This window comes from Lepus europaeus, chromosome 5 (assembly GCF_033115175.1).
Source record: "Lepus europaeus isolate LE1 chromosome 5, mLepTim1.pri, whole genome shotgun sequence".
Lineage (NCBI taxonomy): Eukaryota > Metazoa > Chordata > Mammalia > Lagomorpha > Leporidae > Lepus > Lepus europaeus.
In genome coordinates, this window is record NC_084831.1 from 19,833,447 (window position 1) to 19,960,625 (window position 127,179).

Below are 127,179 nucleotides of genomic sequence, written 5' to 3' on the forward strand. Positions count from 1 at the left end.
ATAAATAAAAAATAAATTTAAAAAAAAGAAAGCTGCTTTCGAGCAAGGACCAAAAGTACCTACATAGAATATTTTGTTTTTCTTCTGATTTTCTTCCCCATCCTTCACTTTCAAAATTTCCCTTACAACCAGTTTGTATGTGTGGAATGTTCCTGGGTTGGTTTTAAAGAACAGAATAAGACAAAACAAAAGCAGCCTCTATGGATGTAATATGGGTGTCACAGATAACAGACTTCTGCTGTTGCTGGGCACAGCTTTGGGTGACTTTACCTTTTCTTGTGAACACTGCGGGTTCTCGGCCCTCCACATCTAAAACAGCGGAGTGTAATGAGCACCAACTGTAAAACTGTTACATTTCTCTTTCCATGGACTCCTAGGCGGCTATCAAGCTTCTCTGTAAATAGGTTTTTTCATAAACTCTTTGTATCAGTGAATACAAATCTGCCGTGAGACTTAGGAGAAATGAAAACAAATACCTGCTCTGCCTGGTGGTTTTCTGGAACTCCAGCCCTGAATTTTCTTTTTTTTTAATGTTAGTAGCGGTTCACTCATTCTCCAAAAAAAATAGCCAGCTGGAGAATGAGGAAGGTATGCCTATTGGGGTATGAGAGACTTGGTACACCTTTTTCCTCCGTGAGATTGACCCAGGGTTTTCTGTTTTGTTTGAAACTGACCACACACCAGACCGGTCCGCATCCTTATTTATTTTATTTTTTCTTCTGGTTTCGGGAGAGGTGATGAAGAGGGTCATTCTTATTTCATATGGGCACAAAATCAGCTAGCTGACTTCTGCCTACGACTCTTGTTTCCCAGCTGCTCTTCTCGGTGGGGGCAGGGGGAGTCTTATTCGGAAATGAACATTTCTCAAAATGCGTTCCTCATCCTCCCTCCGAAGCTGTTTAAGGCTTCGCGACGGAGTGGGGCAGGGAGGCGGCGCGGCGGCGGGAGCGCCCACTAAGCTTGCTGGCCCGGCTCGCTCTCGGGACTGCGGGTCCTCGCAGGCTCCGCTGGCCCGCGCCGAGCCGCGGCGCGCCGCTCCGCCCGCCGGCCTGCCGATCCAGTTCGCGTTTTGCAGCGACCGTCTGGGAGCCGGGAACATAATGAATTGCCTTGACTCTCGCTTCAATCCACTTTCCTCGCTTAATATGCAGCCCAAAGTTTTGCGGCTCGCTGTCAGATGGCAGTGCTAGACTTTCGCACGGATCCCGAAGCCTCCGCCGGGGCTGCTGCTCCACGCGGAGCTGCAAACTTTTAAGAAACAGACGGCTGCAGGCGGAAATCCACGCCAGGCTTTGAACTCTGCTTCTGGCTTCCGTCAACCGACACGCTTGCCCTTTTGCTCAAACTCGCGGCTCCAGTGCGCACTCGGGAGAGCTCCCGGCCGCGCGGGAGGCTGCGGGGGCGCTGGCCCTCCGCGCCCCACCTGGGCCCCGAACCGGACCCTCCCGGGGGCGGGGGGTCGCTGCGCCGCACCCCGCGGCGGCCCCCACCCCACCCCCACCGGGAGCCGGGGCAGGAAGGCGCCCCGAGGAGCCGGGCCCCGGTCTTTTGTTTGTTTGCCGAGTTTCGTGTTTCAGACCTGGAGGGGGAAGCGAACTGCGAGAGAGGAAGGGCTGGCCTTCCCCGCGGACGTTTCCTTCTCCCCCCCAGCAAACCCTCCAGGCCTCGGCTCCACGTTTTCCAGTCGACTGTGTGGGCTTTCGTAGGTCGGTCCCTCGCTCCCGGGCCCAATCCCGGCACTCCGAGCCGCCGGAGAGCCCGGGAGCGCCGCCTCTGCCATTTCCAGCCGCTCCGTCCCGGCGGCCCTGCCCCCCGCCCCGCTCCGGGGCCGCCGCCGCCGCCCGGGTGCACGCGCGCAGGAGCCGCGCCGGATCCGCGGGGCCGCAGGTCCAGTCCGCGTTTGCCGAGCGCCGGCCGGCCGGGGCCGGCGAGAAGAGCTCTCCTGTGAGGGAGAGCGAGCGGGCGGGCGAGACTTTAGTCCGGTTTCCATGTCAACGATTCGGTCCGTGTTTGCCATCGGGCTGCCGGCGGCTGAGGCGCTCGCCGCGAGGGCTGGCGCTGTCCTGGTCCTCGCGCCCGAGTCTGCGCCGGGATTCCCGGGCTGCCTGCGTGTGGGGTGAAGAGGCCGGGGCCGTGGGGGAGAAAACTCCGGCGAGGGGAGGACCCGCAGCCCCGGGCCGGGGTCTCGCCGCTCGGGCCGGCCACGTGCCCGGCTCCTCCCCTCCCCCTCGGGGAGGCCGACGGGCCGGTGCCCGCGCTCCCTGGGTCAGTGCTGTGGGTCCCCAAAGGCAGGGCTGCAGGAGGACGCTGAGGGAGTTGGGGGTCTTAAGTGGGGCCGGAGAAGTCCCACGTTCCCTCCCCCGGCCCGGTGCACTTTCCCTGACTGCTGGGTTAAAATGGTGACTGTTTTCAAAACAGCATGCCCACGTGCGAGGGCGAGAGACACTTCGGTGCTTTCCGTATTTCACGGTCATTGAAGAAAGGGGGTGAGGGGCACAAGTCCATTCTGACTTCCAGATTCCCACTGGGCTCCAGGTTTCCCATTACACCCCGGCTCTGAGGAAAATGGCAGGGTAATTGCATGTAAAAAATGCCTCATTTGTGTGCGGCACTCGGGACTGTTGGCCAGCTCGGAGGCAGTTGATTAAATAGCCAAGCTCCATTTATGAGGCGGCCTGTAATTTGGTTTCCAGGACCTAATGCATCCGGAGCCTTGTTGCTCCTGAGGAGTGGGTGAAAGGGCACTGGCCCATGCCAGCCACCTGGATCCTGGTAGGATGGCTTGGTTCTGAGCTGGGGGCGGGGGGCGGGGGGCTTTTCAGGGTTCCGCTACTCTTGGGTTCTTCGGGAGGTTTTGGGTTTTTAGTGCGGGAGGCGCTTATGTTTTGGGGGGCAGGGATGATGAGGTCAGCCTGCTGGAATTCTTCAGGGTGACCAGTGACCTCCAGCGGCCTGCAGAATCTGGAAGTTCTAAGATAATAGTTCTGTGGTCAGGAAGCCTCCAATTATAAAATCTGAGGGAGAGAAAGGCCATGGGGTCTGGGGATGCCGGCCTGCACCTTTCCTGAAGCAACCTTGGGCCTGGTGAGAAGTTGGGGTCCCCTGTGGCTTGCAAGCGTGCTGTCAGAGCAGTCCAAGCTAGCCTGAGAGGGAGGGAAAGGCTGCTGCTAGGATTTGGTGGCCCTCGGGGACAGGGTGACCCCGGACTGTTCCTTGTGCACCGTGTTCTCTTCCGAGGAACCTGGCCTTATCCCCAGCTCCTGCTCCACCTGGGTCTCTAGAAGGCAGTGGCACACTTACACTGGGGGACCGAAATCTGGGCGGCGTGGCTTGCTAAGCGACCTGTTTGTTAGGTGTGCCTTTTCTCTCTGCTCTGCCCCGCTCTGCCCCGGCAGGGCCCCGGCAGCGGCTTGTTGGAGCTGGAGCCCCCATCCCGCCACCCCCTGGAGCCTCTTCTGTGGGCTGTTCCGTCTTCTTAGGCACTCTTTGAAGACTGTTGGTCATGGTGGGCTGAGTTCCCTCAGGAAGTGAGCCGGGGCTTGGGTTCTCCGGCTGGAAAAATGTCCTGTGTCCACCACTCTGGGCGGGTGGCGTGATGACAGAGCTGGGAGTTTGGATCCATTCTGATATTTTGACCCCATTGCTGCATTTGCTCACAATTTGCTTTTTTTTTTTTTTTTTTTTAAAGACTTAGTAGACAGGAGGCAGCTTTGGAGACTCCACTTCTTTTTAAAGTTACCCCCCTTCCCCGCCCTCCGACGTTAAATGACCTGGACAGTGTCCTCCCCTCTCGGGTCTTTCAATTCTGTAAAATGGGGATAATCCCGACCTCGTGCCCCCGGGGACTTGTCAAGACCAGCTAATGAGGGCAGGGGAGTGGGAAAACGCAGAGTCTGAACAATGATCGCTCGGGCCTTGCAAAGGGGTTAGAAAGCAGGGCTCTCTCGGCTGAGTCTTTGGGGCCGGATTGTAAAAAGGCTTTGAAGGCGAAAAGTGCTGTGGAGGTGCTAAGGAACAGCCCAGAGACCAGGCCCGCTGCCAGGGGGGTCAGGCCTGGGCCGAGGCGGCCGCGGGCTCGGGCTCCGGCCAATTCTGCAGGCGCGGGTAAAGTTCACGCTGCCCGCTCCCCACGGTGCGGCCGGGGATCGGCACGCCGGGAGGGAGGCGGCGCAGGCTCCGAGGGGCGCGAGCTCCGGGCCGGGTTTTCCCCGAAGCCTTCGGCGGCGGAGCTGCCGAGCGAAAGCGGCCGAGGGCCTGCCGCCGCCGCGGCTCGCTCTCTTCCCCTCCTCCTTTGTGAGGGGAAGGGAGCGAGTCCATTCCGCGGCGGCGCCCGCTCCGCGCTCCACTCCGGGTTTGCCAGGCGGCCGCGACGGCGCTGGGTAAAATGGCAGTGCTGAGCCTCGTGTCGGAGTGAGGGGGACTCGGAGGAGAGTGGGGCGCTCTAGCCGCTCAGTCCTGCCGCCCGCCCGCGCGCCCGCCCGCCCGCTGCCGCGCAGCAGCCTCGGCCGGAGCCGCGGCCGGGGAGGGGAGGCAGGGCGCCCGGCCCGGCCCGCGCGCTCCGACGCTGCCTCCCGGCGCCCCGGCTGCTGCCGCGCGCCCTCCAGCCCGCCCGGCCCGGGTCCCCCTCCCCCCGCTCCCTCCCTCCCTCCCCGCCCCCTCCCCCTCGCCTCCCTCCCTCCCTCCCTCCTCCTTTCTCCGGCAGCAGAAAGCGGAGAGTCACAGCGGGGCCAGGCCCTGGGGAGCGGAGCCTCCACCGCCCCCCTCATTCCCAGGCAAGGGCTTGGGGGGAATGAGCCGCGAGAGCCGGGTCCCGAGCCTGCAGAGCCGGGAGCAGCTGAGCCGCCGGCGCCTCGGCCGCCGCCGCCGCCGCCTCCTCCTCCTCCGCCGCCGCCAGCCCGGAGCCTGAGCCGGCGGGGCGGGGGGGAGAGGAGCGAGCGAGCGGGCGCAGCGCAGCAGCGGAGCCCCGCGAGGCCCGCCCGGGCGGGTGGGGAGGGCAGCCCGGGGGACTCGGCCCCGGGGCGGGGTGGGAGGGGGGGAGACGACGAAGACAGGGCCGGGTCTCTCCGCGGACGAGACAGCGGGGATCATGGCCGCGCAGGTCGCCCCCGCCGCCGCCAGCAGCCTGGGCAACCCGCCGCCGCCGCCGCCGCCGCCCTCGGAGCTGAAGAAAGCCGAGCAGCAGCAGCAGCAGCAGCCGCCGCCGCCGCGGGAGGAGGCGGGGGGCGAGGCGGCAGCGGCAGCAGCAGCAGCCGAGCGCGGGGAAATGAAGGCAGCCGCCGGGCAGGAAAGCGAGGGCCCCGCCGTGGGGCCGCCGCAGCCGCTGGGAAAGGAGCTGCAGGACGGGGCCGAGAGCAATGGGGGTGGCGGCGGCGGCGGCGGCGGCGGGCCCGGCGCGGAGCCGGACCTGAAGAACTCGAACGGGAACGCGGGCCCTAGGCCCGCCCTGAACAATAACCTCACGGAGCCGCCCGGCGGCGGCGGCGGCGGCGGCAGCAGCGACGGGGTGGGGGCGCCTCCTCACTCGGCCGCGGCCGCCCTGCCGCCCCCAGCCTACGGCTTCGGGCAGCCCTACGGCCGGAGCCCGTCTGCCGTCGCCGCCGCGGCGGCCGCCGTCTTCCACCAACAACATGGCGGACAACAAAGCCCTGGCCTGGCAGCGCTGCAGAGCGGCGGCGGCGGCGGGGGCCTGGAGCCCTACGCGGGGCCCCAGCAGAACTCGCACGACCACGGCTTCCCCAACCACCAGTACAACTCCTACTACCCCAACCGCAGCGCCTACCCCCCGCCCCCCCAGGCCTACGCGCTGAGCTCCCCGAGAGGTGGCACTCCGGGCTCCGGCGCGGCGGCAGCCGCCGGCTCCAAGCCGCCTCCCTCCTCCAGCGCCTCCGCCTCCTCGTCGTCTTCGTCCTTCGCTCAGCAGCGCTTCGGGGCCATGGGGGGAGGCGGCCCCTCCGCGGCCGGCGGGGGAACCCCCCAGCCTACCGCCACCCCCACCCTCAACCAACTGCTCACGTCGCCCAGCTCGGCCCGGGGCTACCAGGGCTACCCCGGGGGCGACTACGGCGGCGGGCCCCAGGACGGGGGCGCCGGCAAGGGCCCGGCGGACATCGCCTCGCAGTGCTGGGGGGCTGCGGCGGCGGCGGCGGCGGCGGCGGCGGCCGCCTCGGGAGGGGCCCAACAAAGGAGCCACCACGCGCCCATGAGCCCCGGGAGCAGCGGCGGCGGGGGGCAGCCGCTCGCCCGGACCCCTCAGGTACACAGCTGAGCGGGGAGGGGGGCTTGGGGGGGCGGGGGGCGGCTGCGGGGAGCAGGCCCCAGCCCTGGGCTCCCCTCGGCCCCGGGCCCCCGCTGCTGGGGAGCTGCCATTGTCTGGCTCTTCTCTCTTAAAATGGCTGCCTGTCTGCCTCCTTCTCCTTCCCTCCTTCAGCCTTTGTGTGGGGCTTCTCCAGAGGTGTCTGCTGCCCGTCTTCCCCTCCCCTGGCCCCTGCGAACTCCGGGGGTCTCCAGGGGGGTGCGGGGCAGAGTGTGCGGGGCAGGGCCCGGCCTGGGCTGAGGGGGTGCCGGGGGCTCCGATTAGGGGTGTAAGCGGTGGTAGGAGCCCCGGAAGGCGAGCCAACGGCTCCCTGCTCGCCTGCCGCTCCTCTCTGTCCCCCCTGCCTGTCTCTAGGCCGTCCCCCATCTGTGCGCTCAAGGAGGGGCCCCTCGGGCCCGGGGGACCTCGCGGGAGGCTAGGGGCCTTCTTGGGGGCAGCTAGAGGCCGGCTGCGGTTCACCCAGGGCAGCCCGGCCATCGCCTGTCTTGGTCTCCGCCGGCCCAGTGGCCTGGGCTTCTCCCTGGAAGTGCTGGTAAACAGCTGAGTGATTGGAGTAGTAAGTGCAGATTGCTTTGGTTTGGGATTTGAATTATGGAGGTAAAATCCTTCTGTCAAAGCCAGGAGACAGTTGGTCTTAGGTTGACATCCTATCTGTGATCTGATTGGCTCCCCATCTCCTGCTCTTGGCCATTTATAATTGCCTCTGATGTAATGGTACAACAATCCTGATGAGCTCATAAACTTTTACACTCTGCTTTTCTGCCAGTGATAACCCAAACCATCGCTGCCACTATCAGCCTTTTTTATTCCAGAGCTGAAATTGGCTGTGACCTTGAGGAGGGAGGTTTAAGCCGCAATACTGTATCAGCAGGAGCAGAGCCCCAGACAGGCTGCCCTTGTTACATTGTGCCTGAAACAAAAGAGGAGGCCATGGCATTTTGCTTGTACCTTGGATTTATTTTGCTTGTTATATTTTATGCTGCCTGAAATAGATTCTGTGTTGTCCGAACAGTAGCCGAGTTTCTTCTCTACAATGGGTTTGCTGTTTGTTTTGGTTTTGTGACTTTCCTGATGGGATAAATGACTTCTTTGATGACTGTGAAGATGCATTTATCTTGAGTAATTCTGACACTGTTTGCAGAATTGAAATTATTTTACTTTTTTTTTTTTTTTAATTGAGTGGCAAATGTGGGACCTTTGTGGGGAGGGGGCATTTTTGGTTATCACTATATTCCTTTTTTAAATGGGGAGCTTTCTTTGAGAATTTCATGTTAGATTCAAGTGTTCTGTTTTAAGCAAGGCTGGCCTCATTCTTTGTTTACATGTTGAATCTTGTTAACAGTTTTCTTTTGTTAATTAGACTTTGGGAGAGCAACTTAAAGAGAAACTGATGTCTTTCATGATGTTGAGGGACTTTCTCCTGAAGGCTTGCTTTGGCGAAATTATTGTCTCTTCCTGGAATAACAAAAAGGCTAGTTTTTTGTTTTTGCCATCACTCATTTTGCAGCTTTGAGATAGAGACTGGCCAGTTTTTTTTTCCTTTGCATTTCAATGTATGTTCCACCCCCCCCCCTTCCAAGATACAGACATATATGACCTAAAGATTTGCCTAGACATTTCCAACCTGTAGGTACTGTTCTGTACACTCTATTTTGTTTTTATTTTGCTTTTCTTCCTTGTTCAGCAGTGTCTTGGCCAGGAGTATTGGGTAGTCGATGGAGTTGCGTAGTCGATGGAGTTGCCTATCTTTTTTCAAGGAGGGGAAAGCCCTCTTGTGCACCCACTCCCACGTGTACCTTTGTGCTAAGAAATCATTTTGCTTAGTTGGCCTCATCAACTTTGTTCCTTCCTCATCCTAGAACTGCTTTTTACACTTGCACTGTGCTGGGAGTTTTGAAAATAGCTGTGTTAGATGGTGGGTTAAGAGCTCGGTGCCTTGGCTCTGCATCTACCCTAATGTTCTACATCTGGCCAAGAAAAAGGGAACTGTTGTGTTCCTGGTGTTCGGAGGATAAGTTTTGTCTTAGAAGACAGAGCATCCTCACGTCTCTGGGTCGGTCTGTAATCTATACCTCTTTTCCTTCTTTAGTTGTTGGCTGAAAAATTTACCTTTCTGGAGAACTCTTAGAGGAAACTATTTGGGATAAGTCAGGACTCATTTTAATTCTGTAGCTTTGGGGGTACTTAGGGAAACTTTTTTAAAAAATAAAACCAACTTTTGCCCTGTAGTGATTTTTCAGTCATTAAGTCATCAAGCACTTTGTGTGTGCTGGGTGCTGTGCGCTGTTCTGTGGGTACAGTCTCTGTGTTGAAGCCTGGCTGCGGCCTGGGATGCATTGCTTGAGTCTCTCTTAGTGCCCGGGTCGGAGCACTCCACACAACATAGATTCCTACTCAGCTGCCTGCCGCACTGAGACTCAGGGAATGGCTGCTGGGAGTCGCTGCAGGTTCTAGTTTTGTGGGCTGCTTCAGGTGTGTGGCTGTGATCTAAGTAAGGGTCATGGGACGGGGACTACGCTGTTCTGAAGCTCCTTTTGCTACTTGCAGATAACCCTCTTGTCAGACCACGACGGCCTGCTCTCTCTCATTCTTCAGAGAGAGTCTTGCTCTGCTCTCTTCTTTTCCTATCCCAGTCTTAGATTAAGAATGTAAGAATGTTGTACAGACACAGGAGCAGCATAGTGAAGATGGTGTGTTCTCTTTCGACTGTCTTTATGAAGGAAAGATTAAGAAGTGTATTTTTTAATAGGAGCTGGGAGGATCCAGCAGACAAACTTCTTTATCCTTTTGCTAAGTAGTATTTGCGTCACAAAGTGTTGAGTACTGGTACTGAGGGAATAGTGTTTGGTCACCTGTGCGTTTGAAGTTGATATAAAGCTTTTGTGCTTGAGATGCTGTCATCAGTAATACCTTGAGAGTTTATCAGGGTAAGGAATGAAATAGAATAATTAATAAGGGTCAGGTTGAATTTGATCATAGAACTTTCTGACTCTTAGTTTCTGCTATTGACATTTCCAACTACTGGGAAGCAGATACAGGAATCCTGGATTTATTATGGTAATGCCTATTGGCAGAAAGTCTGAGTTGGCTGACATACAGGGCTCTTGGAGCCCTCTCAAGTAGGAGGGACCAAGAAAACCTCAGTAAGATGGCACTGTGGTTTGTGGGGGCTTTGTATTTCTCTACTGTTTGTGAGAGAACGAGGGGTAGTGAGGCTTGGAATGGTGGTGTGAGAAGAAAGTAGCCAGGACCAAGGTTGGCCCCATAGGACCTTTTTTGGGTTCCTTCTGTTGTGTGTGACACAGAAACCGTGGCAGATAGCACTTGGTGTAACAGGATGTCTTGGATTCTATTAAACATTCATATGTTGGATTGACTCCTGTGTGGTGTGATGTCTGCAATAGGCCTTTCAAAAAAGAGGTGAGTGATCTTTAGAAAGATGTGGGAATAGCTAACAAAGTAATGGACAGGGCCCTTAGCTGTTCCACCCTCCACCACCACCCCCCCCACCCCCCACCCCCCCGCAAAGGTTGTATTGATGGGCTTCAAATCTTGAGATTCTAGAAGCAACTGAAGCATGGAAATGTGGCTAAAATATGTTACTGAAAATGTTGCACTGAATAATTCCTTGCTGCCGGTGAGCTGTGATACCTGGGACTCTGAAATGGAGTTTGGATTTCTGTGGCTTTTGTTTCTGGGTTTTTCCTTATTGAGGTACTGATGGAATAGTTTTTAGTTTCCTGTCCATTTGAACTTGATGTAAAGCTTTTGTACTTGAGATGCTGTCACCAGTACTACCTTGAGAGTAGTACCAGTTTATCAGGGTAAGAAATGAAATAGAATAATTAGTAAGGATCAGGTTGAATTTGACAGTCACAAATATTATCATTCCTGATGCACACTGAGCTGTGTGTTGCATGCTGGTGAAGTGTGGAGAGCACAGGACTCTTCGGAGGAGGAGAATAAGGAGAAGGGAGGAAGCTTGGGCTCCTTGTGCAGTTCCAGATTAAACTGTGTGACATGGGCAAGTCATTTGCCTGCTTTGGTTTTCATTTTCTCCTCAGTAAAATGAAGTTGGTGGACCGCATGGCCTTCTCTCGCTCACTGATCCTGCACATCTGTCAGTACTTCCATACCCAGCTTGCTGCAAGGGCAATGTCTTCCTGTACCTCTGTAGGGGTCTTGACCCGTCTTTCTTCCCCTGGGCCTGAAGTACTCAAGGTTGTTTTCTCCTGAGGATTCACAGGAACAGGCTCTGAACACGTGGGTGCCATGGTGGTCTGTGGACCTTCACAGCCCTAACAGGTTGTTGCTTCAAAAATGTTAATTTGTTTGCCATTAGTTATTCCACCTGGCTGATGGTTTTAAAACACTAGTAGTTGAAAAACTAGACTTAACTGAATCAAGAACCGAAAAATAGTTGCTTCAAGATCTCTGGGAGGCGTTGTGTTTGTGGGTGGGGTAGAGAGTGGATTGATAGTCATGAGTTCCATGTTAACACTCTACCTTTTAGGTGGTAGGGAGGTGGGGGAGAGGTACTGTAAGCTCTGCACTCTTGATGTTTGGGCAGCTCTAGGTCTGGTTTGGGCAGTTGGTTGTAATTTAAGTGCCTGGACTTGCCCTGTAAGTTTTGCTGAGAGAGGAGCAAAAGTTTCTGAGACTGGAAGAGGAAAAGCTAAGTGTTTCAGAGTCAATTTCATAGGTGTATTTGTCTTTTCTCATACTTGTGGTTTTAAAAACGACAGGGTGTCGTTTGCACGTGGTCCTGGAAATGCTGTTCTTTCTTGAGCACATGTGAATTTCTAGCATGATTTCTAGCATTTCTCCTCTCGTAAGTTTAGAAGTGTAATGTAGGCGGTTAGATTGGGGTAGAGGAAGATGTCCTTTATAAAGGAGGGGAAGGGGTTTGAGAATTCTCTGCTCGACACAGAGCTTCTTCCTCTCTGAAGGAACCAAATGTTTCAGAGCTTTGTGTAAATACTTGCTGAGCTGTCAATATGTACCCAGGAGGTTTCTGTAGTACGATGTAAATGGCTCTATAGAATGTTTGACAGGCAAATTAATAAACACTTTTCAAGCAAGGATAATGCTAGTCTCCTCATGTGGTGGAATAAAACAGCATTGGAAAAAAAGACTTGGGGATGGGAAGAAGGTAGTACGGATGGCAGGCCAGGTGTGTGGAGCGAAGGAGGGAAGATCTACCAGGAGGCTGAAGTTGGGAAAGATGCTGCCCGCTGTATGCCTGCCTCTGTACTAAGTTAGGGGCACGTGGGACCCTGGTAAAGATCAACTGCGGTTTTGTAGTGAAAACATAAGTTTGAGAAGAAGGTCCTAGGTTTGAATAGTAAGGTAAGTGAGCTCCAAAAGCTTGGTTTTTAAGACGTTTGGTTCTTAAAACCTTGTTTATTCAGAAAGGTTTTGCAGTTTGGCGAGATGGGGGTGGGGGTTGGGTGTCATGTTTGGGATACCAGAAAGAAGAAGAGAGGTGCTGCAGCTGCAGTGTTGTCCTCCGCCCCTGTTGTGCAGTGGCTCTCAGGATTGTAATTCCTTCATCCAAGGCTGGGTTTGTTTTACAGTTTTACTGAACTTCTCTGTCACTCATACGTCAAAACTGATGCTGTCTCGTGTTTCTTCCTGGGTCAGCAGAAATCCAAATGCTGCAGATTGCCTCAGTCCTGTTGTGTGGGTAGATTCCATCTTCCTTTTTGAAATGGCTGCTTTAAGATTAAACACATTGCTGGGTTCATTCAGTGAAACCTACTCTGGAGGAAGAAGAGGAAGCTGCCTGCATGCAGTGTGCTGCTCTGCTAGCTGTGCAAGACGGCCAGGTTCACCTGCTCGCGCTCTTTTTAACCAGAATTCACGACTCTGACACCAGTTTTCTTCATGAGAAGTGTGTGTGTGTATGTATGTATGTGTTTAATTTTTTAAATCATTTGAAAGGAAAAGAAAGAGATACAGATAGATAGCTCCCATCTACTGGTTCACTCCCCAAAATTTGCGATGGCTTGGACTGAGCTGGGGACTAGGCTAAACTAGTTATGAGCCAGGAACTCAGTCCCAGTCTCCCATGTGAGTGGCAGGGACCCAACCACCTGAGCCATCACCACTGCCTCTCATGGTCTGGATTGTCAGGAGCCAGAGCCCAGCATCAAACCCAGGTGCTCTGAAGCAACATTTAATGTCTGTACCAGAAAGTGCTTTTTTTAGGTTGGGGTCCTGAAAGTGCCTTTTTTATTATTATTATTTTTGACAGGTAGAGTTATATATATATAGAGAGAAAGGTCTTCCTTCAGTTGGTTCACTCCCCAAATGGCCATATGGCCGGCGCTGTGCCGATTCAAAGCCAGGAGCCAGGTGCTTCTTCCTGGTCTCCCATGCGGGTGCAGGAGCCCAAGCACTTGGGCCATCCTCCACTGCCCTCCTGGGCCACAGAAGAGAGCTGGACTGGAAGAGGAGCAGCTGGGACTAGAACCCGGCGCCCATATGGGATGCTGGTGCCACAGGCGGAGGATTAACCAAGTGAGCCAAGGTGCTGGCCATTTTTTTTTTTAAATTTTTTAAGACAGAGTTACAGAGAGAAATAGAGACAGAGAGAGAGGTCTTCCATCCGCTGGTTCACTCCTCAGATAGCCGCAACGGCTGGAGCTGCGCTGATCCGAAGCCAGGAGCTTCTTCCGGGTCTCCCACGTGGGTGCAGGGGCCCAAGGACTTGGGCCATCTTCTACTGCTTTCCCAGGCCACAGCAGAGAGCTGGATTGGAAGAGGAGCAGCTGCAACTAGAACCCGCACCCATATGGGATGCCGGCACTTCAGGCCAGGGCTTTAACCCGCTGTGCCACAGCATGGGCCCCATTTCTTTTTGACTGATATCTGCTTATACAGTAACATAATGTGAATGTAACTGTGCCCATAGTTCTTTGGTTCAAGTAACTTAACCAATGGCTACCAGCTTGTTTTAAAACAAAATACAAAAAACTTGGGTCAGCACTGATGTTAGTTGTCCAGTATTGCCCAGGCCTCTCCCAGTATAGTGATGGTAAGGTATTAGAACCTGAGACTTGTGCCAGCGCTGTGGCATAGTACGTTAAGCCTCTGCCTGTGGTGTCGACATCCCACATGGGCGCCAGTTTAAGTACCAGCTGTTCCACTTACAATCCAGCTCCCTGATAATGGCCTGGGAAAGCAGTGGAAGATGGCTCAGGTCCTTGGGCCCCTGCACCCGTGTGGGAGACCCTGGCTTCAGATCTGCCCAGCTCTGGCCATTGTGGCCATCTGGGGATTGAATCAGCAGTTGGAATACCTTAAAAAAAAAAAAAAAAAACTGAGACTTGTTGCTGTAAGCATCTGGAAATGCCAGTGAAGGTGGGAAATATTCCCTGTGTAATCATACTAACTGTGTACTAGGGAGACTTTTTTTTTTTTTTTTTTTTTAAGATTGATTTATTTGAAAGAGAGGGAGTGTTCCATCTGTTGGTTCACTCCCCAAATGACCACAACAGTCAGGATGGAGCCCGGAGTTTCATTCCATGTCTCCCATGTGAGTACAGGGACCCAAAGACCTATGCCATCTTCCACTGCTTTCCTGGGATAGCAGGAGCTAATCAGAAGTGAAGCAGCTGGGACTCAAACTGGCACCCATATGGGATGCCAGTGCTGTGGGCTGTGGCTTAGTCTGTTGTATCACAATGCTGGTCTCAGGAAGATTTTTTTTTAAAGGTTTTATTTTATTTATTTAGAAGGCAGAGTTACAGAGAGGCAGAGAGAGAGAGAGAGAGAGCTTCCATCCACTGGTTCATTCTCCAAATGGCCTCAGCAGTTGGAGCTGGGCGGGTACAAAGCCAGAAGCCAGGAGCTTCTTCTGGGTCTCCCACGTGGGTGCAGGGGCCAAGTACTTGGACTATCTTCCACTGTTTCCCAGACCACAACAGAGAGATCAGAAGTAGAGCAGCTGGGACTCCAACTGGTGACCCATATGGGGTGCCAGCACTGCATGTGGCGGCTTTACCTGCTACGCCACAGCGCCAGACCCCGTAGGAAAATTTTTAAAAGATAGAGTTGGGATGGGTATTTGACCTGGTGGTTGGGATGTCCTGTGTTGTACTGAATGGATTTGATGCCTGATTCCAGCTCCCTGCTGGTGTAGACCCTGGGAATTTGTGGTGATGGCATAAGTGATTGGTTCCCTGCCATGTGCCTGAGAAACCTGGGTTGAGTTCCTGGCTCCTGGCTACAGCCGCAGGCAGAAGCCATTATGGGCATTTGGGGAGTGAGCCAGCAGATGGTGGAGGTCTGGTCTGTCTCTCTCACATTAACAAAAAGGGGGGGTGGGGGTGGGGGTCCGGGAGTAGAGGCAGTATCTGCTGCAGAGGAAGTTAGTCTTGGGGAAAGCATGCTTATGTGCACACATCCAGAAAATTTGGCAAAGCAAGGTTTTATAAATGGATATAGAGCAAACTAAATATATGGGCTGAAGGAATTTGAGAATAAGGAGCAATCAGAATTGGGGCAGGGTTAACCTGGGACAGCTTTTCAGAGGCAGTGATTTTTTTTTTTTTTTTTTTTTGGACAGGCAGAGTGGACAGAGAGAGAGACAGAGAGAAAGGTCTTCCTTTGCCGTTGGTTCACCCTCCAATGGCCGCTGCAGCTGGCGCACCGTACTGATCCAAAGCCAGGAGCCAGGTGCTTCTCCTGGTCTCCCATGCGGGTGCAGGGCCCAAGCACTTGGGCCATCCTCCACTGCCTTCCCGGGCCACAGCAGAGAGCCGGCCTGGAAGAGGGGCAACCGGGACAGAATCCGGCGCCCCAACCAGGACTAGAACCTGGGGTGCCGGCGCCGCTAGGCGGAGGATTAGCCTATTGAGCCGCTGCAGTGGCCGACAGTGATTTGTGAATCTAAATGTTCGGGAAGAGGAAAGTGAAAATGTTAGTTTACTTTTTATCCGTAATGCTACTCTAAGTTCCACGGTTTTTATGGACTCCAGATTGAACTTCGATGCCTGGACCTGTAGTTTTCTCAGTGTTCCAGTGACTTTGAGAATTTGAACTTCCTGGAAAAGAGTTGTTCTTGGATCTTAGTGGGTTTTGTGGTTATATAGTGCTTTTGGTATAACTTACTGAGATTTTTGGCCAGTTCAGGAACTCTTGTAAGAATTTTGGATTTGCTAGGTCATGTCACCTTTGGCATTGTGCTCTGGACAGCTCTGCTGTGCTACTGACTCTGTGGTTGGTGATCCTGGGCTTTTCCCTCTCTTCCCAGAGTTAGTTGACCTTTCTTAAATAAAACAAGTTGGGATTCTTAAGCAGCTCTTATTTCTGAAGAACCAGGAGCTGGGTTCAAGCTGAATTGCTTGCGCTGAACCTTAATGCTGTTTTTGATTAGGTTGGATGTGGCCAAGAAGCTCAAACACGTGTTTATTCATTATGGAGCCTCTGCAATGTACTGATTTTGGTTTCTCTTTATCGGCTGCTGGTCCATGTTTGGTTGGACCTGGCACTTGTCAAGAACTGTCAAGCTTAGCTGTTTGGTGTGTTCAGTGCCAGCCTACTACAATGCTTCTCCCTGGGTAGAAGGATGAGTTACATTGTACTAACAGAAGTTATGGAGTCTTGTATACAGGTTCTAGTTTTGACATCTCTCTCAACTCCTTCCTTGACATTTGGCAAGAACAGATTTTTGGTATCTTTAAATTGGTCATGGTAATTCATCTGCCATGGGCAGCAGGTCTTGAGGGGTTTGAGAAGAACTGCATAATAAATTCTAAGTTTAGAGGAATCTAAGTTAAGGTGAACATTTACTTAACTGCCTGAGTATTCTCTGAAATTTCCCCTTCCCCCCATTTAAATAGATGAAATAAGGGTTTTGGTTTTGTTTTGTTTTGTTTGTTTTTGAGACACAGAAAGGCAGAGAGTCCCAGCAAGCAAGTTCTCATTCATTGGTTCATCCCCCAAATGCCTGCAACAGCTGGGACTGGGCTGGTGCCAGGAGCTGGATCACAATCCAGGTCTCCATGAGGAAGCAGGAACCCAATCACTTGAGCCGTCACTACTGCCTCCCAGAGTCTGCATTGGTGGGAGCTGGAGTCTGGGACTTAACCATTAAGCTAAACATCCACTCTGAAATTAGTTTCTTGGTAAATGTAAATGAACAACTGAGTGAATTTCTGTTTGTTTTTCTTAGTTGTGCATGGCTGCAAGATTGTTTTGGGACATGTTATTTCCCAATGGAATCTGTTTTTGTTTTTGTTTTTAAAGATTTATTTGAAAGGCAGAGTTAGAGGGAGAGACAGAGAGTTATCTTCCATCCACTGGTTCATACCCCAAATGGCTGCAATGGTTGGAACTGGGCTGGTCCAAAGCCAGGAGCCAGGAGCTGCTTACATGGGTGCAGGGGCCCAAGTACTTGGGCCATCTTCTGCTGCTTTCCCAGACCATTAGCAGGGAGCGGGATCAGAAGAGGAGTAGCCGAGTCTCAAACTAGCGCCCGTATGGGAAGCCGGTGCCGCAGAGGGCAGCTTTACCGGCTATGCCATGGCACCAGCCCCTGGAATCTGCATTTTTCTAAGGGTGCACTGGAATGGGAAGGAGTCTAATGCCAAGAATGCATTCCAACATACTGCAGAGTAGGAAATTTGATCCCTAAAATGTTGACTTTCTGTTGGTTATGGTAGATATTAGAAATCACCCAGTAATCCAGGACAGATTTTTGCCGCCCTCTGGGAAGTTGAGTAGATATTAAATGCTAAGGGGCTTTGGATACAGACTGCGTTCTGTAGGCCCAAAGCACTGCTTGAATTGCCACCCATACTAAGAGGAAATGTGCCATGTGCCTTTTTTTTCTCCCTGTCGTTTGCATTTGGGCTTCCTTATGGCTTTGTTGCTTCTATGTTCCCAAGTCTGCAATGTTAGATATTAGACTTCCTCCTCCCTTGGCACTGGCACATTCGTGATTTTCTGTGGCTCATCAGCAGCAGCCAAGATTTCTGTATGCTTTTTGCTCCTAAACTTGTTAGCTTTTAGCATGCTTGTTTATAGGCATCTCTGGAAACCTCCCCTTTTCCCCCAAGATCAGCACCAGTATAACAGCAGCAGGAGAGTTTGGTGGTCATTGTGATATCAGTCATTTAAAAAATGCATTTGCTGAGTGGTGTTTTTATGTTACCTCTTGTTTTCCTTGAGGTCACGACATGCTTGCCGGGCATGAGTGCATGTGGGCCCAGCCTGGTATACTTTGAAAAGAATGAGCATTCGGGTGTGTGGTAGAGGATTAAAGGCCACGTTGTGCTGGGTGCATCCTTGGAGGAAGCAGGTCTGTGGGCTCTTTGGCCCAGTGATTTCTTCTCTCTCTGGGGTAGACATTACAGATTTCTCTTGTCCTCAGAGAACAAGTCACTTTGGCAGAAATACTGGGAATTAGTTGTTGTTTATTACTATGCTTTCTCTGGCAAATACAAATGGCTTCTCTCCTTGCCCATTCTGGTCCTAAGGTGGTAGAATTGCTGTGTTGGACCTGTATTAGTTAAGGAGTGTGAAACTTTCTGTAATTCAGGTTTGGATAGTCCATCCTTCGTCTCCAGATTTAATTATATTTTAAATATTTTATATTTGAGAGGCAGTGAGAGAGAACATGCAAGTGATTTCTCTCACCTGGTGTTTCATTCTCCAAATGCCCCAAACAGCTGGGGCTGGGCCAGGCCAAAGCCAGAGGCCAGGTCTTCCCACGTGGATGGCAGAGAACAATTGCTTGAACTATCACCTGCTGCCTCCCAGGATATGCATTAACTGGAAGCTAGAATTGGAAGCAGAGCCAGGACTTGAGGCCGGCGCCGCGGCTCACTAGGCTAATCCTCCGCCTTGCGGCGCCAGCACACCAGGTTCTAGTCCCAATTGGGGCACCGATCCTGTCCCGGTTGCCCCTCTTCCAGGCCAGCTCTCTGCTGTGGCCAGGGAGTGCAGTGGAGGATGGCCCAAGTCCTTGGGCCCTGCACCCCATGGGAGACCAGGAGAAGCACCTGGCTCCTGCCATCGGATCAGCGCGGTGCGCCGGCCGCAGCGCGCCTACCGCGGCGGCCATTGGAGGGTGAACCAACGGCAAAAAGGAAGACCTTTCTCTCTGTCTCCCTCTCTCACTGTCTAACTCTGCCTGTCAAAAAAAAAAAAAAAAAAAGAATTGGAAGCAGAGCCAGGACTTGAACCCATGCCCTCTGATATGGGCTGTGGAGGTCTTAACCACTCATACAAACTCCTGCTCCCAGTCTTGTAACTTTTTACCTGCTTAGGAAGTTGGGCTGCCAAAGAGAACTATATTATAAGGAGTTTCGGGAACAATTCTGTTCATGCTTTATTCACAAGATTGTCCTGGGCCCGGGATCCTTACCAAGATTCTGACTTTAGCCTGATGTCATGCTGTAGGTGAATATTAATGATATCTGCCATGCATTTGAGCAGTTGCTTTGTGTTAAGCCCTGTGTTTGGTCCTCTCTATGAATCTCTTCATTTAATATTCAGAATTCTGAGAGGTGAGTTGTATTATTGCTCTTTCCATTTCACAGATGAACAAATAGAGTAAGAATAAGAAATATGCTCTAAAGAACATAACTAGTGAAAGGTAAAGTTGGGGTTTGAATCAAGGCTTGTCTGATTCTTCTCCAGAGCTGTGACACTGAAGTACTAATTTTACTTCTCCAAAATAAATCACCCAAGCACCAAGACTGATTGGTATATTATTTTTACAATAGCCTGGAATTCTTAAATGTGGTATAAGACTGAAAAGCCTTTCGTTACAGTGTCACATGTCTAGATCTTGGGCCAGTCTGTTCTTTCCATTTAAGGTTTTACTGTTCTGGGTTTCTGATGGGTGACCATGGCAGTTCGCGTACAGTTGCCTTGTGATTCCAGTGGTAGGAACTGGCAGTATTTGAGTCTCAGACCTCCTTCTCAGAAAGGTTTGTAAGGGGGAAAGAGGAGGATTGAGGCTCTAAAATTGAAGCTGGATTCAGAAGCGGAGCTGGGACTCGAACTCAGGAACCCTGATATAGATGTGGGCATCCCAAGCAGGGTCTTAATCGCTGCACCAAGATAGGATTCTTCACTTTGACCTGACTGAGAGTGACTTATAATATGAAAACATTAACAGTGATTTTACTTTCTGGAAACTTGGAGCACTTGGAGAGGCAGGGATTACTGCCTTAATTTGCCACTTGGGGAAATAAACATAAAGTTAAGTGCTACACAGAAAGTCATAGAAGAGACGGCTCAAAGATCTGAGTTTAAAGTTCCCTTTGGTTGTGTGACTTGAGGCAAGTCACTTCGGAGTGTGTATCCTCAAGTATATAATGAAAATATTGGGGCTGGCGCCGTGGCTCACTTGGTTAATCTTCCGCGTATGGCGCCAGCATCCCATATGGGCGCCGGGTTCTAGTCCCAGCTGCTCCTCTTCCAGTCCAGCTCTCTGCTGTGGCCCAGGAGGGCAGTGGAGGCTGGCTCAAGTGCTTGGGCTCCTGTACCCGCATGGGAGACCAGGAAGAAGCACCTGGCTCCTGGCTTCGGATCGGCGTAGTGCTGGGCCGTGGTGGCCATTTGGGGAGTGAACCAACGGAAGGAAGACCTTTCTGTCTGTCTTTCTCACTGTCTGTAACTCTACCTGTCAAATAAAAAAAGAAAGAAAGAAAAATATCCTCTTCACAGGCTATAATAAATACTAAATAAGATGTGTGAAAGTATTGTTTTTCAAAGAAAAATTTAACATGATTCCTGATTGGTAGAGGCCACTGCTTGAATGTATAGAAATGAATGGTTAAAGACAGTGTTGGCCTTTATCCCCATTATTCTTTGTGTATCTGAGTTACTATGTGCTTTTGATTTTTTTATTAAGCATTTATTGTTTGAGTTTGAGAGACAGGTAAGTCTAGTAGTTCCTAGGGAGGTCCCCAGCCACCAGCATCTGCATTACCTGGACATTGTTAAGAAATGCAGATTCTCAGCCAGGGCTGCGGCTCACTAGGCTAATCCTCCACCTTGCGGTGCCAGCACACCAGGTTCTAGTCCCGGTCGGGGCACTGGATTCTGTCCCAGTTGCCCCTCTTCCAGGCCAGCTCTCTTCTGTGGCCCGGGAGTGCAGTGGAGGATGGCCCATGTGCTTGGGCCCTGCACCCCATGGGAGACCAGGAGAAGCACCTGGCTCCTGCCATCGGATCAGCACGGTGCGCCGGCCGCAGCGCGCCTACCGCGGCGGCCATTGGAGAGTGAACCAACGGCAAAGGAAGACCTTTCTCTCTGTCTCTCTCTCTCACTGTCCACTCTGCCTGTCAAAAAATAAAAAAATAATAAATAAATAAATAAATAAATAAAAGAAATGCATATCCTCATCCCAGACCTGCTGAATCCAAAACCCTGACCCTGTGTTTTAACAAGCCTTCTAGATCTTTCTGGTGAATGTTCAAGTTTGAGAACTGCTGGATTTACGTACTTAATTCTCAATAGAGCTATAGGATACATCTGAATTCCCTGGGGGGTTTCTTCCAAATCACTGCAGACTGACATGTCAGATACATGTGGGTTCTAAAAAAAGTTTGTGGAAAGTGGAATTAAAAGATAAGTTTAGGGGTGGGCGTTTGGCACAACAGTTAAGACCCTACTTGGGTTGCCCACATCCCACCCATATCAGTGTCTGGGATCCAGTCCTGGCTCTGCTTCTGAATCCAGCTTCCTAATGTGCACTCTGGGAAGCAAGAGGTGATGACTCAAATAGCTGGGCTCCTGCCACCTACTTAGGCAGACTTGGATTGAGTTCCTGGCTCAGGGCTTCAGCCTGGCCTAACCCCAGCTGTTGTGGGCATTTGGGGAATGAACCAATGGATGGAAGATCTTTCCTTCCACTTGCCTCTTCCCTTTCCCTTTCCAATAAAATAAAAATATAAGTTTTATCTTGGTGCAAAAATTTTTTTGAAATCCATAAATAGTTTTTTTCATATTGTACATTATCTGTTAGCTTTTTTGAAGACCCCTGGGGTGTCTCCTAAGATGAAAATGTTATTGGGTGGAGGAAAGGTTAAAAGTGTCTGGGATTGGGATTGCATTGGGCTGCTGTAACTAAGACTAGGGGTGTATTGCCTACAGATCTGGAGAGTGCAAAGTTCTTGGTGAGGGCCCCCTGCCTGACCACAGTCTTCTCACTGAGTGCTTACATGCGGACTCCCCAGAGAGAGCCCTCTTCATAGGGCCCTAATACCATCATGGGAGCCCCACTCTCATAACCTAATCTAAACCCAAGTACCTCCCAAAGACCCCACGCCCTAATATCACTTTGGGGGTTAGGGCTTCAATATGTGGATTTTGGGGGTACACATTCAGCCCATAACAGGGAAGAAGAAAGTGCTTTAGAGATGGGTCCTCTCTTGCTCAGTGATGATAAACTCCAGTGACAAAACACATATTGTAGACTTGAGGGTTCCCTGCCCTCCATTTTTCTTTCTTGGAGTTTTAGTGAGATGATAGGAGAGTAACCTGGGGCTGTTGTCGTGGGAGTGTGGTGAAGGTCCGGCAGATTATTTTAGGATGGTGACTGGTGGTCTCCAAGTACGACTAATTGAGTAGACTTTGCCCAAGAAAGTGATTCCCGAAAATGCTACTTCAGTAAGGCCAGTGTGGGAGCACTAGTTAAATGCCATGATGTCCCTTCTGCCTGTGACGACCAAGTGACCTGTGAGTGAGGTCTGCGGTGCCCTGGAGCTCTTTCCTCCCTTATCCTCCACTCCCCAGGGGCCACTCTATTTTGCTGTGAATTCTTTCCCTTGTGTCCTTTGTGAAGTTTTCCCAGTAACCCCTCTAAGTGGAATCCTGAGGAATCACTCGATCTCTGAAGTGGCTGAGGCCTCTCTGAGTAGCGGATATTTGAGCCACGACCTGTCCCCAGTTGTATGACTTACTTGAGTAAGCATTGTGCTTGGCACGGAAAGGGAAGCTACAGGAGTGGTCAGGTAACAAATGGAGAAACAGTGTTCAAGTTCACTTGGTCTTCCTGAAAATCTGATGTGGTTTCTGTATCCTTACCATTCAAAACAAGTTTCCTGCCACCAGGCTTTTTTCCCTTGCCTGTGGAATGTTGTTAGGGTCACTGACCCAGCTGCAGTGAAGGCGTTGGTTTCCAGGGGCCACTATGCTAAAAGTCTGGTCTGTGGCTTGATATTTGAAAGTACAGATGAATGCTGTAGTAGAGTTTGGGGTGTGTGTGTGTGTGTTTATATTTTTGTTTGAAAGGCAGAGAGACTGAGATCTTCTATCCACTGGTTTACTCCCCAAATACCCACAATAGCCAGGACCGGGCCAAACCAAAGCCACGAGCCTGGAACTCCGTCCAGGTCTCCCACATGTATGACAGGGACCCAACTTACTTGAGCCATCATCTGCTTCCCATGGTGTGTGTTAGTGGGAAGCTGGAATCTGATGCAGAGCTGGTCCTCAACTTAGGCACTCCAAAATGGTATGTGGGTGTCACTCCTGGGTATCCAGAGTGGTGTCCAATTTTGTATTAACATGGAAACTCCCAGTAGCTTCATCATGTCACAGCTGGAAAAATATATTTGAAAGGACATGAGAGATGTAATTTTTTTTAAAATAAAAGGTTTTATTTTATTGATTTGAAAGGCAGAGTTACAGAGAGAGGAGAGAGAGATCTTCCATCTGCTGGTTCACTCCTCAAATGGCTGCAATGGCTATGACTGGGCCAGGCTGAAGCCAGAAGCCAGGGACTTTATCTGAGTCTCCCACATAGGTGCAGGGGCCCAAGGAGTTGGGCCATCTTCCTCTTCTTTCCCAGGCACGTCAGCAGGAAGCAGAGCAGGTGCCCACATGGGATGCCGGCATTGCAGGCGGGAGCTTAATCCGTTATGCCCCAACGCCAGCCCCGGGAGATGTAATTTATAGCAGTTTCCGATCAACATAATTGTAATGAAGATTCCTAGTACCTGCTTGCTTCTGTTGGAAAGTCCTTGTCAACTAGAGGCAGGCAGCACCTTTATCTAATTAACTGATGAACAGAAGTGCCGAAACGGTCTCTACCTCTTCTCCTTGCCCACTTTATTGCCTTTGGTTTGGAAGCAGATTCTTAGCTCTCCATAATCTTGTTTTTGGGGTTCTGTTGGCGCAGAACAGATTTGTAACATTCTTATTTTTCTTTCCAATTTGTGATTTGAATCCTTTGCTTTCCCAATGCAACTTTGAATTGGCTTATTTAAAAACCCCAACATAAAACCTCAAGTGACCAATATGTGGTCTCATTATGGTATTTTAGGTTAAAATAAAATGAAATTGAGAAAGCTGGCCTCACCCACCCAGAAACATTTACCAAAGGGAAATTCTGTGTGCCTTGAATAAGATAATCTTGGAAAAGTGTGTCAGAACCAAAGTGGACAGGGGAGGAGGTCTACATGTTGGTGAGATTTCCATAGGTTAGTGTGCCAAGCATCAATTTGATTATTCTGGTCAGAGATAGCAAATAAAGAAGGGACAGTAAGCTTTGGGAAAGACAGCTGGTAACTTTGGTCTAGTTCTCCGTATTTCTGTTGTTAATCATGAAGCCAGAGTCTCCTTTGCACATTTGTCTGAACGCTGGTGTAGAGGATGCTGGTACCAGTATACTTTGGGAGCTTTGAAAAGAGCTGGAGAACTTCTGGGACTCTGATTTCCCATTCAGGGGATTGCTGACCTTAGAACCCGAGGATCTGGAGGCAACTATAATCTCTCTTTTTAAATTTATTTTTATTTATTTCTTTGAAAAGCAGAGCAACACATCTTCCACCTGCTGATGTACTCTTCAAATGCTTGTAACAGCTGGGCTGGGCCAGGCCAAAACCAGGAGCTTCCTTCCTACATGGGTAGCAGGAACCCAAGCACTGGAACCATTTTTTGCTGCTTCTCAGGATGCCCATTAGCAGGAAGCTGGATAGGAAACAGAGGCAGGACTCGAACCTGGGCACTCCAGTGTGGGATGTAGGCATCCCAAGTCGCAGCTTAACTTGCTCTGCCACAGTGGCCACCCCTCTATAATCTGTAAGGTTGGCCATACCTTAGGCCATTCCTTTACTTCTGTAATTGTGCCTGCTAATAGTTCTGAGTGTACTTGGGCAGTACTAGAGGAAGATTAGTATTTCGGGGAAGTGGTCTCAGACAGTCATGGGATTTAAGGAAATAAACATAGTACAATTGCTACTACTGCTTGGTATCTTTATCAGAATACAATGCAATGCCTGATTGGATTGAAGCATGGTGACAAAGGAATCCCTGACAGCATGTGAATTAAGTTTCTACAGCTCAGTGATATATCAGAGACCTTTTTTATAGAAGGAAAAACTTTGGCAGGGTATAGAGACTATCTACTTAGAGACATACAATCTTTTTTTTTTTTTTTTTTTTTTAAGATTTATTTTTCACTTGAGAGAGTTACATAAAGAGAGGAGAGGCAGAGAGAGAGAGAGAGAGAGAGGGGTCTTTCATCCGCTGGTTCACTCCCCAATTGGCCGCAACGGCTGGAGCTGCGCCTATCTGAAGCCAGGAGCCTGGAGCTGCTTCTGTGTTTCCCACACAGGTGCAGGGACCAAGGACTTGGGCCATCTTCTGCTATCCCAGGCCATAGCAGAGAGCTGGACTGGAAGTGGAGCAGCCGGGACTAGAACTGGCGCCCACATGGGATGCCAGCACTTCAGGCCAGGGCTTTAACCCACTGCACCATAGCGCCGGCCCCAAGACACAATCTTTTTGTACAATCTGTGCAAGACCATCCAAAGTTTAGAGTTGTTTTTTAAGATTTATTTATCAATCTAAAGGTGGAGAAACAGAAAGAGATCTTCTGTCTGTTGGTTCACTCTTTCAAATGGTCGTTGGGGTTGGGGTTGACCCAGGCTGAAGCCAGGAACCAAGAACTCCAGATCTCCCATGTGGGTGGAGGGGTTAAAGCACTTGGCCGTCTTTTGCTGCTTTCTCAGGCGTGTAAACAGGGAGCTGGATCACAAGCGGAGCAGTCAGGACTAGAACTGATTCTCTCATATGGGCTGCCAGCTTTGTAGGCTATAGCTTAACCCACTGTGCCACAATACCAGCCTATTTATTTTTTTAAAGATTTATTTATTTGAAAGAATTACAGAGAAGGAGGGAGAGAGATCGGTCAATCAATCTTCCAGTCTTCTGCTTGTTCGCTCCCCAAATGGCCACAACAGCCAAGAGTGGGCTGGGCTGAAGCCAGGAGCTTCATCTGGGTTTTCCGTGTGGGTACAGGGCCCAAGTACTTGGCCCATCTTCCGCTGCTTTCCCAGGCGCATTAGCAGGGAGCTGGATTGGAAGTAGAGCAGCGCACATATGGGATGCTGGGGCCGCAAGTGATGGCTTATTTACTCACTGCACCACAACTCTGTTCCCTCCCACCCCTGCTTTTTTTGAGCATCTGTGTGCATATCAGTTTAATGTGGAAGAGAGAAGAATATTTTGGGTCCTAGATCAGAGGAACTAGGTGTGATTCAGAGCAGTGTTGTATTTACTGGAAAGCTGGCCTGTGAGTACCTGGGTGGAGCTTTGTGTACAAGGTCATAGGATCCTTGCCTTTGTCTGTTACCGAAAAATAACAGTAAGTGGCCAGAGAATATCAAAAGAATTGTCCCTCTCAGTGGGGCTTAGAGTCCATGCACACCAAAGTTCTTTTCCTAATAGTAGTCCTAGAAGGTGTTTTATAGCAGGGTGTATCTTTTTCCTGTGTCAGAAGAAGAGCAGCCAGGACACGAAATGGTGCCCATATGGGATGCTGGTGCCACAAGCGGAGGCTTAGCCTGTTGTGCAGAAATAGAGAGGGGAGAAAGAGAGAGAGGAATTTACATCCATTGGTTCACTCCCCAAATAGCCACAATGGCCAGAGCTGAGCCAAAGCCAGGAGCCAGGGTCCAGGTCTCCCGTGTGGGTGTAGGGGCCCAAGTTCTTGGGTCATCTTCCACTGCTTTCCCAGGTGTGTTAGTAGGGAGTTGGATCAGAAGTGGAGCAGCTGGGACTTGAACCTATACGACACAGTGTCAGCACTGGTTGTTAATTTTTAAGCATGAACTGGGATGCAGTATACAAGTCTGTCTTTACCGTCAAGATTTCCCAGACTTTGTTGATATTCCTGTTTCCTAAGAATTTTCAGGATAAGAACTTACTAAGAACCCAATCTTGTTGCTGGAAGTTGTCTAATTTAAAGCATAAAATATATATTTGGGAACTTGCCAATGTAAGAAGTCTTATGACAAAATCTTGTTTATTTATAATTTTAAAAATTTATTTGAAAGTCATTGAGAAAGGGAGAGACAGACAGCTTAGACTGGCTGGTTCATTGCCCAAATACCTGCAACAACTGGGGCTGGGTCAAGCCAAAACCCAAAACTAGAGGCTCAGTCTGGGTCTCCCCTGTGGGTGGCATGGACAGAGTACTTGAGCAATTACCTGTTGCCTCCTAGGTGCTCATTCGAGGAAGCTAGGTTCTGCAGTGAGCTGATACTGAAACCCACTATGAAATGTGGTCATCATAAGGGGTATCTTAACCAAATACCCACCCGTCAAGTGAAATTTTTTGGAATAACCTGTGAGTGCTGCCATGTGCTAGTTGCTTATGGTAATACAATAGGTATTTATTTAGCTTCTATAGCGCTGGCATCCCATATGGACAGTGGTTTGAGTCCAGGCTGTTTCACTTCCAATCCAGCTCCCTGCTAATGCACCTGGAAAATCAATGGAAAATGGCCAAGTGTGTAGACCCCTGTACCCACATGGGAGACCTGAAAGAAGCTCCTGGCTTCAGATCAGCCCAGCTCTAGCCGTTGTGGCCATTTGGGGAGTGAACCAGTGGCTGGAAGATCTCCCTGTCTCTCTAACTCTGCTATTCAAATAGATAAGTAAACCTTTAAAAAGGAAAATTCATAAGTCTTCCTCCAGTGAATTACTTTGTAGTGAAGAAGAAATATGTAAGTAAATAATCACAAGTATCTGTATAAGTACAGTTATAATAAATGCACAGAGGAAAGTGCCGTCAGTAAATTGTCTTCCAACTTTTTTTTTAAAAGATTTATTTATGTATTTGAAAGGCAGAGTTACGGGGGGAGGGGAGTCTTCCAACTGCTGGTTCACTCCCCCAAATGGCCGCAACGGCCGGAGCTGGGCCTATCCGAAGCCAGGAGCCTGGAGCTTCTTCTGGGTCTCCCATGCGGGTGCAGGAACCCAAGCATCTGAGCCATCTTCCACTGCTTTCCCGGCCACTAGCAGAGAGCTGAATCAGAAGTGGAGCAGCCGGGACTTGAACTGACGCTGGCACTGCAGGCGGTGGCTTTACTTGCTGTCCCACAGCACTGGCCCCACCAACTGTTTTTTAAAATAGATTTTTGTTTATTCTCACCTTGGCTTTGTACTTACACAGATAGGTTTTTGGGATGGGCACTGGTCAGTTCTGAATCCTTTTCCCTTTGCTGCTCAGGATCAAGTTTTGCAGGAAATTGCCCATCTGAAGTGTAATACTTAGGAGTGGCATTGTTTCTCAGCAGGGCTTTTTTGTGTGGGGCTGCCTTGCAGGGACGTTTGGCATCATGCTCCCCAGATTAAAAGGGTGCTTTCCTACATCTGTTTCCAAACACTTGTCAGTGGTTGGTATTGCCCTGGTGGAAAGCTGTTGGCCTTACTGTTCGGATTCTTGGATGGAGCTAGTGAGCAAATTCCTCAGGGAGAACAGACAAAGTAGGTGGTGCTTGAGACTTGGACTGGCCAACGCTTTTGTCTGACTTAAGTGTTCATGTGTTTAAAGTAGGTATTTCAACCCCATTCTGTTTCTTTCCTCTTGTTGAGAGTGAAGAGAGGGAAGTCATGTACTTTACGGACGGGCTATAACAAGCTTTTCACATAATGTATCTAGTATCAAATCTTTGTTAAACATGTTTAACTCCTGTTTATATAGATGTTCTGGTGCCAAGGGATGAAGTGACCTCAAAGTGGCATCAAACTTTTTTTTAAAGACTTATTTATTTGAAAGGCAGAATGACCAAGAGAGAACTTCCATCTACCGGTTCATTCGCCACATCCCCATATAAGCTGGGACTTGGCCAGGACAAAATCAGGAGCCAGGAACTCCAACTGGATCTCCCATGTGGGCAGCAGGAACCCAGGTACTTGAGCCATCATCAGCTGCCTTCCCAGGCATGTTAGCAGGAAGCTGGATTGGAAGCAGAGCATCTGGGACTCAAACCAGGCACTCTGATGTGAGATGTGGAAGACCCAAAGGGCAGCTTAACCTGCCGTACCACAATGCTGCCTCTTTTTCTTTCTTTCTTTAAAATATTTATTTATTTATTTATTTATTTGAAAGTTAGAGTTAGAGAAGGAGAGAGAGGTCTTCATCTGCTGGTTCACTCCCCAGTTGGCTGCAATGCCTGGAGCTATGCCGATCTAGAGCCAGGCGCTTCTTCCAATTCTCCCGCATGGGTGCAGGGGCCCAAGCACTTGGACCATCTTCTGCTGCTTTCCCAGACCACAGCAGAGAGCTGGATCAGAAGAGGAGCAGCCGGGACTTGAACCGGTGTCCATATGGGATGCCGGCACTGCAGGCCGCAGCTTCACCTGCTATGCCACAGCGCCGACTCCCTCTTTTTCTTTTACAACAAGTATAACTTTATTTGATTGCCAGTTTAACCTGTAATTGACCACTTCGGGCTCCTGATCTTGAGTATATGGGGTGAAACCTTAATTTTCTGTTTCTAAGCTTTAGTGTCGAAAATTTGAGACTTGTGTGGGATGACAGTGGCATTCTGGGTGCTAGAAGTCACGGCAATGAATTAAACACACAAACATCTACATATGTTTTGGGGCTCATTCTAGTCTAGGATACAGACTTAAATGAGATAAATAAGTAAGCCATATGGTATGTTAGTGATAAGTATACTGGATTGGAATTTTAGATGATTTCATCAGGCCACATTGAAATGATATTTGACATCAAAAATTGAGCTTTCCTAATCCAGAAGAAGGAGTAGGTAGAGGGATGGATGAGTATGAAGACTGAGGCTGGAGCAGTCCTGCTGCTTTTAGGAACAGTGGATCTCTTTGCCCCTTACTAACTCATTTCATTCGACCCTAAGGGTGTACTACCGTGGCATCCCCGCCTGCTGTGCTTTCTTTTCTGCAGTTTCAGTTGACTCTGGTCAGCTGTCTGAAATATTAAGTGGAAAATTCTGTATTTTGAGAGAGACCTCATCCACGTAACCTTTATTACAGTATATTGTTGTAATTGTTCTATTTTATGTTAGTTATTAGTCTCTCACTGTGCCTAATTTACAAATCAAACTTTATTGTAGGTATGAATGTATAGGAAAAAAACCTAGTTTTACATCTAGGGTTCGATACTTCGATGCTAGGGTTGTGGTTTCAGGCAGCTGCTGAGGGTCTTGGGACACACCTTCTGTTGGTGAGAACACTGAGGGACGGTGACATTGAAGGCACTCCAGTTGCAGAGCCCTTACACTGCTGCCTAGGCCTGAACGTGTAGACCCGAAGCACTTCCTCTCAGCCTAAGTGCAGATAGGAAGTGGAGGGCCCGTCCAGTTTTATTTTTTTTTTTCTACAGGCCCCTTTTCCTACTTTAGGAGTTTGTTTTGCACACAAACCTTCCTGGAACTTGCATTCTAGTCTAGGATACAGACAGGAAGTAAGAGAAATAAAGTTGAAGGTAGCATGTGAGTGATACAATGTATAGGAATTTGGGAAAGCTTGTCTTTTTTTTTTTTTTTTTTTTTTTTTTTTTTTTTTTTACAGGCAGAGTGGACAGTGAGAGAGAGAGACAGAGAGAAAGGTCTTCCTTTGCCGTTGGTTCACCCTCCAATGGCCGCCGCGGTAGCGCGCTGCGGCCGGCGCACCGCGCTGTTCCGATGGCAGGAGCCAGGTGCTTCTCCTGGTCTCCCATGGGGTGCAGGACCCAAGGACTTGGGCCATCCTCCACTGCACTCCCTAGCCACAGCAGAGAGCTGGCCTGGAAGAGGGGCAACCGGGACAGGATCGGTGCCCCGACCGGGACTAGAACCCGGTGTGCCGGCGCCGCAAGGCGGAGGATTAGCCTAGTGAGCCGCGGCGCCGGCCAGAAAGCTTGTCTTTGAGAATACTGTTCATTTGGGAATCTGGAAATCCGAAGTACATTCCTGATGTTTGTGTATTGGCCAGGCATTGCCTTCTTCAGACCTTTGTTTGGCTAAGAAAACTGTGCATTGGAGTTTTTGAGTCACTATGTGCTGGACACAGGAGAAGCTTTGGAGGGAGGCCATGTAGCCTAACAGCTGCCAACTGAACATGAGAATCTCCTGAGATTAAAAATACAGGTTCCTAGGGGCTGGCACTGTGGCGTGGTGGATAAAGCCACTGCCTGCAGTGCTGGCATCCCATATAGGCGCCGGTTCTAGTCCTGGCTGCTCCACTTCTGATCCAGCTCTCTGCTATGGCCTGGGAAAGCAGGAGAAGATGGCTCAAGTCCTTGGGCCCCTGCACCCACATGGGAGACCCAGAGGAAGCTCCTGGCTTCGGATCGGCATGGCTCCGGCCGTTGCGGCCAGTTGGGGAGTGAAACAGCAGGTGGAAGACCTCTCTGTCTCTCTGCCTTTCCTTCTCTCTCTGTGTATCTCTTTCAAGCAAATAAATCTTTAAAATAAATAAAGGTTCCTGGGTCCATCCTAGAGCTGTTGGTTCAGTATCTGGAGGGCAGGGTAGGATTGTGTAGTGAAGGAGATACAGTTTGGTTAATTGCCTTGCCCACTCCTCCCAGGAGTTGGTCTGAGACCTGGGATTAGAAAAACCCTAGTTTTCAACATCCTAGTGTTGGGGCTGGTGGTGTTGTGTAGCAGGCTAGGTTGCCACCTGTGATGCCAGCAACCCATATGGACACCCATGTGAATCCTTTCTGTCTACTTCTTCTTTTTTTTTTTTTTTTTTTTTTTTTTAATATTTGAGAGGCAGAGAGAGAGAGGTCTTCATCCACTGGCTCATTCCCCAGATGGCCGCAATGGCTGGAGCTGCGCTGATTCCGAAGTCGGGAGCCTGGAGTTTCTTCCAGGTCTCCCACATGGGTGTAGGGGCCCAAGGACCTGGGCCATCCTCTACTACTTTCCCAGGCCACAGCAGAGAGCAACAAAGTTGCTTTATTTTCTTAGAGGCTTTTATAAATCATTGGAAATAGGGAGAAATTGGTTAAGGTTTGGTCTTATAAAAAAGTGATCATCATTTCGGGAAGAGCACTTCCTCCATAAAAGGTGGCCAATGAGAGTGCTCTGGATGCAGAGAAGGAATTTACCCTCCTGGGGAGGGGGCCGATAGGAGGACTTCATTAGTTTTGTTCTCTAGCTGCTATATTTGAAGGACTCTTTCTGGAGCTAAGCAAGAAATAAAGAAATAGCAGCCACCTGGTTGTGGTTTCTCTGGCATGCCTCTTTTAGGTGGACAGCTGTGAGGTGGTTATTACAGTTGGCTCTCATAATCTGTTTGAGTTTGGCTAGATGATTAAATGACTCTCTTCCCCTTTTGGTCTCTTTTTTCTAACTTTAGTGAGTTTTCAGTGATCCATTCTGAAAGCACAGTAGCTTAACTTGCCCTGATCTAGGGAGTGAGGCTTTATCACTTTTGGGATGGAGAGTGTAGGACAGAAGGTCCTGAGTCTGATGTCCGGTTGCAGCCCCTTCTGGGGGTTTCATCAGCCTGGGATTCAGTGTTGAAATGGGCTCTTAATTTTCCCATTTCTTCTAGATCTTCTAGAGTGATTTCTATAAACAGAATGAGGAAAATAGAATTTTTCATTGACTTTGGATTAATTATATTCAACTTGGAAACTTATAGGCGTTTTAAAGAATTTTTTCAAACAAAACGGGAGTGGTAGTTTCAAGCTAGTTTGTTACTAATGCGTCTCTGGCAGATGAACAGCTTGGTTTGTAACTGGACTGAACAAGAACGAGAAAGAAAGAATTGTGTTTCATCTCTTGTGAAGTCGAAAATTGGGATGTGGTTCCTAGGTTATGAATACTTAGATTCCTAGATTGCGTGGACTTGATGCCCTGGGTCAGATGTTGGTATAGCTGATGAGATTTTTGTTTTGTTTTGTTTGCCTTTCATTGATTCAGCTTCAGAAAATTTGTAGTGATGTCTTTGGTAAAGCTAAACAGAAAGTTGAGAATCTTACTGTCTTAGGTCAAGTAAACTGTCATGTTTCCCCACTATTGAAAAGGAAAACCAAGCAAAGGCAATGTCCTTATTTTAGGAGGTAGGGCCTGGGGGAAGAACTAAAATGAAGAGGTTTCTAGGCAGTTTCTTTTGAGTGGGTATAAGGAACTTGGACCACTCTTCAAAGCCATGAAGTACTGAGGAGCAAAACGGGACAGAGTAAGGAGGAGGCTATAGATGTCTGTGGCTGGGAAGAGGGAGGACGATGGAGATGATTTTTGCTGGGAACTCATGTGTGCCAGGGTGCACAGGGTGGCTCTCTGTGGAAGTCTACGGTGTCCCGAGGTCTGAGTTGTGAGATCTAAGTGCCACGTGGAACTGGCAGGACGTTCAGAGCTCCTTGGTTGGGAGAGGCCTTAACTTTTATACTTGTCCCTGCGTGGAGTGTCCCTTAATAGGGGAGGGTCCCATACAGAAACTGGATCAACAGCTGCCACCCGTCCCTGGAATCACAGGAAGCAGAGGCCCGGTGCCTTTGTATAGGAGCTGCAGCCAGACAATAGTTTGTGCTGGCGGGGCCATGTGGTGAGTCATGTGACCTGGGGCTGTTTTCTGCCGGGGTCCTTACCCATCTGTTCTCTCGGCTCTTTCTGGGTTATCAGGCGCCAGTCCAAGTCCTCCCAGGCAGCCGGCTTCGTGGCCAGAGATTACGAGCACTAACCTTCCTGGCAGGGGCGGTGTGGCTTCGAGTTTATGCAGATTAGCCATGTGTTTCTCACTTGAAGGCGTTCCACAGGAAAAGGCTTTTCCTGTGTTTGGCTCTCAGTGGGCGGCTCCCAGCTTACTGTACTGGGACTCGGCAAGCTGCAGGCATGCATGAGAGGGATCACAGCACACTGGCCCCCCTCTCCCATTCCACCTCCAATGCTACGTCACCACAACACAACCACTCGCGCTCTCATACTGTTGGTGTCATTCATTCCGTGCCAAGATTGCTTTAAAAAATTCCCTTGGCCCCAGTTCAAACAGGAGTACAGCTGGGATGTGTTAGATTTTAGGCAGTCTGCCCTCAATTTGAGATGAGTTATAAATAGCAGTGCCGACTTCCTTAACTACCGCTCTCTGAGGTAAAATGCAGGTTAATTACTGTGGGAATCAATTAAGGGTTTCTTTCGGTTAAAGAGCCAGAGATGCATTTTTTATTGTTATTATTAAAAGTCGTACAACAAGGCTGGCCAGGAATAAACTGAAAGCACAAGGACTAAGAAATAATATTTAAATGTCCACAATCTAAGGTGATGGTTCTGGGTTTATAGACACCCACCTAGTTGGTGTTCAGGGTGACAGAACAAGTGGTGGCCGAGAACCCTTTCTGGTGGGCACCTTTGTGGCAGTCCCTGGCCTACCTATTTCTTATTTTTGCTAGTCCTTGGCTCTGTAGGGTAGTGAATCTGGCTCTTTGGGGTTGCTGCTTGGGTGCTTTCTTTCTGTGTCTTTGGGACTGAAGTCATGTGTACTTTTGCTAAAAGAAAATTAAAAAGTTCCTCTGTCTTGGTGCCACTACCACGTGGTGTGGGTGCATTTTGGTGAAACATTATTTCATTCCTCTTGGGGGTTTGGGTCCTTGGCCCTGTCTGCTTTCTTAACTAGTCACCATCAAATGCAGACTTTGCATCAATGTTTTATTTAATCTGAGTTTTCTTAAAGCTGGTTGGTTTTGGTTACGGGACACTTAGCCCAGGTCCTTAAAGTCTAGGCTATTATATCTCAGTAACCTGAGTGTCGTGGCCTTCCTCGGTGCAGAATAAAGTTGTGAGGGATTCTGGAAGCTGACTGTGGGGCGGCTTGTCGTTCTGTTTGCTTGGAGCAGAGGAGCTCTGTGCTGCGGGCTAGTCTGCAAGCTCTCTGTCCTGATATATTCAGAAGGATAGCCTGCTAGGCATCCTTGCCTTTGATGCCCCTAAACTGCATCTTTTGATGCATTTCACTTGGTAGGCAGTTTATAACACGGCCAGTGATCTGGAAGGAGATAAGTGGTAGATGGAGATGAGGAGTTTTCATATGGCTCTTTTCCTCTTTTTTATTTTTATTTTTTATGAATGCAGGAGAGTATATAGCAGGGGGCCTGACTTCCCTGATCAAGGGGCAGCATTTTCCTCTCAATTATGTGTCTCTGTGGCAGAGCCTTTGCTTTTGAAGTGTAATCACAGTAATCTACTCCTGTGGTTTCCCATTGAAAGGATTTCCTCTGTCTTTCCCAGAGTGGAACCTCTGGCTCTTTACAGCCAGGGTTTGGTGTTTCCCATCCCTTGCCTGGTGCTTGCAGGCTGCTAATACTAGCGTTTCTATCTCGCATGTAGTAGGGATTTTTCTGGTCTGAAATTGCTACTTTCCAATAAAACTGATTAGTGAAAATGTAAGGGCTCTTCCCTGTTACAAGCCATTGGACCGATGGCATTTCATCTGTAACTGCAGATCACATGTCTCTCACAATGGTTTTAAATGTCAAAAGTGTGAGTTCTCTGCCCACCTCCCCTTCTGATATGAACAGATGTTTATAACTTTGACATGCCATCAAAATAATCGGGTTGTTTGAATATATTTTAGTTTTCTAGATAATCTGCATTTTCAGTTGCAGAATTATAAGCCTTTGGTGTGAGGAGGGAGTAAGAAATCTTATGACCAGAAAAAGGAAGTGTCTTAATTTTATTTTTAGGAAAAGGATTTCTTTGACTCTCATTTATTTTTGGTCTGAACAGATTTCCTAAAGTTGAGATGAGAGATTCCTTGAGTCCTTTATAGCCCCCATGTAAGAAACTATATTTGGACGTCAGGCCCACCTGATGTGAGAGGGAAAAGGTGACTTACCGTCAGCATTTTGTTTTGAAGCAGTGTGTTGGGAAATGCTATGCAGTTTTGAACTTCTCCCTGGGATAGGATGGCACAGGAGGATATTCTCAACGTGGGCTTTTTCTTTGTTCTCATCCTCCTGTTTTCCCTCAGAGTCATAGCCTGTCTTAGAGTTGGATTTAGGGTATGCCCTGACCTTTATGGCTGCATGGTTACATCTCTGTCTCCATTGTAATTTTTTTTAAGATTGATTTATTGTAAAGGGTTACAGAGATGCAAGGCAGAGAGAAAGAGAGGTCTTCCATCCACTGGTTCACTCTCCAATGGCCACAATGACCAGGGCTGGGCCAGACTGAAGTAGATCACTCAGGACTGGAATCAGCACCCAAATGGGATGCGAGGGCTGCAGGCCTTGTCTTTACCTGTTAGGCCACAGCGCTGGCCCCCGTTGTTTCCTTTGTGTTCTACTTTTTGCAGTAGAGCAGCTGTGCACATTGAACAGTTAACTGAGTCCTTGCTCTGCACTTCGGTAACTGTGGGAACTTAAATCTCCTCGCCGCCCTCTCCACTCCCCCTCCCCACGTTGTTGGTTTTTTTTTTTTTTTTAAGATTTGACAGGTAGTGTTAGAGAGAGAGAGGTCTTCCATCCACTGGTTCACTCCCTAAATGGCCGCAACGGCTGGAGCGGGGCCAATCCGAAGCCAGGAGTTTCTTCGGGTCTTCCACATGGGTGCAGAGGCTTGAGCAGTTGGGCCATCTTCGACTGTTTTCCCCGGCCACCAGCAGGGAGCTGGATAGGGAGTGGAGCAGTCAGGACTCAAATTGGTGCGCATGTGGGATGCCTGCACCATGTTTGGAGGCTTAACCTACTATGCCACAGCTCTTGGAACTTAAATCTTTAGAGGTGCAATCTATTAATTAGAATAGTTAGCTACAACTGTTAAACATTATAATGTGGACAGATTAAACCTTCTGTTTCCTTCAGCTTCAGACCTTGTCCTCATTATTTTTTGACACTGAGGACAGAGACTGCGATTTTGGTAACAATATTATTGACTGGATTTACACTAGTACATTTAGATATACATGAGATTGGGGCTGGTGCTGCTTCTATAGGCAATGTATTGTGAACATAGAATTTGTAAGTCCTAGGGCCAGCACCAGCCCTCATATGCAACACTGGTATCCCATATGGGCACCAGTCCAAGTCCTAGCTGCTCCACCTCAATCCAGCTTCCTGCTAATACACCTGGGAAAGCAGTGGAAGGTGGCCCAAGTGCTTTGGCCCCTACACCCATGTGGGAGACCCGATGAAGCTCCTGGCTCCTGGCTTCGGATTGGCACAGCTCCAGCCTTTGCAGCCATCTGGGGAACCAGCGGATGGAAGTCTGTCTCTCTCTCTCTCTCTCTCTCTCTCTCTCTCTGTAACTCTGCCTTTCAAATAAATAAATAAATCTTTAAAAAAATTTCTTTCGGGGGTGGTATTCTGGTATAGCTGGTAAAGCTGTGCCTGCAATGCTGGCATCCCATTTGGGCACCTGTTTGAGATCAAGCTGTTCGCTTCTAGTCCATCTCCCTGCTAGGGTGCCTGGGAAAGCAGCAGAAGATGGCCCAAGTACTTGGGCCCCTGCACCCACATGGGAGATCCAGAAGCTCCTGGCTTCACATTGGCCCAGCTCTGGCCAGATTGGGCCCTGCTGAGACCAGGAGTTGGGAACTCCATCATCTGGGTCTCCCACTTGGGTGACAGGGACCCAAGTACTTGGGTCATCATTTGCTGCTTTCCTAGGCACTTTAGTAGGAGCTAACTGGATGGGAAGTAGAGCAACCAGGACTCAAACTGGCACTCCAGTATGGAGTGCCAGTGTTGCGAGCAGCTGTTTTACCTTCTGCCCAACAATAGCACAATAGCAGCTCCTTTTTATCAGTTTTTGTGGGTTTTTTTTTTTTAAGATTGATGTATTTATTTGAAAGAGTTTCAGAAAGAGATCTTTCAACTGCTGGTTTACTCCCCAGATGGCCACAACAGTGGGAGCTGGACCTCTCAGAAGCCAGGAGCCGGAGCTTCTTCTGGGTCTCCCATGTGGGTGCAGGGGCCAAGCATTTGGGCCATCTTTTGCTGCTTCCCCAGGCACAAATTAGCAGGGAGCTGGATTGGAAGTAGAACAACCAGTGCCCATATGGGATGCGGGCACCACAGGTAGCGGCTTTACTTGGTATACCACAACACTTTTCCTTATCATTGTTGATAGTAGCTACCACTTATTGAGCATTTAAATACCAAATACTGTTTGATGTGTTTTATGTGCATTTTAGATACTGAACTGATACATTCAGGGCTAGCGCTGGTTAAGCTGCCGTCTGCAGCATCCCATATGGGTGTCAATTTGTCTCTCAGTTGCTCCATTTCCAGTCTAGCTCCCTGCTAATACTCCTAGGAAGGCAGCGGAAGATGGCCCATGTGGGAAACCTGGGTGGAATTCAAGGCTCAGTGCTGGCTGTTGTGGCCATTTGGGAAATGAACCAGATCTCTGTCTCTGCCTCTTTCTCTGTAACTCTGCCCTTCAAATAAATCAGTCTTTTTTTTTTTTTTATTTTTTTTTAAGTGTTCCAGGTTAGATAGTTAGAATGTGAACCACTATAATGCACTCTTTTTACACGCTAATGCTACGCAGGATTAGCAGAAAGGAAGCAGGAAGTGATTTGGGGGCGTTGCTGTAGAACTACACCGTTCAATATGATAGCCATTAGCTACATGTGCTTATGTGAATTTTAATTAAAAGTAAATAAAAATAATTCAGTGCATCGATCGTATTTCAAGTACATAACAAGTCACATTATGGAAAAATTTTATTGGTTATTGCTTCACTAGATTACTGGTTCTGTTACTAGTATACATCAGAATCATTCAGGGATCTTAGGGGTAGGAGCCCAAGCTCTTCTAGAGAGAAGCCCAGGCATTCACAGAAAATTCCAATCTGTAGCCCTAGTTAATAGCTACTGTTCTAGAAGCTCCATGGTAACCATGGTAATGGCTGTCCCTCGTACTGTGTGGAGACATAGACTGATAGATACCCAGAACAGGCTGGTCTCTCTGTTCAGCAAATATAATCTCTTCATGTAAGGGACACATGGACAGCAGCTGCATTCTGGGGTGAGATGAAGACCTCTTTATGATATTCAGCATGATATGGCCATGTAAGCCCCCTGCTCTTTACAGGAGAGAATGGTGATGGTTTGGCTCCATTGCCAGGTGTGTTGGAGAAGACCACATGCTGTTTATTACTCGTCCAGTTGTTGCTAAATTTCAACTTCTTAAGTAGTCCCAAAAGAATCCACATAGCTCCAGAATTAAGATTGGGAACATTATTAGAGCTTTTGGTGTAGATGCAGGCCTTGGACAAAAATTGTTTAATTAGGGTTGTTGGAAAGATCCCTTTAATAATGTTGACATAGTAGTGATTTGGGACACGGTTTTTACTACGATTCTCTGTGGCTTAGAATCTTGGAAGGGAATACTCCCATCACTATTATGTTTTAGCTGAGCTCTCAGCTGTGGTTTAGGAGAGAAATCTGCTCCTGCTTTTTTCTCTTGATATTTAGAATAGCTTCTGCGTCTTACTGTCTTACCCATTTTTCTTCATGACAGTGTTCCTTCCTCTTAAAAACACTCAGTTTTTTTTTTGTTTTTTTTTTGTTTTTTTTTTGTTTTTGGGTAAAAACATACAAAGAACCAATTGTTTGGATGCCCCCCTCATTTTACAGATTTCGCTGTTGTTGCTTAAAGTCTTACATACCTTAAATTATAGCATAACTTGTTAATTATAGAACAGGACTAGAAGGAACCCTAAGCGGTGATGTGAACCAGTGGTTCTCAAAGTGTGTTCCCTGGACTTTTACCGTCAGCATCACCTGCTACAAGTGCATCCTTGGTTGCACATTAAACCTGCTGAATCATGCTCAGTGCGGGTCCAAGCAGTCTGGTTTTAACAAGACCTCCAGTGATGCATGTTCAAATTTGAGAGCCATTGAACTCCTTCATTTGAGAGTTAATGATGTTGAAGCTCAAACCGTTTAAGATTCAGTTTTTTTTTTTTTTAAAGTTTGTTTAATTGAAAGAGAGAGCTATCTTCCATCTGCTGGTTCACTCCCCAGAAAGCCATAACAGCCAGGGCTGGGCCAGGCCAAAGCCAGGAGCTTCTTCTGGATCTGCCATATGGGTGGCAGGGGCCCAAACACTTGGGTCATCTGCTGCTTTCCCAGGCCATAGCAGAGAGCTGGATCGGAAGTAGAACAGCCAGGCCTTGAACCAGTGCCAAGATGGGATGCTGGATCTGCAGATGGTGGCTTAACCAGCTGCACCACAGCACTGGCCTCCTTAAGTTCAGTTTTAGAGCTGGCACTATGGCACAGTGAGTAAACCTGCTGCCTGCAGTGCCAGCATCTCATATGGGCACCGGTTTGAGTCCCAGCTGCTCCACTTCCATTCTAGCTCTCTGCTGTGGCCTGGGAAAGCAGTAGAAGATGGCCCAGTCCTTGGGCCCTTGCATCCACATTGAAGACCCGAAAGAAGCTCCTGGCTCCTGGCTTCAGATCTGCTCAGCTCTGACCGTTGGGGCCATTTGGAGAGTAAACCAGCAGATGGAAGATCTCTCTGTCTTTGCCTCTGCCTCTGCCTCTCTATAACTCTGCCTTTCAAATAAATAAATTTTAAAAAATTAAATTTCACATTTTGTGTTAGACTATGGGCTTATGTTCCACCTTGGGGGAATCTAAGAGATGCTTAGAGAAACTACCCCCTCCCCTCCCCTTCACAGGTAGGTATCTATGAGAGAATGTTTACTGGGGTTCCGTCCTAGACAGCTCCAATAAGACAAAGGCAAGGCAAAAAAAATGAACGAGCTGATTGAATCTATTGCTCTATAAAGAACTGGAAAGAAAGCTATGTTTGTAGACAAATACCTGTGATTTGAACTTTGAACTTTCATTGCTGGTGCTGTGTTGAGCCTCTGTATCTTGTTCTTTAAAGAGACAGAAGTTCTTTGGTTGAGATGCACGAGACTCTAAACTCTGTCACTGTTCCCTCAGCAACTGTTAAGTTAGCCTTGTTGCTCATTTGGAAGAAAGCACAAATTTAACTGCGTATGCCATAGTCCAAGGGAAAAAGTCACCACTATTGGGAAGATAGAAACATCCAGATGGTTGTGTTTTGGAGCATCAGTTTGGATGGTGTTGAACAAGGGCATAACATTGCATTGTAGCCCTGTCCTCTCCTAAGTGAAAGGCCTTTGTTCTGATTTTCTACACTTAGAGAGTGCATGTATTAATTGCTCTACACTTAGCCTGTCCCTTGGGTTTCCAGTAGTACCACACTTACAGAGTAGTTGTAGCTTGCAAAATGCTTTCACAAACAGGTGGTGCTTTAGTGTTATGAATGACAAAATCAAGATTCTGACGAAAGTTAAATGACTTACTCAAGGCTTATTGGGCCTCATTACTTTTTTATAGTAACTGGTTTCCTATGTGGCGTAGACTTGGAAGGCACGTATACTTGGGTTGTGTGTTCCTATTGGCCAGAGGCTATCAAAGCTTTAGGTTAATGAAATGCTCTTTTTATTTTGTAGCCATCCAGTCCAATGGATCAGATGGGCAAGATGAGACCTCAGCCATATGGCGGAACTAACCCATACTCGCAACAACAGGGACCTCCGTCAGGACCGCAGCAAGGACATGGGTACCCAGGGCAACCATATGGGTCCCAGACTCCACAGCGGTACCCGATGACCATGCAGGGTCGGGCGCAGACTGCCATGGGCGGCCTCTCTTATGCACAGCAGGTAGATGGTTACTCTGATCACCTCAATGCTTGTTGGTGTTTAGGATCTATCTTTGAGCTACAGACTCAGAACACATTTGGCTTCCAAGCCTCTTAATGTAAACACAGGCCAACTGGCTCAGTTTGTTACACTGTGCTACTAAGATTGTGGGTATCATCCTCTGTGTGCTTCAAGGAAAACTGCTCCCTGACCACAGTTCTCTTGACCTGGCTGGGCTGCTTGTCCCCACTCTGATTTCTGAAGGAGGTGGGATGAAAGAGGAGCAGTGGCTGAGCACCCAGCCACTGCTACTACAAAGAAAACCACTTAGACCCTGTGCCTGGGGGACAAGGAGGCCCTTCGTGTTTCTCTAAGCTTTCAACATATCACTAGTCTGAGTGTTTAGGAGGGCCTGGGAGTAAAAGAAAAAAGGAAAGCCAAACAATAAAGATGCTAACAATGCTGTTAGAAGTGTTAAAATTTCCCCTCATCTCCTTTTGTCTAGCCATGTATACAGTTATCTTTTTATTGTCTTTTTTTTTTTGTATTGACAGAATTTTCTACCATTTGTATTTGAGTGTTACACTAAAAGCAATGAGGGACAAAATATAAAACCTGAACTTATTTCTAAGACTTAAAAGCAAACTATGTCCTTAAATATAGAAGACAGGATACTGTTCTGTTCCTTTTCTTTCGTTGAGGATTGAGGAGAGATGGATAGATTCCCTCCCCTCAACCAGATATATCCCCAGTGCCTAACATAGTGCAAGGTACAGGTAAGCAAGTAGGCCCTCAGATTTTTTTTGAAGGAAGACTAAATGAGAAAACTAAAGTAGCTAGCTTAGTGATTTGCATGCTGCCTGGCTGAGTGAATTCTAGGTTTTCGGTTGCCTCAACTAGGCTGCTGTTGATTCCTGGCTGTGGTTAGGATACAGAATCCTGATGCTTACAAAAACAGTACAGGCCATGATTAAGAAAAAAAAAAAACTGGACTTGTGGGTAAAAACAGTTGCTCTTGAATTCATGTAAGTTGCCCAAATATCAAATAGTGTAAGTTTTCAGTGAATGACTATAGTCCACATGTAAACAATCCAACTAATAATAACCCAGCTTGGCCATCCTTCTTTGACTTGGTTTAGATGGAAAAGGTACAAGACCCCTGGGCCTTCTGAGTGAGGCTTAGCTTGCCTGCTTTCTCTACCCATCCTTATAACATAGCTTTTGACCAATTACCTCTCCTTTTTTCATCTAGAAGAGTCGCTAAAAGTATCTTTTCTTTTCCTACAGATTCCTCCTTATGGGCAGCAAGGCCCCAGCGGGTATGGTCAGCAGGGCCAGACTCCATATTACAACCAGCAAAGTCCTCACCCCCAGCAGCAGCAGCCACCCTACTCCCAGCAACCACCATCTCAGACCCCTCATGCCCAGCCTTCATATCAGCAGCAGCCACAGTCTCAGCCACCACAGCTCCAGTCCTCTCAGCCTCCATACTCCCAGCAACCATCTCAGCCTCCACATCAGCAGTCCCCAACTCCGTATCCCTCCCAGCAGTCCACGGCACAGCAGCATCCCCAGAGCCAGCCCCCCTACTCACAGCCGCAGGCACAGTCTCCCTACCAGCAGCAGCAACCTCAGCAGCCAGCATCCTCGACGCTCTCCCAGCAGGCTGCGTACCCTCAGTCCCAGTCTCAGCAGTCCCAGCAAACTGCCTATGCCCAGCAGCGCTTCCCTCCACCACAGGTAAGGTGCCCCTGCCTCTTACCCTTTCCCGTATGTGACCAGAGACAGCTTGGGAGTTGATGTCATGAGAACTGTGCTATATAAGTTTGTTCTCTAATATGCACTTAAAAACCAATTAAACTCTGGGAGGGTAAACAAGGAGCTGGATTGGCTGAACTAATAAGGGTATGTATAACCTTGCATAAAGACCTGTAGCTGTCCTTACTGATGATGGTATGGGGCAATGGTAAGTTGCGAAGACTGGCACGAATTTGAAGGTAAAGGTACTGATTTTTCTTGTCATTTATTTTAAGATTTATTTATTTATTTGAAGGGTAGAGTGACAGAGGGAGAGGAGGGATGAGGAGAGAGAGATTGTTCATCTGCTGTTCACTACCCAAATACCCACAATAGCCAGGTGCTAAAGCCAGGCACCTGGAACTCCATCCTTGACTCCCACCTGGGTGGCAGGAGCCTAAGTTCTTAGGTCATCTTCCAGTGCCTTTCTGAGATGCACTAACAGGAAACTGGATCGGAAGTGGAGGAGCTGAGGCTGAACTGGTGCTCTGATGTGGGGTGCCCATGCCTCAAGAAGCGGCTTAACATTGTGAAGTGGCATCACAACATTGGCCCTGATTTTTCCTTTTTTTAAAAACAAGCATCTCAAAACCTAATCATCTAAGTGAGTTTGGTCTTTTTCTTTTTCTTTTCTTTTTTTTAAGGATCTGTTTATTTATTTGGAAGTCAGAGTTACACAGAAAGAGAAAGAGAGGCAGAGAGAGATCTCTGATCCATTGGTTCACTTCCCAGTTGGCTGCAAGGCTGGAGCTATACCAGTCTGAAGCCAGGAGCTTCTTCTGGGTCTCCCACATGGGTGCAGGGGCCCAAGGACTTGGGCCATCTTCTACTGCTTTCCCAGGCCATACCAGAGAGCTGAATTAGAAGTGGAGCAGCCAGGACTCGAACTGGTGACAATATGGGATGCTGGCACCTCAGGCAGTGGCTTTACTTGCTACATCATAGAGCTTGCCTCTGGTCTTTTTTCAAAATAGTTATTATACCTAGGGGGGCGGTATTGTGGCACAGTGGGTTTAGCTGCTGCCTGCGATGCCAATGTCCCATATGGGTACTGTTTTGAGTCCTAGCTGCTCCACTTCTGATCCAGCTCCTTGCTAATGCACCTGAGAAAGCAGGAGAGAATGGCCCAAGTGCTTGGGGTCCTGCACCCATGTGGAAAACCCAGATGAAGCTCTTGGCTTCACTCTGGCCCAGCCCTACCTGTTGTGGCCATTTGGGGAGCGAACCAGTAGATGGAAGATCTCTGTGTGTCTTTCCCTCTTCTCTCTGTAGCTTTGCCTTTCAAATAAAAAGTTTTAAAAAATAGTCAGCTTGGGAAGCTGTACTGTACATTGATTATAACCACCATCCCATTCTGTATATTCAAAATATTTGGGATCTCTTCATTTGAAATTACCAGCAGAGTTGGTATCACATTCTTTAGAAAATCCTCAGTGTGGCAAATCTTACTTTTTGAGAGTAGGTTTAATTTTAGGAAATAGCAAAGACTCATTTGAATAAGGTATAGGTAATGATGCCTAAAATAGTAATTTGGGCTTTATTCTTTATAGAACCAAAAGATAAGAAATGATGGAGTGATGACAAGCCCAGTAAAGTTTTTATGTACTGGTAGCATCGTTGGAATAAATGTTTCATGCCAAGGCAATGTCTTTGAAGGAAGCAGTACTTATTTTAATGCAAAGGTTCTAGCATGAGTTTTTTAAAAATCAGTTGGTATCATTTCTTGATAGGTGTGACATGTCATTAGCCAGACAAACATTTAGCCCCAAGAGACAGCACTCTCGTGGTATTAAGTGGACAGGGTTCCATCAGAAAAAGCCCACTGGTGTCATACTTAAGAACCACAGCTTGGATTTTCCTTCTTTTAATTAATGTTTAAAATTGAGCTTTCTCTCTCGCCCAGCTTCCCTTGTGTAAGAGTCCTATGCCTTCTTTTCTATGAAATAAGCTGGCTTGGTTTATTAATACTGGCCCATTTTGGCTTTTATCTGTCTTGTTTCAGGAGCTATCTCAAGATTCATTTGGGTCTCAGGCATCCTCAGCCCCCTCAATGACCTCCAGTAAGGGAGGGCAAGAAGATATGAACCTGAGCCTTCAGTCAAGACCCTCCAGCTTGCCTGTGAGTATTTCTGCCACCCTCTAGAAGGTGGTAGAGACAAGAGGAAACCAAAGAAAACCGGTTTCTGGTTGGATTCAGAGGTGGGGAACCTTTTTTTCTGCCAAAGGCCATGTGAATATTTGTAATATTATTCATGGGCCATACAGAATTATCAACTTAAAAATTAACTTGCTGTGTAGATATATATTGAATTTCTAGTTTTGCCTGTGGTTGCCTTGGCAGGGCCAAACCAAATCACTTTGTGGACCTTGTGCAGCTCAGATGTTCCCCAACACTGAATGAATGAACAAGAAGCTATTCCTTGAATTCAGGGTCAAAATTCTGAATAGGGATTCAAAGACTGACCTTCTAGAATGTCTGTTTTGTGCACCTGGCTAGGGAATAGGTTTGTGATCTGTTTAGGTGTAGGGGTGTGTGTGTGTGTGTGTGTGTGTGTGTGGTTTTGTTTAATCTTGGGCTCTGAGGCATAGAGACAAATAGGGAGCAGTGAAGATGGAGATGTTAGAAGTACTTATGCTCTCCAAAGTTGAGAAAAGTGTTTCTTGGCTGGCCTTATTCTTGAGGGCTCAGTTGTTAGGTTTTTGGCTTAGTGTTTAGCTAGGAAGTGGGATCTGGAATACATTTAGCATGCATTGTCATAGTGAGTATGGATGGAGTGAAAGTGGTTTTTCTGGTAGTGGTTTTCTGTGAATGGACACTTTTATCTAAGAGTACTTGGTTCCCAGGTGCTTTTTTATAACTTCAGGTACTTATTTATGGAATGATCTGACCATATTCTGAGAAAGACCATACAGTCTGGCAAATAAGAGCTTGGGCTTTACAGCCAGAGTTTCTGGTTCTAAATCTTTCTTTTTAAATTTTTAAAATTTTTATTTCTTTGTTTTATGTGAACCAGAGAGAGAGACAGGGAAAGAGACCGGGATTTCCTATCTGCTGGTTTACTCCTCAGATGTCTACAACAGCCAGGGCTGGGCCAAGGGTGAAGGCCAGACTTAATCCAGATACCCCACATAAGTGGTAGGAACGCAGCTACCTGAGCCATCACTGCTGCCCCCAAGGATACACATTAGCGGAAACTGAAGTTGGGAGCAGAGACTGAACTTGAACAAGGGAGTGCAGGTGTCCCAGGCGCCGTCTCTGCTGCTGACCTGCGAGGAGGACGCCTGCCCCAGGTCTGCGTCTGGATTCTGCAGGAACTCTGCAGCAGTGAGTCACCTCGCCTCTCTGTGCCTTAGTTTTTGCATCTGTAAAATGACCCTGAAATACTTAATTTACCAGGTGGTGACTAGCATTACTTAGGTTAATAGAGGCTGGTGTGCTCTAGGCACTTCGTAGTGTCAGCCATCATAGTCATCTCAGAGGCCGGAGGGACTGCTTCAGATCTGAAAGGTGTTAATATCAGCTGTTTAATAGTGGCTGATTGTGGGAACATTGAACCGTAGTTTTAGCTCTGCCACTGCACGGGGGCAATCACTCAGGTTCTAAAGGCTACTCTGCTGGGCACAGACATAAAATAGGCTACTCTGAAATCCAGGTAGCAAACCCTCCATTACAAATCCTGCTTCAGTTAGGAAATTGAAACTCAGCCAGACTTGCCCAGGTAAGTCTTCTGAAACTTTTGAATTTACAACCTGTCTCTTCAGTTATTCTGAATTGGGAGAAAATGGTTTCTGGATCTTTAAAGAATAGGCCTTCGCTGAGATACAGTCTTAGTGGGGCGGCTCCTGCAGGGTCCCTCGTACTGGTATTCAGGCTCTAAGACGAAGCACTGCTGTCAGATGGGGCTTCTGAGACTGCTGACTTGCATTTTTAAAGATTTATTTATTTTTAATTGAAAGGCAGTATTAAAGAGAAGGAGTGACAGAGAGCTCTTCCATCTTCTGGTTCACTCCCAAGTGGCTGCAACTGCCAGGGCTGGGCCAGGCAAATCCAGGAACGTGGAACTCCATCTGGGTCTCCCATGTGGGTGGCAAGGGCCCAAGCACTTCAGGTCATATTCTGCTTTCCCAGGCACATTAGCAGAAAGCCGGATTGAAAGTAGAGCAGCCAGGACTTGAACCAGCATTCATGTGGGATGCCAGCATCAGAGGCAGCGGCTTAACCCGCTGTGCCACAACTACGGCACTGATTGCCAACTTTGTCAACTAAGAATTGAGGGAGGAGGTATCTAAATAAAGCTGTCACTCCTGGCTCTCTTCTCATTCACGCCCGTTGCAATCCTTTTCTGCATCATGAACTTCACTGGAATATGCTTTTTAACCTGATTCAGTCAGAAATCTGTAGTCACTTTGCATCGTCTGTGTCTCCAGTTAAATCTATTGTGACAAGAACCCACATCAGTGGGATTCAGTGCTGTAAGTTGCTACCCTTTGATAGAAATGTATTTGGTGTTGTTTTCAGTCTCGAGAGGCTCATGTGCAAATATGTTGCACATATTCTGAGGACTGGGGGTCCAGCTGATGTCACTTACGGAAGTGAAGGTGTTGGCAGCCTTTAGAGGGGAGCTGTTCCAGGGAAGCCCAAAAACAAGGAACAATCCCAAGTACAGGCTTCTGCTATAGATTCATCCAAGTGGGTCATTTGCTCTGTGGTCCAAGCTCCATGTGGGAGGTGAGCTGGTTGAGTTATTGTGTTTTAAATTACTTTTTATCCCTCAGGTACTTGGATCAAGAAACAAAAAGTGGTTATTTGAAATTTTGGTTTGTTGCTGGATTTACCTAGCCAGGCTAGGAAACGGCCACATCTGGAGAAATGAGAAGCCAGATTCCTGTAAGGACCATCTCCTTTAAAAATAATAGGAGCCAGTATTGTGGCGTAGTGGGTAAAAGCCACCACCTGCGGTGCTGGCATCCCATGTGGGTGTTGGTTCGATTTCCGGCTGCTCCATTTCTGATCCAGCCTTCTGCCATGGCCTGGGATAGCAGTAGAGGAAGGCCCAAGCCCATGGGCCCTTGCACCCTTGTTGGAGACCCAGAAGAAGCTCCTGGCTTTAGATTATTGGCCCAGCTCCGGCCGTTACAGCCTATTGGGGAGTGAACCAGCGAATAGAAGACATCTCTCTCTCTCTCTCTCTGCCTCTGCTTCTCTGTAAATCTGATTTTCAAGTAAAATAAATAAATCTTTAAAAAATTAAAACAAATAATAATTTATTGGAAAGGTAGCATAATAAAGATACCTTCCATCCACTGGATCACTCTCCAAATTGCTGCGACAGACAGGTCTAGGTCAGGCCAAAGCCAGGATCCAAGAACTCCATCAGGGTCACCTATCTGGGTGGCAGGAACTCAAGTACTTGCCGCATCATCTACTGTCTCCCAGGTTTACTAACAGGAAGCTGGCTCAGAAGTACAGAGTAGGGGACCTGCATTGTGACGTAGCAGGTTAACCCCTCTGCCGGTGACGCTGGCATCCCATTCAGCCCCAATTCAAGTCTGAACTGCTCCACTTCTTATCCAGATCTCTGCAAATGCACCTGGGAGAGCAGCAAAAGGTGGCCCAAGTCCTTGGGTTCCTGCATCTATGTGGCAGACCCAGATGAAGCTCCTGGCTTTAGCCTAGCCCAGTCCTGGCCATTCAGCCATTTGGGGAGTGAACCAGCAGGTAGAAAGTTCTGTCTGTCTGTCTCTCCCCGTCTCTAACTTTGACTTTCAAATAAAATAAATAAATCTTTAAAAAAACAACGGAGTAGCTGGGACTTGAATCAGGTGCTTTGATTTTTGATGCGGGTGTTCCAAGCTGGAGTTAACCTGCTGTGCCACAATTACCACCCCATCGTCTTTTTTTAACCAGTTGTGTTAAAGGATACCTGTGTTCACCAGTGCATTCTCCCAGTGAACAAGTGTTTATAGTGCACCTGTCTGTGGCTGTCTGTGCCTGTTTAGCACCTGAGCAGATGGTAACCTGGCTGGAGAGCAGCCATTCACTCCCTTCACTCACTTGCCTTTTTTGCTTGGCCCTAAGGACATTATGATTGTGACCACTGATTAGTACAAAATTAAATTCTGAGGAGGGCTTGCTAATCTAATGCCAAACCATTTAGTTGCTATCATCATGATCATGTTTCCTCTAAATTTAAAACTTTTTTTCATTAATCTGGAGAATAAAGTCCAGTGTCTTTAAGCATCAGCATCTGACTGCCCAGTCATCAGAAATGATTACTGTTTCTTCTCTTAACCCTCTCCTCACCTGATTCAGTAGGTTCTAGAGTGGGGCCTGAGAGCACATATTTCTTGATTTTAAAAATATTTTTAAATTTTACTTATTTGAAAGGCAGAGTTAGAGAGAGAGGGAGGGAGAGAGAGAGGTCTTCTATCTGCTGGTTCACTCCCCAGATGGCTGCAATGGCCAAGGTGAGCCAATCTAAAGCCAAAAGCCAGGAGCTTCTTCTGGGTTGTCCACGTGTTTGCAGATGCTCCTCCACTTAGCCATCCTCTGCTGCTTTCCCAGGTGCATTAGCAGGGAGCTGGATCAGAAGTGGAGCAGCCGGGACTTGAACTGGTGCCAATGCCAGCGCTACAGGCAGCAGCTTAAACCCTCTATGCTTTAATGCCAGCCCCAAGAATGTACGTTTCTAATGAATTCCAAGGGTGGCACTTTGAGAGCCTCTGCTTCATCGCTTTGTCCGTTTTGCGCAGTTTCCCCAGGGCCTCATTTCCTTTTTCTACTTGGAGACCTTTCTCTGTACTCTTCCTTTGTCTCTACTGTGTCCTGTAACAGCTCCTGTTCATCTTGGAGGCTGTTTCCTCAGAAAACTTCCTAACCAAGCCTCAGGCTCAGCTTCTATGACGACTTCACTGGCTGTGTGATTTTTATTTTTATTTTTATTTTTTTTTATTTTTTTTTTTTGACAGGCAGAGTGGACAGTGAGAGAGAGAGAGACAGAGAGAAAGGTCTTCCTTTGCCGTTGGTTCACCCTCTAATGGCCGCCGCGGTAGCGAGCTGCGGCCGGCGCACCGCGCTGATCCGATGGCAGGAGCCAGGTGCTTATCCTGGTCTCCCATGGGGTGCAGAGCCCAAACACTTGGGCCATCCTCCACTGCAATCCCTGGCCACAGCAGAGAGCTGGCCTGGAAGAGGGGCAACCGGGACAGGATCGGTGCCCCGACCGGGACTAGAACCCTGTGTGCCGGCGCCGCAAGGCGGAGGATTAGCCTGTTGAGCTACGGCGCTGGCCGTGATTTTTATTTTTAAAAAAGATTTATTTATGGCCGGTGCCGTGGCTCAATAGGCTAATCCTCCGCCTTACGGCGCCGGCACACCAGGTTCTAGTCCCTGTCGGGGCACCAGATTCTGTCCCAGTTGCCCCTCTTCCAGGCCAGCTCTCTGCTATAGCCCGGGAGTGCAGTGGAGGATGGCCCAAGTACTTAGTCCCTGCACCCGCATGGGAGACCAGGAGAAGCACCTGGCTCCTGGCTTTGGATCAGAGCGATGCGCCGGCCACAGCGACCATTGGAGGGCGAACCAACGGCAAAAAGGAAGACCTTTCTCTCTGTCTCTCTCTCACACTGTCCACTCTGCCTGTCAAAAAAAAGAAAGAAAAGAAAAAAGATTTATTTATTTGAAAGGCAAAATGATAGAAAGGGAGAGACACAGAGAGATCTTCCATTGAAACCCAATTATTTGAGCGATCCCTTCTGCCTCCCAGGCCGGAGTAAACCAGTGGATAGAAGATGTGTCTTCTCTCTCCCTCTCTCCCTGTCACTCTGTCTTTTAAATAAGTAAATCTTTTATAAAAAGCTTAAAATATTTTTGACTGTAAGATTTAAAGAACAGTTCAATGTCTGAGTTCCTATACACTTTAGAAACAACCGTGGTGACACAGCTAAAAGCCTCATACAGTGATCACCGTTGCCCTGCTTGACTCAGAGAAGCGCTGTCCTGTATTTGAGGTTTCTTCACTCCCTGCTGACAGAGCATGTTGGTAGTATTTCTACTCATTTAATTGGTAATCTCCTAGAGGGTAAGCACTGTGTTATTGCCCTCTGTGCTGCCAGCATTATCATATGATGCTCAAGATCACTAGTTCTCTACCAAGGCTGCATGTTAAAATTTCCTGGGAGCACAGATTATCTTTAAAAATCAATGGCTGAGGGGCCGGCGCTGTGGCACAGCAGGTTAACGCCCTGGCCTAAAGTGCCGGCATCCCATATGGGATCCCAGTTCCAATCCCGGCTGCTCCTCTTCACATCCAGCTCCCTGCTATGGCCTGGGATAGCAGTGGAGGATGGCCCAAGTGCTTGGGCCTTTGCACCCACATGGGAGACCTGGAGGAAGCTCCTGGCTCCTGGCTTTGGATCGGCGCAGCTCCGGCCATTGTGACCATCTGGGGAGTGAACCAGCAGATGGAAGACCTCTCTGTGTCTCTGCCTCTCTCTGTAACTCTTTCAAATAAATAAAATAAATCTTTTAAAAAAAAAGATTTTAAAAAAAATGGCTGGGGCCCGCACTGTGGCGTAGCGGGTTAAGCTGCCGCCTGTGGTGCCAGCATCCCATATGGGCACCAGTTTGAGATCTGGCTGCTCCACTTCCTGATCTAGCTCTCTGCTATGGCCTGGGGAAGCAGTAGAAGATTGCCCAAGTCCTTGGGCCCCTCAACCCACATGGGAGACCGGAAGAAACTCCTGGATCCTGGTTTCGGATCATTGCAACTCCAGCCATTGCGGTGTGGAAAACCTCTCTCTCTCTTTCAAATAAATAAATCTAAAAACAAAATCAATGGCTAGCTGGGGCCGTCGCTGTGGCATAGCAGGTAAAGCTGCCACCTCCAGTGCCAGCATCCTGTTTGGGTGCTGGTTCAAGTCCTGGATGCTCCGCTTCAGATCCAGCTCTCTGCTATGGCCTGGGAAAGCAGTAGAAGATAACCCAGGTCCTTGGGCCCCTGCACCTGTGTAGGAGACCCAGAAGAAGCTCCTGGCATCAGATCGTTGCAGTTCCAGCCATTGTAGCCATCTGGGGAGTGAACCAGCAGGTAGAAAATCTCTCTTTCTCGCTCTCTTGCTCTGCCTCTGCCTCTAACTCTGACTTTCAAATAAACAAATAAAATCTTTAAAAAAAAAAAAAAAGCAATGGCCAGGGTGCACAGAGTGCTGACTTGTTCCTTCGGCATTTGAAATGAAGCTTTCCTGGATGACTGACTTAGAACCCAGATAGAGAGCTTCTGCTCTAGGCTGTGCCAGGGTCCTTTGCCTTAGTAAACTCTCAGCACCCATACTTTTTGCCAGTGTTTATGTTAAGTGTGATTAAAGCTACTTAATTAATGCAGATTCAGTGAGGGCTGCCTTGCCGTGTCTTGCCAATTGCCATCATAGTGCCTGGCATAGATAGGCTGCCACTCATTGGGTACATGAACCTGCTCACACAAGAAGTGTGTGCCTGACAGGACTGGTCGACCCTATTACCAGGCAGCGGTTTTCACTGCTAGGGCAAGGCAGGTATCACTTCTGGGAACCCAAATCGCATTTTAGAGGTTGAATTGCTTTATTTGTGCTTACTGACACAGGCACAAGCCTTAGGAAGAAGTGAGGGCATCTACTGCTTCACCTTACAGCACTGGTGAGCAGTGAGCAAATTTTTAGGTGTTCCATTAAGTTTTTTAGCTTTCTTCATTTGGGAGCAAATAAGGAAAATTGGCATATGACTTTGATTATAGGCATTTTTCAGAATGATGATGTTATATCTTTAACAACTTCTTATTTAAGTGATTCATCCGGGTGAATGTGATTTCCTTGAAATAATGAATGCCTCCCCATTTTTTCTTGGGCACATTTGTAAATGTATATTTTGGTCTTGAAAGTGTATCTGGAATAGAATGATGGAAAATGGATTTGGAATTGAAAGCCCTGATCAGAAGAGGTTAGCTAGTGTTTCTCAGACTATAACATGCATTAAAAATTACCTAGAGAGTGGGGCCTGCGCCTGCAGTGTCAGCATCCCATATGGGTGTTGGTTCAAGTCCCTGCTGCTCCACTTTTTTTTTTTGACAGGCAGAGTTAGAGAGAGGCCGGCGCCATGGCTCACTAGGCTAATCCTCTGCCTGCGGCGCCAGTACCCCAAGTTCTAATCCCAGTCAGGGCCCCAGATTCTGTCCCGGTTGCTCCTCTTCCAGTCCAGCTCTCTGCTGTGGCCTGGGAGTGCAGTGGAGGATGGCCCAAGTGCTTGGGCCCTGTACCCGCATGGGAGACAGGAGGAAGCACCTGGCTCCTGGCTTCGGATCGGCGCAGCGCCAGCTGTAGTGGCCATTTGGGAACTGAACCAACAGAAGGAAGACCTTTCTCTGTCTCTCACTGTCTGTATCTCTACCTGTCAAATAAATAAAAAATTAAAAAGAAATTCTGATTTCAGTAGATGTAGTAAGGTCAAACCCAAGAATTTGCATTCCTAGTAAACTCTCATGTGGTACTGGTGCACTGCCAGTTCCGAAGATCCTACTTGGGGCACCAGTCTGTGGCAAAGCAGGTTAAGCTGCTGCCCACAATGTCAGCATCCCATATTAGAGTGCCTGTTGGAGTTCTGGCTATTCCACTTGCAATTCAGCTCCCTACTAATGCGCCTGGGAAATCGGCAAATGATGACCTGAGTACTTGGGCCCCTGCCACCCACATGGGAGACCTAGATGGAGTTCCAGCTCCTGACCGTAGCCTCTCTGAGCCATGGTTGTTGGAGCCATTTGGAAAGTGAATCAGCGGATGGAAGATCTTTCTCTCTTTCTCCATGTCACTCTGCCTTTCAAGTTAAAAAAATAAGTCTTTAAACAACAGCAGCAAGGCCATCGGTGGAATAGCAATGAGCTCAGCAGCCCCTTGAACAGGGAAGGAAACCGTTTTCTGGATAGGAAGCCACATGGTGCCTTGAATAGTAGTGGGGACTCGTGCCGTCGTTTGACTCTTGGTGCTATTGAGGGCAAGCTGTAGGGACTGAGATGGAAAGAAAAACTTGCAAGTGGTACCTTGCAGTTGTGTCCTCAGTGTAGTTTGTTCCTGGATTTGGGCAGTCCTTGCTCTGCCAGTAGCACCCTGGAGACTCTTCTGTATTGCTCATCACTGGATGCCGTCATTAGTGATGATACTACGCTGCCTCAAAAATTGCATCTGGTCTCCCTTATTTTTCTCCAGAACCTTTCTCTCAGGTCACTGTTATCTCTGACTTGGTGTCTTCCCACAGACACCTGACTGTTCTTTTTTCCTCCCAGTTCTGTCTTTAGCATAATCACCAGAGTGATAAAAAACAACCAACCAACCAACCAACCAACCTGGGGCCAGGTTAGGCTGCAGCTTGAGACTCCCATATCCTGTACCAGAGTGCTGGTTCAAGTCCCGACTCTTCTGCTTCTGGTCCACCATTCCTGCTAATGCAGCTGGGCGGGCAGCAGGTGATGGCCCAAATACTTAGGTTCCCGACACCACCACATGGGAAACTTGGATGGAGCCCCTAGTTCCTGGCTTTCACCTGGTCCAGTCCTGGCTGTGGCAGGCATTTGAGGAGTGAATCAGTGGATAGAAGATTGATCTCTACTCTGCCACTCTGCCTTTCAAGTAAATAAATCTCTAAAATACAAAATAAAATAAATCTGGCCAAGTAACAGCATGGCTTTAAAATCTCTGGCTACCTGTGGTTTATAGATTTAAGTTCAAGAGTGACACAGAGGTTCCTTTGTAATTTAGAGGATGAATGAGTGTGTGTATTTTAATATTGGTAAATTTCCTGTCCCTGGGGTAAAATCTGGTATGCATTTTTGGTTTTTAAGATTTATTTATTTGGAGGCCGGCGCTATGACATAGTGGGTAAAGCTGCCGCCTCCAGTGCCAGCATCCTGTATGGGCACCGGTTCAAGTCCTGGCTGCTCTGCTATGGCCTGGGAAAGCAGTAGAAGATGACCCAGGTCCTTGGGCCCCTGCACCCACATAGGAGACCCAGAGGAAGCTCCTAGCTCCTGGCATCAGATCGGCACATCTCCGGCCATTGCAGCCAATTGAGGAATGAACCAGCAGGTGGAAGACTTCTGGCCCGCCTCCTCTCTCTGTGTAGCTCTGACTTTCAAATAAATAAATCTTAAATATATATATATATAATATAATATATAAAAATTAAATATATATATATATAAAAGAACAACAGAGAAAGGGAAGGAGAGGGAGAGAGAGAGATCTTCTATCTGCTGGTTCATTCCCCAGATGCCCATAATAGCCCACCTGGGCCAAGCCTAAGCCAGGAGCCAGGAACTCCATCCAGGTCTCCCACATGGATCCAGGAACTCGGGTACTTTTGCCATCATTCTCTGCTTCCCAGGAGCATTATTAGCAGAGAGCTAGATCCAAAGCAGAGCAGCCAGGAGAAACTGGCAGTCAGATATGGGATCTGGGTCTCCCAAGCAGTGGTTTAACCTGATGTACCACAACACCAACCCTCTGCATGCTTAATTTATAAATTTTATTTGAGAGGCAGAGAGACAGTTCCCATTAGCTGGTTCACTCCTCAAATGCCTGCATCAGCCAGGGCTAGGCCATGCCAAAGCCAGGAGCCAGGAACTCAATCAAGGTTTCCCACATGGGTGACAGGAACCAAATGTCTTGAACCATGGCCTGCTACCTCCCGGGGTTTGTCATGCTTTTTGCTGTGGTGTTATATAGAAGCCAAATAGGCATTAGGTAAGAGTTGGACTTACGGCTTCTAAGAGATTGTTTGAACTCTTAGATCCATGATTCTAAATATGGCATTGCTATCCTCAAGGCTCCTTCTCTAGTTCATTAGTGCAATAGATACATGTGTAACAGAAGAATATGTTATGCCTGAATGCTAAAATGACCACTGCCAGTTTTTGGTGAAGTCAACGATCCATTTATGTCTAAGCCGTTAATGTGGAAAGACATGAAAGAAGTTTAGTGTGAGCTTGTTGTGAGGTTGGAAAGGAGAAGTCCCACCTGAGTAGAGGCCAAGCAGGGGTGAGAACGGGGCACAGTATAGATGGTATTTGGGAGCTGGGTATGCGTCTCAGGATGGGGAATAACTGGACAGAAAGATCACCACTGTTGAGGACATAGTGGGCTAAGTAAGCCATTTGGGTCTGATGTAACAGTCTTTTGGGTTGTATTTTACAAAATGATCCATTGGTGTGGGGTATCATTTGAAAAAGCAAGAGTCTGAAAGCAGGGGGAAAAGTTAAACTAATTCTGGCAGGAGATGTAGAGTTTTATCCCTTCTGTCTCACTTGGTAGCTAGCCGCTTAGTCCCACATGTAAGACTTGTAGGAATGAATTCATCGAACTATGAATGAGTGGGTTCTGTGAGGAGAAGATTTAAAGATCTTGATTGATTGAGAAGAGGAGAAGAGAGGGGGGGATCTCACGGACAGAAGTAGAAAGGTGAACAGGAGAAACTCATTTTTGAGAAGTTCCCTTTTTCTTTTGTGGAATATGATACAGTGAGATGTCTAAAAACAAATGCCTAGTTACTTACTATTGAAGATTTGTGTCTGGATAGAGTCTGGGAGTGGTTGTGTGGTACTTCGTATTTAAATGATGGAGTAAAGCAGACCCCCTGGGATGTGGAGTATGCAGAAAGGAGCTGGATGGAGCCCTGAACAATGCCTTCAGTCCAGGTAGAAGCAGCCAACAGAGTTGGAGAGTTCAGAGGAGGACCAAGGTTGCATATTTCTGGAAACCAAGAGATGAGGGAAAACAATTCACATCAAATTTTAGTTTCAAGGAAAACTAGGCTGTTAGATTTGTCAAAAGGCATTCGATTAATTCTTTTTAGGTAGGGAAAGGACCTGATTTCTGAGGGCTTAAGGAAAATAAACGAACAAGGGAAAGGGAAAAGAGCACTCTTGGAAGGGGCTGAGTCCGCCCAGACTCCGCAGCTTCATCGAGGACTCTCCTGCCTATGAGGCAGGTAGATGCTGGCAGCGCACCAGGAGAGCATAGACAGGCACATCGTCCTGGAGGTCTGAGAGGAACCAAGGTGCCTGCTGCTTGGCTTCCGTGGGACATAATGCTTCCCACGGAAAACGTCTTAGAGGCTGCTGTTTCCTTTTTAGGTAGGGACAAATGTTACTGGTACTGAGGGTGAGATGGAGAACAGGATTAGAATTTTTAAAAAATATTTTTTAAAAATATTTATTTATTTATTTATTTATTGACAGGCAGAGTGGACAGTGAGAGAGAGACAGAGAGAAAGGTCTTCCTTTTGCCATTGGTTCACTCTCCAATGGCCGCCGCGGCCAGTGTGCTGCAGCTAGTGCACCACGCTGATCCGAAGGCAGGAGCCAGTTGCTTCCTCCTGGTCTCCCATGCGGGTGCAGGGCCCAAGCACTTGGGCCATCCTCCACTGCACTCCCTGGCCACAGCAGAGAGCTGGCCTGGAAGAGGGGCAACTGGGACAGAATCCAGCGCCCTGACCGGGACTAGAACCCGGTGTGCCGGTACCGCAAGGCGGAGGATTAGTCATTGAGCCGCGGTGCCGGCCTTTAAAGATTTATTTATTTGAAAGGCAGAGTTACACAGAGAGAGAGCTTCTATCCACTGGTTCACTCCCCAAATGACTGCAATGACTGGGGCTGGCCAGGCCAAAGTCAGGAGCCTGGAGCTTCTTCTGGTTCTCCCAAATAGGTGCAGGGGTCCAGGGACTTGGGCCATCTTCTGCCTTCCCAAGTGCATTAGCAGGGAGCTGGATCAGAAGTAGAGCAGCTCGGACTCCAACCAGCACCCAGAGAGGTGCAGGTACTGCAGACAGCAATTTTTAATCTGTTGCGCCACAGTGCCAACCCCATGGATTAGGATTTTTAATGCCTTAAATTATCCATATTATTTTATCTCTTGGGTTTTGAAGCCAATCTTTAGATTTCACTCAAAGGCAGGCATCTGGCACAGTGATTAAGATGCCTTTTGGTGTGCCCACAACCCCTATCAGAGTGCCTGAGTTCGAGTTCCCACTTAGCTTTGATTCCAGTTTCCTGTTAATGCACACCTTGGGAGACAGCAGATGATGACTCCAGTAGTTGGGTTCCTGCCACTTGTTTGGGAGACCTGGACTCAGTTCCAGGTTCCTGACTTTGGCCTGGTCCAGCATAAGCTGTGGTCATTTGAGGAACCAGTGGATGAAAAATCTATTTCTGCCTTTCAAAAAAAATTTTTTTTTAAGATTTCACTTAATAATATAGTAGCTATTTACTTCTGTGATATTCTCAGATGTAACAAGTTTGGATTACAGTGAAAGAGGAAATGGGAAGAGGGAGTTATGCTGTTCCTAAAGAATCCTAGTATGTTAGGAAGCAAGGCAATCTTACTGGCCAGCAAACAAGCCACAGTTAACACCAGTCCTCCTGGGAGGTCAGGAGTTGAAAAGTACTGAGCTTGCACTCCTGTTTTACATATTAAAAAGTCAGCTGCACGCCTCCTTCCCTTACCCCTGCAGTGATGTGGCCCAGTGGTTTAAGCCACCGCCTTTGACAGCATCATCCCATATTAGCACTGGTTTCAGCTGTAACACTTCCTATCCTGCTGCATGCTAATGTTCCCCAGGAAAGCAGTAGAAGATAGCCCAAGTACTTGGGTCCCTCCACCCACGTAGAGACCCGGAATGTTCCTGGCTTGTGGCTTATGTCTGGGCCAGTCCAGGTTGCTGTGGCCATTTGAGGAGTGACCCAGCAGATGGAGAATCTCTGTTCTGTGCCTTTCTTCTTAGATTACAGTGTCCTGGTGACTCTAGCTAACTTTAATCAGATCCTGTTCCTCAAAATGTGGTTCACTGTCCAGCAGCACCAACACCTAAGAGCTTGCTGGAAATGAAGATTCTATTTATTTATTTTTGACAGGCAGAGTGGACAGTGAGAGAGAGAGAGAGAGAAAGGTCTGCCTTTGCCGTTGGTTCAACCCTCAATGGCCGTACTTCTCCTGGTCTCCCATGGGGTGCAGGGCCCAAGCACCTGGGCCATTCTCCACTGCACTCCTGGGCCACAGCAGAGAGCTGGCCTGGAAGGGGGGCAACCAGGACAGAATCCAGCACCCCAACCGGGATTGGAACCCGGTGTGCCAGCGCCACAGGTGGAGGATTAGCCTATTGAGCCACGGCGCTGGCCGAAAATGAAGATTCTTAGGCCCAGTTGTCCATCTATTTGCATGTGATTCTGTTAACAAAATCCCTGGGTGATTCATAGGTGTAATAGTGTCAGAGCATACAGTTAGATGTTCAGAGCTAATAGTAAAATTTTTCAAAGGAAATATAAAGCTTGGACTATTAGAATGGAATAATTCTCTGAGTAGCCACCACCTGGAAAACTTCACCTTAGCTTAAAAAACCAGCAGAAGAGCAGGCATTTCACCCACCAGGTAAGATGCCATATGGGATACCTGCAAACATAGCAGAGTGCCTGGGTTCAGATCTCACCTGTATTTCCAATTCCAGCTTCCTGGTGATGCATACCATGTGAGACAGCAAATGATGGCTTGGAATACTTGGTGCTCTGACACCACCTAGGAAACCCAGATTAAATTCCAGGCTCCTGGCGTTGACCTGGCTCAGCACTGGCTGTGGAACCATTTGGGGAGTGAACCGGTGGATAGAAGATCTCTGTGTCTCTGCCATTCAAATAAATGAGAATTAATTTTAAAAATTGGACTTAAAAAAAACAAACTGGGGCTAGCGTTGTAGCATAAGTAGGTAAAACTGCCGGCTGTGATTCTGGCATCCAATATAGGCGCCAGCTGTTCTGCTTTTGATCCAGTTCCCTGCTAATGGCCTGAGAAAAGCAGCAGAAGATGGCCCAAGTTCTTGGGTACCTGCCACCCACATGGGAAGCCCTCATGGGGCTCTTGGTTCCTGGCTTCTGCCTGGCTCAGCCCCAGTTTGGGGAGTGAACCAGCAGATGGAAATTATTTCTCTCTCTCTAACTTTCAAATTAATTAATTTATATTTTAAAAGGGGCTGAAATATGCCTCATTTTTCCATGCTGGCATATCATTTTACCTTAGCTGAGCACTTGAGCCTGTTTCTGTCACTGCCCAGGACAAGTAGTTATTTGGTAAACCTTTGTTGAGTATGAATAGCTCCTAGTTTCTTGCTACCTAGCTGAGCTTGGAGACCAGCTTTTGGTTGTCTAGGTTGATTGGGAGGAGTAACAGGATGCCTCTGAGTGCTTTACAAAGCCAGAATGTTTGAAGGATTTTAATCTTAAACTATTTCTTTTCTCTTTTGTCCATTTTATGATAGGAGAGAGGGCCAATAGTTATTGCCTAGGTTTTTGATGTTTTATTTTCAAAGCGCTAACAGAAACGCCACTAGCAATTTCGGTAGCCTGAGAAGTCAGGCCATCCTGAGGTTGGTGACCTGTTTTCTTTATATCTGTGACTATATATCTGTGCTCGCTTCCCTTGAACTGGTGCCCAGGTGCTCTCACATTCTCGAAAAGGAAATCCCCACCCCCTCTGTCATATCTGCCCCGATTGCTCAGAGCAGTGTGTGCCCCAGGCATGTAGCTGTCCCTTCTCTAGAACACTGGTTCTCTGGCAGGGCTGGCCAGTGCGCTTCTCCATCTGAATCACACTGCTCCAGCTCTGACACTGCCTAGTGCCTGCTGGAGGCTGCTGCTTGCAGCAGATGACTGTATGCTTGTTCCTGGGCCCATTTCCTGTTTCTATTCTAGTCGTCGGGAGCTCAGCTCTGCTTCCTGCCTGTGTGTCTCACACAGATTCCTCTTGCTGGAACCTTCTGTTTTCTTCTGAACAGCTTCAGACTGCAAAGCCGATGAGCAGTACTTCTAGTGTGGTGGCTCCTGGAGTCAGTTGGTCCTACTGAGTGCTAGCTGGAAGTGCTGCATTCCCACAAGCACACTGTGAGAACTGGACCGTGTGTTTCAGGTTCTTCCCAGACTGCTTCAAGAAGCTGTGGACCAGAAATGGATTTAAGAAGCCAAGTGGAGCTAAACTTAATCTTCCTCACTCATTAGCCACACAGGATCTGGTATACCCTGGTCCTTCTGCACCTGGAGTTTATAAACATATTTCCTGCTGCTGAGGGAGATACTTGGTGCCCTGTGGAGCCAAGCCTCCCTGAAGTATAAATGGCACTTATTTGGGTTGCTCAGGTAATGCCATTCTCAGCAGAATAGCAGCCTACAGAGAACATCAGGATGGAAAAGAAAGCATGTGCTGACTCAACCTTCCATCCTGTGTGAGCAATTCAACCCCCTCTGCCCCCAGAGCTTTGAGAGGGAGATTATAAAAAGGAAGAAATGAAGACGATTGTTCTGGACAAATGTGTTTAAAGGTTTAAGGACCCCTCTTGCCCATCTGCCCCCAGAAAAGCATTAGCGTAGAAAAGAATATGCTTTGTGGATAAATCTGTTCTTCACACTACTCTTCTGGGATTATCTGATGTTTCTCTCCTGAACCCAGGCTAGGTATGTTTAATAAAGAGGGTTTAATATATGGAATTTGCACTTAAAACATTATTGGAAGGATTGAGGGAGCATATTTTAGCCTTGGCATCCAGGAGTAGGACCCAGCTTTGATTTACACGGAAACTCCTATCTCTGAGACACTACTGGATTACATACTCTCAAGTTATCCCTTAATCTGACCCAAAGATCAGTAAAATGGAATCAAGAAGCAGTTGTTGCTGTCAGAAACAGCACCAAGTTAAATGGGAGATGGACTAAAGTGTTATTGTGGGAACAAATGATGGAGATAAATATGGTATGTGCCATATTTTGATATCTTGAGAGTTATGGAAACTGAATTGCATCCAAAACTCATATGGAATGAAATCTTTAGCTTTTTAACCTCTACAATTAGAAAAAAGTAGAATGAAGACAATATGAGCCAGTCCAACAGAATATTCACCACACTATCACCACCTGTTTCCTGTCTCTTCTCCTACCTCTCACTTTACGTAAAAGAACCTAAGGCCCATAAAGGGTAAGGGACTTGACTGGGTTCCCTGACTTCCAATCCAGTGCTTTTACTATTCCCAGCTTCCACAAGGGAACAGCAAGAAGATCCCTTCAGAGAGGAAGAACACCATGATCAGAAGAATACTTTGCCTTCCATAGTCTGGTCTCTTTGGAGAAAAAAAAGGAGGAGGTATTAAGGGATATGTGGTTCAGATTACTAAGCAAAATTAGTGATGCTATAGCTTCTGGATTTAGATCTGTTCCCACAAGAGGATGTAAGAAGCATTTACAATGAGAAGAAGACTCAAAAATGAGGGTCTCCTGACATTTTTTAGTCAACATATTTAATAATAACTCCTTGCTTTAGTGGCAGTGGCTTACCTCCACTCATCCCCTTTCCTGTTGGTGCCTTTATAACCTTCTGTTGAGCAGATTAGATTACTCCAGCAAGGTGCATTCTCTGGCTTCCGTTATTGTCTTGTTTAAAAACAAAAAATTAAACACACACACACAAAATCAGATAATGAGCCTCTAGATACAAGGGGCCTTCAGAAAACTTGGGGAAGATGTATATTAGGAAAAACAATGCATGGATTTCAAGAATTTTTTTGCACCAAAATAAGCTTACTTTTTAATTCCATGTTCTACAAACTTAAAGTGCCTATGCGTGTGGTTTCTTGTCTGTTTCTTGTCCATCCTTGGGGAACTTGCGTCTCTGGAACAGGAAGCAAGCCAGGTCCACCTAAAAATGCTGCCTTTGCAGAAACCAGTAGGGCCCTGTAAATCAAGGTGAGAATCTGTTCTTTCAAACTTGTTGGAGGAGGAGAAGACCCGTTAGGTGTGGAGTTATGTTAACATACCTGATAAATCAAGTATGTGTTAGCTCTGTTGTCTTTTTCTCGTGTTTCTAAGATATTTGGTGTTTTACCTGAAAGTGTCAATGAAGTTGGTATGTGTTGTAGTTCTGTTTCTTTGGGAACTAGTACTTGATCTTCTCTTGATCCATCTAATGTGAAGTAAACCTGTTCCATCTTCTCCACCTGGTATCGGCATAGAATTGGCTAGTATTGTGACATAATCTCTTACTGAGAGGTGGAACTTAACTCTGAGGTGCTAACTTCCTTTCATTTGGCCTTTCTCAAGGAAGCTGACAAGCCTTGCCTTGTTGAAGGTGGGAGCTAGGGGTTGAAAGAATGAGCTTGGGAGTCAGTGAACCTATCCCTAAGGCCAGTCAGCCTCAGTGTGGGAGGAAGAGTGTTTACTGAGATGGGTAAAGGTAATTTCCTTACATTTTGGTGGAAGTAGGGGAGAAAACAACATTCAGAGGCAGTGTTACCAAAAATATCCCTTTCCCTTCATATTCTTCCTCCAAAGCTTATGTATGGTTTCCCTGTGTTCAGAGTTGTTCTTGTGGTTTTAAAGACTTTTGGGATTGGTGGCTGTCTTTTCTGGCTTATGAGTCTATCCATTCTCCACTCATATCTATTCCACCTAAATATTTGAATTTTGCTAGACCAGTAAGTAGGCCACAGTAGGGAAGACCATTGTCAGATACCAACTTAGAACTAGTAAGCTACAAAATCAAGGAGCTGTCAGGCCCCTAGTTCTAAGCTGTGTTCAACACAGTGCCAGTGTTGCTTTCTTTACTTGTCTTTGCTTCCTTTCTCATTGCTGTAATCTTCAGGGGCAACCAGGCTTGCTGTAGATATGAGAAACAGATGACGTAGAAGCCTAAGGCAATGCTGCCTTCCTATTACCCTTATACCCAGAATTCTGCGTGCTCTCCTGTGTCCTGTCCTCTCACAATCCGCTTTGCTCCCCTCCTTGTTCAGGCTCTAGGATTATAGCTGATTCTGTTCACCATGAAACACACTCTGTGTGTTTGGCCTTTCTAACGGGGAATACTTGACTTTGAGCAAGTGGATGGTTCCTAAATTCTTTACCTCCTCTAACTTTATGGAGCTCTTGTTTCCTGCTGGGATTAGAACAGCCCCATTCCATAAATATGCACTGCTCTTGGCTGCTCTAACTCAGGCCCAGCTCTGACCCAGTTTCATTTTTTTTTTTCCAGATTTGAGTCTATTAACTAGTGACCCTCAAAAATCTGTATATTTTTGGCCAAGAGGTGGTTACTGACTGGGTAAGACATTCTCTGGCCCAAGTGAGAACCTTTGGATGGGGGCAGGGTATATGTACAGAGGGGCTGGTCATTTATGCAGGCCTCATGAGGACTGGGACAAACCTGAGAGCAGGGTTTCAAGCTATTAGTGCCCGTAAGAGTTGGAAGATCTTATTTGTTTTTTTTGTGTTTTTTTTTTTTTTAAAGATTTATTTATTTATTTGAAAGTCAGAGTTACACAGAGAGAGAGAAACAGAGAGAAAGAGGTCTTCCATCCGCTGGTTCACATCCCACAATGGCTGGAACTGCGCCAATCCAAAGCCAGGAGCCAGGGTCTCCCACGCAGGTGCAGGGGCCTAAGGATTTGGGCCATCTTCTACTGCTTTGCCAGGCCATAGCAAGAACTGGATCAGAAGTGGAGCAGCCAGGTCTCAAACCGGTGTCCATATGGGATGCCGGCGCTTCAAGCCAAGGTATTAACCCACTGTGCCACAGTGTCGGCCCTTCTATTTGTTTTAGGAGTTGGAAGCCTGGAATTTTTTTGTAAAGTTTTTTGATTCATGTAAGAAGGAGAAAGACAAAGCTTCTGTCCTCTGGGTCACTGCCCAAATGCCCACACAGCTGGGACTGGGAACCTGATCCAGGTCTCCCATGTGAGTGGTAGGAACTCAATTATTTGCTGCCCCTACTGCCTCTTAGAACGTGGGACAGGACTCTAGCAGGAAACTTGAGTCAGGAACCAGAGCCAGGCATCAAGGCCAGGCACTCCGGTGTGGATGTGGGTGTCCTAACTGGCATTTCAACTGCCAGGCCAGGTATTCACCCAATTTTTTAAATGTAAAATATCCTGGGACTGGCACTGTCGTGTAGGAAGTTAAAACCACAGCCTGTGCTCGCTTCGGCAACACATATACTAAAATTGGAACAATATAATAGATGATTAGCATGGCCCCTGCACAACGATGATATGCAAATTCGTGAAGTGTTCCATATTTTTAACAATATTTGGTGGCAAATATCCAATAAATAGTTTGCAAAAACAAAACAAAAGAAACACTGCCTGCTGCACCAACATCCCATAAGGGTGCTGGTTCGAGTCCCAGCTGTTCCACTCCTGATCCAGCTCCCTGTTAATGTGCCTAGGAAAACAACAGAGGATGGTCCAAGTCTTTGAGTCCCTTGAGCCCATGTGGGAGACCCAGAAGAAGCTCCTAGGTCCTGGCTTCAGCCTGGCCCAGCTCCAGACTTTGAGGCCATTTGGGGAGTGAACCAGCAAGTGGAAGATCGATATTCTCTCTCTCTCTCTCTCTTTCTCTCTCTCTCTCAAATTCTGCCTTTCAAGTAAATAACTCAATCTTTAAAAAAAATACAAATAAATAAGTGTAAAATATCCTGATTTTTGGATGAGTCTGTGTTGATATTAGGCCCTGAATTAAAAGACTTTATGGCCTGTGAGTCTCCCCACAGCTTCTTGTGGACTGCCCCATGCAGCATTGGCTCCTCCTTGTATTTGCTCCCTTCAAGCTTCACCTGGAATTTCTCTGGAGGTGGGAACAGTTGTGGGGAGAACGGTCACATCTGTCCTTTGCCACTCATGGTGTTTAGTGTTTGTTTTATTGGCTTGGGGTGGGGTGGATAGGAGTGAAGGGGAGATGCTGAGCAGAAGCACTCGATGTGATTAAACCTCCAGCCGAGCAGATCTGTGGGAGCAGAATATCGACCCCTGGAAAATCAATGGCTGCGGCAGTGGCCAAGCTGCCGTTTGCAGGGGCTCCCGCCACAGGCATGCAAGCAGCCCAGCAGCCTTTCTTCTTCCTTCTTTTACCTCAGCAACGCCCTTAGCCTCCACCCAAAGGGTCAGACCTACCTCGAGAGATTTTGCTGAGGTGGGTTAGAACAGCAAGTTCTTGTATTTTGCAATTAGATTGAAATTTCTCCAGTGACACAGAGCCCCGCCTCTTGTCAGCCTCCTTTTCAGACATTCCTTTGCTGCACTGCTGCAGTTCTAGCAACAGTTCTTACTCAGGTTGCCAAGGCCCAATCAGGGTTATGCCCTCAGTTTTAGAGTTCATTCACTTAAATGTCAGCATCTCTCATTGGGGGGGTATAGAGTTCAAATGCTGGGGTAAAGGTGGGGTTTGGAGATTAAAGGAAAGAGGGAGTTACCAACAGAGTTTGGGTTTCGAGAGAGTACTTTGAAGTAGATTATCGAGTATCAAGCACCTTTTTGCCTTTTTTTGTCCTGGCATTTTTCTGCTCCAGTCCTGCAAGCTAGTGGAGAAAAGGGGGAGCTAACAGCACACTGCCATCAGCCTTGGAACACCGAGTCTAGAGCAGCTTCTGGGGACTCTGGCTCTGCCTCCAGTGAGGACAGGGGGCCGGAGGGTCACGAAAATTGTCCTGTATCTTTGGTTTAAAGTCTGGTTCAGCAGAATGGCTGGCAGATCTCTCCTGTGAGTGTGGAGGCTTCTGATTCCTCTATTGCTTCCAGAAAGCTGTTGTCATCTTTGAAGTTCCCAAGGCTAAAAGATTATTTTAGTCTATAGTTGGGCCTAAGGTGCATCTTTTTTTTTTTTTTTTTTTTTTTTAAGATTGATTTGTTTACTTGAAAGAGTTACCCAGAGAGGAGAGGCAGAAAGAGATGTCTTCCATCCACTGGTTCACTCCCCAATTGGCCACAACGGCAGGAGCTGCACCGATCTGAAGCCAGGAGCCAGGGACTTCTTCCAGGTCTCCCACGTGGGCGCGGGGGCCCAAGGACTTGGGCCGTCTTCTGCTTTCCCAGGCCGTAGCAGAGAGCTGGAATGGAAGTGGAGCAGCCGGGACCCGAAACGGTGCCCATATGGGATGTTGGCACTGTAGGCGTCAGCTTTACCCGCTATGCCACAGCGCCGGCCCGCTTTGGTGCATCTTGAAGCAATTGGTCCTCCCACCTAGTTTACTCTGGTGGCTGGGAAATTGGCCAGCCTGATGTGTGTTAACTCTGTGGCTCATTCTTGAAGCTTATCCGTGGCCAGGAGGTTGAAACTTGCCTGACTTCTGCTTCCAGAAAGGAACTTTCCCGTCATTTAGCTTCAGAAAGCAGCACCCTGAACAAGAGACCCAGTTGTTCTGCTGTTTGGAAGTATGACTGCCAGGCTGGGTGAGGAACAAAGTGGGAACGTTTGAAATTTCCTGAGATGAGGCCATCTAGAGGCCAGGGATATCTCTACGTCTCTGTCTGAGCCACACCCTTGTGCTTGATAACATAACCAGATTCCCCCCTTTACAGAAATTCTCTTGCTGCTTGTTGCCCTACAATTTGAAGACATCTTCCCAATACCCTCCCTCACGTCATGTGCGCCGTAGAAAACCCAAGAGTGAGAAAAAGTACATGCCCATAAGCACAAAGTAGATTTAAGATAAAAGCGCTGATTTGAAATCGACCATGAAGGTTACAGGAAGCATGGAGAGGGAAAAGGGGGAATGTGCCACACTGTAGATTTATAGAGTTGGATTATCTGGTTTCAGTCTTTCCTTCTGTAAAGGAGCTAAGTGAGGCCTAGGGAGGTTAGCCCCTTCAGAGTTGAATAAGTCACTTAACTTCTGAGCCTCTCTCTTCTTTGGTAAAATGGAAGTTATATCAGAAGATGAAATCAAATGTGAGTCCGTCAATTCTTTTAAACATGATAGTTACATTCATGTCAATTCTGTTTTCTTTCAAAAGAGAGACAGAAAGGGACTTGCTTTATTAACTTGTTTTCAGCATCTTTGGAATTTGAAGATTTGGTCTCCTAGAGCTTTCTTTATGAATCCTGACACATATATGGGGGGGTTTCCTCTTGGAGGTTGGGCCCCTGAAAGCGTTCTGGAGACAAAAAGAGTCTGACCCCTCTCTGCTGTGCGTTCCCCACCAGGCAGCCAGAAGGTACCAAGAAGAATGAACCATTATCCCCAGAACAATAGCCTATTGTAGAAAAAGAGAAGAGTGAGTTTGGTGGGGGGTCTCATCCTATTTGGTGGTTTCTAGGATACAAACCAAGTTTTTTGGAACTGGGTTGGGCAAGAAGGAAATAGTTTTCTGAGCCTTTCCTGAAGCACTTTCTCTGTACCAAGCAGTTGAGTGTCACCCACGCAGGAGATTATGCTTAGTCCTGAACTAAAAGGATGGTGCAGCCTCTGCATCTTTACATGCCTTCCTTACCACCTGCTTAACCCTTGCCCTGGAAGTACCACCAGGAGTAAGAGGCAGCCTGCTCCATGTTTTGCGTTCTTGGCATTTCAGCCAACAGCAGCTAGCCTGCTCTCCAGGCATAGGTGGCAGAGCCCACTCTTGGAAAAACAATGCAGCAGGTGGGTAACTCCAGAGTCCCTACTAGTATGGGGTGGGTCAGATTGCATTTTCTGACATCTATAACTGACTAGAGAGATTTTAAAAGAGAAGGTACAACTGAAACTTTACTGAGAATGTATCAGATGACTCCAGCTGAGTTGGAAGGTTGCCACCATCTGCACACAAACTCTGTATCTCACTCTCATACTCACTACAAACAAGTGTGTAGGGTTTATCTGGTTCTCTTGATAGGTAGTTTACCTGCAAATAAACACATGCAAAATAATCTGTGCAACTCAGCAAAAGCTCTTCACAACTAAATGGGTACAAAAACTCCATCTTGGGGCTCAAGGCTTCAGCCAGATTGCTGGAGAGACCCTGAGTGTGAGCATTGCCATGATCCTGTTCTTTAGACTTGTCTGACAACATTATTTAATCTGCTCGGCAAAGTAAACTGATGCCGTCCCCATGTGGCTCTGCTGGGAGGTCTTTTAGCCCCCTCCTCTATCTCTGGTCTGGCATCTTCCTGCTTGAAAATATACTTCATCAGGCAGCCAGTTTATGTTGAACTTGTGATGATTCTTGTGAGAGCATCAGTGTGTGTGTGTGTGTGTGCGTGCGCGCGTGCTCCACCCCACCCCAACCTCCTCGGCCAGTGAGGTATGGACTATAATTTCAGGCATGGTTTTGTTGTTGTGTGAAGAGAAGGTGTTAGCTGCTGAGTTCTGTTTGTCAGCAGAGCCTGACAAACCCATGCTGGCACTCGCCGGAGCTGGGCAACCAGTCACAGCTGGAATAGTTATCGTCATGGAGTCCCTGTGGGCTTCCTCTATCAGGTCACATCCCAAAAATAACTTTGGGCAATATTTCAAGTGAAGAAATGAAGGCTTTCGGGGCTGTAGCCAGCCTGGGGTGTGAGATTCTGTGTGAAATAGTTGGACTTGCTCCAGTGCTTTTGATCTGCATGGTAGATGAGCAATAAAATGCATGAAACACGTGAGAAAATTCTCCTGGCCCTGCTGCTTCCTTGGAACTGGCAGGGCACAGAGCAGGCTGATCCTCTTCTCCCATCTCAGCAGGATTAAACTCGGAAGAGAGCAAACCTAGGAAAAGAGGTCTTTTCACAGAGTGGGCATTATTTTACTTCTGTGGGCGTCCTTGCAGAAGACCCTTGTTAGGTGGGCCGTGCTGGGGGGCTGAGAACGCGAGTGTCCTCTCGTGCTGGGCACAGCCCCCATCATGTAGAGTAGGAGCCTGGATGGACTGAACTTTGTCTTTATGAAAGTGTGTTATAGAAAACAACTTGTTAGGTACATTGAAGTCTGACTCAACAACCAGATATTCAGCTTTTTTGTGGAACAAAAGACCTGAAAAACTTGCTTTTTGTAGGGTAGAAAGCAGAGGTGTGTCCTGTATAATGAAAGGACATGAAGTGCAGAGTAACATCTGTTTGTGTAGATGTGGGGGGAGACTTCTTTTGGTGACTTGTACCCTTACCACCCCCTCCCATTCTCTAATAAAAATAATTATGTGATTAGCCACTAGGACTGATGGGTATGTCTTACATCTTATACTGGTTATGTGTTATTATGTCTCATTCCGGCGTATTGCTGCTGGTCATTTGACCCAAACCAAATAGTGTTAGTGGGTTTCGAGTAGAAACCCCAAGGAAATCACAAACTCTGATTTGTCCAGTCCTCACATGTTACCAGCTTGCCCAGGGTCACAACTGATCAGTTCCAAAAGATGGGCCTTGGTCTCCCAGCTCACGGGTCTGTCCTTTTTCTTCAGTTCACGTGCTATCCCAGGAAGTGAAGAGAATAAGTGAACAGTGTAGGCTTTGGAGTGTAGCAGACTTAAGTTCAGAATTTGTTTCCTCCAGTTATTTGCTGGGCGACGACTTAGGCATGTAATCCAATCTCTCTGGCATCAGCTTTCTCATCTTCAAGTGGTGGTGAAGGTGGTGCCTACAGCCAAGAATGTAGAAAATTAAGTAACTTCATAAAGTGCCTGCCATGTAGTAGATGTTTCAATGATAGCTGCTGTTAATAGTAGACTATTTGCCTCTTCCTGTACTAACAAAGTTTTTTAAAAGAATTTCAAACCAACTACCCTCATGATGACCATTTGCCTTCTGATGAGAACAAAAGTTTAACAGATTTGGCCTCAAACCAGCCAAATTAGAGAGATAAGAAAATTAATGCTGCTTCCTTCCCTGGTATTCTTTGCTACATGGGGGTGTTGACAGTGGCTTATTTAGAACGTTTTCTCCAAGGAGTGCTCAGGGCATCTTACCAAAACCATCAGATCTGTTCAGAGCACCTCTGTGAAGGAAGTACTTTGCCAGACACAGATGCCTATAGGGGCCACAGGAGGTTTTCTTTTCTTTCTTCTCCCCCCAGAATTTATTTTATTTATTTGAAAGGCAAAGTTACAGAGGAGAGAGAGAAAAATCTTCCATCCTCTGGTTCACTCCCCAAATGGCCACTATAGTATGGGCTGGGTCAGGCTGAAACTAGGAGACAGGAGCTTTTTCCACATCTCCCAGGTGGATGCAGGGGCCCAAGTACTTGGCACATCTTCTCCTGCTTTCCCAGGTGCATTAGTAGGAAGCTAGATCAGGAAGTGGAGCAGCCAGGACTTGAACCAGCGCTCATACTGGATGCCACTGTTGCAGATGGTGGCTTTACCTGTTACTACACAATGCCAGCCCCATGAGGTTTTCTTTAGCTCCTGGGATCCTTAATCTGGTCTCAGGCCCTCACCTTGTGGGTATACAGCAAGCCTGTTTGTTATTTTAACAGAAGTGTGACTAAAGGAAGGAACCTCTCAGTCCCTGCCCTAACCTGATAGCAGTTAGAGGGGTTTTGTGTTTTTTGTTCAGTTGTTTTTTGTTTTGGCTGTTTTTTTTCCCTCTCTGTTTCTCGGAAAATGTCTGAGAATACACATCAAATTGAATACAGGTTCCCATATTGAGGACAGTAGAAAGACAGACAAGGGGACCTTGGCTGTACATGTATTATCTGAAATGTTTTTACCCATAAGAGTGCTTGTAAAAGACACACATATACACACACATATGTTCAAATCAAAACACTTAATTTTTCAAAGCCATATGAACAGAGCCAAGTTCTTGTTTTATGGCTGGATCCTTGATTCCTATTCTGTTCTGAAATACTGATTGCTTTCTCCTGTGAGCTAGTAGCTCTTGTTACCAGAAGCTGGCAGTTTGATAAGGAGTGGAAAACTGGGAAAAGTATGTGAGAGAACCTCCTGGTCGCTGAGACAACACTGGGCTGTGAGTTCTGCAGACTGTGGGCCCCACCAGGATTTCAGGAGACATTTTCTTCTAGCGCTCACAGGTGTCTCCTGTAGTCATCTTGCTGCCCTTTTGAGTCTGTTTGCCTTGGCTCAGAAGCCAGGTGTCCCTAGTACAATGTATTAGCCTTTTCTTGTTGACCCCCAGGCGTGTTTCTGGGTCTAGGTCTAGATACTTTACTCCTTTGAGAAGGAGGAGGTCCTGTGGTGTTACCTAGAGGTTGGCCTCTTAAATGTTCATCTATACTAGAACGAATTCTCTGCATTTTTAAAAAGAAGTTTTTATTTCAAAAGACAAAATTACAGAGAGAGAGAGATCTTCCCATTCTCTGGTTCATTCCCCTGCAATGGCTGCAACAGCCAGAGCTGGGTTGATCACATGACAAGCTTCTTCCAGGCCTCCCACGTGGGTGAAAGGGGCCAAGACTTGGGCCATTTTCCTCTGCTTTACCAGGCCATTAACAAGGAGCTGGATACGAAATGGAGTAGCCGGGACCTGGTGCCCATCTGGGATGCCAGTGCTAACAGGCAGCGGCTTTACCCATTATACCACAGTACTGGCCCATCTTGTTGCTTTGTTAAAGTATGCTATGATAGACCAGTTCCACTGCTTATCAACATGAAAACTAGCATTTTCTGACTTCTCAGCTAGCATTAAAAAGCTGGATGCAGAAACTAATGCACACCTTTCCACCTACCTTTCCTTCAGAGCAAGCTTTAGTCCCATAGAATTCCGCAGAAATGCTTCCATCCTAACCAAGTAGCCAAATGGTTTGTGGAAGATCCAGCCAGCCTGGATACTTGAGGGAGAGCCCAAGAGAGGCCCTTTAACATCTAACCTTATTGTCAGAGTCACACTGAACTGATCTTTCGAAGGTTAGTTCATTTATATGAGTAGTAATAGACTCAAATCAGACCAAGTTCAATCCCCACCCCTTTTAAGATTTAAGTTTTTGAAAGAGTGATAGAGGCATGGGGTGAGGGGAGACAGACACACACACAGAATCTTCCATCCACTGCTTCACACTCAAGATGACCACAGTGCCTGGGGTTGGAGTAGGCCAAAGCCAGGAACCTGGAACTCCACCTGGGTCTTCTCTGTGGATGTCAGGGGTCCAAGCACTTAGGCCATCTTCTACTGCTTTCCCAGGCACATTAATAGGAAGGGAGCCGAATCTGAAATGGAACAGCTGGGACTCAAACCAGCCCTCTGATATGTGATACCAGCATTGCAGTTGGTGGCTTAACCTGCTATGCCACAAGGCTAGCCCCGAATCTCTTTCTTCAGATTTGTCTCTTTAAGAGAACTCTTCTTAACCATTTAAGTAACAGGGATTTTCATGGTTTCTTCAGCACATAGTTCCCAGCCTGAAGTGGGGTTGCTGGCAAGTGAACATACATGGTGTGGTAGGGCAAGGGGGAGGCAGGGAGCATTTCCTGGGGTTGGTATTTTTCATGTTGCTAATCTTGGAGTTCATAGAACTTGAGTGAGCTCTTTACTGATTTATTTAAGCAGCACCCCCACACACACACACACACACACATAGATACCAAATCTCACTGACAAACGGAGCTAGGGGAAAAGCTGAATTTGTTCAGTTGGCAAACATTTGTTCATCTCTACTGAAAACCAGATGTTGGGAATATAGTCCTAAACCTTGGCAGTTAAGAAATCGCCTTTCTCATACAATGCTTCCCTTTCTCACCCCTTTTGTTTCAAAGTATGACAACTTGGAGTGATTGAATCCTTGGAAATGGAGGTTATAATAATCTGAAGGAGAAGGGATTGTAAATTTTGCCCAGACTTCTTCTCATAGCACTTAGCAGTGTTTTGTAAAGTTTCCCCACTGGGAGAGAACTAAAGTCTCATTGAAATAGCTGCTTTCTTATGACCTTAGAACTCAGGGCTGGAAAAGAAGGTGTAGGTACTGGATCTACTTGAGGAAATTAAACAAGGAGCAACAAGCAACGACTTGTGAGCCAGATACCTGCTTTTATAAAGAAAAGTTTTGTTGGAATGTATCCTCACCCATTTGCTGCTATATTGTTTGTGACTGCTTTTGTGCTACAGTGGCAGAATTGAGTAGTTTTGAGAAAGATTATATGGCCCGCAAAGTCAAATATTTTCCATCTGATCGTTAACAGTTTGCCATAAGTGAGCCATAGTACTGTAACCAAGTCATGCGTGTAGCATGTTTGCTTTTGGTTATATATGGAAAATGCTAAGCATGTAGTACAAGTGTTGAAAGAGTCTGCCTGACACTACTAATCTGTGTTCTTGTGTGTGTGTTTCAGGATCTGTCTGGCTCAATAGATGATCTCCCCATGGGGACAGAAGGAGCTCTGAGTCCTGGAGTGAGCACATCAGGGATTTCCAGCAGCCAAGGAGAGCAGAGTAATCCAGCTCAGTCTCCTTTCTCTCCTCACACCTCCCCTCACCTGCCTGGCATCCGAGGCCCCTCCCCCTCCCCTGTTGGCTCTCCCGCCAGTGTTGCTCAGTCTCGCTCAGGACCACTCTCGCCTGCTGCAGTGCCAGGTACCCTCAAGTGCTGCTTTTTGGGGAGAGGGAAAGGTGACTGGCCCTAGTGATACTAAGGAGCCCCAACTTTCAACTGATAGAGCCTGGCTCATGTCTGCAGAATTTCCCCTTAGCCTTTGAAAAAGGGAAATAAGATGAGAACCCCATTGGCTGGTTCTGTGTATGTGACACTGGGAGATGCTTGGCCTCTCCGTGAGCCATTCCCAGCTCTGAATTGACCTCCAGCTAAAATTCTGAGGCTTAGCCATGATTTGCTTACTATTTTCTCTGGAACAGGCAACCAGATGCCGCCTCGGCCACCCAGTGGCCAATCTGACAGCATCATGCATCCTTCCATGAACCAATCAAGCATTGCCCAAGATCGAGGTGAGAGCCTGGGCTTTGGAGGAGGGGCAGAGGGCTAAATCAAAGAACTGAATCACTAGCCAGTTGTGAAGTCGGAGTGGACTTGGGGCTGGCGTTGAGGCATAGCGAGTTAAGCTGCTGCTTGAGACGCTAGCATCCCATATGAGGGCCCCAGTTTGAGTCCCACTTCTGATCCAGCTCCCTGCTAATGTGCCTGAGAAAGCAGTGGAAGATGGCCTAACTGCTTGGGCCTTGGCCACCCATGCGGGAGATCCTGATGGAGTTCCTGGCTCCTGGCTTTGGCCTGGACCAGCCCTGGTCGTTGTGGCCATTTGGGGTATGAACCAGCAGATAGAAGACCTCTCTCTGTCTCTCCGTCTTTCTATAACTTTGCCTTTCAAATAACTAAGAATAAATAGAGTGGACTCAACCATTTTGGTGACTTCCGAATCACATGCCCAACAGTCAGTCTTCATTTCTTAGTACTTGTCTGCGTTTTGGTCACACTCCCTGTCCCTCCATATTGTGCCTCATTTGGTCAGCAATCCTGAAGTGTCAGCTTTGAGTCTTCACTCACTGTCACTTTTTTTTTCCTCTTAAGTGTTTATCCATTTTGACTTATTTTAAAGGCTGAGTAAGTGAGACGGAGAGAGAGATTATCTATCCTTTGACTCACCCCCTTAATGCTTATAACAGCCAGGTCTGGGCCATGTGGAAGTCAGGACCCAGGAACCTCGTATGGGTCTCCCAGCTGGCTAGCAGAAACTCAGGTGCTTGAGCCGTCATCTTCTGCCTCTCAGGCATTTCTGTATGGGATGCAGGTGTCCTAAGCAGCAGCTTAACCTGCTGTACCACAGTACCTGCCCTAGTCAGTCACAATTTTGTCTTTCATCATAACTCTTTGTCTTTTCAAACTTCCATTTCGTGGAAACAGTTGATATGTCCTAATCAGTGGCTTGGGGCACTTTGGAGGTGCCTGAAAGGCTGTATGACCATTTAGCACATGAGAGAGTTCATAAAAGTAGCTGCAAAGAGAACATAAACAGTGAAGTCCCAAGAGAGCATTTGTTTCTATTTTACTGAGCTAATAAGTGTATGTTTGGGGCCAGTGTTGTGGCATAGCAAGTTAAGCCCACTGCCGGCAACCCAGATGGGAGTGCAAGTAGGAGTCCTGGCTGCTCGGCTTTTTATCCAGCTTCCTACTAATGAACCTGGGAAGGCAGCAGATGACGGCCCAAGTGCATGGGCCGCTAACACCACGTGGAAGATCCAGATGAAGTTCCTGGCTCCTGGCTTCAGCGTGGCTTAGATCTGGCTGTGTAGCCATTGAGAGAAGTGAACCAGTGGATGGAAGATCTCTCTTTCTCTGTTTTTCCCTCTGACTCTGTCAGTCTGCCTTTCAAATACGTACCTCATATATACATACATACGTAAACCTTTAAAAATACTAACTGTATGGCTACTACCCACAAATAGGTTATATGCAGAGGAATCCCCAGATGCCCCAGTACAGTTCCCCCCAGCCCGGCTCGGCCTTATCTCCGCGTCAGCCTTCTGGAGGACAGATGCACACAGGCATGGGCTCCTACCAGCAGAACTCCATGGGGAGCTATGGCCCCCAGGGGGGTCAGTATGGCCCACAAGGTGAGTATACTACCCAACTGGGAGTAGGCGGAGGAAAAAATAGTTCCTTACTGATACGCTATAGAAGTGAGATGTCCTTTGCCTTAAATCTACCCATCTCAGACCCTGATGTAGGGTTGCACTGGGTTCCATCTTGCCTCTCCTTATCTTTGTCACCATGGAAAAGTATGAGTTTCCTAAGTTTTATTTATAAAATGGGGATTAGTGTTTAGCCCAGGACTGAGCACAGACTCTTTAGATGTTAGTTGTGAATGTTTTGTTTTGTTTTAATGAATAAGTCCTAGTAGAATAGATTGTTGCTTAAAATCAGCTCTTGGCTTGAGGTTGTCATTGTGGTGTAGTAGGTAAAGCCACTGCATCCCAAATGGGCCCCAGTTTGAGTCCCAGCTGCTCATTCCAATCCAGCTCCCCGCTAATGCACCTGGGAAAGCAGTGAAAGATGGCCCAAGTGCTTGGGCTATTGCTCCCACATTGGAGACCTGGAAGAAGCTCCTGGCTTCAGTTTGGCCCAGCCCTACTTGTTGTGGCCATCTGGGGAGTGAACCAGTGGATGGAAGACCTCTGTGTCTGTCTCTCTCTCTCTCACTCTGTGTAACTCGGTCTTTCAAATAAATAAATCTTTTAAAAAAACATACATAGATATATACATCAGCCCTAAGTAGATCTAAAGCTGAATATCTTGCACAGAGCATGGGATAGAAAGCAAGATGAGTGTACTGAAAAGAAAGGATTCCTCTGGGGATTGAGGGGCCCAGATGATAGCAAAGTCAGCCTTGCTCACCTCTTTTAAGATGGGGAAACATTCTACTGCTTTATTTAGTTTTTGCATGGGGGTAAAGGCTACCATGAAGTTTACCTCTTTCCTGACCAAAATAGTAAATGATTCTCATTGTTCAGAGTTTTAGAGCTGTGAGTTGCCAGTGAATCACTAACTCAGTCTCTGTTTCCTCTCCACCCTCCCCCCCTGCAGGAGGCTACCCCAGGCAGCCAAACTATAATGCCTTGCCCAATGCCAACTACCCTAGTGCAGGCATGGCTGGAAGCATAAACCCAATGAGTGCTGGAGGTCAGATGCATGGGCAGCCTGGCATCCCACCTTATGGCACACTCCCTCCAGGGAGAATGAGTCATGCCTCCATGGGCAACCGGCCTTATGGCCCTAACATGGCCAATATGCCACCTCAGGTTGGGTCAGGGATGTGTCCCCCACCAGGGGGTATGAACCGGAAAACTCAAGAAACTGCTGTCGCCATGCATGTTGCTGCCAACTCTATCCAAAACAGGTAAGACCTGAAAAGTAAAGGGGGTGTCAGTGCAAGGAAATCCACCATAGACCCATTTAGTGATTGAGATGCTTCTGGAACTAAATCAGAACATTGTATGTATGCACACATAACAGATAGAAACATATTTCATCAAGAGCTCTTTAGAGACTAGGTTTTATTAGATTATAGTGTTTTAAAAAAACAGAATTATTGATTCTTAAGCATCTTACATTGATCTCAAGTTTCACATACCAAATATGTATATAAAGGACTTTATATTATATGTAAAGAACTGTAAACAGATTATGTTGATTAGCAAAGTAAGTCTTTAGGGGAATTGGATTCACTTCTATTTTTTTGGTTTCTAAAAGGGTGGTTAGTTATACACATGATTTGAATCTGGTGTGAAAAATGAAAGAATGGTAGTATTGTAGTTGTTGATGGTCCTGTGCATTGACTGTTGTATTGAAGTGCAGGAGGCTCCTATGATTAGGTCCAGCGACTTGAAGGGTTATTTCTTCATCAGTCCCAAACTTCTATGAATATGGTTTCACTGTTATTCAAGATACAACTCCTTATACCACCCTATTGTTAGTGCCCACGACTCTTTATAGAGTTCAACCCTTCTTAAAATGAGAATATCTAACTGTTACATAGTTCTGTTTGGGGGAAGACCCATATGCTTTTTCCTTTTAAGCCTAACTAGATGGTCATACAGCCTTAATTAGCTCAAATCCAAATCTGAAAGCTTCATGTTCGTAACCTATCTCTCACTTTCCATCTTCTTCCTTAGGCCACCAGGCTACCCCAATATGAATCAGGGGGGCATGATGGGAACTGGACCTCCCTATGGACAAGGGATTAATAGTATGGCTGGCATGATCAACCCTCAGGGACCCCCATACCCCATGGGTGGAACCATGGCCAACAATTCAGCAGGTATGTTCTTGCCCTTGCTCACCCTAGAGAATGTTTTAAGAGTGATCGTCACATGCTAGCTAATTTATTGGACATGCAAATTATGTCCTCTTTTATAGGGATGGCAGCCAGCCCAGAGATGATGGGCCTTGGGGATGTCAAGTTAACTCCTGCGACCAAAATGAACAACAAGGCAGATGGGACACCCAAGACAGAGTCCAAATCCAAGGTATCGAGTTTGTCTTGACTCCTTTCAACTTTGGGTCCTATTCTTTTTCAGTGATAGGAAGGGAAAAGAAAAGAGATTGATGAGTGTAGCCTGTTACGACATCTCTAAGTAATCTGAAAACCCCGATGTTGCCTCTTCTTATCATGAAGGGGCCCAGAATAATAGCTCATTGAATTAGGTTTGAGTTAGCTCAAAGAATCATGAAGTAAATAGCGTTGATTCTCATACCTCCATAACACTGTAAGACACTGCAGTGTAGAAGTCTCTGAATTGTTTGGCTGGTGCCCTCTGTGAAACCAACTGCCTTCTGTACTTATTTGAACATTGATAGATGGTATGCACCATGGACAATTAGTTCCTGTTCTCTTCCTGGACCTTACTCATAGCAGCAGGAATGGTTAGTGGCCTGTGTTCTATAAATGGGGAGATGATGCTGAGGTCCTAGCCCTCCCCATAGGCTGGTCATAGTGTGTTCTCTGTCAGACTGTATGGCAGCCTTGGTGCGTGCTCGGTGCTCAGATCACCTCAAACATTTCTTTCTTTGTGCATACCATCACTTTCCCTATCTACGTTAGTAGGGAAAGTAAAAGATACCTGCTGCCTCCTGTGGCTCTTCCCCTCTGGCTTCCAACCCTTTTTGGCCATCTTCCTGTCTTGAACAAAATAATGCCCAAAGCCTTTCAACCAAGTAGGAAACCTTTTTATTATTATTATTACAGAGAGAAGGGTAGAAAGAGATCAAGAGATCTTTCCATCTGCTGGCCCACTCCCCAAATGGCTATAGCAGCTGGGGCTGACCCAGGCAAAGTCAAGAGCCAAGAACTTCATCTGGGTCTCCTGTGTGGATGACAGGGGCCCATGTGCTTGGGACATCTTCCGTTGACTTCCCAGGCTCATTAGCAGGGAGCTGGATTGAAAATGAGGCAGCTGGTGCTTGAACTGGTGCTCATTTGGGATGCTGACATTGTAAGCAGCTGTTTGACCCCCTGTCCTTTCTTGAGAAGTACAAGAGTTTCTCTTCATTTAGTTCATCCTGTTGTCTCAAGATTGTTCAGTTTCAGAAGCTCTCTAAACAGTGCCTGAGTGTGTCCAGGCTTCTGGTAGTGGTAATGGGAGTAGTACTGGCATTGATGTGTGTTGGACAAGAATTTGAAACTCAGCTTTACCACTTAAAATCTGTCAGATATTAGTCATTGCTGCCTTGTGCCTACTTCCCTATCTTTAAAATGGGGATAAATTGGGACGGTGTTGAGTCGCTGCTTGCAATATGGCATTCCATATCGGAGTACTGGTTCAACTCCTGGGTGCTCCACTTCCAATCTAGCTCCCTGCTAATGCTCTTGCAAAGGCAGTGGATGGTAATTCAAGTGCTTGGGCCTTTGCCTACCACGTGGTAAACCAGGATAGAGTTCCTGGCCCTGGCTGTTGCAGCTATTTGGGAATTGAACCAGTGGATAGAAGATCCCTCCCCCAAACCCCTACCCCCTACCCCAACTCTCTGCCTTTCAAAGTAAATACATCTCCTTTTTAAGTGGGATAAATTATGCCACCTAATAAATAAACGAGTCTAGCACAGCTCCCAGTATGTAGCACACAGTCTGTGTTAGCTTCCTTCCTTTACAGAAAGATGGAGCTCCCACTTGCAGGGTCAAGTGATCACCCTAAAGTAAGAAGCTTTACCTCTGCCCTAATCAGGAGACTTCTGAATCCCTTAGCGTGGGCTTTGAATCCAAACAGTCCATGACTTTTGACCTGTCCCTTCCAGAAATCCAGTTCTTCTACTACAACCAATGAGAAAATCACCAAATTATATGAGCTGGGTGGTGAGCCTGAGAGGAAGATGTGGGTAGACCGTTATCTGGCTTTCACGGAGGAGAAGGCCATGGGCATGACAAATCTGCCTGCTGTGGGTAGGAAACCTCTGGACCTCTATCGCCTCTATGTGTCTGTGAAGGAGATTGGTGGATTGACTCAGGTGAGTGCCTGACATTTGGCCTTCCTTGTAGTTTTAAGCGCCCCCCCTCCAGGTACTCGTTAGCCTCCCATGACACTGTGCATCCCACAGGGACATCCCTCTCCTGCTGTCCGAGTCACAGGAAACACAGGGTTTCCAGAAGATGTGGCAAAGACGGACACTTCTTGGTGGTATGAGCTGTTAGCATTCAGTTTTTCATGCATCTAGGATCCCACTGGGATACATAGACAGGGAAAGCTGTGGTTCCACAGAAGGCAGATTGATGTAGCAAATGCAGGGAGGGTTTAGAGAGATGTGGCCTGGTTTTAAGTCCTGTCTTAGCCATTTCACAACATGTGTGGCCTTAATAAAGGTGTATAACCCACTCTGAGCCTTACTTTTCTTACTTGTAAAGTAGGGACAGTGTGCACCCTGCTAGGCTGTTAGAAATAATAAATACACAGGTTTCAGCAAGACTTGTGCCACATGACTGCATCTGCAAGAAAGCGCAGGAGCATCTAGAGAAGTCGCTGACCCCTCATTCCAGGAAGCTTCCCAGTGCAGACAGGATTTCAGGAGCTACTTAATAGAGATAGTTTGTGAACTAGCAGGGAATTGTGTGTTTCGTTACCCAGTATGGGAGACGTGTGTGAATGGTATCCTCTGAACTGGTTGCCACCCAGAGGCTGTCCCTACCCTGATATGTTACGGTTTCGTTTTAGATTCAGCCCAGGAAGCGAACAGGTGAGTCCGCCCTGACGGCATGCGGTGCCTCAGTAGACTACTCGCTAGCTACCATACCAGAAGCTGCTCTTAGATCAGTTTGTGGCTGAGCTTAGGGGGAGGTGTGGCAGGGAGAGACTTACTCCAAACCTCCTAAATCAGAGGAGGAAAACAGCTGTCACCAGCAGAAAAGAAAGTGATTGGAATGAAGCCAACCAGCAGTCAGTTATGAATTCCTTCTCCCTTCAGGCTTTATTCCCCTCCCCCACAAAGGAAAACAAAACCAAACAAGACACGTGCACACCGCCACTTAACTGGCGTGGGAAGCAAAGCCGCTGAAGGCTTCTGATGCGACCTGAGCTTCTTTCTGTACTTCTCCCTGACATTAAGCTCTTGTAGGCAGGCTTCTCCTCCTGCCTGTGTGGCGTGGGGGCATCCTGTTGGCTTTGGCTTTTGATCCAGTGGGTCTCTGGATTCACTGAACCTAAGATGTGAAGTACCAAGGAAATCCCCAAAGCCTAGGCCCTATCTTCTAGTTTACAAAAGGATGTACGTACTCAGATATAATTGAACTTTAAAAGACGATGAGAAGTCAGAGGAGAAAGAGTAGTATTTTAAAGTTAGTGAAAGTTCCAAGAAGACAGAAGATGAGTCCTGAGTTTTTCTGAAGGATTAGTAGGGTTTAGGTGGAGGGAAGGGGTTCATTCCAGGAGACTGGACCAGATGCATGGAGATGGAGAGACTGGGATATACCAAGGCCATCTTTACACCCTCTTCTAGGAAGTATTCCTAGCTACCTGCCCTCTGTCTAGGTTGTTCCCCTCCATACTTGTTCCCTTAAACTTTTGTCTCTGTATCATGGGTTCCAGATTAAGGAGTCTCACAAGCTGTTGAGCTTCCTTGGTGGCTCTAGACTGGAAAGCCATTGCTCCCCTGCCTTTGAGGAACAGGCTGTATATGGTAGGGGAATAAGTACAGCAATCCTCGAAGGAACAGACATGCCCAGTTGAAGCAGAAAGACTGATGTCGGAGCATCTGGGGGGTGTATCCAGAAGCTGAGGAAAGGAGGCAGAACTGTAGGCTGCTGGGTGTGGAATTACAAAAAGAAGTCGTAAGCCCCTGAATGTCTGGACAGTCAGGTCAGCGACCGAGAAAAGGGGTGAAGGAAAGGGGTCTGTAGTTACATGTCCCTGAGGTGCAGGGGAGCAGTTAGCACAGAATGTCAAATCTGCAGAGCCCCATACTGAGAATCAGATGTGAACATCCCCAGTTTAACGGAGTAAGTCAAGCAAGGTGGTCACTGATACTACCACGAATCTCCATTTTATAAAATGTTAGGATTTGGGTCTGACGGTGCTCTGCATGCTATTTTCAGCGGTGCCCTTTATAAAGCAAAGACTGACTATGCTTCTGTTCTAATAGTCATGTGCAGTTTGCTCTGTTTTGAATATTCATTGTGTGATAGTTGCGGTGGAATATACTGAGGGTAGAGTGAAGCCAGCCATAGACTGAGCACAACACTTGTTATGGGTGACCCACCAAAAAGGATGAACTTTTGCAGTTACCTCAGAACTCTGATTGTAAGGCTGGTGCTGTGGTGTAAAACTAAAGCTGCCACCTGCAATGCTAGCATCCCATGTGGGCGCTGGCTGGTTCGTGTCTCAGCTGTTCCACTTCTGATCCAGCTTCCTGCTAATGGCCTGGAAAAACAAGAGATGGTTGGGGTGCTTGGGCCCATGCTACCCACATGGGAGTCTGGGAAGAAGCTCCTGGCTCCTTGTTTTGACCTGGCCCAGCCCTAGCCATTGTGGCCATCTGGGGAATGAACGAGTGGATGGAAGATCTCCCTCTCCCTCTGTGACTCTGACTTTCAAATAAACAAATCTTTGAAGAAGAAAAGAAAAAAAAAAAAAAAAGACCTCTGATTCCTCTGGGGTTTGAAGCTTTGGAACAGGAAAGACTAGGTAAAGACTAAGTAGATGATACACCCTAAGTCTTCTGGTTGCTTGTACAGGTCAACAAGAACAAAAAATGGCGGGAACTTGCAACCAACCTCAATGTGGGCACATCAAGCAGCGCTGCCAGTTCCTTGAAAAAGCAGTATATCCAGTGTCTCTATGCCTTTGAATGCAAGATTGAACGGGGAGAAGACCCTCCCCCAGACATCTTCGCAGCTGCTGATTCGAAGAAGTCCCAGCCTAAGATCCAGCCTCCCTCTCCTGGTAAGGATAAGTGGAACAGCCCTACCAAGGATAAGGGCCTAGTACCCTGGCTAATTACTCCCGGTGTTGTCTCCAGGGTAGAAGAGGAGATGCCAGGGCTTAACAGGTTGGCAGACTAAAGAGCGGGCAGTAGTGATTCCTTTGGGACGTATGCTGCGGAAGCCTTTAAGTTTTAATTTTCGCTGTACACCTGGCATTTTGCCAAGTGTTTGTAAACTAGTGAGTGGGAGAGACACCCACAGAGTGAAGAAAAACTGACAGATAGTGAGGCAGGGCCATCTGGGGGAGCTGTGGCCCACTGATGTCAGTGCCTTAGAATGCAGCTCAGACTGGAGCCCTGGATTCCCCAGGGAGCCAAGAAGGTGATGAATGGGAAGGAAGGGCGGGGAGGGGATGTGAATGGAATGCTGATGGGAGTGCCTCTGCCCACCCTTCTTTCTGAGAGGAGGCTGGGGCCCAGGCATGCATGAGGAGGGAAAAGGGCCAAGACCCTGGAAGGTGGGTGTGAACACATGTGCCCTGGTGCTGACCTGGGGGTGTGACAAGTGCCGAGATGACTCATCAGCTGAGGGAGGTCTCAGCATTGGGACATCTGCTGCCTGGTATGGTAACTAATGGAGACTAATTACTGGTAGTTCTGTACTCATCAGCTTAGAGGAACGTTTGAACCTGAGGGATGACCTGTGCTGGAGGCTTGAGAATAGAAGCCCCTAGACTCCTAAAGTGTATCATAGGTTTGGGGCAAGGTGAACCCTGCCATCCCAGGATTTTGCAGGCTCTGACTAGAAGATTGTGTACCAGTGTTACAGCGTTTAATAGGTTTATAGACAAGATCCTTGGAAAAGTCAGGAAAGCAGCCTTGACTCAAGGAATCAATGGAGTGGTGATGTCATGGATACATCACTCTTCTCCAAATGTAAAACAAACGCAAGGAGCAACAAAACCCTCCAGTTCCCTTCTCTATGACCTGGCCTTGCAGATGCCCTGCTGGGAAGGGTGAGTGAGGCTTTAAAGCCTTGGGAAAATCTTTCCCAGAGCACTCTTGGGGCATTACTGTACTTCTGTGAGAACTAAGCTCTTCCTGGTAAGAAAACGCCTCACCTGTGTCTCTGTCCACAGCGGGATCAGGGTCTATGCAGGGGCCACAGACGCCCCAGTCCACCAGCAGTTCTATGGCAGAAGGAGGAGACCTGAAGCCACCAACTCCGGCGTCCACACCACACAGCCAGATCCCCCCCTTGCCAGGCATGAGGTAAGGCCAGGAGCAGGGCAGATGGTTTGGGGGACCCTGGGGCAGGGGCATTGGAACTCCTATGCAGCCTGCAGATAATTCCCTGCCCTGCCTGCCCAGCCAGGTGACTCCTATTAGATTGTTTAGGGTGTCATTGGTTTTTCTCATTCTGGAGCAGGAGCAATTCAGTTGGAATCCAGGATGCCTTTCCTGATGGAAGTGACCCCACATTCCAGAAGCGGAATTCCATGACTCCAAATCCTGGGTACCAGCCCAGTATGAATACCTCTGACATGATGGGGCGCATGTCCTACGAGCCAAATAAGGATCCTTATGGCAGCATGAGGAAAGGTGACCAGCTGCTGTTGCCTGTGTGCCTGTGGTGGGGGCTCCTCTGGAGGCTGGCTCCAGGTTCTCATTGAGCCATGCTCTGAGACAGTGTTTCCTGACCTAACCACCCTTCTTCATCCCTATCTCCCTCCTTGTTACCCCTTAAAAATTAGTACATGGTTTTTGCTGATTGGGTCTCTGTAGAGTTGTTTTTGAACCTGTCAGGAAAGAATTAGAGCCAGAAGATGGCTTGGGCCTTTGGAACCAGCCCAGTGTGGATTGGATTGGTCACCCTGCTGTCCAATCAGTTTGCTCATTGCCTTCCTTTCTCCATTCAGCTCCAGGGAATGATCCCTTCATGTCCTCAGGGCAGGGCCCCAACGGTGGGATGGGTGACCCCTACAGCCGGACTGCCGGCCCTGGGCTGGGAAGTGTGGCAATGGGACCACGACAGCACTATCCCTATGGAGGTCCTTATGACAGAGTGAGGTAAGCATGGCCACTGCTCTCGTCCCGCCCTGGCACCCACTGCTCCAGCCATGATGCCTGGAACTCAAACCATGCTCTCATTTTGTTCAGGACGGAGCCTGGACTCGGGCCTGAGGGAAGCATGGGCACGGGGGCCCCCCAGCCAAATCTTATGCCTTCCACCCCAGACTCGGGGATGTATTCTCCCAGCCGCTACCCTCCGCAGCAGCAGCAGCAGCAGCAACGGTGAGTGCAGCCTGGTGTGAGGGGGGCTGTGGCCCTGGCTCGGCCCTCGCCCACCCTCATCCTCAGTCTCTCTCTCCTGCAGACATGATTCCTATGGCAATCAGTTCTCCACCCAAGGCACCCCTTCCGGCAGCCCCTTCCCCAGCCAGCAGACCACAATGTATCAGCAGCAGCAGCAGGTGAGGAGGGAGCTGGGAATGGGTTTCCCTTGACAGCCACCATGTGGAAGTCTAAGAGCTGGTTTGGATAGCTGGGTGTCCTCTCACCCAACTAGCCAGTTCTGCCTAAAGAGCCAGGTCCTCAGTCTGGTCCCTCTTTGGAGCCCAGTCCAGTACCCCCAGTCCTCCAAAAGGGCTAGAAAGGGACTTGATTTTGATTTTTTTTTTTTTTTTTTTTTTGACAGGCAGAGTGGATAGTGAGAGAAAGACAGAGAGAAAGGTCTTCCTTTTTGCTGTTGGTTCACCCTCCAATGGCCGCTGCGGCCAGCGCATCTCGCTGATCCGAAGCCAGGAGCCAGGTGCTTCTCCTGGTCTCCCATGCGGGTGCAGGGCCCAAGCACTTGGGCCATCCTCCACTGCCTTCCCGGGCCACAGCAGAGAGCTGGCCTGGAAGAGGGGCAACCGGGACAGAATCCGGCGCCCCGACCAGGACTAGAACCCAGTGTGCCGGCGCCACAAGGCAGAGGATTAGCCTGTTAAGCCACAGCACCGGCCTATGAAGTTTTGCACATTTTTTAACTTGGAGAACTAGCAAGGAAGAAAGAATGGTGGTTTCTTTGAGAAACAACTTAAGAAGATGCTTTGTAAAAGTGACTCCTTGTTCTCTCTTGGAGTCTTGAGTCCTCTCTTCTGAAGCGACAGATATAAACCGAGCGTCCAGGTGTAGCATCCTAGCATCTGTGGGTTTTGTGTCTCTGAGGGCAGCGTATTAACTTTCCCTCTGCTTATCTCTGTTTTAGAATTATAAGCGGCCAATGGATGGCACATACGGCCCTCCTGCCAAGCGGCACGAAGGGGAAATGTACAGTGTGCCGTACAGCACTGGGCAGGGGCAGCCTCAGCAGCAGCAGTTGCCCCCAGCCCAGGCCCAGTCTGCCAGCCAGCAGCAAGCTGCCCAGCCTTCCCCTCAGCAAGATGTGTACAACCAGTACGGCAATGCCTATCCTGCCACTGCCACCGCTGCTACTGAGCGCCGACCAACAGGCGGTCCCCAGAACCAATTTCCATTCCAATTTGGCCGAGACCGTGTCTCTGCACCCCCTGGCTCCAGTGCCCAGCAGAACATGCCACCACAAATGATGGGCGGTCCCATACAGGCATCAGCTGAGGTTGCTCAGCAAGGCACCATGTGGCAGGGGCGTAATGACATGACCTATAATTATGCCAACAGGCAGAGCACGGGCTCTGCCCCCCAGGGCCCCACGTATCATGGTGTGAACCGAACAGATGAAATGCTGCACACGGATCAGAGGGCCAACCACGAGGGCCCATGGCCTTCCCATGGCACACGCCAGCCCCCATATGGTCCCTCTGCCCCCGTGCCTCCCATGACAAGGCCCCCACCGTCTAACTACCAGCCCCCGCCAAGCATGCAGAATCACATTCCTCAGGTATCCAGTCCCGCCCCCCTGCCTCGGCCAATGGAGAACCGCACCTCTCCCAGCAAGTCTCCGTTCCTGCACTCTGGGATGAAAATGCAGAAGGCAGGTCCACCAGTACCTGCCTCGCACATAGCACCTGCCCCTGTGCAGCCCCCCCTGATTCGGCGGGACATCACGTTCCCACCTGGCTCTGTTGAAGCCACACAGCCTGTGTTGAAGCAGCGAAGGCGGCTCACAATGAAAGACATTGGTAAGGAGAACTCCCTGCCTGGGTTGCTTAATCTGCCCCTTCCCACCTTGTCCGTTGTTTCTGCAAGCCTCATATTCTGGATGAGGTTGTGTCTGGTCCAGTGTTGACTAAAAACCACAGAACTTTGGGTAAGGAAGAACTAAGCTGATGCCAGGTTCAAGGCCTTGCCATGCAGCGATGCCCCCAGGGAGCTTAGACGCTGTGAGAGGCAGGTGTGTGTCATCTCTGGGTGAACTACCTTCCACCTTGTATTGTCTTCAGAGTAGCCTGACTGATGGGGCAGCCCTGGGGTTGCCTCCAGCCAACCTGGGCTTGGTGGATGGACGACACAGAGGTTTATTTCAGGAACCCCGGAGGCATGGCGGGTAATGATGTCCCTCAAGTCTGGGCTCCTGGCAGAGAGCACGTGGGCATTAGACACCATTAACATCCTTCTGTATGACGACAACAGCATCATGACCTTCAATCTCAGTCAGGTGAGTACAGATTGGGAGGGCCCAAGGTCCTCTTCATGCAGGTAATACTGAATGATACAGGGGATGAAGCAGATGTCAGCCCATGTGGCCTGCCTCTCTCAGCCATCTTCCTTGCTGGTACGCTGCTGTTTCCCTTGCCACTGGACACTGGCTCAGGACATTGAGAGCAGTTACGATCTGTATTCTATGTAAGAGACAATTACTGGTATTGGTTAAAGAAAAAGTTGATGTTGGTGAGGATGCCATATTTTCTAGACCTGTGGTCTTACGTCACTGAGCAGAGCAATTTCTCTGCTTTTCCCTCTCTCGCTTCTCCTCTCGAGCAGAAGAGGTCTTTGTTGATGCCAGGAAAAAGAGACAGAGAGAAAGTTGTTCCTTCCGTTGGTTCACCCCCCAAGTGGCCGCATGGCCAGTGCATTGCGGCCGGCGCGCTGCGCCTATCCGAAGCCAGGAGCCAGGTGCCTCCCCCTGGTCTCCCATGCGGGTGCAGGGCCACAGCAGAGAACTGGACTGGAAGAGGAGCAACTGGGACAGAACCGGCACCCCAACCAGTACTAGAACCCGGGGTGCCGGCGCCGCAGGCAGAGGATTAGCCTAGTGAGCCACGGCACCGGCCCTTTTTTTTGTTGTTTTTTAGGAGCTGCTTGTTTTAAATGATCATCTTTGCTTTCATTTTACTTGAAAAGCAGAGGGACAAAGACAGACAGACATCTTCTATCTGCTGATTCATTCCCCAGATTCCCACAATAGCCGGGGCTAGGCCAGGCTGAAGCCGGGAGACCTGGAGCCTCCATCCAAGTCTCCCCTGTGGGTGGCAGGAACCCAAGTACTTGAGCCATCCCTGCTGCCTCCCAGGGTGCATTCGCAGGAAGCTGGATTGGAAGCAGAGTTGGGACTCATACCAGGCACTTCAGTGGGCTGTGGGTGTGGGCATCCCAGATGGAGCATAACCACTGTGCCCAGCTGCTGCCCGCTTCCTCCCACACCCCATGCTTTTGTTCGTTTCTGAAAGGTACTTGCACATTCGATTCTGCAGACCAGCACGTGCACCTTGAGTTTTCCCAGTAGCTGGGAAGAGTTTGTGCTGCACCATCCTACTCTTTGTTTTGATAGTCTTTAGTACCTACCATCTTGTTGATCAGGGAGCTGACGGGGCATTGTTCCTGGTGGTTACTGCTTACTGTGCCCTCACTTTTTGTTTTGTGTCATCCTCAAAGCAGGCCATGTAGTAAATAGTAAGTGGACTCAGTCTTATCCTGCCCAGTGGGACCCTTCCGATTCCAAAGCCTGACTTGATTCTCATTGTATGGTATCGCTCCCCATGAGAAAGTAAAGGAACAATTCTGATGGAGCAATTCCGTGTGCCAGGCATTTAACATGCCATTCGACCTCAGAGCAACCCTTGTGAAATTTTAGGAATATTGATCATTTCATACAGCTAGCTAGTTCCTGGAAAAAACAGATTTCAAACTTAGATCTTTCTGATTCAAAAGCCTGTATTTTTTTCCATTCTGCTGCAGCCAAAGAGTAATTTGACTGGAGATTAATGTTTTCTTGTAGAGGTGTATGGCCTGTATAAAAGATGCAAGCTGGAACTTGGGTCTCCTTAGCACTGGCTCGGACCAGCGTTTAGAGAGCTGAAGCCTTATGCCACTTGTTATGCTGCGAGGTTCATGGAGGTGGACCTCCGGGAACGTCGGGGAGTTTGGAGAGGAGCGTACATAACGTCTGTCCACACTGCACTCTCTTCTCTAAGCTCCTGTTGAAGGAGATCATCCCTCTTGTGCTGTGTAGCTTGGGCTCGACTTGGTAGTGTCCTGTGGCGAGTGTCACAGGAGAGACACTTGTGGTGTCCATTGAGTAGGAAAACCAACCTGATGAAGAAAAGCAAAAGAGTGGTTGTGAAACAGAGACTGAGAGACGGGAGGCTCTGGCGAGTGAGGTGCGGCGCTGCTGGCTGGCGTTTCCCTGCCACTGGAGGCAGGCGAGTGTGAAGGTGGTGTGGGCGGGAGGCCTGGGGCACTAAGATAAACAGCTTGCGCTGTGGAAAGCCTCGGGAAGGGAGCAGCTCTGGCCTCCCCGTGATAGTTACATGACCTCGAAGGAAAGGGGAGTGGGAGTCCGCTTCAGGGGGTGTCTCAAGTCAAGGATTCTCTTTGTAGGACATTGTTCTCCCTTAATTTACTTCCTGTCCTTTCTCTTCTAGCTCCCGGGGTTACTAGAGCTCCTTGTGGAATATTTCCGACGATGCCTGATCGAGATCTTCGGCATTTTAAAGGAGTATGAGGTGGGTGACCCAGGACAGAGAACACTACTGGACCCTGGGAGATTCAGCAAGGTGTCTAGTCCAGCCCCCATGGAGGGGGACGAGGATGACGAAGAACTTCTAGGTCCTAAACTAGAGGAGGAAAACGAGGAGGAAGTTGCTGAAAATGATGAGGAGCTGGCCTTTTCGGGCAAGGACAGGCCAGCCTCGGAGAATAACGAGGAGAAGCTGATGAGCAAGTTTGACAGACTTCCGGTGAAGGTCGCACAGAAGAACGACCCGTTTGTGGTGGACTGCTCAGACAAGCTTGGGCGCGTGCAGGAGTTTGACAGCGGCCTGCTCCACTGGCGGATCGGCGGGGGGGACACCACTGAGCACATCCAGACCCACTTTGAGAGCAAGACGGAGCTGCTGCCTTCCCGGCCTCATGCACCCTGCCCTGCGGCGCCCCGGAAACATGTCACAGCAGTAGAGGGTCCGCCTGGGACAGCAGAACAGGAGGGGCCCCCACCTGACGGCCCCCCTGAGAAACGGATCACAGCTACTATGGATGACATGCTGTCCACACGGTCCAGCACGTTGACCGAGGAGGGAGCTAAGAGTACAGAGGCCAAGGAAAGCAGCAAGTTTCCATTCGGCATTAGCCCAGCACAGAGCCACCGGAACATCAAGATCCTAGAGGACGAGCCCCACAGTAAGGATGAGACCCCACTGTGCACCCTGCTCGACTGGCAGGATTCCCTTGCCAAGCGCTGCGTCTGTGTCTCCAATACTATCCGAAGCCTGTCGTTTGTGCCAGGCAACGACTTTGAAATGTCTAAACACCCAGGGCTGCTGCTCATCCTGGGCAAGCTGATCCTGCTGCACCACAAGCACCCAGAACGGAAGCAGGCACCACTGACTTACGAGAAGGAGGAGGAGCAGGACCAAGGGGTGAGCTGTAACAAAGTGGAGTGGTGGTGGGACTGCTTGGAGATGCTCCGGGAAAACACCTTGGTCACACTCGCCAACATCTCGGGGCAGTTGGACCTCTCCCCATACCCCGAGAGCATTTGCCTGCCTGTCCTGGACGGACTCCTGCACTGGGCAGTTTGCCCTTCAGCTGAAGCCCAGGACCCCTTCTCCACCCTGGGCCCCAATGCCGTCCTCTCCCCCCAGAGACTGGTCTTGGAAACCCTCAGCAAACTCAGCATCCAGGACAACAATGTGGACCTGATCCTGGCCACACCCCCCTTCAGCCGCCTGGAGAAACTGTATAGCACCATGGTGCGCTTCCTCAGTGACCGAAAGAACCCGGTGTGCCGGGAGATGGCCGTGGTACTGCTGGCCAACCTGGCGCAGGGGGACAGCCTGGCAGCCCGCGCCATCGCCGTGCAGAAGGGCAGCATCGGCAACCTCCTGGGCTTCCTGGAGGACAGCCTCGCTGCCACCCAGTTCCAGCAGAGCCAGGCCAGCCTCCTCCACATGCAGAACCCGCCCTTTGAGCCAACGAGCGTGGACATGATGCGGCGGGCTGCCCGCGCGCTGCTCGCCCTGGCCAAGGTTGATGAGAACCACTCGGAGTTCACGCTGTACGAGTCACGGCTGTTGGACATCTCGGTGTCACCGTTGATGAACTCACTGGTTTCACAGGTCATTTGTGATGTACTGTTTCTGATTGGCCAGTCATGACAGCCGTGGGACACCTCCCCCCCCGTGTGTGTGTGCGTGTGTGGAAAACTTAGAAACTGACTGTTGCCCTTTATTTATGCAAAACCACCTCAGAATCCAGTTTACCCTGTGCTGTCCAGCTTCTCCCTGGGGAAAAAAAGTCTCTCCTGTTTCTCTTACCTCCTCCTCCCCTGCCCGCCATCCCCACCTTTCTGTTCCTTGCCCTTAACCTTAAACCCCTCAGGACCCCACCCTATTTGAAAAGACAAAGCTCTGCCTACATAGAAGACTTTTTTTATTTTAACCAAAGTTACTGTTGTTTACAGTGAGTTTGGGGAAAAAAATAAAATAAAACTGGCTTTCCCGGTCCTTGCATCAACGGGATGCCACATTTCATAACTGTTTTTAATGGTTAAAAAAAAAAAGGAAAAAAAATACAAAAAAAAACTCTGAAGGACAAAAAAGGTGACTGCTGAACTGTGTGTGGTTTATTGTTGTACATTCACAATCTTGCGGGAGCCGAGAAGCTGGCAGTTGTGGACAGACCTGTTCACTGGAGAGGCCTGTGCAGTAGAGTGTAGACCCTTTCATGTACTGTACTGTACACCTGATACTGTAAACATACTGTAATAATAATGTCTCACACGGAAACGAGAGAAACGCTGGGTCAGCAGCAAGCTGTAGTTTTTAAAAATGTTTTTAGTTAAACGTTGAGGAGAAAAAAAAAAAAAGGCTTTTCCCCCAAAGTATCATGTGTGAACCTACAACACCCTGACCTCTTTCTCTCCTCCTCGATTGTATGAATAGCCCCGAGATCACCTCTTAGAACTGGTTTTAACCTTTAGCTGCAGCGGCCACGCTGCCACGTGTGTATATATATGACGTTGTACATTGCACATACCCTCGGATCCCCACAGGTTGGTCCCCTCCCGGCTGCCCCTTTCTAGTATGACGAGTTAACAAGTTGGTGACCTGCACAAAGCGAGACACAGCTATTTAATCTCTTGCCAGACATCGCCCTTCTTGGCGCGATGCTGTACAGGTCTCTGTAAAAAGTCCTTGCTGTCTCAGCAGCCAATCAACTTATAGTTTATTATTTTCTGGGTTTTTGTTTTGTTTTGTTTTCTTTCTAATCGAGGTGTGAAAAAGTTCTAGGTTCAGTTGAAGTTCCTGATGAAGAAACACAATTGAAATTTTTTCAGTGATAAAATCTGCATATTTGTATTTCAACAATGTAGCTAAAACTTGATGTAAATTCCTCCTTTTTTTCCTTTTTTGGCTTAATGAATATCATTTATTCAGTATGAAATCTTTATACTATATGTTCCACGTGTTAAGAATAAATGTACATTAAATCTTGGTAAGACTTTTGTGAGGCTTCTTATTGTCAAGCAGTTTACAAACCTGGGCTTGGGCGCGAGGCTGGGGGTGCGCTTGTCCTGTTCTTGAGAGCAGCTTTCTCGTGCTCCCAAACGCTGGCCTCCTGGACGCTGGCACGGCTCCAGCATACTCTGCCGCAGCCTCCACAGTGTCAGTCTCAGAAGAAAGTTCTAAGACAACTTGGTTTGCAGGTGGACATTCTGGGCATGAGAACATATTAGCTCTTTGAAGTAAAATAAGTTTAATTAGGAATTGAAGATAGTCTTAAACAACGACAAAAAGCTTTTGGAAGTGGTTGGCAGCGAGGCCGACAAGACAACCTGTATGTGAGGGCAGCCTCCAGCTTGATCACTTGGTGTCCCCAGAATTGCTCTCCTCCTGCCTGCAGACTGGAGCGCGTCAGTCCGCATCATCCCCACCTGGAAGTTTAATTTGAACATGCACAGGTTAAAATGCCCTGTCTTCCCCCACTTAGAAATCTGTTTTCTCTGGGGCCAGCGCTTTGGCTCGCTTGGTTAATCCTCCACCTGTGGCGCCAGCATCCCATATGAGAGCCAGGTTCTAGTCCCGGCTGCTCCTCTTCCAGGCCAGCTCTCTGCTGTGGCCCGGGAAGGCAGTGGAGGATGGCCCAAGTGCTTGGGCCCTGCACCCGCGTGGGAGGCCAGGAGGAAGCACCTGGCTCCTGGCTTCGGATCGGTGCAGCGCCGGCCGTAGTGGCCATTAGGGGAGTGAACCAACGGAAGGAAGAACTCTCACTGTCTATAACTCTGTCTCTCTCACTGTCTAACTCTGGCAAAAATAAAAGTAATAAATAAATCTTTAAAACAAAATCCCAGGATGAAACTCCTTCAGTGCTGCTTGCTCGGAGTCAGACCCTTAGAATGGCTGGCAGGGCCTCAGTGTCCTTGCTTTGCCACTACCTGTCTGCTCCTGTCTTCTCCCCAGTCCTCCCTCCACGATGCACAGCTGTCTGCACCTGGGATCTTTGTGCTCTCTGATCCCTCTGCCCAGGATCCTCATTCACCAGGAATCTGCATGGCCCGAGTCCTCATCTTCGTCAGCTCTTTGTTCAGCTGTCTGTGAGTGAGGCTTTCCCCAAATGCCCACAACAGCCAGTACAGAGCAGGCTGAAGACAGGAGTTGGGAACTCACTCTGGGGATCCCACGTGGTGGCAGGGACCTCAGTGTTGAACCATCATCAGCTGCCTTCCAGAGTGTGGGCCTGCAGGAGGCTGGAGCAGCAGAGCCGGGACATGAACCCAGGGGTGTGGAGGGGCGGGTTCAGGTGTTTCAACTGGCATCAACCACTGCACCAAACTCCTGCTCTACCACCTTATTTAAAATAGCAGTCGCTGCTGCCCTGCCTTATTTCCCTTTTCTGCCTTTTTTCTTTTTTCTTAAGATTTAATTTGAAAGGGCGACAGAAAAAGGAGAGGTAGAGTCTTCTGTCTGCTGCTTCACTCCCCAAATGGCCATGACAGTTGGGGCTGGGCCAGGCCAAATCCAGAAGCCAGGAACTCCTGGGTCTCCCATGTGAGTGGCAGGGATCCAAGCAGTGGGGCCATCTTCTGCCCTCCCAGGTGTAGCAGCAGGAAGCTGGAGTTGGGGGTGGGAGTATTTATTTATTTATGTATTTGAAAGGCAAAGTTACAGAGCAGGAGACAGATCTTCCATCCGCTGGCTCACGCCCCAGGTGCCTGGAATGGCTGGGCTGGGCCAGGCTGAAGCCCGGAGCTTCTTCATGTTCTCCCACTTGGATGCAGGGGCCCAAGCAGTTGGGCCATCCTCCGCTGCTTTCTCAAGAGCATTATCGGGGAGCTGGATCAGAAGTAGAGCAGCCTGGTCTTGAACTGGTGCCCATGTGGGATGCCAGCACTGCAGGCAGAGGATTAACCTTTTATGCCATAGCACTGGCCCCAGGGGTGGAGGTGGGGGGTCTTGAATCTGCATTTTTTATTTTTTAAATGTTTATTTACTTAGTTACTTGAAAGGCAGAGTTATAAAGACAGAGGAGAGGCAGAGAGAGAGGGGTCTTGCATCGTGGGTTCACTCCCCAATTGGCCACAATGGCCAGAGCTGCACAGATCTGAAGCCAGGAGCCAGGAGCTTCTTCCGGGTCTCCCACATGGGTGCAGGGGCCCAGGGACTTGGGCCATCTTCTGCTTTCCCAGGCCACAGCAGAGAGCTGGATCGGAAGTGGAGCAGCTGGGACTTGGACCAGCGCCCATATGGGATGCCGGCACTGCAGGCAGTGGTTTTACCTTCTACAACACAGTGTTGGCCCTGCACATTTTTTTTTTCCTAAGATTTTATTTGTTTGAGAGGTAGAGTTACAGACAGAGAAAGGGAGAGACAGGTCTTCCATCTTCTAGTTCACTCCCCAAATGGCCACAACGGCTGGAGCTGAGCTGATCCTAAGCAAGGAGCCAGGTGCTTCTGGGTCTCCCACATGGGTGTGGGGGCCCAAGCACTTAGGCTGTCCTCTGCTGCTTTCCCAGACCATAGCAGAGAGCTGGGTCGAAAAGGTAAAGCCAGGACTAGAACCGGTGCCCATATGGGATGCCAGTGCCACAAGCAGAGGCTTAGCCCACTATGCCACTGTCAACCCCTTGATTCTGCATTTCGATATGGGATGCTGGCATAGGCTGCAGCTTAACCTCTGCACCACTACCTTATCGTTAAAGCACTTGTTACCATCCAGCCTATTACAGATTATCATTCCACCTGTTGTCTTGTTCTATAATTGTGAGGTTTAGGGAGAGGGGTTGTTTTGTTCACTGCTATATCCTGTCCCAGCAGGCATCCTGGCACATGCATCCTGGCACATAGTATCTATTTAAGAAGTAGTAGTTGAATGAAATCATAGGTGTTGGTTGGATACAGTTGCTTTTATAAGGTTCATAACACAATACATAGCATCTCTGTCCACTTGGGGAAGTGGAGAAACCTCAAGTTTTGGGTTTTCCCAGGAGAAATCAAGCAGGCACAGAAAATATTACCCTGAACACCTGGAGGAAGTTTTCTAGAGACTACCCACTTCTGTGCTGGAAACAATAAACTCCAAAGAATCAACAGCAGCCCTGTGCCTAGGAGCCCAGAGCGCCTGCTGCCACCTGACAGACGAGGAAAGAGGCCGAGAAGGGAAGGTCTGCTTCAGCCCACCTGACCCCAGGCCCACGCTCTTCCCAGGGCACCTGCTCTCGGGATGGGACAGCAATGCAGTCGCCGAGCTCATCAAGCAAGATTGGCTTCTGTGGTATTTGGCATGAGGTGAAATTGTCTCAAGAATTTCAATCAAGTGTTCATCAAAGTAAGTATGGCTATTCATATTTGGGTCAGAGACAGGAATGAATAATTACTCCTTCTCTGTTGAGACAGAAAACCCTCTGTGAACCAAGACACCTTCCTAGGACTCTTTAGGAAAAAAACAAAACAAAACAAAAAACCAAAAAATGAAATGGGAAGCTTTCCCATCTGCACCTGGCTAAGCAGTGTCGCCTATGGCCATTTTTGCCCTGGGCCTTTTGAGCTCCATTTTCTGGTCTAGAAAATGCATTTCCAGGCAGCATGGAGAGCATTACCTAGGAGCTCGGTTTCCTGGGTTCCTTTCTTAGGCTCTCCTGCAATGCAGGGGGAGCCCAGCCTGGTCTCCAGTTACTGACTGGAGTTACCACGGGGCCAAGAGAACGCTCAGCCACTGAGCTGTGAGTAATTTGCTTTTGAGAAGTAAATAGAACCTCTCCAGTAGAGAACTCAGGGGTGTGGCCAGTTCTTTTCCCAGGCTCCTCCCTCCCCACCACTCCAAATGACCTTAACCTTCTTTCACAGCTGGACAGCAGCCAAGTCCAGCCTAAACAATACTCTCAACCTCATTGGCTGTTTTTGCCTTGTAGCCACTGCCACCCCCAAGTGACCAAGGCCTTCCCACTGGGCCTCTCAGTGGAGCCGAGGTTTTTTAAGCCCTGAACGGCAAACACTGAAGGAAGGGTTACAGGTGCCCATGGGTTATAGAGGATCAATTGGACAGGACAGCCTCTCAGTCCGGGGACAGATGGACGTCAGAGGCCAACAAGGATGGTTCTGGTGAACATCTCCGATCTGATAACGTCACCTCAGGCTTCAGGGTGGATATAAATATCATTCAGCTTTCTTAGAAACTGCCCAGGAGTGTCCTTTTATCCCCAGCACAAACAAGTAAAGTTCTGGTAAGGCACACCTGCCAGTCATCACGGGCATTAGCGCTGCCTTCGAACAGTTGATAATTACGGCAATCAAAGGTCAGTGTGGGGTCCGGTGCTGTGGCATAGTGGGTAAAGCTGCTGCCTGCAGCGCTGGCATCCCATGTGGACACCGGTTCAAGTCCTGGCTGCTCCACTTCCACTCCAACTCTCTGCTATGGCCTGGAAAAGCAGTAGAAGATGGCTCAAGTCCTTGGTCCCCTGCACCCAGTGGGAGACCTGGAAGAAGCTCCTGATCCTGGCTTTGGATTGGCCCAGCTCCAGCTGTTGCGGCCATTTGGGGAGTGAACCAGCAGATGGAAGACCTTTCTCTCTGTCTCTCCCTCTCTCTCTCTGTAACTCTGCCTCTCAAATAAATAAATGTTAAATAAGGAAAAAAAAAAAAAAAAAAGCCAGTGTGGTCACTTTTGTTCCACAAGGCTATGGCCTCAGAGCAATGTTCCAGGTCAGGGTGAGCTACTCTAGCCCATGGCGTTGGGGTCATGGAGAGTTTAGTATCTGGAAACTGCAAAACTGACGATTCACTGGGCTATCTCTCCCTGCCCAGCCTGGGCCAAGGCCACGTCCCCATGTGGAGGCAGGGCCCAGGCAAAGCAGCTGCAGAGAGAAGCAAGTTGTCAGATTGCTCCAAGGAGGTGCGTGCTCTGGGAGAACTACCCGAATTCTCCTCTACACCTCCAGCAGCAAATCTCCCACTCCCGTTTTTGTTCAGGCAGTTACCACAGCCCGTCTCTGCGCACGCAGCACGTTGTGCCGAGCTCTGTAAATCTAACGAGGTGGGTATCGTGATCTCCATGCGGGCTGTGTTTGTCTTGTTCCACGGAACCGCCTCATCCTGTCATGTGGTAAGCATGGCCATATTGTTAATTAAATCAAACAGGAGGGGCCATTGCTGTGGTGTAGCCCCTGCACTTGCCTGGGAGACCTGGAAAAAGTCCCTGGCTCCTGGCTTCAGATCGGTGCAGCTCCGGCCATTGTAGCCAACTGGGGAGTGAACCAGCGGATGGAAGACCTCTCTCCCTCTCTCTCTCTCTGCCCCTCCTTCTCTCTCTGTGTAACTCTGACTTTCAAAAAAATAAATCTTTAAAAAAAAAAATCAAAAAGGAAGGATCGGAACCTGATGGAGGAAAGGGTAGATGGGGCTGTTGATAGGCAGTGTGTCCTACACAGGATTCTCAGCGTGGTCCGCAATGACTCTTAGCTGTGTGGAAAGAGGCAAGAGGGGGTGGGGTGAATCCCTGAAAGCTTCAAATACTGGGGTGGTAGAAAGGAGCCGCCTGGGAGGCTGGGGACCTGAATTCAAGTCCCTGTCTCTGCCACCAACTGCGTGACTTCAGGCTTGTCATTCTCATCCATAAAACGTGGACATCAGGTTAAACTGATCGATTTCCCAGACCTTCATGAAGACAATGCGCAAGGCACGCTGGGGAAGCTCTGAGAACACACTGGTGAATGAGGGCCCTGCTCTGCCGGCACACGCAGAACCCACGTTCCAGAAAAGAGAAACAGTGAAACGAGCAGTCTCTGGGCAAAGCAAGTAGGTGGTGCTAAGTGCTACGAAGCAGAGTGATGGGATGATACGGGGTGCAGCTGTGGCTGGGGAAGTTGTAGTCGGGGAAAGCCTCTCTGAGGAGGTGGCATCGGTCCTGAGACTTGAATAGAGCAGGCTGGCCAAAGGGTAGGCTGGAGGCAGAGTGTTTCAAGCATGAGACCTAGCAAGAACAGAGCCAGGCAAGTTCAAGGATACCAGACATCACGATGGGGGGCAGTTTTTGTTTGGCAAATGGGTTGAGTTGCTGCTTGGGATACCACATCCCCATATCAGAGCGCCCAGTTCAAAGTCCACCTCCGCTTCCAATCCAGCTTCCTGCTAATGCACCTGGGAGACAGCGGATGAGGGCTCCAGTACTTGGATCCGTATCTCCCGTGCTGGAGAACCACAGAGTTCCAGTCTGTTAGCTTCAACCTGGCCCACTCTTGGCTGCTGTGGAACTAGTGGATGGAAGATCTCTCTTAGAATAAAATTAACAAAAACGTAAAAAAAAAAAAAAAAAAAGGATTTGAGAGGCAGAGTTACAGAGAGAGAGAGGGAGAAACAGAGAGGTCTTCCATCCACTGATTCACTACCCAAATGGCTACAACGGCTGGAGCTGGGCTAACCCGAGGCCAGGAGCCTCCTCCAGTTCTCGCACGTGGGTGCAGGGGCCCAAGCACTTGGGCCATCTTCCGCTCCCCCAGAACATCAGCAGAGAGCTGGATTGGAAGAGGAGCAGCTGGGACACAAACCAGCGCCCATATGGGATGTCAGCACCAAAGGCCGAGGCTTAGCCTACTAGGTACAGAGCAGGCCCCAATTAACAAAAACTTTTACAAACAAACAATGATGCACTGCTTAGGTTAGCCACTTGTATTATGAAGTTTCCCGGTGACGTGGGATATTTGCCTCTTAATGGGCAGGGCTGGCAGGTCCAGAGCCTCTCTGGGGCCCCGGCCTGGAGAGCTGTGCTGCTCGCCTCAGTGCGGGCAGCTCGGCTGGCTCCCTGGTTGATGCCGGCTCCATTTTAGCCGCAGACTATGAAAACACCCTGGAGAGCTGCTTCCTCCACTAGTTCCTCACAGCCTTGGAGCCCCGGGACCCCTTCCCAGCCCAGCGTGCCCTCTTCAAAACCTGCAGAGCCGGGGAGCCGGGGCTTTGAGAGCCAGAGATTCCACTTCCTTGTTTTCCTGTCGGAGCAGGAGCCAGAAAATGAAACAGGAAACAGAGCGGAAGAGGAGGGGGTTGGGAAGCAGAGAAGGGAGGAAGGAGAAGCCGTAGGGAAGTGGGGCTGATGGCCCGGCCGGGGTTCTCCCCCTGAAGGGTGACCGCTGGGGTTTTAGCAGACTTGTCACAGACAGACTCTTGGCCTTTTTGCAAACAGATTTAGTTGGGAATTTTGTGTGGACACAGAGAGCCCCGGGGTGCACATCTTTTTCCCTTGTGAATCCACAGGACAAGGGCAGCTCCTGTCTCCGCTCTGCCTTGGCAGAGCCCGCTGCTTGCCGCCTCCTGCACGTCCAGAGATCCCGAGTCACAACCTTGGGCGCCAGGCACACGTGTGCCCTGGGCTCTGCCTGTTTCACGCACAGGTTTCTGGAGCTGCAACCAAGAGCTTGTGGCTGAAAACCTGGGGGAAGGGCCCACCAACCTGCCTTCTTCCCCTTCTCCACAGGCAAGGACTAAAATGTGGTTTGTGCTTCATCCACCCCCCACACAACGCCCACCGGAGGCAGTTTAGGGCTCGGCCCGAAATGTGGTCTACAGAACCCCAAAGACACACACCCTGCCCCCCACCCAGCACTGAGGTGGGCTGGTTTTCCTTGCCTGGAGAGATAGCCTGGAGAGATCTCTCGGTTCCCACCCACAGGAGTGGCTGTGGCCACAGATAAGCCCCTCCCTCAGCCAGCTCGCTGGGGCCAGAGGCTCAGGCAGACCCCGGCAGATAACTGAAACCACAGAAGGCTCTGGAATCCCGAGAAACAAGAAATCCACCAACGGGGAAGGATTTATTATCTGTTTCCTTTAAGGAGGGTGCAAAGTCGTTCTAACAGTTTCCGTTACAGGGGCACCAACTGGCTGCGCCTCCCTAACAGACGCTTTGGTTGAGTTAGGGTTTTTTTTGGCCCCACTTCCTGCGTGAAGGAGGAGAAAGGAGCCCTGGGGGGTGTTCTGAGGCGCCCCTGCCGCGCTCTTTAGGCTCCGGGGATGGGGCTGACGACCCAAGTAGGACAGAACGGCCCCGGGCGGCCGGACAGGGGAAAGTCAGGGGATCCCCCACTCTCGGCGCCCAGGACGCGGGGTGCCGCTGCTGGCCGCAGAAACCCCAAGAAGGCTTTTCTTTCCCTGTTCAGAGAACTCCCATCGGCTGCCAGGCTCTGTGCTGAGCTGCCGTTGCCCGACAGCAGGGAAAGCGCGACTCTGCCTTCTGGGACGAGGCCATAGGGCAGCCTCCAACTACGAGCGCCCCGGCTCAGAGAACCGGGGTGGAACTGGGCCGGGACTTCGACTCCGGGACACAGCCTCGGCGCACGAACTGGAGGCGGGGGGAGGTGCGAGAGCGAACTCTTCAGGTGTCACCGCGGCTGGAAGGTGCTGCGCTGGGAGGCGCCGAGCCGCGCTCCCCGCCCCGCTCGCTCGGAGTCAACATGGCCGCCCCGGAGGGAGGCGGGGCAGCTTCCACTCCGGGCAGGAGCGGGGCGGGGCTGCCGTCGGTGAAGCCAGCGCGCGTGCGCGGGCCGCTCGGACCCCGGATGCAGGTGCTGCGGCTCCGGCCCGCTGGGGAGGTTGGGACGGAGTGACGCTGCGCTCCCGGCGCCGGGTTTGGAGCCCTGGAGTTCTGGGGGGGAAGGCGAAACTGTCAACGGAGGCTGAGAGAAATGAGGCGGAGGCCGCGGCGGAACGGGGCGCCCCGCCCCTCCGCCATAGCGGCCTCCGGCGCCGCCTCTTCCTTTGACGGCCCCGCGCCCTCGCCTGCTTCCGGCCCTCTTGCCTGTCCGGGGCCGGCGCGCTCCCACGGGAGTACCCCTGGGCCTTGGCTTTGGGGTGAGCTTGGTTGCCCGGTGCCCACTAGGGACTGTGTCCGGAGGGTCGGACGGACACCACAGGGCTGGTGGAGGGCGGCCCCTGACGGCGAGGGGCCTGGAGGCCTCTGGCCCTGGCGACCCTGGCCCAAGCAGCTCTACCCACAGAGGATGTTGGACTGTCCCAGAGGGTCCAGGCCCCCGGTGCGACAGGCTTTCCCGAATTCTGAGCTAGGCCCGTCTGCCCTGAGCGAACCCCGCAAGAGCGGGCGGGCTTGGAGGCAGCATTGGGCCAGCATTGGGGGCCTGGGGTGTAGCCCTGAAGTCTGGCGGGGAGAGAGTGCCGGCACCATGAGGTTTACAGGAACAAGACCCACGACTCTGTTCAGGCAGCCTTGGGTGTGGCACTTGACCCTAGTGAGCCTCGGTGTTCACATCCATAAAATGGCGATGGTAATTATACCGGCCTCACGGTGTCTATGAGATCGCCGGGGCCTGTTCATCTCACGGGAAAACGAAGGCGTGAAACCAGGGGCCCTGCCAGTTAAAAGCGATCCTGTGATTTGGCCGAAGGGCGAGCTTGGCGAGGGTTGAGACGGAGAATTGACTGGCTGGCTTTCGCTTTTATTTGGGTCACGTGTAAGCTGGGTAGGGGCCACAAGCCTAATGTGGGCGCTGAGGCTAGAGGTGGGCTCCGGACAGAGGAGGGTGCAGGTTTGGGCCGGGGGCAGAGGTGGGTTAAGTGCTTTCCTGATCCCAGCTTGTCTGCCTGTGTGGGTGGGACCCGCAGGACTGGGAGTGAGTTCACCCGTGAGAGAGCAGGCGCAGCCGTGCGAGGCTGAGGATGGCTGCTTCCTGTGATTCCTCCCGGCTCAGCGAGCCAGGGGCTGGACGTGTTGGGTGGGTGCACACACTGCCGGCTCCTCTCGGGCCTTTTCAGAAGCCTGCCTTGGAACTGAATTTTCAGGAGCAAACCGGCGTGGAGTCCGCGGCCTCTCCCTTCCTGCAGGCTCCCGGTGCTGGCGTGAGCCGCGGGCGCCCTCTCGTGCCCAGGGAGGAGCACTGTTGCCCTCGCCCGCCGCCTGTCTGGGGAAGTTGCATTTTCTTGTGGCTTGTGACTTCTGTCGCCTTGCTCTTCACTTGAGATGTGTGGGAGGAATACTTGGAGCGGTGATTTTATATCTGGAGTGAGTGAACTGGTGATACTGTGTCCTGCCCGTGCCACTGGTTTGGAACACAGGAAGCCTGTGCGTGGGGGAGGCCGAGCCCTCACAGGCCACTTACATAAACCCTGGCAATACGGAGGTCGAGATAGAGGGCAGCCAGGGCCTAGTATGGAGGCTGGTGAGGACCAGGGAAGCACTGCCCAGGCAAGTAATAGCCAAAGGTTCGGTGGGGATTGGCCAGGTAAGAAGAGTTTTCCAGCCCTCTTGTTAAATTTCCTACTTTAATTTTCTTTTTAAAGATTTATTTGTTTGAAAGGCAGAGAGACGGAGAGACAAAGAGAGCTTCCACCCACTGGTTCACTCCCCAGATGGCCTCAACTGCCGGGGCTGGGCCAGGAGGACGGAAGCCAGGGGGCTCCCACGTGGGTGGCAGGGTCCCGAGTATTTGGACCATCTTTCTCTGGTTTCCCAGGTGCATTAGCTGGGAAGTGGAGCAGCCGGGCCTCCAGCAGGCGCTCACAGGATGCTGGCATCAGGCAGCAGCTTACCCCGCCACGCCACAGCGCCAGCCCCTGAATAGTTCTAGGAAGTTACTCACCCCCTGTCAGTGGCTGCCTGTGGTGCTCTTGCCCTCCTTCCTCGCTTCCCAGGCCGGCGTTCCGAATTCTGCAGGAACTGTTGCTGTTTCTTAAGGAGTTGTGTAGCAATGTCCTAAAGGTCATTCCTTGCCTCAGACTGGCTTTGCAGTTGTTGATCGTTGCTGCCGTGGTGACGGAGAGGCGGGAAGTGAGTTTTCTCCGTCTGGTAGTCGGCTCGGTCTTCCCCCTAGGTTTGTTTTAGCCGTGTGAGCTGGCCGAAGTCCTGCTGAGTGGCGGTTTTCTTTTCCTTCTCCACTTAATTTTACAGACCAGCTGAACACACATCAGAGAGCCGGGCTCAAGTGTGCAGTCATTATGGTCTTCCAGAACAGTCCTGTGCCCCACTTTGGGGACTCTGGTTTGGGAGCTAGTTTATTATTCTGGGCGTGAAGGAAAGGGCGCACGCCAGATAACAGCAGCCGCAGCGTGGATTTGTGTGGCTCTTCGCACCCGAGTCCATTTCACCAGCATGGCCCCTTTGAGAAGCTGGCAGGAAAGAGGCTGATCCTGTTTTATACATAGAGACCTGAGGCTCAGAGAGACTCAGAACTTGGAAGTGGCAGTCCGGACTTGAACTACGCCCTGTGGTTCCAAGTTCTGTGAGCTTAGCAGTCCAGCCTCATGCTGATCTGCGTGGAACTTCTCTGACGTGCACAATGCCCCTGAGTGACACCCAGGGGTGCCCTCTGCCTCCCGTCATCTGGGCTGTTGTCCGGTTAGCTCTGCTGCAGGAACACTGAAGGGGGAGTTTCCTATGAAGGATTTTCTCAATGGTTTGCCCTCGGCCCATGTGTGACCTTTTCCTTCTTGGTTTTAGAGTTTGGGAGGCCGAGGGAGCTCAGTGCCGGTGGTAGCCACACTCCTGGATTCCTGGTGGTTACAGGATGTGGCCCCTGGACCCGGCCCGGAGAGAGGTGCTGCGGTTTGCGGTCAGCTGCCGTGTTCTGACTCTGGTGCTGCAGGTCAGTGTCTGATCCTCCGTCCTGAGCGCGCCCGGGCTACGTGTCTGCTCCAGGCACCAAAAGCAGTCCCCCTCTACTGTCACCTCCCAGGTGTGCCCCGCTGTGGCCGGAATCATAGAGGCACAGACTTTATAGTTGGAAAGTGGGCAGGAATCTTGTTAGTACCTTGATTTACTCACACCTGTTTTACCTCGCAGAGACCCATAAAGGCTAAGTGACTTTCTCGAAGCCACTTAGCGAGGTAGAGAAGCACCAAAGTTAGACCCCAGTTTTCCCTGCTCCTGAGCTACTGATCTTTACACAGACCCTGACGTTCTGTAATCAGAGAGGCCTTTAGGGTGTGACAGCTCAGAGCAACACCCTGGACACAATATGGGAGACTGAGCCCTGTGCCAGCCAGCTGAGTGTGGGGGTGGCCCCATGCATGTGGGATGACCGCCGTGGGTGTTCTTCAGCGGTGAGTGTCCCCTTGCTGCCTCACCCACACGCAGTCCCCAGTGCAGCTGCCCTTTTGCAACTCCCTTAATACGTATTTTAATCAGACTTCACATCCATATGAATTCCTCAGGGTCTTACCAAGTGTCTCTTCCTTAGTATGTCCTCAGGTTGAGTGGTGTGTACCCCGCAGAGATGCTATATGAGCATAGCTCTGCGCCTCTTACCAAGACCCGGCTGCTTCCTTCCTGGAAAGCTCCTTCCTTCCATCCTCCCCCTGCTGGGTTCCAGGTTTAGTTAAACGGGTTTTCAAGTTGGAGCCTAGGGCTGTTATCTGTGACTGTCACTCCATCCCATTTGCTTTCATTGTTTGAAGTGGCCTGAGATAAGGAAACTGACCAAAAAGATAAAGAGCCTAAAAACCTGTTGCCAGGCTAGGGAGGATCCTGCCTCCGTGATGGCTCCCAACCGGCAGCAGCTGAGTTATTGGAGAGCCACAGGAGCAGGTCTGCGAGTCCCGCATGTGGGATGCGAAGCTGGGGCAGCTGGGTTCTCATTCAGATGAGGCTGTTGGAAACAATGCATTTGCCCAAAGACCAAGACTGTAATTACCTGTAGTGTTCTAAGAATTGTGCTACTATCTCCTTGTGTTTACAGCTCACCTCCTCTGGTACCTAGTTCTAACCGTTCTTCTACCTCCTCAGGATTTATAATGCATTGATCCTGCCACCATTTCACCGTCTCTCACCAACCTCATGGCTGTACCTCCCCTTCTGAGCCCGCTGAAATTCCACGGTCTGTCATTTCCAAGCATACATACTTGTCTCTTGCTCCCTGCTTCCTGTGTCTTATTCACAATACAAAAGCCTGACCTTGGCATAATCCAGTTACCTGCCTACCTGTCTGCATCCACCCAGAGTAGAACACCCAGCTGTGCCAACTCCTCTTTTTATTCAAGATCACTAAGCCAAGTGCTTCCTGGCAGTCTTACCATATTGCTTTAGTTCATTAACTTTCCCATTCTCAAATTTTTCTGTTGATCAGAATCACCTTGGGAGAGTTTTTTAAAAATTCCAATGCCCAGGGGCCAGCACTGTGGCATAGTAGGCTAAGCCTCTCCCTGTGGCTCCAGCATCCCATGTGGGCGCTGCCTCATGTTCTGGCTGCTCCTCTTCCAGTCCAGCTCTCTGCTTCTGGCCTGGGAAAGCAGTGGAAGATGGGCCAAGTGCTTGGGCCTCTGCACCCATGTGGGAGACCTGGAAGAAGCTCCCTGTCTGTAACTGTTCCTCTTGAATAAATAAATAAAATCTTAAAAAAAAAAAAAATTCCAGTGCCCAGGCTGTACCCCATTCTGTTTAAATCATTAACGCTAGAGGAGAGACCAGGCATCAGTATTTTTTCAGACTCCCTGGGTAATTCCACAGCCCATGCTGGGGACAAAGGGCATAAGTTGACTTACTTTAAACTGTTTTCCTCTTTCCTCAAATTGGTAACAACTTTTTCTCGTTACTCACTTTGAATGAAAACTCAGAAAAACAGAAGGCCTTGAAAGAGACTTTCTTTCTTTCTTTCTTTCTTTTTTTTTTTTTGAACAGGCAGAGTGGACAGTGAGAGAGACAGAGAAAGGTCTTCCTTTGCCGTTGGTTCACCCTCCAATGGCCACCGCGGTTGTTGCACTGCGGCCGGTGCACCGCGCTGATCCGATGGCAGGAGCCAGGTGCTTCTCCTGGTCTCCCATGGGGTGCAGGGCCCAAGCACTTGGGCCATCCTCCACTGCACTCCCTGGCCACAGCAGAGAGCTGGCCTGGAAGAGGGGCATCCGGGACAGAACCCGGCGCCCCGACCGGGACTAGAACCTGGTGTGCCGGCGCCGCAAGGCGGAGGATTAGCCTAGTGAGCCACGGCGCCAGCTGGAAGAGACTTTCTGATTGCCACCTCCCTCCTCAGCCTGCTGCCCTCTGTGCCTTCCCTGCTGGGGCTTGGCTGCACTGCTGTCCTCTTGCTTGGGCCTGCCCCTGCCCTCCGCAGCAGACGGCATCGTCTCCCCGTCTCCGCGTGCTCGGGGGGGGGGGGGTCTCTTCACTGGCACACACGTACCGCTTACCTTTGAAGAGCAAACTTTCCTTGACCCTCGTTGCTGACCCCATTTCTCCGCTCTCCTTTACAGCCAAACTCCTCAAAACCGTGTGCACGCACGGTCTGCAGTTCCCTTCATCTGCCCTCTGCTGTACCCAGTGCAGGCAGATTCGTCTCCACTCCACCGAATGGCTTCTGCCAGATTCACCAGTGACCTCCACATTGCTAAATCCAGTGGTCAGTTTGCAGTCCGCATCTTAACTTGACCTGTCAGCAGCGTGGAGCAGAATCGCTCCCTCCATTGCTTCACTTGGCTGATCTGGGTTTCCCCTTCCTCACTGACTGTTCCTTTATTTTGCATCGTTGCTGGATCCTCACCCACTTTCCAGCCACTAAATGTTGACATGTCCAGGGTTCAGTTCTCAGATGTCGTCTTCTTCCTCTCCCTCCTCCTCCTCCTCTCCCTCCTCCTCCTCCTCCTCCTCTTCTTCAAGATTTATGTATTTGAAAGAGTTACAGAGAGGCACAGGTAGAGAGAGAGGTCTTCCATCTGCTGGTTCACTCCCCAAATGGCTACAACAGCCGGAGCTTTGCCGATCCAAAGCCAGGAGCCAGGAGCTTCCTCTGGGTCACCCACATGGGTGCAGGGGCCCAGGGACTTGGAGCATCTTCTGCTTTCCCAGGCCATAGCAGAGAGCTGGATCAGAAGTGGAGCATCTAGGACTCGAACCAGCGCCCATATGGGATGTTGGGATGTCGGCACTGCAGGCGGTTGCCTTACCCGATACGCCATAGTGCCAACCCCCAGATGTTTTCTTTATCTATTCCTCAGGTGATTCCAATCAGTTTCATGCCCTTAAATTCTATCCATGTGTTCAGGGTGTGTGTTGTGGCACGGCAGCATCCCATATGGGAGTTCTAATTCGTCCTGGCTGCTCTATTTCTGATCCAGCTCCCTGCTAATGTGCCTGGGAAACAGCTGGTGATGGCTCAAGTACTTGAGTCCCTACCATCTCAGTGGAAGACCCAGATGGAGATCCAGCCTCCTGGCTTTGGCCTGGCTGAGCCCTGGCTTTTGTGGCCATTTGGGTAATGAATACATGGATAGAAGATTTCTCTCTCTCTCCCACTTTACCTATAAGTAAATAGAAATTATTTAATTCTGTCCATGCACTTATGATTCCCAAACTTATGTCTGTAGCCCTGATCTCTCTTCTGACTCAAAGACTCCTATCTCTCACTGTCCAATCGACTTTTTTTTTCAAGATTTATTTATTTGAAAGGCAGTTACAGACAGAAGGAGAGAGACATCTTCTGTCTGCTGGTTCACTCCCCAAATGGCCACAATGACCAGGGCTGCGCCAAGCAGAAGCCAGGAACTTCATCTGGTCTCCCACATGGGTACAGGTTCCCAAGGAGTTGGGCCATCTTCTGCTGCTTTCCCAGGTGCATTACCAAGGAGCTGGATAAGAAGTGGAGCAGCCAGAACTTGAACCAGCACCTATATGGGATGCTGGCATTGCAGGCAGCGGCTTAACCCATTAAGCCACAGTGCTGGGCCCATCCAGTTGACTTTTACATGACAGTAATACAAAGCTAACTAATCCAGACTCAAGCTCATCATCCCCCTCCCCCCCAACAAGTCTGTTCTTCCTCATTTTATTAAATGGTAGTTATTATTTTCTCCTTTACCCCACAGGCTCTCTTCAATGCCATCATCCCAGATCACCACGCCGAAGCGTTCGCTCCTCCTCGCCTGGCCCCCTCGGGCTGCGTGGACCGGCTTGTGGAAGGTCTTCTGGGCGGCCTGTCCCGCTGGGATGCCGAGCACTTCCTGTTCATTGCCGAGCACGGCTACCTCTATGAGCACAACTTCGCCTTCTTCCCTGGCTTCCCCTGGGCCCTGCTGGTGGGGACGGAGGTGCTGAGACCCCTGCGGGGATTCCTGAGCCTGCGCAGCTGCCTGCTGATTTCAGCAGCACTGCTCAATTCGCTGTTCTCTGTGCTGGCCGCAGCCGCGCTCCATGACCTGGGCCGTCTGGTGCTGCACTGCCCGCGCCAGGCCTTGGATGCAGCGCTGCTCTTTTGCCTCAGCCCCGCCAGCGTCTTCCTGGCGGCCGGGTACTCGGAAGCTTTGTTCGCTCTCCTGACCTTCAGTGCCATGGGGCAGCTGGAGCGGGGCCGAGTCTGGACGAGTGGACTCCTCTTTGCCCTTGCTACCAGCGTGCGCTCCAACGGGCTGGTCAGCGTTGGCTTCCTTGTGCACTCTCAGTGCCAAGGCTGCTGCTCTGCTCTGGGGGTGCGGAGTCTGCCGAGACAGCTTTGTAAGCTGGGGGCCTCCGTGTTGCTGTCAGTGCTCACAGTCAGCCTTCCCTTCGCGCTCTTTCAGTATTATGCCTACCGCCAGTTCTGTCTGCCAGGCTCTGTCCTCCCCATCCCTAAGCCCTTGGTGCAGCTGGCCACAGACAAGGGCTATCGGATTGCAGGGGGACATGAGCCCCCGTGGTGTTCCTGGGACCTTCCCCTAGTGTACAGCTACATCCAGGACGTCTACTGGAATGTTGGCTTTTTGAGGTACTATGAGCTCAAGCAGCTGCCCAATTTTCTACTGGCTGCACCAGCGGCTTTCCTGGTTGCCTGGGCAGCTTGGACATATGTGACCACCCACCCTTGGCTCTGCCTTACACTTGGCCTTCGAAAGATCACGAATAGGGAGACCCTCGAGAAGCCGGACCCTGGATTCCTCAGTCCTCGGGTGTTTGTGTACGTGGTGCACGCGTCAGTGCTGCTGCTGTTCGGATGGCTGTGCATGCACGTCCAGGTGAGCGGGGCCTGCGGGCGGGGCCGTGCAGCAGGCGGGGCCGGCCCCGCGAGTGACCCGCCGCTGGTCTTACCGTTCAGCAGCTATTTAGGGGTTTTCTTCATGCCAGATGGAACGTGAGTAAGAAAGTGGAAGCCCTAGGGGTCTTGTGGTATGTAACGGCAGACATTCAACAGGTAAAGTTACGGTACAGGAGGATGAGAGGGGTTGCTGTTTGGAGATTTTAAAACCACTCAGGTTTTGTGGCAGCAAAGAGGCAGACGTGAACTCACGAGGCACTGAGGAAGGCATCTTACTACCTGTGTCCTGAGAGAACGTAGGAGTTTTCCATTTAAGAAGCGGGGGAGTGTTGGGTGGCAGAGCGGTGTGAGGCGCCAGCGTCGAGAAGCAGCGGAGGGGCCGAGACACAGGGTGGTGTCAGGACCTAATGCAGTCGAGCCTCAAAAAGCAGCCCAGAGTCTGTCTCTGGCACCTGCCCTGCTGTGTAACTGTCCCCGTGCTGGCTTCTTGAATGAGCCTCGGAGAGGTACTCTGAGCCCAAGCAGGCGCCCAGTGTTCAGAGGGGGGGTCGGGTCGGGGTGGGGGGGACTGTGATCGAGGGATGGGGAGTTAGACCTGACTTTGCTGTTCTTGGCTGTGGTCAGTTTCAGCATGACCCTGAGGAAGTTCTTTGTGCCCCTGCTGGTCTCTCTAGCAGTTTCTGCCTCCTGGAGGCACACCTGGCTGTGATGTTCTCTGAGCTGTGTTGGCAGCTGGATTAGCTACCAGAGTGCCTGCCAGCACAGGTTAGATGAGGGAGGCCATTTGGAGATGTGGCTCTGGGCTCCCCCAGGGGGGACAGTGTTCAATCCCAGGGCCCCCTTCCTCTCTCCCTCTCCTTGGCCATCCCTGTGATGGCCACCTTAGGTTCCCAAGCTCCCAAGTCACATCTAGAGTTGAGTCCAGGCCCTGGGCTAAAATTAAACCCTGTAGTTGTTAATGCTGATTGGCCCATTTTGGTAACAAGTCCACAGCCATGTTTGGAACATGGTGGTAGCCTGGCTGTTGTTACACGTCTTTATGAGGCAGATCGTAAGCTCTGCTGAAGGCCTTTCCAGCATAGCGCAGCATTGCTAGTTGTGAGGCCATCACTCACCCAGCAGAAGCTGCCTCCAGGCTGGTCCCATGAGTCACTGACCATCCAGTAAATCTGTGGGTTTTCCTCTTCTTGTGATTCCTAGGTTCTCACCAGGTTTTTGGGCTCCTCCACTCCTATCCTGTACTGGTTTCCAGCCCACTTGCTTCAGGATCAAGAGCCACTGTTGAGATCCCAGGAGACTGTGCTGTGGAAGCCTCCTGCGGGGGACTCCCCACCAGGACAGATGGTCCCCAGAAATTCTGTCGTGGGACTTCTGTACAACTGGAAAACCTGTTCTCCAGTCACACGCTACATTCTGGGCTACTTCCTGGCTTACTGGCTCCTGGGACTACTCCTGCATTGCAACTTCCTGCCTTGGACTTGACCTGGACCCTGAAGGGCCATGCTGGAGGCTTAACCCAGAGACCTGAAAGCCTTACTGTACATGGGGCCTGCCTGCGCTGCCGGCAGCTGTGACGGCCCCAGCCCTGCCACGCCCTGATGCTGGGTAGGAATTTGAGAAGTGGGAGTCACTCGAGAGCCCCTTCTGGTGCTGGTCAGGGCCGGCTTTAGAGGAGTGACCGTTTGGGCTCTACGTGAGGAGACCTTATTTCAAGTTTGAAGCACACACCTGAATCTGTCTTCAGCCAGCATAGTGAAGACAGCGTTAAACCTATTGCTGATCCCTGATAAATTTAAATGCAAACTTCATCAAAGGCTCTGGCTTTTGCGTGGTACAGGCCTGAACAGTGGAGTGGCTGTAATAACATCTTTTCTAAATGGACATTGTTTCTGATGATTTTTTTCCCATGAATCATGCATTTATTTATATGAAAAAATTTTACAAAGACAAGCAAATTAAACAACTTTTTATTACACATGCAGTAAATGAATTATTTTTTAAAAGAATTTGGATCACCTGGGGTAAAAAGGGTAAGAATGCTGCAGGAGCCCCAGATTCCGGTGTGTGACCTGGGGGGAGGGTTTTCAGAGCCTCTAAAAACGGGAAATGGGGCCAGTGCTGTGGCACAGTGGGTTAATGCCCTGGCCTGAAGCGCTGGCATCCCATATGGGCGCCGGTTCTAGTCCTGGCTGCCCCTCTTTCAATCCAGCTCTCTGCTATGGCCTGGGAGGGCAGTGGAAGATGGCCCAAGTCCTTGGGCCCCTGCATCAGCATGGGAGACCAGGAGGAAACTCCTGGCTTTGGATCGACACATTGCAGCCATCTGGGGAGTGAACCAGCAGTTGGAAGACCTTTCTCTCTCTCTCTTTACCTCTCTGTAACTCTGTCTTTCAAATAAATAAAATAAATCTTTAAAAATAGAGGAAATGATATTTTATTATCTATTTTTTTTAATTGCCAACACCTTTTTTTTTTTTTTTTTTAATATTTATTTTAAAGAGTTACAGAGAGAGGTAGAGACAGAGAGAGGTCTTCCATCAACTGGTTCACTCCCCAGATGGCCGCAATGGCCGGAGCTACGCCGATCCGAAGCCAGGAGCCAGGAGCTTCCTCCAGGTCTCCCATGTGGGTGTAGGGGCCCAAAGACTTGGGCCATCTTCTGCTTTTCCAGGACATAGCAGAGAGCTAGATTGGAAGAGGAGCAGCCAGGACTCGAACTGGCACCCATATGGGATGCCGGTGCTTCAGGCCAGGGCATTAACCCACTGCGCCACAGTGTCAGCCCCCCAATTTTTTTTTTTTTTTTAAGATTTACTTATTTAAATGGCAGAGTTACAGAGAGAATCTTTCATCTGCTGGTTGACTCCTCAAATGGCCACAGCGGCCAGGAGCGGGGCCATCCAAAGCCAGGAGCCAGGAGCTTCTTCCAGGTCTCTCACGAGGAAGCAGGAGCCCAAGGACTTGGGCTGTCTTCTGCTTTCCCAGGCACATTAGCAGGGAGCTGGATGGAAGTTGAGCAGCCGGGACTCAAACTGGTGCCCATATGGGATGCCGGCACCACAAGTGGTGACTTTACCTACCAAGCCACAGCTCTGGCCCCTTCATTATCTAATTAAATGATACTATTACTAGCAGGTAATGGTGAACTATAGAATCTTTTGTAGTTCCCTTTCAGATGCTTAAACAACAGAATCATCTGTCTAAACACTTAGGTAGAGGCTTAAACACGTGGTATCAGGAGAAAGTGTCTCCAGTTCTGCTTTCGGCAGTTAGAAAAAACTCGCCCTCCACCTCGGTACAGCACTGAGGAGTGACTCACGTCATCTTCCGTTTGGGGGGAAGCAGGGACAGCTGGCAGTAAGGCGGTCTGTCCGTCAGTTTCCTAAGGTGACAGGTTTTCCTGCCACCCCAAGAGCTTGTACCTGCTTGATTGGTAGACCCAGGTCAGAGCAGCCAACGTGGCAGCACCAGTCCGGAAACCAGATATTCTGCCCCCCCCCCCGGGCCCCTCGGATGGGCACAGTAAGTGCAGTGAGACCCTGACCCTGCTGGGCTGTTTTTGTCCATCCCTTGAGTCAGATAAGAGGTCAGCTTTGTCTCATCACCTCTCGCTCCCATTCGAGCCAAAAATTCCAATCAGCAGAAGCTCTTCAAAACAGATGGACAATCATAAGCAGCTTCTGGGGAGCCCTGAGAATTGGAATCTTGGCCACACTCCCTCCGACCAACCATGACAGAAAGCGCAACTTGCCAGCCGAAGGGCAGCTCCTGGCTGAGCCCCAGCACCCTGTGTGGGACAGTGCGCTCAGCCCAGCCAGCCGGCATCTCCTGGCCCTCCCTGCAGCACCAGCACAGCTGAGAGTTTGGTCCACAGTCAATTGCTTCTGAAAACATACACGGAGTCGGGACAGCCCTCTGCCTCCTGCCAAGACACCGAGTGCCCTTGTTGGCAAAAGCTTATCACCCCTGCCCTAGTGTCCCTCCCACTGGTCGCACCGCTCTCTCCCTCAGCAACAGCTGCAAGTCCCAGGCCTCCCCTGCCCCCCCCCCCCCTTATGCAGGGGAGCTGGGGGTCCCATCCCAGCTCTTCCTAGCAGCGTGAGGTTCTTTGCTCTCAGAGGCTCCTCTTTGCCTGGTGTCGGGTCATAATGAGGACTGAGTGTTCCCCTGCTGGAGAAGGCGACTCAAGGGTAGGCGCGACTTCCCTGCCGTGGGGGTCTCAGACCTTCGTGCTGTATCTCATCGTCCCCCAAAACAAGCGATTCCAAGGCCTGGCGCCGGGCTAGGTGGGCGCACCTCGGACAGTCGGGGCAGTAACTGTTGCCGTTTTCTCTGCAACCTTGGAGATCAGTTGCTGCTTTCTAGGGATCTAAGGAACGGGCCAGTTTTATGGCCCGCAGCTGTCCTTTTACCATCCCTGAACGGTCTCAGTCTGGGAGAGGGACATGAAGGGCCGAGGCAGGAGCTTCCTGTTTACCCTGAGGGCTAACAATGCCGCAGCTGGGCTGGGCGTCTGTGGTTTCAGAGAAGTCATTTCCTTGTGAGACCCTGCTAAAACAGAAACCAGACCCTCCCCGGCCTGCCCCGAGCTTTTTGTTCTCTGGTGGAGGTGGGAGGAGAGGAGGTGTTTGGCATGCCTTTACCAGTCCTCCTGGGAAAAAAGTCACTCCCTTTTTGTTTGTTTTGCACAGTGCCTCCCCTTCATCCGAAAATGCCTTGTGTACAGGCTCAAGGAATTGAAAATTGATTCTTCCGGCCCGCTGCGGGGGACTGTGCCGTCTCCGCTCTGCCTGCTAACATGACTGTCTCAGAGTGGCTGGCAGACACAACCGCGAACTAGGAAGAGGAGGGAGGCGTCCCGCAGAGTGAAGAACACACTTCCTGCTCAGTGCCTCTCTGCTTGGCTTCTCACCAGAGACAACTTTTTTCTTGTACACTTAGGAAAAGGTAAGCAGGTACTCTAAACCCACACGGGGCGGCAAGTCCTTGCCACCTGGGGTCCCTGAAATGACCTGGTAGTGGAGCTGGGCTCTGGAGGGTAGGCAGGGGTTGAAAGCTAAGGCCGGAAGCAGAGTCGGAAGGAGCTTCAGGCAGCGGCGTTACCGTTTCGAGACCCCGTGTTTGAAACCAGCCCCAAGCTCAGCTCTACTGCATACGAACTCGAAACTCGAGCCACACAGTCTCCAAGCATCCGCATCTTTGAGCTCCACATCTGTGGATTCAATCGACTGTGAATCGGGAATATCTGGAAGCAAGAAGTTACGTCTACTGAGCATGTGCCGACTTTTTAAAAAATACTATCTCCACACATTTATTTTTGCTTTTTAAAATAGTTATATATTTTTTTTATCTGGAGGCAGAGTTATAGAAAGAAAGAGAGAGGGGGGAATAGAGAGAGGGATCTTCCATTTTCTAGTTCACTCCCCAAATGGCCACCATTGCCTGGGCTGGACCAGGCCAAGGCCAGGAGCCAGGAGCCTCATCTGGGTCTCCCACATGGGTGTCAGAGGACCTAGCACTCCTAGGGCCATCCTCTGATACCTTCTCAGGTTTATCAGCAGGGAGCTGGATAGGAAGTGGAGCAGCCGGGACTTGAACCTGTGCCCGTTTGGGATGCTGACATCACAGATAACAGCTCAGCCTGCTGTGCCATGATGCTTGCCCTATCCTATATTTTCTTCTTTTTTTTTTTTTTAAGATTTATTTATTTGAAAGAGTTACACAGAGAGAGAAGGAGAGGCAGAGAGAGAGAGAGAGAGAAAGAGAGAGAGGGAGAGAGGGAGGGAGAGAGAGACGTCTTCCATCTGCTGGTTCACTCCCCAGTTGGCTGCAACAGCCAGAGCTGTGCCGATCTGAAGCCAGGAGCCAAGAGCTTCTTCCAGGTCTTCCACGTGGGCGCAGGGGCCCAAGGATTTGGGCCATCTTCTACTGCTTTCCCAGGCCACAGCAGAGAGCTAGATCAGAAGTGGAGCAGCTGGGACTCGAACTGGCGCCCATATGGGATACCAGCACTGCAGGTGGCTTTACCCATTATGCCACAGCGCCAGGCTCCCTATATTTTCATCTGGTAAATATGGCAGCCCTACTAGGAAGTGAAGTTTGCTGTGGCTCAAGAAGACATGAACACAGCTGTGTGTCCCAGTGTGCCTCTCTGAGCCAACACCGTTTCTTCTCACAGAGCGCACTCACCACTCCCCCACACGCCCCCAGTCACTACAGCCCGCTCAGTCTTGCTCATTTTACAAACACCCAGTGTTCACAAGAGAAGGACAACCTCAGTTCTGACTCCCTTTTGGAAAAGCCAGGTGGGGAGAGGTCCAAGAGGCAGGGAGCAAAGCCCTCGGCCTTCCCTGATTTGGGGAGCAGGCCCTCTGGCCGTTGTTCCCCGCGGCTCCCGGGTGCCCCCTCTCAGAAGATCTTCCTGGTTGCTGATCCCTCATATGGCCACATCTGAAGGGCTTCGGGGAGGAAGGGCTGCGAAGGAAAAGCTCATCCATCACCAGCCACTTCCTGCTGCGGATTGCATGGGGCCCCAAGGTTGTTTTAAGTCTCAGCTGCTCAAGGCTGTGTGTGTGCATCTTAAAATACATTTAAAATGCTTTCATGGGGGCCTGCGCCGCGGCTCAATAGGCTAATCCTCCGCCTTGCGGCGCCGGCACACCGGGTTCTAGTCCCGGTCGGGGCACCGGGTTCTGTCCCGGTTGCTCCTCTTCCAGGCCAGCTCTCTGCTATGGCCAGGGAAGGCAGTGGAGGATGGCCCAAGTGCTTGGGCCCTGCACCCATATGGGAGACCAGGAGAAGCACCTGGCTCCTGGCTTCGGATCAGCGCGATGCACCGGCTCCAGCGGCCATTGGAGGGTGAACCAACGGCAAAGGAAGACCTTTCTCTCTGTCTCTCTCTCTCTCACTGTCCACTCTGCCTGTCAAAAATAAATAAATAAAAAATAAAATAAAATGCTTTCATGGGGCTGGTGCTGTGGCGTAGCGGGTAAAGCGCCGCCTGTGGCACCAGCATCCCATATGGGCACTGGTTCGAGTCCCAGCTACTCCATTTCCGATCCAGCTCTCTGCTATGGCCTGGGAAAGGAGCAGAAGATGGCCCAAGTCTTTGGACCCCTGTGGGAGACCCTGAAGGAGCTCCAGACTGCTGGTTTCTTTGTGGGTTTTTTTTTTTTAAAATACTTATTTATTAATTTGAAAGAGTTACAGAGAGAGAAGGAGAGGCAGAGAGAGACAGAGAGAGAGGTTCCTACAGCAGTCTTTTTTTTTTTTTTTTAACATTTATTTATTTATTTGAAAGGCAGTTACAGAGAGGCAGAGGCAGAGGCAGAGAGAGAGAGGTTTTCCATCCCCCGGTTCTCGCCCCAGATGGCTGCCATGGCTGGAGCTGAGCCAATCAGAAGCCAACAGTCTGTGTGGCGTAGTGGGTAAAGCCGCCGCTTGCAGTGCCGGCATTCCATATGGGCATCAGTTTGAGACCCGGCTGCTCTACTTCTGATCTAGCTCTCTGCTATGGCCTGGGAAAGCAGTGGAGGATGGCCTAGGTCCTTGGGCCCCTTCACCTGTGTGGGAAGACCAGGAAGAAGCTCCTGACTCCTGGCTTTGCGTTGGCGCTGCCCCAGCCGTTGCGGCTAAATTCTCACCTCTTTCTTGGAAGATTGTATAAAGACATCCGTACTAGCTATTGTCTCTCACTTCCAAGCCCACCCTTCTACTTCCTGTTGTGAGATACCAGAGCTGGGACAAATGCAAATCCCGTTTCTGTCACTGGGCTGCGTGCTTGGCTCTGTCCACTAGAGGGAGATAGCGAGGCCAGAGGAAGGAGAAGAAGGGACTTGCTCCTTCCGTGTGCTTCCTGTTCCTGCGAGAGGCCCCCAACCGCAGAGCCTGCCTGTTGCCGCTGCTGAATCCACTTGGTATTTTCATCCAACAATTGCAAAACCTGCCCTGTGGTGTCCCACGCAGAGGCTCCAGCACCAGGCTTGGAGGTCTGAGTTCCAGCTCTGCAGGGCCCCTCCAAGTTTCTTCGCCTTGCAGTTCCCAAGTCTTCCCTTGGTTCCCCCGGCCCCGGGAGCCGGGGATGCTCCTTCCTGCTGTCTGTTGCTGCCTCTGTGATACTCAGAGCTTGCTTTGCTGGCACCTGCAGGTACCTAGTTAACAACCGAACACCTGGCTAAGCACCCCTAACATTCTCTCTGCCAAGCACTGCTGTGGTTTCTCTCTCATTGCCTGGACCCTGACTGAGACAGAAATCAGTACTAGGAGAGGATCCCAGAGAATGGCTTCCAGAAGTTGGGATTGGGGAACTGGCTTCCTAGCGTCGGGGGGGGGGGGGGGGTTTGCCTGTGCTAAGCTCTTGGCCAGTGTGAAGTGTGATGCCACTAACCCATGGCAGCCTGTGACATGGTCAATCAAGTTATCACCTGTGGTTTTTGTGATGAAGCGCCAACTAAAGCAGGTGCCTTGGAGGTGCAAGTGGTGGCTGCGCTTGACTTTTACGGCATTGACAATGACTGTGGGGCTACGGTAGGAGATGGATTCTTCGGAGCCTCAGAGTCCTTGCAGAAAGAAAATGCCAAACTAAGGTTTTTAAACTCTCAGCTCAAACCGTGATTGGAGAACTGTAGAGCTCCCATGATAGGCATAAAAAAATCTCTTATGGGGCCGGCACTGTGGCACAGCGGGTCTCGCACACGTGAGACCTGGGTGAGGTTCCTGGCTCCTGGCTTCAGGCTGGCCCAGCCCTGGCCATTAGGCCATTTGGGGAGTGAACCAGCAGATGAAAGAGTGCTCGCTCGCTTGCTCTCTCTCCAACTCTGCCTTTCAAATAAATAAATAAGATCTTGTTTTTTTTCAAAAAAATTATAATGGAACTGAAGAATTCCTGTCACCTAGTGACGTCGCAAGCACTGCCTCATCAGCACAGCGCTCTCTTCCTGGCCGCGGTGATGCTGGGGCTGTCAAGCCTCCTGCGCCGCCACCCCCACCGAAGTGCCGCACGGCAGGTGCTCGGCGGCGTGCTGAGGCTGCCTGGGCGCCCTCCTTCCGCTCTGCAGTGCCGGCTTTGGAACCCGGCTCTGCCCCGGCCCCAGGTCCTGCTGGGGCTCACCCTGGGAACAGTGGGGATGACTCAGGCAGGTGGGTCCCTGCCACCCCAGATGGGATTCTGAGTTCCTGGCTTTGACCTGGCCCAGCCCTGGCTGTTGGAGGCATGAGGAGTGGACCAGTGGCTGGGGCGTCTCTGTCTCTGTCTCTCTGCTTCCCAAATGACTTTTAAACAAATTAGAGCACTTAGAGTGATATGTGCACAGTCTAGGATGTTTGCTAATGATAGTTACAGTGTATACACTCTGCTTTCCGTCATTACTGCCGCGTGAACTCCTGCTACTTGAAACAGTGCAGCAGCCTCACCTGTTTACCACATCTCTTGCTTGAGTCATTTTCTCTCATGCTTGACTTACTTATTTACTTTTAAAGATTTAGGTTTTGGAAGGAAGAGTAACAGAGGTGGGGGAGACAGAGAGAGGTATCTTCCATCCATTGGTTCACTCCCAGTTGCCCCCAGTAGCCAGGCTAGGCTGGGCCAGGCCAAAGCCAGGAGCTCCATCTGGGTCTCCTGTGTGGTGGCAGGAACCCAAGCACGTGCGTCATCACCTGCTGCCTCCCAGGTGCGGTAGCAGGAGCTGGGTTGGAAGCAGAGCCAGGGTTTGATCCCAGGCATCCACCTGCTGTGCCATAATGTCCATCACTCGGTTTTTAAAAAGTGCTCAAGGGCTACAAAGGTGGGAAATCAGTGACAACTATTGCGCCACCAGTCAGGCCTGTCCCATTGCATCATAGCTGTGATCCTGGGAACAAGAAGAAAGTGACAGGGCCGCTGCTGTGGTGTAGCAGGCTAAGCCTCCGCCTGTGGTGCCGGCATCCCACACAGGTGCCAGTTCCTGTCCCGCAGCTCCTCTTCCGATCCAGCTCTCTGCTGTGGCCTGGGAAAGCAGTAGAAGATGGCCCAAGTCCTTGGACCCCTGCACCCGCGTGGGAGGCCCGGAAGAGGCTCCTGGCTCCTGGCTTCGGATCAGCCCAGCTCCAGCCGTTGCGGCTAGTTGGGGAGTGAACCAGTAGATGGAAGATCTCTCTCTCTCTCTCTCTCTCTCTCTCTCTCTCTCTCTCTCTCTTTCTGCTCTGTCTGTAACTTTACCTCTCAAATAAATAAATAAATCTAAAAAAGAACAAAGTGACAGAGGCAGTAAAGAAAATGCCCAGACAAGGCAGTGAGACTAAAGGAGCCTTGAGGATGGTCCGTGTCCAGCGTGAGGAACTCCTAATGACCGGGACTGCAGACGCTTGGCCCTCTCAGCACCGTGACGTCACAGCCAAAGCAAAACGCTGGCCGGCAATGCTGAGAGCACAGGCTGGCCCAACCACGATGTGGAACTGACTGCTATTTCTGGGCGTGTTAAATAATTCAAGAACTCGTTACCCACTGTAAAAGTGGGGCAGGGCTGAAGGCTGCCGGGGGATTTTTGGAAACTCCGGACAAGTGGATCATGGAGGAAAGTTGCTTGCCAGAGCAGAACTCCACTACAGACGGACGCGAGTCGGAAATGCACGCCTGGGAGACTCAGCTGTCGGGACAAGTGAGTGCGGGCACCAAGGCTTCTGAGGACAGGACAGAGTTGGGCTGGGCGCCATGCTGCGCTAGAAATGGAACGCTTCTGGGATCTGGCTTTGCGAGAAGCCCAGGGCCTTGGAATGACACGTTGCCACTGAGCTACCGGAGCAGTCAGAAGTCATGGCCAGCTCCTCTTCCAAGGTGCCCCCCTGGATTGCTGTGCCAATAAAATGCAGAAGTGCAAGTACTTCACACCTTTCAAAACTTCACTTATTATCACTTTTCAAGGATTTCTTTATTTGAAAGGCAAAGTGACAGAGAGAGGGAAAGATCTTCTATCCGCTGGTTCACTCCCCAGATGGCCACAACAGTGAGGGCTAGACCAGGCCGAAGCCAGGAGCTCCATCTGGGTCTCCCACATGGGTGCAGGGGTCCAAGCACTTGGACCATCTTCTGCTGCCTTCCCAGGCCATTAGCAGGGAGTTGGATTGGAGGTAGAACAGCCAGGACTCGAACCAGTGCCCATATGGGATGCTGGTATCACATGTGGGAGCTTAACCTTTACACCACAATGCCAACCTCCACTTAGTATTATTTTTAAAAATTAATTGATTGGGGATGGCACTGTGGTGTAGAGGATAAAGCTGCTGCTTGCAGTGCCAGCATCCCATATGGGCACTGGTTCTAGTCCTGGCTGCACCTCTTCCGCTCCAGCTCTCTGCTACGGCCTGGGAAAGCAGTAGAAGATGGCCCAAGTCCTTGGCCTGCACCCGTGTGTGGCCATTTGGGGAGTGAACCATTGGTTGGAAGATCTCTCTGCCTCTACACTGACGGCAGATTTCTCCGCACAAACCTCGCAGGGCAGGGGGGAAGGGCACAGTGTTCTCCAAGTTCCAAAAGAGACAACTTCCCAGACAAGTGCGCCATGCCCCGCCAGGCGCTCCTTCATTCATGAAGGGAATAAAGGCTTTCCCGGGGGGTCACCACCATGAGACGCGCCGCCCAGAGGATGCTCAGGGAGCCCTGCGCGTAGCAGCAGGAGGAAGATAACTGCACCATGAACCCGTGGGGACGCGGAAACCCCGCGGCAAAGAAGAAAGGACATGCAAAATAAACAGGCTTTTTTTTAATGACGTGACTGAGTCGTTACTTATCAATAATAACCTTGGGGAACTGGCATTATGGCACACCGAGTTCAGCTGTGGCTGGCCATTCCAGCATCCCACATCGGGGTGCTGGTTTGAGTCCCGGCTGCTCTGCTGTGACCTGGGAAGGCAGCAGAAGATGGCCCGAGTGCCTGGGCCCCTGCACCGCGTGGGAGGCCTGGACGGAGTTCCAGGCTCCTGGCTTCAGCCTGGCGTGGCCTGGCCCAGCCCAGCTCCAGTCGTTGCAACTATTTAGGGAGTGAACCTTCGAATGGGCGATCTCTTTCTCTCCCTCTCCTCTCTTTCTGGTGCTCTGCCTTTCAAATTAAATAATTTTTTTAAGTGTCAATTTTCCACAGGGTCCTGCTTTGTGGGGCGTCTGGACGTGCCGTGGGGTCACTCGCGGCAGGCCCGAGTCTCCAGGCCGCTGCGCCCACAGTGCCCTGTAAGGTCTTCAGGACTGTTCACGGCCCTCGGAGCGCTCAGCTCCGTCGGCCCGGGTGGGTGCGGGGGCCGGACAGGGTCTCCGGGTGGGTTTCGGTCACTGGCTCCCGGTTTCTGCACTGATGACGGGCAGACAGATCCGCCCGCCCCTTTGCATCTGTGTTCCTGTGACCTCCGCTTCAAATGCGGTCCCCGGCGGTTCCGATGGGTCCTCTGCTGGGTTCTCTGTGGCCCATTTCGGTTCTGAAGGCCCCGTTGTCGGGTTGTCAGGAGCGTAGGCCTTTGGCAAGTCAGGCGGTGAGCGTCAGCAGCCGGATGTTCGGGAAGCTCTCCCTTCCACATTTGCGTATCTCTTCAAGTTCTCTCTCAGCCTCCGGCCGGCTGCCATCCTGAACCTGCTGCTGCTTCCCCAGAATCCAAATAAATACATCCTAACAACACAAGAGCCTGGGGCAGGCGTTTAGCCTGGCAGTTAAAGCTGTCGTCGACACACCCATGTTCCTGATGGGAAACGCTCAGCGTCAGCTCCTGACTGCTTCTTGCCCAGGCAGACCCCGGGAGGCAGCAGCCACAGCTCGGCTCGGATAACCGGGTCCCTGCCACACAAGTGGGAGGCGTGGACCCAGTTCCCAGTTCCTGGCTTCAGCCTGCCCCAGTCCATCCTGGCCATGGCGGGCTCTTGTGAGTGAACAGGCAGATGGGATCTCTCTCTCTCTCATGCCTCCCAAATAAATTGAATTTTTTTTTTTTTAATTTTTTTTTTTTGACAGGCAGAGTGGACAGTAGAGGGAGACAGAGAGAAAGGTCTTCCTTTTGCCGTTGGTTCACCCTCCAATGGCCGCCGCGGTTGGCGCGCTGCAGCCGGCGCACCGCGCTGTTCCGATGGCAGGAGCCAGGTGCCTATCCTGGTCTCCCGTGGGGTGCAGGGCCCAAGAACTTGGGCCATCCTCCACTGCACTCCCTGGCCACAGCAGAGAGCTGGCCTGGAAGAGGGGCAACCAGGACAGGATTGGTGCCCCAACCGGGACTAGAACCCGGTGTGCCGGCGCCGCAAGGCGGTAAAACCTTCTTTAAATAATAGTAATATTGAATGTAAATGCAGTAAATTTCCCACCACTGTGAAGCCAAACATCCCACACTGGATGCCCGTTAGAGTTCTGGCTGTTCCATTTTCTGACTCGGCTCCCTGTTAATGTGCCTGGGAAGGCAGCAGGAGGGGGCCCAAATACTTAGAGCCCTGACGCCCATGTAGGAGCCCAGGGTGGACTTCTGTCTCCTGGTTTTAAACTGGTGCAGGCCTCACAGATGTGACCATTTGGGGAGTGAACCAGCTGATGAAAGAGCTTGCTTTCTCCTCTCTCTCTCTCTCTTTCTGCCTTTTAAATAAATAAATGAATCTTAGGGGTAAAAAAAGATAGACTGAGGTGGGTGTTTTCACAAAAGTTAGGGTGCTCCTTGGGATGCCCACCTCCCAGGTTGCAGTGCCTGGTTCGAGTCCCAGGGCTGCTTATGATCCAGTTTCCTGCCGCTGCACACCCTGAAGGGCAGCAGTCAAGTGCTTGGGCTCCTGCCCCCGCCATGGGGGAGCCAGGCCGAGCTCCTCACCCCTGGCTCCAGCCTGACCCAGCCCCAGCTGGCATGTGGGGAATGAAGGGAAGATCTCTGTCTGTCTACCCACCTCTGTCTCTGCATGGATACAAAAGTGAGACTCAAAGCTGTGCTGCCAGAGCTGGCAGCGTGGGGCAGAGCGAAGCTGCCGCCTGTGATGCTGGCATCCCTTTGGGTACTAGTTTGAGTCCCCGCTGCTCCACACTCGATACAGCTCCCTGCGAATGTCCCTGGGAAAACGGTGGAAGGTGACCCGAGTACACAGGCCCTTGCCACGCACATGGGAGGCCTGGATGGAGTTCTACACTCCTGGCTTGGGCCTGGCTCAGCTCTAGCCTTTCTGGCCACTTGGGGAGTGAACCAGCAGATGGAAGATACCTCTCTCTCTTTCTAACTCTGCCTTTCAAATAAATAGATAAGATCTTGAAAAAGATATGCTACTTACAAGAAACTTATTTCACCACTAAAGACACAAAGTGAAAGGCTGGAAAAAGATGTTCCATGCAAACAGAAACCAAAAGCAAGCAAAGTAACTACGTTCTGCTTATATCAGACAAAAATAGACTTTAACATGAACACTATAAAAAGAGACAAAGAACTGATCAAGAGATCAATTCAACAAGAAGATATAACAGTTGTAAATGTATATGCATTTAATTCTAGAGCACCCAGTTTTATAAAACAAACATTCAATATAATCGGGGAAAATAAACTCCACTACATTAATTGTGGGAAACTTCAACACCCCATTTTCATCAATAGACGGATCATCCAGACAAAAATCAATGAAGAAACACCAGAGTTAAATTGTACTATAGACTAAATGAACTAACAGACATTTATGGAACGTTTTATCCAACAGTTGCATAATGCATGTTCTTCTCTCTCTTTTTTTTTTTTTGCCAGGCAAAAAGACAGAGACAGACAGACAGAGCTTCCAGCCACTGGTTCCCTTCCCAAATGCCCTCAACAGCTGCGGCAGGGCCAGGCCAATGCTGAGAGCTGGAAGCTCAATCCAAGTCTCCCTTGGGGACGGCAGAGACAAGCGCTCGAGCCTTCTTCCTCGGCTCCCAGGGTCGACATCAGCAGGAAGCTGGAGCTGCAAACAGAGCTGGGATGCAGGAGCCTTAGCCACTAGGCCGAACGCAAACCACACAATGCACATTCTTTTCATCAACACATGGAACATTCTCTAATAATCGCATGCATTAGGCCAAAAATCTCATCTCAATAAATTCAAAACTATTGCAATCGGGGCGCACACTTGGTTTGATGGTTAAACCACCAACTGGAACACCCACATCCCAGTCGGAGTGCCTGGGTGTGAGTTCCAGCTGTGCCTCTGTTGCCAGCTTCCTGCAAATGCACACTCCTAAAGGCTACAGATGATGATGGAAGAACTTGGGTAGAATGAGTTTGGACACAACCAAAAGAGTTAGAACTAATCAGTTCAGTAAATATTAGAAATATTAGAACTGGGGGGCCAGGCTGTGGCTCACTTGGTTAATCCTCCACCTGCAGCGCCGGCATCCCATATGGGCTCCGGGTTCTAGTCCTGGTTGCTCCTCTTCCAGTCCCGCTCTCTGCTGTGGTCTGGAAGGGCAATGGAGGATGGCCCAAGTGCTTGGGCCCCTGCATCAGCATGGGAGACCAGGAGGAAGCACCTGACTCCTGGCTTCGGATCGGCGCAATGTGCCAGCAGTAGCAGCCATTTGGGGGGCGAACCAGCAGAAGGAAGACCTTTGTCTCTCTCTCTCTCACTAATTGTGCCTGTCAAATTATATATATATATATATATATATATATATATATATTAGAACTGATAAGTTCATCAGGTTACAGGGGCTGGTGCTGTGGCACCGTGGGTTAAGCTGTTGCCTTCAGTGCCGGCATCCCACATGGGTGCTAGTTCAAGTCACGGCCACTCTACTTCCAATCCAGCTCCCTGCTGATGTGCCTGGGAAAGCAGTGGAGGATGGTGCAAGTGCTTGGGCCCCTGCACCTACGTGGGAGACCAGGATAAAGCTGCTGGCTCCTGGCTTCCGCCTGGCCCAGCCCTGGCAGTTGCCGTGATTAAGGCATGAACTAGAGGATGGAAGACCTCTCTCTGTCTCTGTCTCTGTCTCTCTCTCTCTCTGCCTATCCCTCTCTACATATAACTCTGCCTTTCAAATGAATCTTTTTTAAAAAATGAAGTTGCAGCTTACAAAATAAACATAAAAATTCAGTGACATTTGTATACACCAATAACAAACTCATTGAGACAGAAATCATAAAAGCAATCCCATTCACGGTAGCTATAAAATAAAGTATCTTGGAATAAATTTAACCAAGGATATGAAAAACCCCTACAATGAAAATTACAAAATATTAATGAAAGAAATTTAAGAGGACATGAAAAAATGGAAAGAGCTTTTATGTTCATGGATTAGAAGAATTAGTGTTATTAAAATATCTATACTATTGGGGCTGGTGCTGTGTAGTTGACTAAGCTTTTGCCTATGGTGCCGGCATCCCATATGGGCACCAATTCATGTCCTGGCTGCTCCTCTTCCAATCTAACTCTTTGCTTATGGCCTGGGAAAGCAGCAGAAGATGGCCCAAGTGCTTGAGCCCCTGTACCCTGCGCAAAGTTCCTGGCTCTTGGCTTCAGATCAGCCCAGCTCCGGCCATTGAGGCCATTTGGGGAGTGAACTAACAGATGGAAGACCTTACTCTTTGTCTCTGTCTATGTCTCTGTCTTTCTCTCTGTAACTGTACCTCTCAAATAAATAAAACCTTTTTTAAAAAAAAAAAAAAGTCCATAGTGTCCAACTGACTTAGTTTCAATTCAATCCCCATCAAAACATCAATGACATTCTTTGCAGAACTAGGAAAAACAACCCTAAAATTCATATGGAAGCACAAAAGATTCTGAGTAGCCAAAGCAATGAACAAAACTGGAGTTATCACAACACCTGATTCCCAGACACACTGAAGAGCTATGATGACCAGAACAGCACGGTGCG

The 127,179-nt window shown here is 49.6% G+C and overlaps 2 protein-coding genes, 1 long non-coding RNA gene and 1 other non-coding gene across 11 annotated transcripts; 3 read left to right on the forward strand and 1 right to left on the reverse strand.

Moving 5' to 3' along the window:
* The first annotated feature begins 5,086 nt into the window (after positions 1-5,086).
* Positions 5,087-93,403, forward strand: ARID1A (AT-rich interaction domain 1A). 2 transcript variants are annotated; one of them, XM_062190702.1, is made up of 20 exons: positions 5,087-6,253; positions 40,978-41,190; positions 42,457-42,909; positions 44,969-45,085; positions 74,012-74,252; positions 74,532-74,621; positions 76,077-76,244; positions 77,215-77,527; positions 78,303-78,448; positions 78,547-78,656; positions 80,422-80,631; positions 83,348-83,555; positions 84,675-84,807; positions 84,962-85,137; positions 85,455-85,605; positions 85,696-85,830; positions 85,913-86,009; positions 86,789-87,680; positions 88,026-88,156; positions 90,363-93,403. In XM_062190702.1, the coding sequence occupies exons 1-20, from the start codon at positions 5,087-5,089 to the stop codon at positions 92,091-92,093; spliced, it is 6,882 nt and encodes a 2,293-aa protein (XP_062046686.1). In that variant the 3' UTR covers positions 92,094-93,403. The 2 variants fall into 2 exon arrangements, with proteins under 2 accessions (XP_062046686.1, XP_062046687.1); XM_062190703.1 differs by having other exon boundaries at positions 84,965-85,137.
* LOC133761267 (U6 spliceosomal RNA) lies at positions 64,976-65,083 on the forward strand. The gene has a single exon (XR_009866069.1). It is a non-coding gene; the product is annotated as a U6 spliceosomal RNA (small nuclear RNA).
* Positions 89,943-104,097, reverse strand: LOC133759548 (uncharacterized). 2 transcript variants are annotated; one of them, XR_009865903.1, is made up of 4 exons: positions 104,012-104,097; positions 93,773-93,871; positions 93,477-93,675; positions 89,943-90,030 (listed from the first exon to the last, which is right to left on the reverse strand). It is a non-coding gene; the product is annotated as an uncharacterized LOC133759548 (long non-coding RNA). The 2 variants fall into 2 exon arrangements; XR_009865902.1 differs by lacking the exon at positions 89,943-90,030 and having other exon boundaries at positions 93,468-93,675.
* Positions 101,248-112,340, forward strand: PIGV (phosphatidylinositol glycan anchor biosynthesis class V). Of its 6 annotated transcripts, none has more exons than XM_062190710.1 (4): positions 101,248-101,983; positions 104,869-105,013; positions 109,224-110,345; positions 111,566-112,340. In XM_062190710.1, exons 2-4 carry the CDS (start codon positions 104,936-104,938, stop codon positions 111,845-111,847), a joined length of 1,482 nt encoding a protein of 493 aa, XP_062046694.1. In that variant the 5' UTR covers positions 101,248-101,983; positions 104,869-104,935; the 3' UTR covers positions 111,848-112,340. The 6 variants fall into 6 exon arrangements, with proteins under 6 accessions (XP_062046694.1, XP_062046689.1, XP_062046688.1 ...); XM_062190705.1 differs by lacking the exon at positions 101,248-101,983 and adding an exon at positions 101,990-102,269; XM_062190704.1 differs by lacking the exon at positions 101,248-101,983 and adding an exon at positions 102,294-104,199.
* Positions 112,341-127,179: the final 14,839 nt, after the last annotated feature.

Bases quoted from the DNA above. Each gene is read 5' to 3' on its own strand.
- PIGV (XM_062190710.1), top strand. From the start codon at position 104,936: ATGTGGCCCCTGGACCCGGCCCGGAGAGAGGTGCTGCGGTTTGCGGTC. The intron at 105,014-109,223 runs GTCAGTGTCTGA...TTTACCCCACAG, and splicing joins TTCTGACTCTGGTGCTGCAG to GCTCTCTTCAATGCCATCAT. The intron at 110,346-111,565 runs GTGAGCGGGGCC...TGTGATTCCTAG, and splicing joins GGCTGTGCATGCACGTCCAG to GTTCTCACCAGGTTTTTGGG.
- ARID1A (XM_062190702.1), top strand. From the start codon at position 5,087: ATGGCCGCGCAGGTCGCCCCCGCCGCCGCCAGCAGCCTGGGCAACCCG. The intron at 78,657-80,421 runs GTATCGAGTTTG...TGTCCCTTCCAG, and splicing joins AGACAGAGTCCAAATCCAAG to AAATCCAGTTCTTCTACTAC. The intron at 88,157-90,362 runs GTGAGTACAGAT...TTTCTCTTCTAG, and splicing joins TGACCTTCAATCTCAGTCAG to CTCCCGGGGTTACTAGAGCT.